We start from the raw sequence: 144,179 nt of genomic DNA, 5'->3' as shown, positions 1-144,179 counted from the left end.
GATGGAGGTTCGTGACATTGTACAGGAGACAGGGATCAAGACCATCCCCATGGAAAAGAAATGCAAAAAGGCAAAATGGTTATCTGAGGAGGCCTTACAAATAGCTGTGAAAAGAAGAGAAGCAAAAAGCAAAGGAGAAAAGGAAAGATATTCCCATTTGAATGCAGAGTTCCAAAGAATAGCCAGAAGAGATAAGAAAGCCTTCCTTAGCGATCAATGCAAAGAAATAGAGGAAAACAACAGAATGGGAAAGACTAGAGACCTCTTCAAGAAAATTAGAGATATCAAGGGAACATTTCAGGCAAAGGTAGGTTCGATAAAGGACAGAAATGGTATGGCCATAACAGAAGCAGAAGATATTGAGAACAGGTGGCAAGAATACACAGAAGAACTGTACAAAAAGATCTTCATGACCCAGATAATCACAATGGTGTGATCACTCATCTAGAGCCAGACATCCTGGAATGTGAAGTTAAGTGGGCCTTAGAAAGCATCACTATGAACAAAGCTAGTGGATGTGATGGAATTCCAGTTGAGCTATTTCAAATCCTGAAAGATGATGCTGTGAAAGTGTTGCACTCAATATGCCAGCAAATTTGGAAGACTCAGCAGTGGCCACAGGACTGGAAAAGGTCAGTTTTCATTCCAATCCCTAAGAAAGGCAATCCCAAAGAATGCTCAAACTACCGCACAATTGCACTCATCTCACACACTAGTAAAGTAATGCTCAAAATTCTCCAAGCCAGGCTTCAGCAATACGTGAACCGAGAACTTCCAGATGTTCAAGCTGGTTTTAGAAAAGGCAATGAAACCAGAGATCAAATTGCCAATATCTGCTGGATCATCAAAAAAGCAAGAGAGTTGCAGAAAAACATCTTTGTCTGCTTTATTGACTATGCCAAAGTCTTTGACTGTGTGGATCACAATAAACTGTGGACAATTCTGAAAGAGATGAGAATACCAGACCACCTGACCTGCCTCTTGAGAAATCTGTATGCAGGTCAGGAAGCAACAGTTAGAACTGGACATGGAACAACAGACTGGTTCCAAATAGGAAAAGGAATACGACAAGGCTATGTATTGTCACCCTGCTTATTTAACTTATATGCAGAGTACATCATGAGAAACGCTGGGCTGGAAGAAGCACAAGCTGGAATTAAGATTGCTGGGAGAAATATCAATAATCTCAGATACGCAGATGACACCACCCTTATGGCAGAAAGTGAAGAAGAACTAAAAACCCTCTTGATGAAAGTGAAAGAGGAGAGTGAAAAAGTTGGCTTAAAGCTCAACATTTAGAAAACTAAGATCACGGCATCTGGTCCCATCACCTCATGGGAAATAGATGGGGAAACAATGGAAACAGTGTCAGATTTTATTTTTTTGGGATCCAAAATCACTGCAAATGGTGACTGCAGCCATGAAATTAAAAGATGCTTACTCCTTGGAAGGAAAGTTATGACCAACCTAGATAGCATATTAAAAAGCAGAGACATTACTTCGCCAACAAAGGTCCATCTGGTCAAGGTTATGGTTTTTCCAGTGGTCATGTATGGATGTGAGAGTTGACTGTGAAGAAAGCTGAGCACCGAAAAATTGATGCTTTTGAACTGTTGTGTTGGAGAAGACTCCTGAGGGTCCCCTGGACTGCAAGGAGATCCTACCAGTCCATCCTAAAGGAGATCAGTCCTGGGTGTTCATTGGAAGGACTGATGCTGAAGCTGAAACTCCAGTACTTTGGCCACCTCATGCGAAGAGTTGACTCATTGGAAAAGACCCTGATGCTTGGAGGGATTGGGGGCAGGAGGAGGAGGGGACGACAGAGGATGAGATGGCTGGATGGCATCACCGACTCGATGGGCATGAGTTTGAGTAAACTCTGGAAGTTGGTGATGGACAGGGAGGCCTGGCGTGCTGCCGATTCATGGGGTTGCAAAGAGTCGGACACGACTGAGTGACTGAACTGAACTGATCTGACTGAGGTTGGTCATAGCTTTTTTCCCAAGGAGCAATCATCTTTTAATTTCATGGCTGCAGTCATTCTGGAGTCCAAGAAAATAAAGTCTGTCAGTTTCCAATGTTTCCCCATCTATTTGCCATGAAGTACTGGGACCAGATGCCATGATCTTAGTTGTTTGAATGTTGAGCTTCAAGCCAGCTTTTTCACTCTCCTCTTTCACTTTCATCAAGAGGCTTTTCAGTTCCTGTTAGCTTTCTGCCATAAGGGTGGTGTCATCTGCATATCTAAGGTTATTGATATTTCTTCGGGCAATCTTGCCTCTTGTCTATAACATGTCAATAGAGAATAATACAGTTATGCGTGTTCTTCCCTGAAACAAAAACTGGCATTAGAATGAAATTGTCAGTATTTCATCCAAAGGTACACTGAGACTTATATCCACTGGGATATGACCGATGAAAACACTCATTTTAATCTACAGAAAGGGATGTCATTCTCAACATTCGTAAATCATATCACTTAACAATTTCACAGATCTTACTTTGACTATAGGGGAAATTTTATGGAATTGTACTAAATACCAAATAATGAGCCAGCCAAAATGAATGTTTAGAAATATAATATTCCAAAAAAAAAAAAATGCAAAATTAGTAGGAGTAATAACACTGGTATCTATATTTTAGTACTGGACATTTTCTAAGCCCACTACATACATAAGCACTTTAAATTCTTGCACAAATTCTATTTTTATATTTACAATATTTATTGCTTAAGTGAGTATGATTGAGTGCTCACAATCTTATTTAATGCTCACAGTCTCTGCATGACATCATGCCATTATTTCCATCTCCAATCTTCTGATGAAGCCACTGAGATTTAGGGAGATTAAATTAATTGCCTAAGAATCATCTGGTTTATCAGTGGTAGAAATGGGATTAAAATACACATCTAATGACAAAACCCAGGTTCTTTACCTTAATCCCATGCTGTCCCCATCGATCATAAATAGGGCCAAAATTTACTCAGGAAAACAGGAAGGAAGAAGAAAGACAGAGGGACAGGGAGGGAGAGAGGGAAAGAGAGAGAAAGGGAAGAAGGAGAAAGCAAAAATAAAAAGAAAGAAGGGAGGGAGGGATGGAGGGAAGAAAAAACTTTTTGTATACAGTATTCAAGGGTACCTAAAGAAAAAGTTGCTACATTCAAGTATTCTTCATGTTACTGCTTGTTATCTCGATTTTACAAATAATTTGGACCATGTGTGATACCGTGTTCAGCAGTTGGCTCAGTTTCACTTGAATAAAGACAAACTCTGAATGTTATTTCTGGACTCACCACTGAGTTTAACTGGATAAAGTCACTTCATTTTGGAAGTCTCAAATTTGACTTCAATAAAATGAGAAAAATATCTAATTTCCTAGGTCACTACGGACTTTAAAAGGTTACAGTCCTTGCAATTCTAGTTCTGTATGAATTCACATTTCCTCTTTAAAGGACAGATACATCATAGATGGGGAGCTGATGGGGAGAATTCTGCTTCTCTTGCTCAGTCTTGTATTTGCAAGCAGTCACAGTTCCTATAAATTCCATTTCCCTATTAGTACAGGATGTAGTGATCAGCAGAGGGCAGTAGAACTCTAGCATTGAAAAAATTCCAGTACAAGCTCTGCACAGGTTACTTCCAAAGTTACTACTGCATAGACTTTTTATCTTGCTTAATTTTCCTTTAAAAAATTACGTATATATTATGTATATATATGCAGTCTCAGTAATTAGAAATTATTTATAATCATAAATATTTTGGTGTGGCATTTTTCAAAATAATTAACTAAAAATAGGAATTAAACGGCTTTCATGGTGTCTCAGATGGTAAAGAATCTGCCTGCAATGCAGGAGACTGGGGTTTGTCCCCTGGGTCAGGAAGATCCCCTGGAGAAGGGAATGGCAACCCCCTCCAGTATTCTTGCCTAGAGAATTCCATGGACAGAGGAGCCCAGCACGCTACAGTCCATGGGGTTGCAAAGAGTCAGACACAACTGCATGACTAACACACACACACACAAACAGAAATTAAAAGAATACACATCCAGTTGCCATGCGTGTGCTCACTCAGTCCTGTCTGAGTCGATGCTGTAGCCCACCAGTCTCCTCTATCCATGGTGATACTCCAGGCAAGGAAACTGGAGTGAGTTGCCCTATCCCTCTTCAGTCCAGTTGCTAGAAGAACTCAATAAGGATTAAATTTCTGTCTAAAGAGATCAAATAATTTCAATTATAATAAGAATAAACCGGTTGTTTTCATCAAGTTAATAAATGAGAATTTTCATATCACTAAAAGGATCATATAAGTATCGATACAGAGTTTGGACTTTCCAGGTGGCTCAGTGGTCAAGATCTGCCTGCCAATGCAGGAAATAAAGGAGACACGGGTTCTATCCCTGGGTCAGAAAGATCTCTTGTAGTAGGAAATGGCAACCCATTTTAGTATTCTTGCCTGAAAAATTCCATGGACAGAGGAGCCTATCAGGCTATAGACCACGGGAATCAGAAATGACTAAGAGATTGAGCACATCAGAGCTTAAAACTCAAAATAAACATGCTTCCTGCTAGGAATTTTTTTTTTTCTTACAATTTTCTTTCATTTTGTACTGTCTGTGAAGAATAGAAATGAGGGACAAAAAAAGGAAAACCATTTAGGGGCAATATCCAGAACAATTATTAACTCTATTAAGGTGTTTAATACAAATTTGAGGAAATAATTTATTTGTATTCCCATTTAATTATGTCTTTTACAGATTTATTATGATACCATTTATATACAATAAAGTATACACATTTTAAAAGGATGTAGTTTAATAAATGTATTTATCCAAGAAAGAGACATTCAAATGAAGTCATAGAACATTTCTATCACCTTTCCAAGTTCCTTCAATCCCCTTTACAAGTATATTTATTGTACTAGAGTTTCATATGCATGGAATCATACAAAATACATTCTTTTGTGACTGGTTCTTTCACTAAGCATAATGTTTTTGAGATTTGAACATCATGTACGTGCTTTTCCCCGGTGGCTCAGTGGTAAAGAATCTGCCTGCTAAACAGAAGACATGGGTTGAATCCCTACGTTGGGAAGATCCCCTGGAGGAGCAAATGGCAACCCACTCCAGTATTCTTGCCTGGGAAATCCCATGGACAGAGGAGCCTGATGGGCTACAGTCCATGCGATCACAAAGAGTCAGACATGACTTAGCAACTAAACAACAATAGCACATCATGTATAAGATTCTGTTTCTACTTATGGCTGAGAAATATTCATTTCCGTAAAAATACTATAGTTTATTCACGTGCCTGTTGTTGAGCTTTTCTTTTGTTTTAGTTTGAACCTGTTAACCAAGGTGCCATGAACACTTAGATATAACTTTTTGGTTGGACTTGTAGGTAGGTAAATACCTACAAGTACAATCTTGGGTCCACTGGAAGGTGCTCGTTAACTTTGTTAGAAACAGATTAATTGTTTTTCTAAGTAAGTGTACCATTTCTCATCCCCACCAACACACTAGAATTTCAGTTGCTCTACCTTCTAACGGAAACAATATTGTCAGTCATATGTGTATAGTGGCATTTCATTTCATTTATAGTTTAATCATACCTTGATTAATGATGGTGTTTGTTTTATTTTGGACATTTTTTGGCTCCTTTTTTGAAGTATCTGTTTAAATAATTTGCCTTGTAAAAAAAACTGGGGGATACTTATCTTTTTTAATCAATTGTAAGAGTTCTTCATATATTCTTAATACATATTCACATATAAGTATTATGATTTCTAAACTATATTCTTGATAAAAGTTCTTTGTCCTCTGATGGCATGACTTCTTGTTTTCTTAACAGTCTTGAAAAAAACAGAAATTATTCATTTTGATGATGTACAATTTGCAAAGTTTTTATGTACTCTAGTAATATGATCTAAATAAAATTTTTCTTATTGTCATAAATAGTTTTTCTTATGTTTTCTTGTTGAAGGTTTAGTGTTTTAATTCTTATATCTAGAAATATTATCCATTTTTGAACTAATTTTTGTGTAGGTTGGAAGTGAGTGTAGAAGTTTATTTTTTCCCATATGGATATCCAGTTGGTCTGGGATCATTTGTTGAAAAGATTATCGTATCCTCTTCAGTGATTTTGGCACTGTGTAAGAAATTAAGGAGACTCTCCGAGCATTGGTCTTTTTCTGCCCTATCTCTTTGTTCCAGTAATCTTTATTTTTATCCTTTAGCCAACACCAACTGTCTTAATTATGTAATTTTCAGTGGTTCTCAGGTGGGAATGATTTCGTCTACAGGGGACATTTGGTTGTGTCTGAAAACAGCTTTAGTTGTCACAACTATAGGGCAGCGGGCATTTAGCGAATAGGGGCCAGGGATGCTGCTAACCGCATACAATGCACAGCAAAGTTACCCAAAGGAAAGAATCATCTAGCCCAAATGTCAAAAGGGTCCAGGTTGAGAATCTTTTTTTTTAAATATCAATTTTAAAAATTGTCAATTCTCCAACGTTCTTTGTTTTCAAAATAATTTTGGCTATTTTAAGCTTATTGTATTTCCTTATAAAAATCAGCTTGTAAGTTTAAAATAAAACCTAGTAATATTGAGATTTTGTTAAATCTGTAGATTAGTTTGAAGGGGATAAACATCTTAGTAACACTGCATCTTCAAATCAATGAATATGATATCTCTTCATTTACATAGACCTCTTTAATTCAGCTCAACTAATATATATACTTTAGTATTCAAGATGCAAGTCTTGAATATATTTTAGTAAATTATACTAAATATTTCATCTATTTCCATGCTATTAATTGGGCCTTTTATTTTAATTTACATTTCATTCATGAATAGTTACAATATTCACACGTAAACTCTATTGCTTTTTCTCTATTGACCTAGTATCATTCAACTGCGCTAAATTCACTTCTTATATTTCTACAAGCTTTTAAATATTTTCTTGTGATTTTCAATGTCTAGATATCTAGCCAGGTTAGCTTTTCCTTTTTAATCTCTTTGCCTATTATTTCTTTTCCTTGGTACACCACACTGGCTAAGATCTCCAGCTCAATACTATATAGAAGTGAAGAGAGGGAACATTTTTGTCTTGCCGAGTTTAGGAGAAAACATTCAATACTCATCCACTGTAGTTTTTTTGCGGGCAATCTTTATCATGTTGAGGAAACTTTCTTTATTCTTGGCTTGCTGAGACTTTTAAAAATCATAAATGAGTTTTGAACATTGGCAGATGCTTTTTCTCTATAGCTACTAAAATAATAATAGCTTTCTCCTTTACTCTGTTAACATGATGAATTACATCGATTTATTTTTGAATGTTAAACCACATAGGCATTCTTGGGATAATACTAGTTGATCATGATGTATTATCCTTTTTATATACTATTTGATTTAATTTAATAAATATTGTTAAGGTCTTTGTGTCTATGTTCATAGATCTACAGGGCTTTTTCTCTTGGTCTTGGTCTGTTTCTGGATAATGGTAATAATGCTAGCCTCAAAAATTTGGTTGGTAAATATTTTTTTCTGCTTTATTTTCAACTAAGTTCACACAAAATTGGAACTGTATCTTCCTGAAATATCTGATATAATTCAACAGTGAAGATATCTTTCTTCGTGAGAAGGTGTTCATTGTGAATTTTATTATATACATAAACATATACATACTATTATTAACATTTTCTATTGCTCTTTTTATAGCCTTTGATTATTTGAATGTTTCATTTGTCCATTTCAAATTATGAAGTTTAATGGCATAAATGTATTGGTTCACAATATTCCATAATAAAAAGTCAGACTCTACTTTTTGATATTTGAATGGTGACAGCTTTTATACCTCAGCTATCTGTCTTTTCCTTCTGCCTCATAACTGGGAAAACCAAGAGTATGTGTGCTCCTTCCTTTGATACTAATTGGAGTTTTAAACCATGCAAGCCCCTGCTTATACAATTGAGAACCTTACCCCAACCCCACCCCATAACCACAAAAAAAATCCCAAGTCAACCTCCTTTCCCTGCTCTCTCAAACCATCTTCAAACTGCTTGGGTAAATTCCATGCTCGCCTCAAAAAGCTTCATTATGTAAGTAATAAATATTTTTATGTCTTCTTGGCCTGTGTGCAGCATCATCAGCCTTGACAGCTGAACCAAATTCTGTGTAGCAATTTATCCTGCTTCTAAAGAGTGACCAATATATTCACTTGCTATTTTTAATGTCTTTTGGATCTGTAATATTGTCACTTTTTCATTTCTCATAAAATCAACCTAAAGGTTTATGAATTTTGTTGATATTTGTTAAGAACTACTTTTAGGCTTATTTTCTCTATTAATTCTCTGTTTTTTAGTTAACTGATTGCTACTTTTTTCTTTATTATTTTCTGCATTTTTTATATTTAATTTGCATTTCTTTTTCTCACTATTTAAATTGTAGCCTTAATCATTAATTTTATGATTTTTTTTAGCAAAAGCAATTAACAGTATCAACTTTCTATATACTAATTTAGCATTATCTTACAGATGCTATTATATTATAAATTAAATATCACTTATTTCAAAATACTTCTAGTTACCTGCAATTTATTAGAGTCATGTTAGGTCAGAAGTTAAACAGGTAGCAGCTTAATGTCAAAATATTTGACTTAGCTTACTTTTATCTCTAATTTAATGCTATTTTGGTAAAAAACATATATATATATATATACACCATTATTTGAATTTGAGACTTTTTTATTTCATTGAAGATGGTTTATCTTGCTAAGTGTTCCAGAAGAACTTAGAAAGTATGTGTATCCTTATGTCATGCAATTGAGTATTTTATGAACTTCAACTATGTCAAGTTGGGTGATAGTATTGTTCCAGTCTTCTATAGCTTCACTGATTTTTAGCTGACTTCCTCTATCAACTATCTTTATACTTACATTTAAAATCTGTTTCTTATGGAAAATGTATAGCTCTAGTATTTGTTTCTTTTGTCTTCTTTCTCATTACTTTTGGATTAAGTATTTTCTAATGTTCATTTTTATGGTCTTTAATGGATCATTAGCATAGAGTTGACCCTTGTACAACACAGGTTTCAACTGTGTGGGTCCACCTACATGTGGTTTATTTTCAATAAATATACAGTTTTCTCTCCTTATCTGAGGGTTCTGAATCCACAGATTCAACCAACTGTAGATTGTGTACCATGTTTATAGCCTGCTGCTGGCTGAATCCACAGATGCAGAATCTAAACAGCTGACTATGGGACCTGAGCATCTGCAGATTTTGGTATTCAAAATGGGTCTTGGAACCAATCCTCCATGGATGATGAGGGATGACTATAACATTTTATTTTCTCAGTGATTACTCCAGAGTTTAAAAAGTACATCCTTAATTTGTTACAGTTTGTCTTCAAATAATATTTTATTCTTTCACCTATATGTGGAAACCTCTCAACAATATTCATAGATTATCCCCTCTTTTCCTTTATCTTAATATTGTCATAATCTTTACATCTTAAATCTACAGTCTACTCTGGTGGCTCAGATGGTAAAGAATCCATCTGCAATGCAGGGGACCTGGGTTCAATCCCTGGGTTGGGAAGATCCCCTGGAGAAGGGAACAGCTCCCCACTCCAGTATTTTGGCCTGGAGAATTCCATGGACAGAGGAGCCTGGCAGGCTATAGTCCATGGGGTCACAAAGAGTTGGACAGGACTGAGCAACTTTCACTTTCAAGATGGGCTTCCCTGATGGCTCAGATGGTAAAGAATCCGCCTGCAATGTGGGAGACCTGGGTTCTATTCCTGGGTCAGCAAGATCCCCTGGAGTAGGGAATGGCAACCCACTCCAGTATTCTTGCCTGGAGAATTCCATGGACAGAAGAGCCTGGTGGGCTACAGTCCATGGAGTTGCAAAAAGTTGGACTTTCACTTTGTATGTACATAATTTATAAACTCAATGATACATTGTCTTTATTTTTGCTTATACAGTCAATTGTTTCTTAACAAAAGACTTTGTTGTATTCAGCATTTTGTAAATTTTTCACTCCTTTCTATATATGCATGTTTATATGGTACACTTTACCTTCAACTTTATTTTTCAGCAATTATATTATGTGTGAAACCACCTGATCCTCTTCAGACTTGCTATTAAGCTTTATTACAGCAGGTGTAGAATTGCCTTTAGAATCTATTCCATGGACAGAGCAGCCTGGTGGGCTATATATAGTCCATGGGGTTTCAAAGAGTTGGACATGAAAGAGTGACTAACACTTTCACTTTCACTTACCCTATTTAATTGAGCACGTAATTGTGCTTTTTGAGATCTCTACTGAATGCCCTGGCTGTATAACTAGTTCTTTCTACTCTGACCATTTCAAAGTCAATTATCACCTAGCCTTTTGGAAACTGGAAATTGTTGCACTTAGAGTTTCATGGTAATTGTTCTTTCTCTGACAGTTGGGTTTTTCCTTTTTTTGCCTGGCCTCATGAGATCTCATTTTACTTTTACGCAGCCTAGCAATCCTTAAGGGGAACCCTGTACAGATATTTTAAGTTCTCTTGCTTCATGACTGCCTACTCGCTGTGACTCTCCTCTATGCACTCCCACCACTGCAACATCCCTGCTGTGTAATCTCTGTCTCCTCAACTCAGTGAGGATGCCCTGCTCTGCTTGGGTTGCCCCTTACAACACCATGGCTTATAAAGGAAGAAAAGCACAGAAAGAATATCGTTCACTTATCTTTCCCCCTTTCCTAAAGGATCACAGTCCGGCTCTCAATAATGTCCTTCATCATAACAGTTACTTCATATATTTTATCTGTTTTCTAGTTACTTGTGGCAGGAAGGCAAGTATAGTGCTTTTCACTCTATTACAGAAAATGAAGTCCTTTCACTGCATTAATTTTTAATAAATCTACAAAATTATTTTCTGTGCTCCATACTTCCCAGCTACTCTAAAAAAGACTAAGTTGTCCATACTTACAAGACTACTATAATAGAGTGGCTCAAAGAGAGTTTTTACAAACTGTCTTTTTGAGGTTAGCTGATGGCACTAGGTGGACATTTTGACTTTTCCAGATATCTTTTCTTCAATTTATCTTCAATATTACTGTTTAGTTTTTTTATCATTTATATTTCTTGGCCAAATTTTATTATCCACTCTTAGTTCTAGGATAGAGTTTTAATTCTTCACATATGTGTAAACTCTTGCTATTTGATCCTCTTCTCTCCCTGCACACACCTCTCTCCATTCATGCTTCAAATAATATCATGCTGCACAGAATTCTCTGGGCTAAATAAGTGTGGTGATTTACTCTTCAGTACTTCTGCACGTAGAGTTCATTTTGTCTTGAAACTCCTCTAATGCTTGCTTAGCTGCTAAATCATTCTTTTTAATGTATGACAAAAACCACTGCAATATTGTAAAGTAATTAGCCTCCAACTAATAAAAAAAAAAGTCATTTTTAGTATTACTCCCCTACTGATAAACCCACTCCTATGCTAATAGTATTTTATATATCTTCACTCTCGGTATAATTGTTTATTTCCATAAATCTTTCTGCTGCAAACTCTCTTGCCCTATATATTGGAGTCAATTGTCATATATATATCCCATTCTCAGCTTCTGCTACAATAATCTGGTACTTTGCAGGCATATAGTAAATGCCTTTAAATAAATGAGTGAACTTAAATCATTTATAATTATATTTTTTCCTTGTTCTAAGACGTTTTGCTAATTGATTGATTTTAAGCTTCTGAAGGTTAAGGACTGACAAATAACCTTGATTTAAAATAATATATGTTTAGAAAATGAGCTGATCAGTTGTCTTCATGTTATATACTCTATGTCTAGAAGTTGAATGATTTATATCTTTAAGTATTTATCTCTGACTATATCTCATATACAGATGTCTGTAACTATACTTATAGACCTAATGCAATTATATAGCTACATAAAAATATAGAACTTAATATTTCAAAGTCCAGATTAAATTATACCTATAGATTCAGGCTTCCCTGATGCTTAGATGGTAAAGAATCTGCCTGCAATGAAGGCTTGGGTTCGATTCCTGAGTGAGGAAGATCTATTTGCTGGAGAAGGGAGTGGTTACCTATTTCAATTCTCTTGCCTGCAAAATCCCATGGACAGAGGGGCCTGATGGGCTATAGTACAGGGGGTCACAAAGAGTCCAACTCAGGGCTGGTGCACTGGGAAGACCCGGAGGGATGGGATAGGGAGTGGGGCGGGAGAGGGGATCGGGATGGGGAACACGTGTGGATCCATGGCTGATTCATGTCAAAGTATGGCAAAAACCACTACAATATTGTAAAGTGACTAGCCTCCAACTAATAAAAATAAATGAAAGAAAAGAAAAACAAACAAACAAAGAGTCCAACACAACTGAGAAACTAATACTTTCACTTTCACTTTTCCATAGATTCAGGCAGGTGCTATGGGCCCTCTCATCAGACATTTGCATATGCTCTTCCCACTTTTTGAAAAGCTTCTTTATCTCTTAAGTTTGCTTAGTAAAATTTTCTTTTCCTTCAGTTGAGAATTCAAGGTGGCTTTTAACTTCCTTGACTAGTCAGTTCCTTTTATCTCAAAGCACTTTAAACCTCCTTTCCATGATACTTGTACCAGTTAATACTTCTATATGTCTGTGTGCTTGTTCCATTAATATCTCCCCCAATATAATCAATGCAATGTGTTTGTACTCTGGGACATTAAGTAATTTGAACCACATTTTTGAAAATTGCCTTCTCTGAATGTGTCAAGATTAAAGGTGGTCATCAGAACAATTTTTATAAGATGAAGTAAATAAGAAGTTATTTTCTCTCTGAGAATTAATATAGAACCAAACACTGCTGTAGCTCACTCAAGTTGTTGCTGAACTGTTGACTTATCTTGTTGACATGAAGTAGCATCCAGGCCTTCAACTTCTCAAGCCCTGAGTTGAGTAATTGTGCATCTTCATGATCAATATCACTGTCATCTCCTTCTGGTCAACAGGCAACTCAGTTAACAGACAGTGGGAAACAGATAAGTGTGGGAGTTTAAGAAGTCTATGCAAGATCGAATCTTCAAAATCAATTCTTTATTCTGTATCTCTGAGCAGTTCTGCTTCTTTGATGAAAACCTAATGCACTTATTCAAGACAGGAGTCCCTTCCCATTTTATCATTGGTGACCTCCCGCCAATGTGAGGTAAATTTGACCAGTTTCCTGCATGTTCAGTAAATACTTTAACTGGAATAAACAAATCCATACCCACTCACTTCTAGTATTTCTTAATAGGCACTGAGTACATACTGTCGTAATTCAATTTAACTGTCTTTATTTCAACCAAGATAATCTCATGCTCCTAAAGCCTGATTATTCAAAGCCAATGGAACGGGGTTAGAAGAGTTATGGGAGACAAGGGATGGTGTAGCCACAAGATCAATGTCTCCTTTCTCCTTGATTCAATTGCCTCATTTTCCATCTGCCTCTAATGACAGTGAAGTTTTAGTTATCCTCTTAAAATTGATTTATGTTTAAATGTAAATTGACTATACTATACAATAACGGTGTATGGTAGAATTGGGCAAGCTGTTAAACAAGTTAAATTTGTTCATGAAATGCAACTTTGAAAATGAGATGTGTATTTTAATGAATGACAGAGCTGAGGACGAACTTTATACTGAATCTGTAATGTGGATCTATGGTATTTTTCTTTTGGAGAAACGGAAAGAAATTAAAGAGCTATTTTCTTTGAAATTAATGCCATGGTGAATATTATCATTATTATCACCACAAACAGTTAAATCAAATTAGGAATGAGAAATAAAACTTTACCCATTGTATTCCTAATTTAATTTAAAATATTGAAACTGGAAACATCCTTTGAAAGACATAAGTACAGGTATCAAGTGGAATGTCTAACCATTCTGTGCTTTTGGCTGATGTAGGGATACATGTTAGTATCTTAAAAAAAAAAAGCAAATATTTGCCAAGTTCAACAATCCTTCCCAGGAATATATGGAATGAGTGTTCTATAGGGTCTCTTCTTTGTGAACATAAATTTCATCCTCAGTAAATGTATTTAATTAATTACCTAGGAAAATGAATAACTAAACCAATTAGCCAGTTACTTAGAACATTCCTGCTCATCACCTTCACATCTTTGTTGAGGAGAAAGTGAAAGTGAAAAGTATTAGTTGTTCAGTCCTGTCTGACTCTTTGTGACCCCATGAACTATAGCCCGCCAGGCTCCTCTGTCCCTGGAATTCTCCAGGTAAGAATACTGGAGTGGGTTGCCATTTCTTGCTCCAGGGGATATTTCGGAACCAGGAATTGAGGCTGAGTCTCCTGCACTGAAGGCAGATTCTGGACTGTCTGAGACATAAGAAGAGAATATAACAGAAAGCCAGGTCTGGTAGTATTTTGAAATTTCTTCCTATGTTAACTTTTCCTTAAATAAAAAGGAAGGAGCTGTCATTAAGCATTCTAGGGCAGACAGTGATACAGAGATAAAAATAATGATTCATATCACCCTTTATATTTTGGAGGATATTAAATATTCTCTAGTTTGAGAATATTGCAGGCTAAGATAGCAACCATGAACTGTTATTACAGTGTCTGCAATTATAGCGAAATATGTCTGATACTCAATCTTAAGGGAAAACCTCAAATATCTAATTTAAAAACTTGATTTATTAATTGATACTTCAAAAGTGTCAATAGCAAAGTAGATATACAGATGGGAAGTAAGCATATGAAAAGAGGTTCAACATCACATGACACTAGAAAATTGCAAATTAAAATGAAATACTACTACATGTCTATTAGAATGATCAAAATCCAAAACATTGACAACACCAAATGCTGGTGAGGATGTGGAACGACAGGAAATCTTTCTTACTTTTTGATGGTAGGACTATCAAATGATACAACTACTTTGGAAGACAGTTTGGCAGGTTTATTTTTTCTTTTTCTTTTTTACAAATCTGAACATACTCTTATCTCATGACCCAACAACCATGCACCTCAATAATTACCCAAATAAATCAGAAACTTATATCCAAAAAAATCATGCAGAGCCTGTTTACAAAAACTTTCTTCATGATTCACAAATCTTGGAAGCAACCAAGATGTTCTTTAGGAGATAAATGGATAAAAATGAATTCAGTTCCTCCAACTGTAACCTAAAAATACTGTTTCTTCCACTCTGGGGAGCATCTTGTGATGAGATTCTCTTGTTCTCTGGGGTACAAGTGGCAGGTTCCCCCCGGCATCATTGCTGGTGTTCTACTTCCTCTTAGGCTGATGACTTTTGGTTGCACCAGCACTCTACATTCTAACACCAATTTTCAAAATTTATGTTTTCTTTCTGATATGTGCATGCTGGTAGTCTGTACTCTGAACTTCAGCTATTTTAAAGTTTGTCATCTTCTCTCAATTATTTATTTAAGTACTACGCTTTCTCAGTGTAACATTTCTGCAAGTCATAAGCAAGCTAAAATTCAGTTCTATTTAAAGTAAGAGTTCATTTTTGCTTATGCTTTTTTTTTCTTTTTTCAGTTTTATGTATCTTCTCTTTGCTTCAAAAGTATACTGAAGATAGTATCTAGAGACTGTTGAAAATTCCAATAATTCTGTACCTACTGAATTTCTTGTCTAGATGAGGTTATGATGTATATATATTTTTAGTCTTATTGTTTTTTTTTTTCTAACTTATTCATTTTCTGGACCGTCTGCCTGACTTCTGGTTGCTCTGTCCTACTCTTCACTGCACATTCAAATAATAGACTCACAGGAGTCCACCAGCTTTGGGCAGATGGAGAAAGAGAAAAAATTTAGTCTTTTTTTTTTTGGTCATATTAAACTCAGACATGACGTAAAAATGCAATACTGCTTTATGTCCTATTTTCTAAATTGCGTTTTTCTGAAAATGGAATAGTTGGATAATTGACAAATAACATATTGTCATTTTCTAGGACTTCATTAGAATGTTACCAGGAAAACAACTTTGTTCTCAAAGTATTTTTCGAAAACCTAGGTACCCATCTAACTTTCCCCCCCTCTCTGCCATACCCAGCTCTCTTCTTTCCCTGTATCCCATCTCCTTATGTATCCATTGTTCTCTTGACCGTACATTTTTACCAAGCTCATCTTCAGAGTTTACGGGAGATTTACAGGTTCTCTCAAATAGGGAGGCATTTCTATGATGTTATTTTACAATTGCCTTTTTCAAGACCTAACATATTTTACTTTGGGACAAGTGGAGTTTTCATGGTTATTTATGTTAATTACTTAGCTTGAGGTTACTTCACTGCATGAAGAGTCTTGGCTATGGTTTTAATTTCTCCCTGGGTGAGCAATTCTTTTTTCAGCCATGCCCTGAATAAAAGGCGAGCTCTCTTCCCGTTTCTTACAGCATCTTGGCATTACTGGGTGAAGATTTTCTAACTACTATGTCATGGAAAATAGGCTCCAGGTTTACCTCTTGGTCATAGATTGGGCAAAAGCATTATCTCTAGGCTACAAGTGTACACTGAACTCTAAATCAGGACTATTACCTTCCACAACTCAAGCCAGATCTTAACATTTGTTAACATTTGTGCATGACTGAAGTAGTACTAGAGCCCATGCTTTGTACAGCTGATTTCAATATACTGTGGTGCATTTGGCTTTAAGAGTATCTCATTGGTTAGCTTTTACTTTCCCTTTTGTCTGAGACTTAGGAATTTGATAGTTTTCATTTCTGGCTCAAGAAGGTATTTTCTTTAAACTTGGTTACATTTTATTTGATTTTTTTTTTTTTAATCTTTAGAGTAGTAGGGTGGACTTCCCTAATCTTGTCACAGTCTGCTGGACTGTGTATAGGACACACTTTAAATGATAAAAGAAAATAGTTTTCTACCATTTAATTTATTTGTGATTTTCATCTTTGACATGTAAAATAAAGTACTCAGGTGTCCTTCATGAATACTAAACACTTTTTCTTGTTTTGCATTTATTTGTTCTATAAGTAGAATTCAGAATGAATTTTTATCTGGCAATTAAAGGGAAAAGATTATGCATACTATATTATACTTAATTAGCAAAGTGATATTCATTACTAATATACTGGCTAAAAATGTCCAGTCTTCTCATTGATTAAAATGTTTTTATTCTTCCCATATATGATCAAAGTGGTATGTGTAAAGAATTATAGCCCTGAAGCAACCTAAAGGTACCTTTCATTTCAGACATAAAATATTAGCTTTGGCTACATATAAATAATTATAATAAGCAAAAGTTAAAAAAATAGCAATGCCTTTAGGTATATAATCTTATTACTATAAAGTTTTATTTCTGAAATAAAAGAATGTATTAGTCATATACTTAACCTTAGAAGAGTTTCTTAAGTTTCTTTAACTGCAATTTCAATTACATTTGGCATCAAATGTATGCAAGTAAAATGTAAGCGCCTATTATATTTTAATGTTTAAAAGTTTTCCATCACTTTCTGAAATAACTATTTTGTCTTGAAATACAAACTCACATTTATTAATTCTGTTAAATATAATAAAAGTTCTACTTTTAGTCATGTATTACTAGCATATTCACAGTTATATAATGTTTAAAAGAGAATATATTTTACCCTTCAATATATTAGTTTTAATTTTATTGTTTCCTGCATGTTCAGTCACTCAATTATGTCTGACTCTGCGACCCCATGGATTGTAGCCTGCCAGGTACCTCTGTCCAAGAGATTCTCCAGGCAAGAATTCTAGAGTGGGGTACCATTTTCTACTCCAGGGGGTCTTCCCGACAAAGGGTCTCTTCCATTTCCTGCATTGGCAAGCAGATTCTTTACCACTGCGACCTATTGTCTTCTACCCTATTACTAATAGTAACAAATAATTATATGATTAGATTACAGATGGTAACATTTACTCTTCTCAAAGTTCTTTAACATATTTTTGTGATCATCAGGAGACTCTGAGATGTGTTTCTTGAGACTGTCAAGAAACCTAGTCTTAATTTTGTTCACAAGGACACAAAGAACATGGGGAAAATATCAAGCTTCTTGTTCAAAATCACAAGCTAGCAAAGTGCAAAGTCAAGTCCTTGATGCAGAACTTTTGTCTCCCAAATCCACGTTCTTCACCTGTGTGGAATCCCTCTCACTTTCTACAAGTAAAAACACACTTTGGTGAAATCACACCTTATAGGCCTTGTGCATAATAAATTTTACACATTTATTACACAATTACACAATTATAATTTAAGTAAATAAAGTTATAACACTGGTCAAAGAAATCCAAGTTATTTTGAGTGGGTGGATGTAATTTTATTGAAGTGAGACTTTTTTTTCTTATTGTCATAATGTGTTTACTGGGTATTTTTATAAGCCAATAAATTATTGCAATTGCACCCTGTATTTGGCAAAAAAAAAAAAAAATCAGTGACAGACTGGAAACTTGGAGAATGCGCCTACAGCTGTGCACTATGCACAGCCCACTGAAAACCATCAGGTCAAGGTCAGTGGAAAACCTGCCTCATTCCCTCTAACAGATGTAAACCTGCATTTAGAGGATTTCTGCAAAGACCTAGTAACAGCAGGATGTTTCTCTGTGGATCAGATTTTTTTTCATAAATGCAACCAATTGCTAAAGACGCTTCTTCACAAGCATATTTTTCCCTGGAAACTACAATGACTCTGTGCAATGCTCCAAGAGTTGCAAAACAGATTGTTTTACACTTCAGATCTTTCAGTATTTATATGCTGCCTTAAAGTGAATCACAAGACATTACAGCTTATGTAGTCTTGCAATACTGTACCAGATGTAAACAGTTCTGGGATTTTTAAAAGCCAAATGCTGACATTTCTGAGCTTTTGGAATCCTTCTGTGCCGTCTTTCATCTTTTAGACCTCTAGACTAAGGTATGATGTTCATGTTGAAATTGAACCAAAGTAATCCTGGCACCCATGACTACTAGGCATTTCCAAAGTTCTTATTTTCTTTTATATTCCTACCTAAAATGTATTTATTGTCTCTCATGGTCTTATCAACAGTATGTGTGCATGCTAAGTCACTTCAATCACGTCTGACTCTTTGCAATCCAGTCTTATAGCCCACCAGGCTTCTCTGTCCATGGCATTCTCCAGGCAAGGATACTGGAGTGAGTTGCCCTGCCCTCCTCCAGGGGATCTTCACAACCCAGAAATGGAAACTGCATCTTCCACATCAACTGTATATATGGTCACTATTAGAAATTTTTGCCCTATCTTGCCACTATTTTTTCCTTGCCACTACTGCAATCAGAATTTAGGTGATAGAAATGGGCCACGGATCCTCTAGCAGATTGAAGCTGGTTTTTAAATTTTTTATGCACTATAGGCACCCTTTACAAAGAAGCATAAAATGCTACCAGACACAATTTTTGTTTTCAAGTTGAGAGCTATTACTGTTTCTACTTCTAAAAGGATATAGCCCTTCGTGCTGTTTGTCTAGAGCTGAAACAACAGCACCATTAAATTCACCTTTTATTTATTAATATTTATTTATTTATCTTTTTCCTCTATTGTATCAACATGGGGATGGTGAAAGCAATGTAAGTAAAATAAGATACATGAACAGCTGGGGACTGGAAGTCTGTTCACATCATAGTTTAAGATTTTGAATCTTAGACATATATGTATTCTACGATAGTTGAGTGCTAGTTTTCACACCAAACTCATTAACCACCACATAATGCCTGTGTGATCAAAAAAGCATCTGTTTAAATTTCAGTTCAAATTTCTTATTTCATACAGTAAATGGTACCGTTTGAGGAACAGAAGTATAGTGTGGCTGGGGCAGAGAATGAAGGGGATCATGATGCCATGGAAGCTGAAAATCTAATTAAAGGCCACAGGATCTTTATTCATGTTAAGGGTTTACTTCCCACTCCCAGGAGTAATAGAAACCTACTGAAGATAAGAGTTTCAGTATGTGAGAGGGAGTTATTTTCAGATCATCAAATATGTTCATTTACTCTTTGACTTAGAAATCTCACCCTCAAAGATACATTGGCCAGAATATAATGAACTTGGTACACATGGGTATTGATTTCTACACTATTTCAAACTGCTAAAGACTGGAAATAACCAAAATGCTAATTAATGGGGAACTTAGTGAGCTGTGGTATTTCCACATAACAGAGTATTATGAACAACTGATGCTTTTGAATTGTGATGTTGGAGAAGACTCTTGAGAGTCTCTTGGCCTGCAAGATCAAACGAGTCAATCCTGAAGGAAATCATTCCTGAATATTCATTGGAAGGACTGATGCTAAAGCTGAAACTCCAATAATTTGGACACCTGATGCAAAGAACTGACTCACTGGAAAAGACCCTGATGCTGGGAAAGATTGAAAGCAGGAGAATGGGGATGACAGAGGATTAAATGGTTGAATGGCATCACCGACTCAATGGACATGAGTTTGAACAAGCTCTGAGAGTTGATGATGGACAGGGAAGCCTGGCATGCTACAGGGCATGGGGTTACAAAGAGTCGGACACAACTGAGCAACTGAACTGACTGAACCGCAGCTAGGAAAAAAATGAGGAATATGATATTCAGGGTTCTCCAGAGAACAGAACCAATAGCATATGTATATAGAAATGAATGAGGAGATTTATTGTAGGAACTGACTCACGTGATTATGGAGGCCAAGAAACACCATGATCCTCTGCAAACTAGAGAACTGGGGAAGCTAGTATACTTCTGTTAAAGTCCAAAGCCCTGAAGACAAAAGGAGCTGCTGATGTCAAAGGGTGGGAGATTATGGATATTCCCGGTCTAGTAAAGAGAGACAATTCACCCTCCTTTCTTTTTGTTATATTTGGGCCCAAGGATTTGGATGATGCCTGCTGTATTTGTGAGGCTGATCTTTACTCAGTCTGTGGGTTCAAATGTCAATCTCTTCTGGAAACACCCTTTTAGATACACTCAGAATAATGCTTCACCAGCTATCTAGGTACTCCTTATCAAAGTCCAGTTGACAGATAAAACTAAAGGATCATACCACAAGGAATATCTTTGTATACTATTATGTGTGATCTTTAATATAGTACAGTAAGAATATAGTATAGCAAGTATAGTATAGTAGAGTAAGAGGCAGAATATATATACATGTGTATATATTACATGTATACAATACAGGAGAGATGATCAAAGAAAATGCAACTCCTGATGGTAATATGTATATTATATAGTATCTGTACACAAATACCATACACACACACACACCCTCCCTAATAAATGCAGGAAAAAAAGAGAGAATTAGAATATTGCTGTTGGTAAGTGCTAATGAGTTAATGTGGCTTCCCAGGTGGTGCTAGTGGTAAAGAACCTGCCTGCCAATATAGGAGACATAGGAAATGCAGATTCCATCCCTGAATGGAGAAGATCTCCTGGAGAAGGAAATGGCTACCCACTCCAGCACTCTTGCCTGAAGAATCCCATGAACTGAGGAGCCAGGCAGTTTATGGTCTGTAGGCTCGCAAAGAGTCACACAAGACTGAAACCAGCTTAGCACACGCACGACAAGTTAATGGGTCCAAACAGTGATTCTAAGCCACTGTTAATATCAATACAAGAGAGGTCATAAGACATTATATAACTCCTGATCCTGATAACAGGTACAACCACAAAATAGTTTTGTCAGATCTGTACCCAATCAAATCTTTTAGCAGTTACTACTAATTTACAGGAAATAGGACAAAGGAACACTGGGGGAAGCAATAAGATCCAGACTTTGGGACAAGTCTCATTCAGTTTCTTCAACAAATAAATTGTAGGGGAGAGAGAGGTAAAGGGAGAAGAGAAAGAGAGAGAAATTGAGAGACTGCATATGAACCTAGAGATGAAAAGGGACTTAAAACATAAACCAAAAGAAAAGACAATGAGGTGTGAAAGTTATTTGGATCCTGTCTCAAGCTAATCAACTTGTGAAAATAAAGTATGAGGCCATCAGAGGAATTTAAACACTGACAAGATACTCAGTGAGATTAAGGAAATAATGTTCATTCATCTAGGTGAATATTAATACTGTTATAGCTATGTTTTTTCAAAATTCTTTATTCTAGAGATACAACTCAAAATGTTTATGGATGAAATAATGTTGTTTAGAGATTCATTTCAAAATAACATGGAGGGAATACTGACCATGAGTTGGTGCTTATGGAAGCTTTATGCCTGGAAGTTCATAATTATATATATATATATATATATATATATATATATATACATATATATATATGGTTTAAATTTAAATTTTCATAATAAACCATTACAAATAAACTGAAAGGTAAAATAACTTGATGCATCTATGTGTAAGCTTATTCTTTGCTCCCCTGTAAGGAAAGGACTGAAAGGAGCCTAGGTGAATGGGAAGAGTGTCAGAGGAAATGTGGGAGACTTAGTTGATAGGCTATTTATCGATCAGCCCACATCATCTCCTGCTCACAATACACCTTAGCACATGCTTTTCACTGTTTCCTATAGGTCAGATCAGTGCAGTCCCCATGCGGGAGGACTCTGGAGCTACATAAGATTTGGTTTCACATTCTAACTCTGAAACTTGATAGCTGTGTGGCAGCTGCCTGACAGCAAAGACTACAGGGTAATGTCGCTGTGTGGTTATGCGGTTAAGCTAATAAATAACTTTCACCCTAAGAGCCTAGACACAGTATATAACAAGAAACCAGAGTTTCCTTTCTAAGAAAAGACCAGGTCCATCTCATTAATATGAAGGATGATTTTTCAATACTGTATCCTGAATTAAAAATACACACACACACACACACACACACACACACACACACACAGATACATGTTTACTACTTAAACTTTTGCCCTGAAAGACATTGACTTGACATGTTAAGCTGTCAAGCAGTACAGTGAATTTTCAATATTGTTAAAAACCCTTCACTTCACTTCTCTTATTATTTCAGAGCCATGGCAGTATGCTAGGTGATGGTGGTAGCCAAGAATATAAGTTATTCCTTAGTTCTGATTATTACAGCAGCTCATTCTGCAATCCCATCTTTTGCCACTGATCCCAGATTTCCTCATTTTTTTAAAAAAAGTAAATATCTGGAAAGTACAGGAGAGCAAGGCTTTTTTTCTTCATAAATTTGGCAAGTGGAATACTAGGAAAGCCAAAGAAAAAGTCTGTCAGAAATATTTTCTTCTCAGTTTCATTGATGACATTTCTGTCAGGTTTTTGGAAGCACCATAACATGCAGATGTTAAATACTTAGCTGGAATTGAAAACGCATGTCCATTTCTTGTGGTCAGAAGTGATTCAAGCAGTCTGTCTGCAGTTCTTGCCTTGATTTTTATGAAACTGACCATACTGAATTTTACATTAAGGTGACTGAGCAATAAATAAGTCAACATCACCAGGGCTTTGCTGCAAAATAACTCTCAACATTGCTTTGTGTGGCTCACTAAGAATCCACTTTTAATGTCCAGTTCAGTTAAAGACTGATGTGGAAAAGTAATCCATGGCTCTATAATGGGAAATAAAAATTACAACTAATTGTGTGAGACAGATTGCTGAAATCAGACAAGGACACTGTCTTAATAAATTTCAAGAAGTGGCAAGTACACTGATTGCACATAGGAAAACTCCTGCAAAAAGATCTAAAAATGGATAAATCATGGGATTCAAGGCCACACTTGAAGCAATGCCATTTTTAATAGCTACTTAGTAGCTTCAGCCAATATAGAGAGCAAAAAAAAGTACATGCCTCATTGTAATGCTCTCTAGTTTGATCCAAAGGGCTCTAACATTTTATATGTGTTCAATCTTCTTATGACTTTTATCCTCTTTGAAAAGCCCTGGATGGAGAAGTTGAGATTCCTTCTTTCCTGAATTTAACCACAATGAGTGAATTCATCCAGGGTAATTTTTCTGCGAATATTCAATTATTTAGAGTTATCAATTTTGTGTGTGTGTGTGTGGCTGAGTACTTGTATAAAGTTAGCCCCCAATACAGAGAAGGCAATGGCATCCCACCCCAGTACTCTTGCCTGGAGAATCCCATGGATGGAGGTGGCTGGTAGGCTACAGTCCATGGGTCGCTAAGTGTCAGACATGACTGAGCAACTTCACTTTCACTTTTCACTTTCATGCATTGGAGAAGGAAATGGCAACCCACTCCAGTATTCTCGCCTAGAGAATCCCAGGGATGGGGGAGCCTGGTGGGCTGCCGTCTATGGGGTCACACAGAGTTGAACACGACTGATGTGACTTAGCAGCAGCAGCAGCATCAACCCCCAACAAGTCTGCTCAGAGTTTGGCCATCCCAACCTGATCATGAGATACCATGCCAATCCATTCTACCCACCAGGGCAGCCTCAGGCTTGTCCCTCCACACTTCATCCTCACTCTTCAAGCACTCGGTTCCCATTTCCCTCATCCCTCCGGCATTTAGAAACTATGCTGTGACTCTATTTGCCTCATCAGGCATAGGGACTCTGTTAAAGGGGGATTTTCAGGAATATCAGTAGGTTCTAGAAACTACCATATATCAGAATTCCCATGAATGTTTTCTTTTATTTCAATATTCTCCACACAATATAAAATTCATAAAAATGGTGTATCCACTAAATTCAGTGAAATAAAAGATGGTTAATTCCATTTGCACATATTGGGAAATCATCACTGAGAGAAAAACTTATCTGAATCTGTGAGAAGGTGATTTTAAGTTTCACATAGGGAGAAAAAAGGCAAGGAAGAGAAAAGCTGCTTGACAACCTTATGCCCTGGCCCTTCCCACAAAAACTTCACTAATAAGTGTTGATTAGTTGTCTGACTCCTGGCATCCATGTGAACAAAGTTGCCTTTATTGATAATTATTAAGAAATTTTTTTTATAAGGTCTTTGAAAATGTACAGTAAAACATCATCTGTCAGAAACAAATAGGTTGGCATTTCATAGAGGCAACAGACCAACTATAAGATATGGAGTTTGTTCAAATTCCAAAATATGTATGATCACACAATATTGTTGAGAGAAACTCCTCTGTAGGGGTTCTATACAGCAGAATTCATTGAGCATCATATAGATGTGAATGTGGAAACAAAAATTAAATTCCAAATGATCAATATTTTATGGAGGTAGCAGTTAACCTACATGTATCAATAAGACATCACCTAAAAAGCTTTTTTCCAATTTTATCCCATTTTCAAATGTGATAAGACAAGATGGGTTTATGGATAATTAACATGGGAAAAGTTTGATCCTGGGAATTGAAATGATAAACATTGATGTAATTACAGTTCTTTCCAGTAAAAATTTACAGTCTAGTGATGACAGATGAAGAATCAGGGTTGGAACCTGGTTCTTAAGCATTTATAATTAAAATTTTAAAGCAAACAATAAAAATATTTTATGGCTTACATGTAGGAGGTAGAGAAATAGAAATATAATGTGTATATTTCCATTAAATTCTTATAAAAATCATTTTTTCCTTGATATGTAGATAAATGGGAGATGGTGTACAAAATTGTTTCAGTCAAGAAATAGTTCAAGAAAATAACTTTTCTCATTTTCTCCAAGAGACTGTCACTCAATATAAAATATTTATGTTGAATAATTAAACTCATTCAACTCATTCAACAAATATCACAGGCAAGTTATCTTTTATATAAGTTAGAAGTAAGTTTAATTGTGACAGAAATCCTCTTTGTCCTCAACTTTAAAAAAAAAGCAATAGTACTTTTTAACCTTTTTGTTATAGAAAAGTCTATGTAAGCATTCAGATATTGCATAGCACTTTTATGTTCTTATTCTTTCAGGCATTGTTTCTGTTCTCAATCTCACCTCATCTTGTGCCAAAACAAATATATTTCTTATATGAATTGGTGGCTCCTGTTTATCCATCATGGCGCTCCTTCCTATCACGGGCACATACTTCGAGTTACTACTTCACATGTGTTTTTACCCCTTTGACACAAAATAGTCCCTAGGCTATAGCCAGCTGCAAGGGAGATTGAGAAACACAATCTTTTTTTTTTTCCTAAGTCAGCCATGCACCTAGATACCCCGCCTCATAAGTACTCTGCTTCACCAGGCTGGCTGTGTGTGCAAGATATAGCAATCAACAAAATCTTAGTGTTTCCTCCCTCATAGAATTTATAGTTATTGTGTTTGATGAACATATATTATTGATCTTATGTGATATCTTGGTTTCTTGTGACTGCTGTGACAGTTACCACAAACTGATGGCTTGAAGACAACAGAAATTTATTCTCTTAAAGTCCTGGAGGCCAGAAGTTCAAAGTAAAGGTATCATCAGGGCTGCAATCCACTTGGAGGCTCTTGGAGAGAATCTGTTCTTTTTTTTCTTGAAACAAACTTTTCCTTACAGCTAATTAACAAGGCTGCAATAGTTTCAGGTGGACAGCAAAGGGACTCAGTCATACATATACATGTATGCATTCAAGAGAATCTTTTCTTCATATTTTCTATCTTCTGGAGTTCGCTGGTACCACAACTGTTTTGACATGACTCACTGCTCTGCCTTTACCTTCACACTGATTTCCCTTGTCAGTGTCATTTTATTTTCTGCCTATCACAAATCTCCTTCTATTTTTCTCTTATAAGGTCACTTCTTATATGTAGGGCCCACTAGGATAATATCCTCAGCTCAAGATCCTTAATTTAATTACATCTGCAATGACATTTTTTCCTTGAACACTCTGGGGATTAAGACCTGGACAAATCTTTTGGAGAACCACTAAATTATGAAAACACACTGTGTAAGAAAAATTACTAAAAGTTCATTTACACTTCAAGCAAAACTTTTGCCAGAATATGTATATTTTTTCTAGACTTGCAGAAATTAGACAAAATTATATAACTGCTTCCTTTAAGGTATGTTACATATGTTAATAAATGAGGTTATGACCCAAGAATGAATCAGGAAGAAGATTGGTTACCAGTAATAAAATTGAATCAGCAACTTAAAAAACTCTCAACAAACATACGTCCAGGACCAGACAGCTTCACACATGAATTACACAAGAGTTCTATAAAAAAAGAGATAACACCTATTCTTCCTCAATTATTAAAAAAATAAATAAATAAAGTGGAAGGAACACTTCCAAACACACTTTATGGGGCCATTATCACCCTGATATCAAAACTAGACAAAGGCACCACAATGAAAGAAAATTATAGGACAATATCACTGATGAACATAAATGCAAAAATCCTCAACAAAATATCAGTTAACAGAATTCAAAAGTACATTAAAGGGATCATACACTATGATCAAACAGATTTATCCAAGGGATGCAAGTATGGTTTAACATCTCCTAATCAATCAATATGATGGATCATGTTAATGAACTGAAGGATAAAAATCATATAGATCATCCAACAGATGCATAAAAAATGCTTATGCAAAATTCAACATCCATTTATGATAAAACTATCAACAAAGTGGGTTTAGAGGTAATATGACTCAATATAATAATGGCCATACAAGACAAAGCCACAGCAAAAGTCTTACTCAATGGTGAAAAGCTGAAAGCATTTCCTTGAAGGTCAGGAACAAGACAAGAATGCCCACTCTTGACAATTTTATTCAACATAGTGTTGGAAGTCCTAGCCATAGCAATTAGACAAGAAAAAGAAAAATCCAAGTTGGAAAGTGGAAGTAAAACCATCACTGTTTGCAGATGACATGAGATTTTTTATATAGAGAAAAATCCTAAAGATGCTTCCAAAAGTAATTAGAACTAATAAATCAATTCAGCAAAGTGGCAGAATACAAAATTAATGTGTTTATATACATTAATAACAAACTGTCAGGAAGAAAAATTAAGAAGACGATCTCTCTTACTATTTTACTAAAAGAATATAAATAATACTAGGAATAAACCTAATCAAGGAGGTAAAATACTTGTACACTGAAAATTATATGTTAATGAAAATCTGAAGATGATGAAAACAAATGGGAAGATATCATGCTTATTAACTGAAAGAATTAATATTGCTTAAATGATCTTACAACCTAAGGCAATCTACAGACTCAATGCAATTCCTATCAAAGTATCAACAGAATTTTTCACAGAGTTAAAACAAATCATTTCAAAATTTGTGTGGAGAAGATCTTTTAGCATTTGTTGAAGAGCTGGTTTGGTGGTGCTGAATTCTCTCAGCTTTTGCTTGTCTGTAAAGCTTTTGAATGTGGGAGAAGGTGAGGGTGGGATGTTTCCAGAGAACAGCATGTATATTATCTATAGTGAAACAGATCACCAGCCCAGGTGGGATGCATGAGACAAGTGCTCGGGCCTGGTGCACTGGGAAGACCCAGAGGAATCGGGTGGAGAGGGAGGTGGGACTGGGGATTGGGATGGGGAATACATGTAACTCCATGGCTGGTTTATGTCAATGTATGACAAAACTCACTGCAATGTTGTGAAGTAATTAGCCTCCAGCTAATAAAAATAAATGAAAAAAAAATTTGTACGGAAACACAAAAGAGCCCAAATAACCAAAGCAATCTTGAGAAAAAAAGAACAAAGCTGTAGGTAGTACAGTCACTGATTTCAAACTATACAACAAAGCTACAGTAATTAAAACAGCATGGCTTTAGCACAAAACAGATGCACAGATCAATGCAACAGAGTGGAGAATCCACATAAACTTACACTTATATGGCCAACTAATTGGTAAGAAAGGAGGCAAGAATATACAGTGAGGACAACACAGCATCGTCAATAAATGGTATTGAGAAAACTAGACTGCCACATGCAAGAAAAATCAAACTGGACTATCTTCTTACACCATATACAAAAATAAACTCACATGGATTAAAGACTTAAATATAAGACCTGAAACCACAAAACTACTAAAAGAAAACAGGCAATATACTTTTTGACTTTGGTCTTAGCAATATTTTTTGGAACTGTCTCTCAGGCAAGGGAAACAAAAGTAAAAATAAACCAATTGGTATACATCAAACTAAAAAGTTTTTGCAGAGCAAAGGAAACTACCAACAAAACAAAAGGCAGAAAATTGAATAGGAGAAGATATTTTTAAATGATATATCCCTTAAGGAAGGTGTCTCAAACCTCTAGGATCTAATGCCTGATGATCTAAGGTAGAGCTGATGTAATAATAATAGAAATAAGGTGCACAATAAATGTAATGTGCTTTAATCATCCCCAAACCATGCCCCCCTACCCCGCCAAGTTCATGGAAAAACTGTCTTCTACAAAACCAGTACCGGGTGCCAAAAAGGCTAGAGACCATTGCCTTAAGGAGTTAATATCCAAAATATAAAGAACTCGGACAACTCAATATTAGAAAAAACAAACAATTCAATTTAAAAAGGGGGAGAGGGTTTGATAGACATTATTTCAAAGGAGACATACAGATGTTCAAAAGACGTGAAAAGATGTTCAACATCACTAATCATCAGGGAATTCTATATATCAAAATCACAGTGATATACCACCTCACTCCTGTCCAAATGGCTATCATCAAAAAAACAAAAAGTAACAAACACTGTTAAGGACGTGGAGAAAAGGGAAACTCTGTGTGTGTTAAGATTATAAATTGGTGCAGCCACTATGTAACATAGCATGGAGTTTCCTTGAAAAATTAAACATAGGACTGCCAATGTGACCTAGCAGTTTCATTCCTGGGAATTTATCAGAAGAAAACAAAAACAGTAACTGGAAAAGACATAGGGACACCAAATGTTTATTACAGTATTATTTACAATAGTCAAGATATGGAAGCACCCTAAGTGCCCATCAATAGGTGAATGGATAAAGATGTGGGATACGTGCGGGCACACCTAATCTTACTGCTCTTCCCTTCCATTTCACTTTGAAGATAATGCTTTTTTACACATTGAAGTTCTGGGTCAACCCTGTTTGAAGCAAATCTATAGTCACCATTTTTCCAGCAACATTTGCTCATTTTCTGTCTATGTGTTACATTTTGATGATTCTCACAATAGCCGAAACTTTTTCACTATTATTATGTTTGTTATGGTGATCTGTGATCAGTGATCTTTGATTTACTATTATAAAAATATTATAACTTACTGAAGCCTCAGACTATGGTTAGCACTTCTTAGCAATTAAATATGTTTCAATTATGGCACTTCCTTTTTAAAATATAATGCTATTGGACACTTAGTAGACTATAGTATAAACATAATATTCATATGCGCTGAAAAGCCAAAAAATCCATATGACTTGTTTTATTGCTATTCACTTTATTGTGGTGGTCTGGAATCAAATCCATAATATTTCCCAGATATGTCTATATACAATGGAATATTACTCAGGCAATAAAAAATTGAAATCTTGACAATTATGACAACAAGGATGTATCTACAGGGTATTTTGCCAAGTGAAATAAGTCAAACAGAGAAATAAAAATACTACATGACCTCACTTAAATGTGAAATCTAAAAATTAAACAAAACAGACTCACATATACTGAGAACAAATGGGTGGTTGGCAGAGGTGAGGAGGGTTGCAGGGTGGAACAAGGGAAGCAGATTAAGAGGCACAACTCTCCAGTTATAAAATAAATAAGCTGCAGGATGGAACACACAGCATAAGGAATATAGTAAATGATAGTATAGCTAACTGTGTGGAGGCAGATAGTTACTTGACTTATTACAGTATCAAATCACTATGTTATATACCTAAAACACAATACTGTATGTCAAGAGTATTTCACACAAAAAGAAAAATCGTGGCAAAGTACATTTAAACATTAAAATATTTTACCATTTAATTATATCTTTTCCTTTCAATTGTCTTTAATAATTTAAAACTAAAAGGAAGTTACAAAGGAAATACCACTATTCCACAGTTTGAAGTAGAATGCAATTTGTGTTTATTTCTTTTGTCTCAGACAAGTGTATCCTCTGATTTACTGGATATTAATCTGGGAAAGTTCCTGGCTTGTTATACTTACTTATCTTAGATTCTTAATACAAGACAGACACTAACACACAGGATGCTTTAAATTAATTATTATCAATATTATTTGCTGAGAAAGAGAGATCTTGAATTTTTTCAGTAAAGCAAAATAAAATTAAAGTTATCTGTTATTGGGAATAGGAAAAAAACATAAAATGAAGTAAGGAGTTACACGAAGCAAAAATTCCAAATTTTCTTTGCAAAATGTTTGATGAGGATAAGATGGAATTCAGAAAACTGAAGACAAATAATTTATAAAACAGAATACTGACATGGTATATGTTACCTCAAATTGCCTCTCCAGGGGGTAAGTACAATTATACATTAGTACAATAATCAGGTTATATAAAAACAAAGAAAAAATAAGGCTAATTATATTTCTAAGTTATAATTCTATAATTTTGTATAAATTACCTTATTTGGTTTATTTGTCAAAATATTATAAATTTTATATTGTTATATAAAGCATGAAGAATACAGACTATAATGTAAAAAATATAAACTGCACCTAATTCAACTAATTATTAATATTTATTTTTAAGGAAGGTTGAGAACAAATATTCTTTAGACTTGTGTATCATAAATTTAACCTGATGTAACAGCAGGTTCTGAGGATGTTACTCTTCAGAGGAATGATCAAGTGTATGACTTGATGAACTGCTCATGGCTGAAAAGCACAGAGGTAGCTGATGACTTACTGGGGTAACTATAAAGGAGATCTGTAACAAATGTAAGATTCTACGATTCTCAGCTAACTAGATGTAAATGTATAAAATAAGCAGAATTTTTCTTGTTCTAAAAATAATGTGCATTTAAAGTGAAAATCTAAAAAAAAAAAAAAAAAAGTGAAAATCTTTAAACCAAAGGGTAATGAAGAAAAGCTCTGAGGAACACTTAGTTGTCTGTTATCTGTCGTGGTACCATGTTGTAGGTTATATACCATCAAGTACAAACCAAGGCTTCTACCGTGCCTCTCCACTGCTGTAGCCAGGGAATATGAGCTACATTTAATGACCTAGATAAATTTAATTTGAAAGGTACATCTTCTCTATGTAATCACAGTAGGCTTATGAATGTGAACTATTTAGAAATATCTATTGTTTCAAAACATCATGACTTTCACTGGGTAATTAAGGTCTGAGTTCAGTTTTATGGGTATTTATCTGTAAATGTTTTGCCTTTTTGACAGCTCCTTTAATGATCATGTGGAATGCAGCTGGTGAACACATAACTGAAACAGAGGTATAGGGTATAAATAATACAGTATAACTTTCCAAAATGCAAATCACTGATATCCTACAACTATCATGGAATAAGAATACTAGCAAGAAAGTTACACAGGAAGTTTCAGAAAGAAGATTTTAAAAACAGATTTGCTCGTTTTCTGTCTGTTTCTCTGTTAGCGATTTTCCAGACACAATGGAGAGGTTCTGGTGTGAAATAGTCTTAGGCAGGGCTTCAGAGAAGTTTTATTCCATAAAGGCAACTATTTCCATTAAAGTATACACAGAGAGCCGAAAGATATGCCGTTCTTTCAGGGAAGTAACACTCATAAACCCTGGTAACATAAGCAATTCTAAAATAAAATCAAGTTGGAGCACAGAACCATTTGGGGGCTGTTTTTCACTTTTTTTTTTGAAGTCAAATATTTCCAAAGAAATAGGACTGCATTTTTAGCCTGCACAATATTTCACACCAGTAACACCTGTTGTTGTTAACCTTTGTTTCCTCAGAATGATGTGTGAGCATAAAGTCACCTAGGTGACTCATTAGAGCGTCCCCAAAAGTTTTGTGATAATATTAGTAGACTGACTAAACAAATGTCCATGTGAAAGAGTAATGCACATCTCTTCGCTAAGCTTCTTAATCTCTACAATTTTTCAGACTCTGAAAATGGAATGTGATTTACAGGTCTATAAATTTCATTGCTTCAGATTCTCGTTTTTCTCTAATCACAGCTGTGAAAGGAAACTCAGAGGTTCCTTCTAAGTTTTTATTTTAACCAAATAAATGAGTACATAAATAAAATACAGTTAAACCCTTCATATGTCTGGTGTCCCATAAGAGCAAAATGGTTGGCTTGGAAATAAAGGGAAATGTGATGTTTATTGATGTGTTACAAGGCGGATAATGAAAAGATTGTGTCAAATAATGTATGGTGTAGTGAAAAAAAGACAAAATGTAGGATTTCCAATATCAACATTTTCCCTTGAGTTTTATTTTAAGCCCAGAGAAATCCTTCATGTATGCCTTGTAGTTTCTAAGTGGAAAAAAAGAAATGTGTATATTAGGCCTCCAATTTGGCAAGTCCGTTCATCTCTCATAAATACCTGAAGCCTAGAGATTGCCACAATCAACTTATGAATTGGGAGATGCTCCATCGCTGGGGTTTCTTCATTAAGCAACGACCATCTTCACCTTCTACCTTATGCAAAATAAATGCCAACACCATAGGAAATTAACAAAGTTTTAGCACTGGAAAAAGAACAGAATGATTTGATACTTGTGACTGGTATTTTCGAAAGAAAAAAAAATTATGGATTTTCATTGGAAGGTATACTAACTTTTAAAGCTTAAAGAAGGAATTGAAGTTACCTTGGTTAGGCCATTATGACCTGGAAGCCTGACAGGAGGCTTGACTTTCCCTCACCCTGTGGCATTGGGAAGGTTTTTAATTGTAGTGGTTGACCTCTTAAGTGGAAGTAGGAGTTTTTTTCTTATCAGTTAGCCATATGGTAAATATTCTGAAATAAAGAGCGTCTTGGACTTTAAAGGGACTATACCACATCTTAGAATAAGAAGCTTGATCTTAGCTATCTAAAGTGAAAGTGAAAGTGAAGTCATGTCCGACTCTTTGCGACCCCATGGACACCAGGCTCCTCCGTCCATGGGATTTTCTAGGCAAGAGTACTGGAGTGGGTTTCATTTCCTTCTCCAGGGAATCTTCCCAACCCAGGGATTGAACCCAGGTCTCCTGCATTGTAGACAAACGCTTTACCATCTGAGCCACTGACATGTATTTTAAGTGAACTACTTCTAAATTTTTGTATGATATAACCAAAGTAGCTTCCTTCACATTCATAAAGTGATATTTAATGAAAGAATCCAAGAAGGTAACTCTGAGGTCGATTTCAGAAAGAAATATGCACAGGAGTTTTGAATTAAATTTCAAATTTAATTAAGTTTTTCTTTGCACAGGTGCTGTGTAACAAAATAAATATACATAAATGATGATATAATAGACTACTTTTTAACATTAAAATTTGAAGCACTATATAACCAAGGACCAAAATATTTTGAGGAGTATATTTCTAAAATTATGATTAGAAGATAATATAACCTATATATAGAAAATTCAGGTATTCTTGCTTTGATTTACTATCTATTAGTTAAGTCTTTGTATACTCTTATTTTTTCTACTTTTTAGCTGACAAATATTTGCAATGGGTGAATATATTAAATGGCTGTAAAATTTTCTTCTACCTATAAAATGTTATAATTTTAAGTGAATAAAAATAAAATATAATTCAACACATAAATATTAACTTTTGTTATAACTCTTAAAGTTTATAAAGCATAGCTAAATACATGAACACTTCCATGGAGATAATAGAAACCTGTCAATACTACCACAGATTATCATTAATTCAATTGTCCATTTATTCTCTGAAACATTGGGTGATATAGAAGGAATCCTGTAGTTCAGCCTGAAGATGTGAAATAAATTAATAACAATAAGCAGCATGCAGTGGATACAGTAACAGTGATAAGGAAGAAGCAATCTAGCATAGTGATTAAGAACACAGACTTTGGTGTCTTTCAGTTCCTGGGTCTGCCATTTTCTAGCTCCGTGATTCTAATCAAGTCGTTATACTACTCCAAAGCTTTTTCCCAAAAAGGAGATAATTGTGATGATTAAATGAGATAATGCATTGCTTCACTCAGTAAATATCCAATAAGTGGCCACCACTGAGTCCAATAATGCTCTCAGATGTGCTACAGGAGTACAGAAGTAAAAACCCAATTGCTGTTTGGTTAATTCCCAAAAAGTGGAGAAAAAGTCCAAAGAAATGTGATATTTGTGATAGATTTGAAAGATGAGGGAGAGTTCATTACATAGACTGGAGGTAGGGGATGCTCATTCCAAGGAGAAGAAAAAATATACACAAAGTCATTGAGTTGAGAAGAAGCATCGCAAGTTAAGGGGATGCAAATGGTTTCTTGACTGAGGAAATTGAGCAGGGCTGATGCTTAAGCAAAGATGTAAAATGTTGTCAAAATGCCTTGCATGCAAAGGATTTAAGTTTAATCCTTCAGGAAATAACAGTAAAACACTCAAGGTTTCTAAGTAGTAGGATTACAATGTGAACAGACTTACTGATTTAGAAAGACCATGTTCAAGACGGTGTGGAAAACTGGTGGATGGAAGTGAGACTGGTAACACTGAGGTACCAGCTAGGGTCATCCCAGGTCAAAGCTGATGGAGGCCAAAGCTAAGGAAAAACAGTGGAAATGGAAGGAAGAGATAGATATGAGAGGGATTTGAAGTTCGTGTATTAGTCAGGGTTCTCCAGAGAAACAGAATCAATGATTAATTCTGCTATAACTATAGAACTAATACGTGTGTGTGTGCTTGCATGCACACACATGCCTAAAATTTGCAACATAGGCCAGCATGCTAAAGGAAAAACTGATGTTGCAGTTCATGTCCAAAGGTTATCTGCTGATAAAATTGTCCCTTTCTGAAGGGAAGTCATTCTTTCTGATCTCTTCAGGCCTTCAATCAATTAGATGTAGCCCACCCATGTATGGAGGACAATTCACTTGACTCAAAGGGCACAAATTTAAATGTCAATATCTACCAAAAGATACTGTCTCAGAAACATCCAAAATAACATTTAACCACATATCTGGGCACGATATCTCAGCCAAGTCAACACACAAAATTAATCACCACAGGTATGCTATGAAGACTGATGGAAAGAATAAAAATGAGAAAGCAAAAAGCTAAGGATGAACAAGGTTCTCCCTTGTTCCAGCGGTTGGCATTATCAAAAGTAAAAGAGAGAGAGACTTAGAATGGAAGAGATAGGGCTGAATAATGTGTTTGAGTATACTGAATTTGAAATAACTTTGTTATCCATGTAAAGATGATTCTTAGAAGTTTTGAAGTATGGGTCTGAAGCTTAGATAAGAAGCCATGATCAGAATAAAGACTCAGAAATCACTGGTACATTTGGCTAGGAGTATAGATCATTCATGAGGGTGGGGCTTTTCAAAATGAAAGCTCATCAGAATCACCTGTGAGTTATTTTTAAAAGATAGATGCTGGTCTCCACCCCAAAAACACTGACTCAGGATTCTGAGAGCAGCAGTCCAGGCATCTGTACTTAGAAAGTCACATAAATGACTCTGGTATGCAGGCAAATTCAAAAGCCACTAGCTTAAAGTCAGAATTGTTGACCTAAAGCATAGAGCAAGAAGCTAAATAATATACCAAAGAAGAAGAATGAAATGTAGAGAATAGCACATTTTAAGGAGAACTAACTGGTTAGGAGAACCCACCAAAAATAATCATTGGTCAGTCAGGCAGGAGTAAAGCTGTAAAAGTTAAAGAAAAATAATTTCAAGGGGATCTGGGTCAACAGAATCAAATGGGTCAGCAATGTCAGTAAATATAAGGAATGTAAAAATAAAAGGTAGTCAACTTGGTTTTCCTCAATTAAACTTTGACTTACTGATTGCAAAGGAGTGTTCAAGATTTGGGAGTAGTAAGCTCCATTTTTACTGCCTAGTCCCACTTTACAGGTTTCCAGAGCCAAAAGCAGCTGTTTCACAGGATGGCAGCTGGCCAGGACATTTTTTGTTCCACTGAGCTAGGAGACAAGACAGGCACAAAACAAGATACAAATTCAAAGAAAAAGACTAAATAAACTATATTGTAGACATCAGCCTGACCATTATGTTTAGAAACTAGCAGAATGACATGCAGAAGTCACTGTATATAACTTCCAGCTGGAAAATGTTTCTAACTAAAGAAAGGAGGCCAGAGAATTTTCAAAAGAATTGTTGAGACTGTGAGTTGTAAAGGGAATGTAACAAATCCTACCTCAATGTCACTACAACAAATGTCAAGTTTTATTGCACAAAAGCCCCATGTTCATCTTAACTTGTATCAAAACTCTGCATCAGAGCCAAGTCCTAAAAGAAGATGCTACAGAACTACAACTAGGATATAATGAAAACATGTCTCTTAAAGCTTATGTCCATTGGACTAAACTTTTCACAATAGCTAACATACAAAACACATGATTATTCCCTCTGTTGGGGGAAGAATCATTCATAACATTTTGTCCTCACTCTGGTAAGCCAGTAGTATAAGCAGTGCCTCAGTTGGGAAATTAGTGAGAATTCCCTGGAACCAAATCTGGGCTCTGATAGACCATGTTCTAACCAACTGAGGTAATCAGTACATTTGAAAATTACTGATAGAATGCTAGGACACAGAGACTTTGATATGTATATATAAGTACACAGGTATATATAGTTAAGAAATATCTTGCTTGCCTGGAAAATGAGTAAGGATAAATAATCCTGTTTCAATCTTTTATTGTAATTAATTATATTAGAAACATTTCCTTGCTTGGAAGATCAGTTGAAACAAAATGAAATAAATAATAATATATAAGGAGAAAACATAGCTGTTTTGCAACTCGAAGATTCTCAGAACTGTCAATATCCCCACTGGATTAGTTCAAATTAAATAATCCTACAGTGCATTATTAGCTCACCATTTCTGCATTTCTCTCAGATCGAAGTCTATTTCTTTCTAATTCAGCTCTTCTTCTAGAGTTCATAATGCTGAAGATAACGTTTTCTGTAGAGCAGGAGTTTAATCAAATAAGCATCAATCAGGCTCCTATTTGAAAATCAGGACCTTGCCCCAAATGCTGAGTTTTGTCCTCATAGCCCACAATTTTGCCATTCACATTCTATGTTCTCATGAAATTACTAAGAATACCATCCATACCAATGCATACATTTCAACACAAATGGTCTTATTGTATCACTAGTGACTTTCTTAATTGCAACCCACTAGGATGGCACTGTAGATTAAAACTGAAAGCTAAAGTACAGTTGCATGTCCAATTCAAAGTTTTTAAATTCACAGACGCAGAATTAGAGGGCTAGGGCAGAGAAGTAACTTACCCAACATCAGTGAAAAACAGTCAGGACTTGAATTCAGGTCTTCCTGAGTATTGGTACTACGGTAATTTCTCTAAACAATTTGTAACTTGAAAGCTCTTCTACATCTGACAAGCCCACACTGCCTCAACTAGTCTATACTTTTTCCTTTTTGTGATTTTCCTTAGCATCTGTCTTTTCATTTTGTCCCTCTGGCAGTTCCATTCTCCATCTCTTCCATGTGATTTATTTGTTCCTTAATATGTCTGAATAGATTTACTTTTCTATCTTGAACTTCAACCATGTCATCAAGAAAAAAGCTTTGTGGGTTATTATTCCAAGGGCAATTCAGATCTGAAGTAATCTGGATTTAAAGTTATACTCTGGAGTAACCCTAGTCCACGGAAAAAAAGACATTTTCTATCTTGGTCTTTAGATTATAAAATTCTTAATGGTATGATCGAAAGATCTGAGAGAACTGAGAATTTATAATAGATTTTATATATTTTACCTTACTCCAAACTAGTGAGCCATATTATATTTAGATTGCTGCCATATAAAATAGCTGTTCATTTCTTTGTATAAATGTAATTCTGTACTGCAGTTATTTGTATTGCTCTGTGATAGGTGTTCTTCTGATCCTGGAACTCTAAGAAAAGAAACATGAGATAAGAAGTTTCTCATCTCATAAATACAAAAAAAAATTTCATGTGTATTGCAGGGTTCTGTTGAGCTTCAAGTGAAGTCAGAAACAAATGTACATGTTATGATTCTCTCAGATATAAAAAAAAATAAGCAAACAATATATCTTTGCAAATGATTTTATTGTAAAAGTCCTTTTGTTAATTTTAAACTAGCCAGAAATCTTCAAAGTGCTTTTCCTAAAATCCTAATTCTAATTATTGAATAATTAAGACAAAGTACACTGAGCTCACATCTTACAGTATTTCATTCTTATATCTACTCAGAAAGGATAAGGGACAAATGAATAAAAGCAGGGGAAACCCTGTACAGTTGACCTAAGAACAAAAAATTAAGTAAGGTGGTCTATAAGGTTCAAGAGTGCTGATATTTAGATAAATAATAAGTTAAAAAATGTTTTTAAAAACCAGTGGATAGGACTTTACATTTGATAAAATCCCACTTACAATATTTTTATTCACTCACTTTAGATTCATTGTGGGAACGTTTCATGTGAAAATCCTTCACATTTTTTCTTACTAGATATCTGATGAAAGAAGAAACACAGTACCAGCAAACAGAGGCCACTGTACCACCTAGAAAGTTGCCTTTTCATTGGCTTTGATTGATGGTGACAGTTCAAATCTATCTCAATCTCCCCCATCATATTCTTAATGCTAAAGAGCTGCTCATATGTTCCTTCAACCCAGCCTCATTAGATTTATACACACACAGTGCAGGCAGGAGAAAACAGAAGGCTGACAGTTTGTACAAATGCAAAGGGTAGAGCTGCATACACCATGGTTAGCTTTAACAGGCACAGAAAAACATTTCTTTTTCTGACAAGCAGAAGCCCACACTGAGCAAGATAAACATACAGATAAAGAAGACTAAAGTGTGCCAGGAAATGCATTAGGTAGCCATCCCATGGTCTTCCAGGGTCAAATATAAAAGTAAGCCCAATACATAATCAATGACGGCCTTCATCTCTGACTTTCTCTGGTGAAGTTTTCATTGAAACCCAAGTGCACTCCCTCCATTCAAGTACCTGCTTTTGAAACTAAGTTACCACTTAAATGAGAACATCAAAGAAGCATTAGTTTGAGCAAAGGGAAAGACCCATTATGTCATCCAGCTCAAGTCTTTGCCAGTAATAAATCCTGCCCTCAATTCTCTTTTCTAAGAGTTGGTCTAGCCCTATTTTTAAAGCCTCAGAGATGGGCATCCATTCTCTCCCTGAGAGGATATTTATTTCACATTTTAATAAGTTTCACAATTAGGAAACTTTTCCTGAGGAGCCTGTCCAATTTTTCTTTGCTTAATTTCTTTCCTTGGCACTTAGTAATGGCTCAGAATTCTGAAAGTCATTCAAAGGCAATTGATCTGGAAAAGTGTAACTGCAAATGTTCATGATGTCTGTCAAACAGGGAGAGTTTTGCAGACTGGTGGAAGCATGCCTATCAAAAGCATCTGAAATCACTTTGATTCTCTCTATGAATTCTACTTATGTGTTTGCTTTACAACATATGATTTATATTACCATGAACTTGAATCAGCAGAAATTATCTGAAATCTTCAGTGGCATATTCTTCTAGCTTAAGAAAAAATCAGCACAGGTCAAAGAACACCATTAGGGAAAAGATCAGTTATTTGTAGCAAAATTCACCAAGGTTGTGGTCCTAATTTTTCCAATATATTGGGCCAAGGCTGATGAGAACACCAAAGACTTGAGTAGCCCAAAGGAATAATTTTCTCCTCAAAACAGTCTTAAACGTCCAATTCAAGAAAATAAAAATTTGGTAATATGATGAGAAAAATATGTGTATTTTGAAGAAGCAAATAATTCATGGTATACATTCTTTTATTTATAGACTTTTATCTCCTCAAGCCCTTCATTTCTCCTGCTTTGTAACAAACTAAAGCCAATAACAATAAAATGAAAAAAAATTCCAAAGGCTCTAATTTATCTAATAAACATTTCTGATAATTTCTAGAGAAACAAAAGTCTAGAATAAAGTATGAATCAAATTTTATATTTCGCATTGCTTTATGTTTATTTTTGACAAATTAATAAGCAGTAAATAATAAGACAGCAAATCTGTCAACCTATGGACTGTATTTGAAGAGCATATCTTATTTTCTATATTAATATTTCCTCTAATCAATATGATTTGATAGAAAATATGTTTCCACTAAAATTCAAGTTATTCATTTAAATGAAAGCAATTTTGGTATATAAAACAAATTTTAAATAATTTTGAGTGCTTTCCAGTGGAAAACATCTAAAACACCATGAAGATCTCGTTAACTGCAATTTTAGGATCTATAGTTTTGTTTTCCTATTATATGATGAAGTCCCCTCATAATGACTTCAGATATCAAAAATTCTTTTTTATTTTTTTTTTCTGGACTTTACCACCTTTCAGCAAGTTTTTTCCAATCTCATGAAGTCCCTACAAATAAGGGGGTTCACACAGACGCAACATTTCATGTTCTTAAGGATGCTAATATGCAAAAAGTATCAGGTATACTGAAGTTGTTGCTACAAATGGCAGGTCATTGTACCAACTAGAAGAGGGTTCTTTCCTATGGCACAAATGGGAAGCATTACCAAAAAAGTGTCCCCTCTGAGAAAATCGATTAGGAAATGTACCGTTCCCTTTCTTCTGGCCTGAGGCAGGTTCCCAGGCAGGACACTGAGCATGGCCAGCAAAATGCTGCCTGGGTTTTAGTTCGTCATGGCCCCCAGGCTAGTGTTCAGGACACAGGAGAAAGAACCACAAGCAGTGGTTCTGGATTCTACATTTACCGTCTGGGTGACTAGTCAATGTTAAACAAAGAGGAAATGCCCACCAAAGACCTCTAGTTCCTGTGTTACTCAGATCTTGCTTTGTAAAAACAGTTCTACTGTGACTTGAAAAATAGGGTATTTAAACTAAAATAGTAAGAAACAACCTCTTCTCAGAGGGGCATTCATCAGCATGAAATACTGGAAAAAATTAAAAACTGGGGAGTTCTAAAGATCTGTAATTCAAACTTTAACATTTGCTTGTGGTGTCATATTGGTCAAATTACTTAAACTTTCTTAATCTTTTCAAATCCACAGAATGGAGATAATAATGGCTGATGGGAGGACTAAATGAGGTAACATATGAAATGCCTATTAAATAATCCATAGAACATAGTTATATACAGTATCTGGCTTTAATCCTACATGGAAAGAAGATAGGGATATATAGTAATCTGGCACAGTAAGTTGGCTGTTCCTTTCATTAAAGTCTGATTTTGTATATGAGTCATTGTGTGGTTGCTATGGAAATCACTGAATAGTAAAGGTGATTACTTTACCAAATTCTTTTGTAGCATATTTACTGCAAAACAGTTCTGTTTCTGAGTAGCTTGAGGTATGTGGTTTCACTTGGAACATTCTCTAAGGAGTTTATTTTCAAGTATTTGAATTTCTTCTCCCTTCTCCCCAGCCCCCATATGGGGAGTGATATTTATGTACTAAAAAAAAGAGAATTAGATACCCTCAGAGATTTACTGAAAAGACTAAACAACTTTGTCTTTTTATGTATATTTTTAACACTGGCCAAACTGCCTAATACTTTGATTCTGCTTCTTCCATATTCTGCAATATAGCTTAATATGCTATGACTTCCCAGCCAATTCTGTACCGAGAACTGTCAACAGATGGGGCTGAAATGGGTAAACATTGTAGATAATTATTTTTTGGAGGAAACTGGTTCAGCTGAATTCACAGTACTAGATAGGCATTTATTTGCCTCTTATTTTTATAATTTGGTTTTGTTGTTACCTTTCTAATAAGACACTTGTTCTGTAAAATGGAGATTACGATATTATGAACACTTACATAAACTGAAGAACATTTAAAGCGCTTCATAGAAAGGGCTATGTTAATCTAACACAACATGTGTAATGACTATATTCATTTAAATGCTTCACATTTCCTTTCTGCTAAATAGAAGGTTTAAGTAGTGAAAAAAAAATCTAATAGAGGAGAACCCTAGTGAGAAACTTGCCTTGGGGACAGATTAGAAATGGCAGCATCATGAGAAAGTTATACGGAAAGAGAGGCATTTTTTCACCTTAACTTCTAGCATATAACAACCAGTTGCTGTATGGAAGTCATGTTGGGAGCATTACTAATGATCGATCATACCTAAAGGTGGCATTCCTGAGGACTCACTTTCCCTGCATCACTTTCTAATGTTGTACTTTCCAATAGAAAGAAGAGAAGGCTGGATGTTTCTGTTACTATATTTTGTGACTGGGCAAATATAATTAGAACATGCAGTTTTAGTAGCTAATAACAGGACACGTTTAATAATTCCATCAAGAGATATCCTTTGGATTGATCCTAAAAGAAGTTATATAATTCCCAGATAAAAAAGAATCATTAAACTTGGGTTGAGTTCATTCACTCACTCAACAAATATTTACAGAGTACCTATACTGCACTGGGATAGTAGCACTAGAGATACATGTTATAAGCAAAGGAATCATGCTGAATTCTTGCCCTCATGGGTGTTTTGATCAATCGGGGTAATAGTATTAATTATATGATCACACAAAAACTGTAAATCTGCAACTCTGTGAAATACTCTGAGGGAGTGCTATGTGGCCAGAAAACAATCAATTGAGGGAATAACACTGAATTGATACCTGGAGTACTAGGAAAAAACAAAAGGGAAATTAGGACCCTCCAGTTCAAAGTCCCCATGGCAGAAAGAAATATGAGGAACTAAAACGTGGTGTAACTGCAGAGAGCAGAGCTTTAGAAGACAGTTTCAGGCTTTGTATAATTATCTGGAAAGAGACAGAAAGCCACTGGGGTTTTTTAAGCAGCAGAAACATTAAATTTATTATCTGAAAAAGTAATTCTGACTACAGAAGGGATAGTGGACTGGAGACAGAAAAAGTGAAGACTAATGCAGTGTCTGAGAGACCACCAGGCTTTAGTCTGTACATCTCCATCAGCGCTACTCTTTTCAAGATCATTGTTGACCACAACATTGACTAATCACTATCCAGTTGTTTCGCAGAATTTGACAAAAGTGATCATTCCTTTTTTCTTAAAATGCTGCTTCACCTGTCCTGCTCTGAAGCTCTCCTTCCTACAGGAGAACTCTACAGTTCTCCTTCCCAGTCTTCCTAGCTGGCTATTCCCACTCTCCTGGTAGTTGTAGCACTCCAAGGCTGCTTCCATGGACTTTGTCTCCATGCTTCCTCCCTAGGTGATCATATCTAATTTCATGACTTTAAATACATCTACATGCTGATTCTTAAAGAGATGACTTGCCTCCTGAGAAATATGTATGCAGGTCAAGAAGCAAAACTTAGAGCTGGACATGGAACAACAAACTGGTTCCAAATAGGGAAAGGAGTACATCAAGGCTGCATATTGTCACCCTGATTATTTAACTTATATGCAGAGTACATCATGAGAAATGGTGGGCTGGATGAAGCACAAGCTGGAATCAAGACTGACGGGAGAAATATCAATAAGCTGAGATATGCAGATGACACCGCCCTTATGGCAGAAAGTGAAGAAGAACTGAAAAGCCTCTTGATGAAAGTGAAAGAGTAGAGTGAAAAATTTGGCTTAAAACTCAACATTCAGCAAACTAAGATCATGGCATCAGGTCCCATCACTTCATGGCAAATAGATGGGGAAACAGTGAGAGAGTTTATTTTGGAGCGCTCCAAAGTCACTGCAGAGGGTGACTGCAGCCATGAAATTAAAAGACACCTGCTCCTTGGGAAAAAAGCTATGACCAATCTAGACAGCATATTAAAAAGCAAAGACATTACTTTGCCAACAAAGGTCCATCTAGTCAAAGTTATGGTTTTTCCAGTAGCCATGTATGGATGTGAGTTGGACTATAAAGAAAGCTGAACACCGAAGAATTGATGCTTTTGAACTGTGGTGGAGAAGATTCTTGAGAGTCCGTTGGACTGAAGGAGATCCAGTCAGTCTAGCCTAAAGGAAATCAGTCCTAAACATTCATTGGAAGGACTGATGCTAAAGCTGAAACTCCAATACTTTGGCCACCTGATGAGAAGAACTAACTCATTTGAAGAGACCCTGATGCTGGGAAAGATTGAAGGTGGGAGGAGAAGGGGACAACAGAGGATGAGATGGTTGGATGGCATCACTGACTCAATGGACATGAGTTTGAGTAAGCTCTGGGAGTTGGTGATGGACAGGGAAGCCTGGTGTGCTGCAGTCCATGGGGTCGCAAAGAGTCGGACATGAGTAAGCAACTGAACTGACCTGACATGCTGATGACATTAAAGTCTATACCTTCATTTCTAACCTTGTATTTAATTTGTGCTATATCTCAACCATACCAAAACAGATTCTGAATATAGTCTCTGTTTGTGGACACTCTATTTCAGGCCACCATCTTTCAGTTGCAATAACTTTCTATTTGTTTTCAAGCTTGTCTCCTTGCTTTCACCCATGCTTTCTAAAATATAAATAAATCATGTCACTCTTTTGCTCAAAGTCCTTTAAAGTCCTTCAGTCTTCTTAGGAGTAAAATCCAAAGTTGTCTTCATGACCTACAATGTCCTACATGATCTGCAATCTGCTATCCCTCGACCCTTTCTAATCTCTTACTTGCTAGCTTCATTTTAGCCACACTGGCTTCCTACCTGGTCCTGAAAAAGCTAAACAATCCCAGGGATCTTGCATTTGCTCTTCTCTCTACCTATAAAAGCACTCTCCGCCAACATCACAAGACCATCTCCCACAGTTCTCTCACATTTTTTCTCAAGTACGTTTATATGTAAACTTTTCTGACCACCCTCTATTAAACAACACCCCAACCAAATCATTCCCCTTTACTCTTACCAGCTTTGTTTTTCTTCATGGAATTTACCATGTAATTTATCCCTTATGAAAGTTACACCTCACGTTCATATTTATTTGCTTATTAGTTTATTGTAAACCAGTCCCTTTTCAAAGATTGTGCATTCCATAACACAACCAAATCTGCTTTGCCTATTATTCTATGAGACAATGTACATGGTAAGCATACAATAAGATAGCTATTGAACTAACAAATAAATCCATAAAATCAGATTAAAAATAAATTGGCTGTTGAGAATTTGAACTAAAGTGACTTACATATATTGGAAACCTGGAAAGTGACAGTTATCAATAATTATCCATGTGCATTATTTAATTCAGAAATTCCCATGAGGTGAAATATGTTAGTCCTAATTTTCAAATAAGAAAATTGAGGCTCAATAAAAATTGGAAATTTTGCTCAAGATTCACAGCTAGTACGTGTTTGAATAAGGAATTTGTCCTAGGTCTTGTGACTCCTTTCCACTGTCTCCCATAAGCAACTTGTGTATTCCAAGCAGAGTTTGACTGACTTTGTGTATTCAGGTAGTTACATTAAAAAAAAAATCTTGGCATAGAATTAAGGTGACAGCTCATGGAATATGATATGGACAAAGAGTCAGAAAATCTTCATGTCAGATTCTGGCTCAAGCAATAACACCAGGTTATGACCCTGAACACACTCTTCACCTCTAAACTTCAATATTTGCCTCTATAAACTAATAATCTTAAAACTTGCATAGTACACAGTGGGATATCAATGATTAATGGTTACTGTCTGCAAAGAATTATCTAAGTGCTAAATAATATCATTACAAACAGGTTTGGAATTCTGGTTCAGAACATTTGGCCACTTATTCAATCCTTATCTAAACTATCTTAAGGTCTTAAGTCTTTAAAACCGGACTTACCAGAGTTTTCTCACTGCTTATAGTCTAAAGTGATTTATTTAGAAGAGAATCCTGTGAATCTTGTGAAATTTTCAAATTTCTGCTTTTAAAGTTATCCCTCAAAAAGAAGTAAAGAAGTGTTTATCAGGAAAGCAAAAACAACCTGCTAGACAAGGAATTCCTTTTGAACTTGCTATTTGGTCTCAGTATCCCACGGTGATATGCTGGCTAATTTTCTGAATCTGTATTTCAGCCAACTTTCACAATGGCAGTAGAATTCCTGAACACTTCCTGCCCAAAGGAATACAAAATCCAGATACAACAAGGAAGAGGAAAACCACTGACTAGAAAACTGGGTCATTGAAAAAAAAAAAAAATCCAATATAGCCATTCAGTAAATTTCTTTGATAAGAATTTTAGATAATTCACTGTGGTACCAGTTTAAGTTCTATTTTTTAATACCTAAATATAATTTTGACAACCCTATATCATAATGTCACATACACTGTTTACTTGAAAGCAAAGTGAAAGTGTTAGTCGCTCAGTTGTGTCCGACTCTTTGTGACCCCATGGACTGTAGCCCTCCAAGCTCCTCTTTCCATGATATTCTCCAAGCAAGAATACTGGAGTGGGTAGCCATTCCCTTCTCCAGGGGATCTTCCCAACCCATGGATTGAACCCAGATCTCCTGCATTGCAGGCAGATTTTTTTACTGTCAGAGCCAACAGGGAAGGTTTCATTGTTTAATGGATGACAAGGACTTTGTTAGAGATATAAAAACAAAGACATAGCTAGTAACATTATAAAAATACTAATGAATGTAAACACAGAACCTTGGATAAAAGGCCTTAATCTGACCTAAGGAAATAGCCCCTATGGCTTTTGGAAAATACAAAGCACAGTGGTTAAAGCAATAGGCTCAAAACAAATTGCCTGTTTAAGTTTCAGTTCTGTCACTTATTAGATGTGTGACTTTGGGCAAGTTATTTAACTTCTCTGTATCTTGTTTCTTCATTGTAAAATGGAGACGTTAACAGAAGCTACCTCATTAGACTGTTGTGAAGATTAAATTGATTAAGATGTATGAAACACTTAGAAGTTACCTGGCAGAAACTACATCATTACTAGCTATTGTTATTATCCCTTATAGCTTATCCCTGGTACTAACACATAAGTCAATGCTTTAGTCAAATCTAAGTTGGAATAACTACGGAATATTTCTAACTAGCTGACAATGTTAAGAAGTTCTTAATGTGATTGAGTACTATGTATGAGTTTCATTCAGGACTTTACCACTTACCAGCTGAGTGAACTTGGACCAAGTTACTTAACCTCTGTGTATTTCCATTTTCTCAACTGCAAACAGGGGGTAGTATCTGTACCACTTATGACTGAGAATTAAAATAATTAATAAAATTAAAGCACTGAGAAAAGAGGCTGGCACCCTAAGTTAATCAACAAATATTAGTTATTATTATTACTGCTAAAGTAAAAAAATAATTATGATCAAAGGAAAAGAGACCAGAGTTTCCATGAGTAATTAACAATAAAGTTCCTCATATATCATTTTAAAGTAGAGAATGCTTCCTCTAAGATGAACATAGTTATTAGGAAATAATTAAAATTAAATGCTTTTAGGTCTACAGCTGACAGAGTTAAAAAAGATATATACAAGTTGACAGCTAATGCATAGTATGATCTTTGTGGGGCACTCTTGGACAAGCTCCTGTGGGTAGACATCAATCTTTAGAATTTATATAGTACCTACCTACTAGCCTGAAGCCCTTAACAAGCTGTGACATGGGATGATATAAAGTAATGACAAGGAAAAGAAAAACAAAATAAGAAGTGGAAGGAAAGAGCACATGCAACTCTACTTAGAGTTTCATAACCTGGCCAATGACCTACTTAAGTCTTAAAGAGCTACACTTGAAGTTGCTGAGTCTTGTTTAAACAGCTAACTCTAAGTTCCAAAGAAGGCAGAGAGTCCAATGTCTACTAATATGATAATTTTTATCACAACTTCCATGATTGTTCTATAATAAATATCCAATATGTTTGGGGAAGGTCATTGTGATCAACACACTGGTAGGCTATCACAAAATCCCCCTAATCTCAAAAATGGAGTAGTTTTCATGCATGGTTTTGGAGGTTAAAGAACCATCACTTCCTACAGGAGTGTCTTGAAAGCAATGGCTCTGTTCACAGTTCCTCTCCTGTTCTTTCTAAATTCCCTACATTCTTATTTACAAACTCTGCGGCTCCTGGCATACACTGGCCTATCTCCAGTCCCTTCCTAAGAAGAGCAGGTATTTCTAAGTTTATACACACTGAATATATTCAGAAATTTCATCCTGGTTAAGGCCAGGATGACAGGATATTTCCTACTATTACAGCACAGGAACCAGCCTTTATTTACTCAGCATGCTTGATGACAACCCTCTTATACTGGAATGGACATTTTGGGAGTGGCCTGGCTCAGAAACTAAAGAATAGTTTCTATGGGGCAGCAAAAATCCTGCAAAATTGTGTGTGGTTTCCCCTTAAAAACTGTTTATTAGAAGTCTTACCAATGGTTAGGAGAATCCCAGAGATATTGGCAGGGAAATTCTACTAGTACGTCTGTACAAATATGTCTTAGAATTTATAAAAATAATCAACTCAAGCTGATTATATTTTGTTGTATTTACTCTTATTAAAAAATAAATAAGGTTATCAGGCTCTCTTTCTTGTTGTACAACCAACAAAGGTTATGACCAAACTGGTTTATATTCAGATGAAAGGGAAATTGCGTATATCCCTATGTCTAGGAAAGCCTGTAAAAATTCATAAGCATAGCAGCAACTAATCCTTGATATACTTCTCTCCTTGAACTGCAACTGCTTGGGTTAAAAGAGGATAGCAGTTACAGAATTTGCTTCCATGTTGAAGAAAACTATAGGAATTGACACCAAAACTGCTAAAAATAACCACATATATTTATATTTTTTACTTTGCTGATTCTTCAATTTCTACAAACTTCCAATTTAAAGTAAGCCGCCACCACCACCACCACCACCAAAAAAAGTAACCCTGTCCTCCTGGATAAGTACTTTTCTCTACTCCCAAGATCATTTTATTAGTGGTAGCCCACATACTGCTGCTTGATATAATAATCTATTCCAGACAACCACTTGGTGATTTAATATCAGTTAGAAATAGCCTAGTAGATGTGTGGAAAATATTCAAGAATAGTACTTCCTAGCAATAGAAGAGTTGCTTGGAAAAAGAGATGAAATCCATTTTTCTGAAAATGTTCCTTTAAAAATTTTAAATATAAACTATAGCTATGGAAGAGATTCAGTTAAAGGATTAAGGTTTTACAATGAGCCATGCAAAAACTGTCTTATTTTGGAGCTCTTGTATTAAAATAAAACTCTTTCCTTGTTATTGCTTTGTCATTTTGGGGGATAATTTTCTGTCAGAAATTTTTAAAACAAGGAACCCCTATGATATAAAAATAAGAAAAATGGGTGGAAAAATCCATGTAACCAATCAATTAAGTGATTATAATAAGGCTATATAAAATTGAAAATGGCTGGGGAAAATATCTTTGAAATTTTACCTCCTAGAATGTCTCATCTTATTTCACTTAATGGCATTATAAAGTTGATGTGGTCTTGCTACCTATGGGCAGGTTCGAATTCCAACCTAATAGTCCTCAAACTACCTTCTTCCTAATGGGATGTCTAATGGAGGGGTCTTAGAAAGTGATTGCTGAATCCACTAATATTAAACCTCTTACAAATAAGGGGCATAACAGTTATTATCATCTAGTTGCAAAGAGAAGTTAATGAAGAATATTTTGAATAAGGACCCAGTACAATGGCATTAGAAAACAAGCCAACCTCAAGGTGAGTGAGCCAGCCTCATGGTGAGTATATGGAAAACAACTATAACACATTTTTCAACTCTGGCATGTTATTGTTACCTAGACCTTTTTTCAAATAGAGACGGAATGTACCTTCCTTCCAAGAAGGGATCATAAAAGTGAAACAGGAACAAAGAAATGAGAAACATTGCATCTTTCTTGGGGGCAGCTTTTATAAGGTTCTGCACACAAGGTTATTTAATCACTTTAAGTGTCTATAGCAGTACTTCCCTTCCTCTCAGCAATTTGGACCAGAAAGACTGTAACAGTAATTGGAATCTGAGTCACAGGATGTACTTTAGGTCAAGATAGCACTTAAGGAAAGCCAAGTCAATACTTTTTCAAATTGTGGAAGTTTGGGGATTTTTCTTTTCCCTTTTGTCCTTTGTTTGCCTTCTATAATTTTTTAAACTATTGATTTTATGTTTTGACGCAAAGTTCTTCATGCTCCTAGAATTTGGGCTTGTAGAAAAATCACAGGGCTTTGTGTGTGTGTGTCTGTTATTGCAGTTGCTTTCAAATGTTAGTGAATTATATTATGTACGTATGGGTAATATTGCCTAGTCTTCCCCTGATCAAAGGTCTTGATTTAAAGTTATCCAAATCTGAACTTCAAGATAAAATACTTCCAACTAGAGTATATTTAAGTCATTGTGACCACAGTATATTTCATTGAATAAAATATATTATTCAGCAATTTTAAGTTACTTAAACTATATTTCTAGAGATCGTCTTATTAAAGCCTTACTTTGAAAATCCAACTTCTTGGGATTAAAAGTTTTTCCATTCATCTGACTGACCACAGAAAATTTACAGTAAGCATTCATGGCAATTTTCAGAACATGCATTATGGTTAGAAAGGTGTTGATAAGATATGTTTTTGGCACTACATGTGACTTAGGGGTGAGGGAAAAGGGAAGGAGTAGACAAACATTATAGTGTCTGCCAATGTCTCTTTAATTTCCAAGATACCTATTACTGTGATGAGACCTGCAAACTGACATTAATTTAAAATCAGTACATTATTTGAGTATTAATTTAAATAAATTTTAAATTAATTTAAAATTAGTACATAATGTGCTACAATCTTTTCTGTAGGACAGGAAAGGAAGGGCAGTAAGTATATTAAGAATTGAGGAAGTGTGACTATAAGCAAGCACCTTCCTCAGGCCCTGTCTGCAGCATGGCATTTTCCCAAAGCAATGCAGTCTTGTCTCCCTGGACGAGCTTGGGCCTGGACAGTGGGACAGAGGGCGGTTAGAGCATGTATGGACCGGGAATACTCCTAAGTACACTCAGTAAAGATCATTGCTATTGGGGTAGATGGCCTATTACTTTGTTTTTCAACAGCTCACTTTTGGCAAAACTATAAAAACTGGAATGCACAGAATTAGAAGCAAATTTTTTGATAGATTACATCACAGTAAATTTAATTCTAAGTTTAGGGTAAATGAGCAATTGTCACAGAGTGTTGACTAGAATCTAGGATATTTTATAAAATCTGTATCAGACAGTATGGATTAGACAGTAATAATGCATATTCTCTATCTTAAAGATCTCTGTGTTTTTGTGTTAGTAGTACATTAATGATATTTTATGATGGACTGAGTCAAAAACTGTTTGAATAAGGAATGATCACAGGCTATTGCTTAGTCTCCCATAAAGAAAAAGATAAAATTGGTCTGCTATTATTTGCTAATAATGACTGACTGTTAAATTATATCTGTCAATTTTCTCATTACATCCCAGGTCATGTGGAAGGCAGTGTGCCTTAAAGGGTATACTCTGTAGAAGAAATATTATTTCAGAAATGAATAATCTAAAAGTAAACTCACTGAATTTCTCCACACCCTGCCCCATTGAAAGCTATGTTCAATCTCTTAAATCTCCAGATTTTTCCCTACCATCTTATTTTTGAAAAATAAACTGTCTTTAATTTTTATGAATTCAAAATATAATGAATACTGACTTTTGTTCCAAGTGGAATATGAATTTAAATTCCTGGTTTGGGTTTTATGAAGCCCTCAGGAAGAAGGAAAGAATTCTCTCAAGATTTGTTCATATCTCTTGCTCATAGAATTTTCTTTTTTTCATTTATTTTTATTAGTTGGAGGTTAATCACTTTACAATACCGCAGTGGGTCTTGTCATATATTGACATGAATCAGCCATGGAGTTACACGTATTCCCCATCCCGATCCCCCCTCCCACCTCCCTCTCTACCCACTCCCTCTGGGTCTTCCCAGTGCACCAGGCCCAAGCACTTATCTCATACATCCAACCTGGGCTGGTGATCTGTTTCACTATAGATAATATACATGTTTCAATGCTATTCTCTCGAAACATCCCACCCTTGCCTTCTCCCACAGAGTCCAAAAGTCTGTTCTGTACATCTGTGTCTCTTTTTCTGTTTTGCATATAGGATTATCATTACCATCTTTCTAAATTCCATATATATGTGTTAGTATGTTGTAATGTTCTTTATCTTTCTGGCTTACTTCACTTATAGAATTCATGAGGGAATCCATTAACTCCACAAAATGTGAAGTTAACAGATATCCTATACAGGGTTTTCAAATCACATCCCATTACGAAGATCCATCTTCTGTAAGAGGATCAAGATGGCTTGATCCCTCTTGGTTCCATTTGAAACAAGAAGAGCATGCTCATAATATTGTCCTAAACAGAGTAATTCACAACAAACTATTGAAAATTCTTAAAGAGACCACCTGACCTGCCTCCTGAGAAATCTGTATGCACGTCAAAAAGCAACACTTAGAACTGGAACACTTAGACATGGAACAACAGACTGGTTCCAAATCAGGAAAGGAGTATGCCAAGGCTGCATAATTGTTACTCTGCTTGTATAACATATATGCAGAGTACATCATGGAAAATGCAGGGCTGGATGAAGCACAAGATGCGATCAAGATTGCCAGGGGAAATATCAATAATCTCAGACATGCATATGACACCAACCTTATGGCAGAAAGTGAAGAAGAACTAAAGAGCCTCTTGATAAAAGTGAAAGAGGAGAGTGAAAAAGCTGGCTTAAAACTCAACATTCAGAAAACTAACATCATGGCATCGAGTCACATCACTTCATGGCAAATAGATGGGGAAATAGTGGAAAACAGTTTCAAACTTTATTTTGGGGGTCTCCAAAATCACTGCAGATGGTGACTGCAGCCATGAAATTAAAAGATGCTTGCTCTTTGGAAGAAAAGCTATAACCAACCTAGACAGAATATTAAAAAGCAGAGGCATTACTTTGCCAACAAACATCTGTCTAGTCAAAGCTATGGTTTTTCCAGTAGTCATGTATGGATGTGAGAGTTGAACTATAAAGAAAGCTGAGCACCAAAGAACTGATGCTTTTGAACTGTGGTGTTGGAGAAGACTCTTGAGAGTCCCTTGGACTGCAAAGAGATCCAACCAGTCCATCCTAAAGGAGATCAGTCCTGAATATTCATTGGAAAGGCTGATGCTAAAGCTGAAACTCCAATACTTTGGCCACCTGATACAAAGAACTGACTCACTGAAAAAGACCCTGATGCTGGGAAAGACTGAAGGTGGGAGGAGAAGGGGACAACAGAGGATGAGGTGGTTGGATGGCATCACTGACTTGATGGACATGAGTTTGGGTAAGCTCTGGGAGTTGGTGATGGACAGGGAAGCCTGGTGTGCTGCAGTCCATGGGTTGCAAAGAGTCGGACACGACTGAGCAACTGAACTGAACTGAACCAAAGTAATGCTGGGAATTTACTTTCATTTAATCTGCTTTAAAAATTCTTTCTCTAAAGTCACTTTGCTTATTATAAAGAATAATGCAAGCTTTCCATTTTTAAAATTAATACAAATTCAAAATAGAAAATTTGGCAAAGAATCAAAAATAAAATTTAAACCGAAATACTCTACATGGAGACAAATTTTTTTTTTCCCATTTATTTTTATAAGTTGGAGGTTAACTACTTTAGTGGTTTTTGCCATACATTGACATGAATCAGCCATGGATTTACATGTATTCCCCATCCCGATCCCTTCTCCCGCGTCCCTCCCCACCCCATCCCTCTGGGTCTTTCCAGTGCACCAGCCCCAAGCACTTATCTCATGCATCCAACCTGGGCTGGTGATCTGTTTCACCCTTGATAATATACATGTTTCGATGCTGTCCTCTCAAAACACCCACCCTCACCTTCTCCCACAGAGTCCAAAAGTCTGTTCTGTACATCTGTGTCACTTTTTCTGTTTTGCATATAGGGTTATCGTTACCATCTTTCTAAATTCCATATATATGCGTTAATATATTGTATTGGTCTTTATCTTTCTGGCTTACTTCACTCCGTATAATGGGCTCCAGTTTCATCCATCTCATTAGAACTGATTCAAATGAATTCTTTTTAACGGCTGAGTAATATTCCATGGTGTATATGTACCACAGCTTCCTTATCCATTCGTCTGCTGATGGGCATCTAGGTTGCTTCCATGTCCTGGCTATTATAAACAGTGCTGCGATGAACATTGGGGTGACACAAAGACAGAAATATAGATCAGTGAAACAAAATAGAAAGCCCAGAGATAAATACACGTACCTATGGACACTTTATCTTCGACAAAGGAGGCAAGGATATACAATGGAAAAAAGACAATCTCTTTAACAAGTGGTGCTGAGAAAACTGCTCAACCACTTGTAAAAGAATGAAACTAGAACACTTTCTAACACCATACACAAAAATAAACTCAAAATGGAGGCAAATTTTTAATTTGTGTATTTTGAAGCATTTTTTACAGTAAAATGTTGAATTAATACAAAATATACAACATATAATTTTTCATCTTTCTTTTTTAGTTAATACATTATCTTCTTTTCTATGTTAAATATTCTTATGAAATAAAAATTTTAAATGAATATGAAATCACATTGCTTGGCTGCAGTATAAATGAACATTTTGATGATTTTATTTTTCCATTATTAAATATATTTGATATGTATTTTGCTGTATTGTGAAGTAAGAATACAACATGATATTTTTCAAAGAACCATTTTCAAAACTTTCTTCAGAATAATATATTCTCATTGTCTTTATATGCTTTCCTTCGCTTTGTAATTGATATCCTCATATCTGTTCTTCCTCTTCTTTAATCCACAATATTAAGTAGTGATCTTTTTAAAGCCCAAATTTGATTATATTATTACATTATCTGAGCAATTAATGGGATATGAGGAAGGCTGCAAGAGAGGTGGATTTTAAGTGAAATTAAACCAGTTGGTCAGTTTTGAAATTCAGGATTACCTATTAGATTTCTGTATAGAGATACTGAGCTTGGAGTTTAAGGATGGGCAATATGTAAATAGTGTTTAAGGCATCCTACATGATTGAAATCACTTCAGAGAAATTCAGAGATTTAATCCCAAAGTGCTCCACTGTTTAAAGGTAAAGTAGTTGGGAAATTACTGATGAAGAGGAGGCTTAAGAGGGAGAAAGAGAATCAACAGAGTGACAGCCAATGAGGAAAATGTTTCAAGAAGAGAAGGCATCAGCTATGGCCGCTAACAAGTACAGCCTGAGAAGGTCCAGGAACTGACTCTTGGATTTAGCAATCTGGTAGTTGGTGACTTTAGCTTTAGTTGTTTTGCTGTGGTGAAACTTTGATTGGCGTGGACTTAAGAAAGCATGGGAATGAATGGAGAAATGAGTATAGAAAACTCTTCCAAAGAATACTGATGTAAAGGTTAGCAAATAAATGGGGTGGTGGCTAAGAAGAAGCTATTGAAACAAAAGAATTTCTTTCAAAGATGGAAAATATAGTATATTTGTATTCAGAGGGGGAATAATTCAATGGAGAGGAGAAAATTAGGGTGCGGAAAATTAGCATAAGGAAAGGGAAAACTATTGGTAAAGGGACCTAAAATAGGTGAGAGAGGTTAGGATCTATTATACAAGCATACAAGTGGGAGGTGAGACTTAAATGGAAGTAATAATAAGCTTCTATATTGTAAGAGGAGGGAGGTAAAGTATATGAATATGCAGTTTGGTATGAAGGAGTTCAGAATTCCTCCTGATTAATTCACTTTATATATTTTTAGTCAAATGTGAATCATAGCTGAGAGTGAGGAGTCATGATCTACTGGATGTTTCAGATGAGGGTATAAAATGGTCCTCAGGCCAACAGTGAGAATGAAAATATCAGGACAGTCTGGCATCTGTATGGACAGTCCAATTCTACCATGAACTTAAAATGATGCTAGTCAGCATGACTTTGCAGTTTTAACTATTCTATCCTATTGCACTGGTATAGAAATGGAGTAGGCAGAGTTAGAATTAATAAAAGTCTGGTTTTTTTTCCATGAAAATGTGACAGTTTAGGGGAGTCAGAAGTTGTGATTATAGTGATTACTACTAGAATATAAACTGATGAAGAAAGAATGTGAGTACCTGAAGGAGGAAAGTGAAAATGTGATAAGGCCTATGGAGTGTAAATTTCTGGGGCAGCAGCAGAACTGAGCTTATATGTATGAGAAAGGATGAGCTACAGTAAGGCAGGGAGAAGACAGAAAGTGAGATGCTCAAACCTGAGATCACAAAAGTGGTGCGGTATAGCTAATTTTACATCATTTATGAATATTGGAACGGATGACCGATAAGGAACTAAGAGGGTGGTGTGTAAGAAGTATCATCTATGTACTAGTTGCAATTTCCAATGATCAAGAATCATCAAAAGAGTAGTACCAATAACAATGGATAGTAAGCCAGGAACTAAAATTCTCACCATTCTGGAGTGGTGACCTAGAAATACATGAATATCAACTGAACTGTGTTTAAATGGTTGTCTAGATTTCTTCTGTAGCTATGCCTATAATTTTGTGTAGGTTTCTGTCTCTTTCCTCAGTCTCCTTAAACTTATCATTTGACCTCTTTGTCACTCTTCGATTAATTCAAGGAGAGTTTCTTATGTTTGTTCTTCACCTTGCTAATTCTCCATACTGCTTACTTAGACATTTTTTATTTCCTCAAATGGAGATGTTACTGAAAATGCAGAACAACTTCTGAAATATTACATTGTTTTGTTTGTTTTCCCAAAGATAGGCTTCCCCTTGGACTTTGAATGATGGTTTTTTTTGTTTGTTTGTTTTTTGTTTTTTCCTGTATTCTGTAGAATTTCTTTATAAGTTCTGGTAAGTGTTTTTCATCAACTTGTCCTTACATAAGAACAGAGTTCCTTTGGTCCAGTTTTGCCAGCACGACAGGTATACTAATTATCCTTGACTGAACTTGGTGGCCAAATGAATCTGTCTCACTTAATATTACTTGAATTGTCTTCACATTAGCTGGATCAAAGGCTAATAGATTCTGTTCCAACTGTCAGTTTAAGAAGTTTTCTTAGTAAGTACATGAAAAAAAAATGCTCAGCACCATTAGTCATTATGAAAATGCAATTAAAAAAAATGAAATATCACCCTACTTTCATTAAGATGGCTATCATAAAAAAGACATTAACAAGGGTTGGTGAGGATGTAGAGAAATCAGAACACTCATATATTGTTGGTGGGGAACTAAAATGATGCAGTCACTTTGAATGAGTGTGAATGTGTTAGTCACTCAGTTGTGTCTGACTCTGCAAGTCCATGGATTTTAGCCTGCCAGGTTCCTCTGTCCACGGTCTTCTCCAGGCAGGAATACTGGAGTGGGTTGCCATTCCCTTTTCAGGGGATCTTCACAACCCAGGGATTGAACCTGGTCTCCTGCATTGCAGGCAAATTCTTTATCATCTAAGCCACCACTATAATGTGTGTTTGTGTGGGTCTCTCTGAATTTATCCTGCCTGGAGTTCTTAGAGCTTCTTGTATGTGTGAATTTACATACTTTATCAAATAAGAGATGCTTTTGTTCAATATTTTTTCAAACATTCTTTCTGTCTCCTTTCTCTCCTCTAAAATTGGGACTGCAATTTTGTGCATGTTGTTCCACTTGATAGTGTCCGGTAGAGCTCAGGATCCATTGTTTTCTTCATTCATCTTCATTCTTCTCTCTTTTGGCTTCTCAGGCTGAATAAATTGATCTATTTTAATTTCATTGATGCTTTTTTCTGCTGAAATCTGTTGCAATCCTCTAGTGGACTTTTCATCTCAGTTATTGTATGCTTAGATTCCAGATGTCTATTTAATTTATAATTAATTTATAAAAAATAATTTATAACTTTTACTGACATTTTTTTCTTTGGTGAGACCATTATTCTCTTGGCTTCCTTCTATTCTTTGTCCATGGTTTCATTTAGCACTTTGAGTGTATTTAAAATACTTGATCTTAAATCTTCATCTAGTAGTAAGTCCAATGCCCAGGATACTTCAGCTAGAGTTTCTATTAATGTCTCTTTTCCTGCAACTAGGCCCTATTTCCTTCTTTCTTTGCATGTCTTGCCATTCTTTTGGTAAAAATTGGACATTTTGAATATTATAATGTGAGAGCTCTGGAAATCAGATTATTCTCATTCCCCAGGATTATAAATGCTTATTAAGATTTATTGTGTTTTGCTTGTTTATTCTTTTTCATGTGTGACTACTGAAATTCCCAGTTTATACTTGTACTCTGTTTGGTACATACCTTTTACATTTAGCCAGACTTTCCACAACTCTGTCTTAACCTTCACTTGTGTTTGTATGTACCATGACAGTGAGCTGAAGGTAAAAGAAGAAGCTTCTCTTAGACCTTTTCTGAGCATCTGTCTGGTTCTGGGCATGTGCACTGCCTTCTTAATTATTTGATATAAGCACAAGCTTTTAAAAGCCCTTGCATGCATGTATGCCAAGTTGCTTCAGTTGTGTCCAACTTTTTGCAACCCTATGGGCTACAGCTCATCAGGCTCCTCTGTTCATGGGATTCTCCAGGTAATAATACTGGAGTGAGTTGGCATGCCCTCCTCCAGGGGCTCCTCCTGACCCAGGGATCAAAGCCGCTTCTCTTATGTCTCCTGCATTGGCAAGCGGCACTTGGGAAAGCCTTAAAAGAGTCTCTTTTAAGGGTTCTCCCATATATCTCTTTCTCAATGTCATGCTTCCTAACATTTTTGGTCTATTTGTTGCCTGTCTTGACTATAAATGCAAGGCTGCCATCGTCAATATATTTTCCTTGATATATTTTTTAGAAACACCACCCGAGGAACCATCTTCGCCATGGCAATACTCCAAATCAGGCAAAACAATGGCAAGCCCTTGCACTGGTCCTTCAAGAATCTACCATACAGGTTGAAATCCACAGCCACCATTATTTGAGGATAAGGTCTATATTGCTCCCGCTGGCCTTGCAACCTGCACCAGGATTTCTGGCTGTCATCATACCTACTGCTAATCAAGGAGTGGGGACAGTGAGAAACAACTTAAAATGCCACAGCACTCCCTTAGTAAAATGCAGCAATGTCTTTTATCATTATGCTTTCCTCTGGTTATGATAAGTTTTTGAGGATTTCAGAGTTCTGAACAAGTTTATTCTGATTATTTTTGCTAGCTTATCAGGTGCTTTTGTAGAGGTATAAAGTTCCGGAATTGCCTAATGTACCTAATCAGTGATGTCATCACGTTAGGGCTGGCCACTTTTGAAAGTAGTACCTTCCTCAAAAAGCTTAACATGTTACTCCATGACCCAGCAATTCCAATTTTAGATATATACCTGAGAGAATTGAAAGCACAGGGGTACAAAAACTTGTGCCCAAATTTTCATCACAGCATTATTCAAAATAGCAAACTTCTCAAATGGAAACAGCCCAAATGTCCAACAACTAATGAAATAGATAAAATGTGATATATCTACACAGTGAATACTATTCAGCCATAAAAGGAATGGAATACTGATATATGCTAAAACATAAGTGAACTCTGAAAACATTATGCTAAATGAAAAAAATAAGACACAAAAGACACATTCTGTATAATTCCATTTGTATGAAATGTCCAGAATAGGCAAATTCATAGAGATGAAATGTGGTTGCCAGGGGCTGGGGGAAAGGGGATATGGACAGTGACTATGGGTACAGAGTTTCATTTATGGATGATGAAATGTTTTAGAAGTAAGTAACAGCAGTGGTTGCCCAAGTCTATAAATATACTAAAAACCTCTAAATTATACACTTTAAAATAGTGAAGTTTATGGTATATAAATTATAACTAAATTAACTTTTTTTCTTGTAAAGTATAAATGTCTTATCTAAATTATTTCTTCTCCTGGATATGTTACAGAGCTCTTTCACAGCATCGTGTTGTGTAATATGTTTAGTCATGTCTGACTCTTTGTGAGCCCATGGACTATAGCCCCCAAGCTCCTCTGCCCATGGGATTCTCCATTGGTAAGTGGGATTTATATATCCCAAGGTATCTCCTGATTGATAGTACTTATTCTTAAATAATATATTCCAAGGATGTGTTCTCATGCTAGGGCTACTTTAGGTACCACGACTTTTCTTATGCATAAGTTGGTAATATTCTAAAATATGTGCTACAGTTCAAATATATGGAATTAGATAAATTATAAATATTAAAACTAACTTGACTCTAGTAACTAATAAACAATGTTTACATAAAACAAGTTAAGTAAGTTATTGCTATGGTAGCAACATTAGCCTTTTTATAATTTTGAGATCATTTACTTGATGATGGATTCGCCATAATATATTTGACACATGATTTTTTATACCAAATATTAGCAAACTATCTTTACATTTAACATGAAAAATAATGAATGCTTTCATTATTGCATAAAATTAAATTATTTACTATATGGTTCATTAAATCACCAGAAAGCAGTTTGACATGTTACAAGTGTTCAGTCCCAATATTTTTTCACATACTCATTTCACTGCATGCCAAAGAGAATTCAGACTTTACAGAGAATTTCCAGCAAAGATTTCAATACCTTTTCTTTCATAAGGAGTTAATAAGATAAAAATGAAGATATCATTTGCTACATTTGAATAAGAACATTTGCATTTTTTCTGAGTCTAGAAAAGAAAGAATAAACTAAAGAAAATATAATTTTTAGAGTAAAATCTTTGATTCTAGTATTAAAAACAACTGGATCATTTGCTCTACAAAATTACTATAAGTATTTATTAGTGGCAGAGATTCAAGGAGGAAAATAATATTTACTATAGAGAAAAATTGTGGCACTTATGTAATAAAAATATGAAAGTTATAGGAAAATGCTCTAACATTATGATTTTTATTAAACATCCTAAAGATTTATATTTTAGAATTTATATTTCAAGATTTATATTTTGAAAGCTTCAGCACATTGCTAGTTGTTTCTGATCTTTATATTCCTAACAAATATACACATATGCACTGTTATAAACTGAAGTTTGTGTCCTGCCAAATTCTTATGTTGAAACTCTTCACCCCCAGTGTGATGGTATTTAGAGACTGGGCCTTTGAGAAATAATTAGAGTTAGATGAAGTCATGAGGGTGGAGCCATCATGATAGGATTAGTGCCCTTATAAGAAAAGATAGGAGAGGGTTTGTACCAAGGAAAGGCCAATCTATCACATGAACTGGGAAAAGCTACTTAATGAACTTGCAAAATTTCTTATTTCCAAGTTTACACCCAATGATGCATTGTATCCATAATCACTCTACAAGACTCTCATCAGTCACTCAGTCATGTCACTCTTTGTGACCTTCTGGACTGTACCCGCCAGGCTCCTCTGTCCATGGGATTATCCTGGCAAGAATACTCAAGTGGGTTAACATTTCTTTCTCCAGGGGATCTTCCTGACCCAGGGATCAAACCTGCTACTCCTGCATCTCCTGCATTGCAGGTGGATTCTATACTCCTGAGCCACTGGGAAAGTCAGAAGACTCTGTATCCCTCTTAAAAGATTTTTTTAGAGCAATAACTACTACCTATTATATATCTCACAACATTTAAAAATTATTTTTGTGATTACTTAGTCATTTGAAATTGGCTAAATCAGGGTTAATTTCCAAACAAATACTCAGCAGTAAAAAGAGAGCAGGTTTCTTTTAGAGCAAACATTCTGGAGTTTTGATAATTCAGTCTGTTGATTCTGCCAAATTTTGCTCTGATACATTCCATGCAGACAGACAACTCTAGCAGGCTTGAGCAGGTGCTATTTGTGAAATCTAGTGGGATTAATTCTTTGTCGTTCAACAACTCAAGCCCTATTATGTACTAAATCATCTCAATGTCAGTCTCCTAAAGAACTATTTAGCTTAAACAAACCATAACCTGTTGCTAAGAGAGATAAAATAATAATAATAATTATAGCAGGCAAATGTTGTAACCTTCTGACCAAGACCTTGTTGATACTTCAGCTTTTTCCATTAACTGAACTTGTCAAGTTTATACAGACGGTATTTGCACTGATTTCATTTCATGTGTGTTATTGCAAAGCTTATGCTATATTTTTCAAACAAAGTGTAAAGAAGCCTGTCAAATTACAGGGAAAATCCTGGAAGGACGACATGTGCATGGTAAGTCAAAGTAACAGTTTGACTCTGTCTCAGTGCAATAAAACTCAGGACTTAAAAGGAAGGTATTTTATAATAGGATTTTAAGCTATTTAGTTCTTTCTAGCTTTGATTGATATTAATTATTCAACATATTTAATTAATAAATAAGTTACATAGTACATCCTGAAGTTTTACTGAGTCAACAATATGCTCAGATGCTTCTCTTGTGTAAAAATAAAGGATGTATAGATACTGACTATGATTAAACTGAAGGCTGACAGATCTACAGTTTTCAAAAATGTATGACTGATCACCATTTACCTTTGGTATATTACAGACAGGATATGTTTCAAATATTGTTTAAATCAAGAGAAATTTCACAGTGCACAACAGTGTTATAGCTAATACAAATCCTCTAGGGTAGAGGCTAAGCAATTGGATCAGTATCAAGAACAGAATATTTTTAACTTTGATTAAAGTTCTAGCCAAGTGTATGTTTCCAAATGGAATTCAATATTACTATGACAGAATTGACCAGCAAAAGGTGAAGTTTCTACCAGAACCAGGCATTGATTCAGTGAATGAGAGAAATAGCTTTAAAGATTAAGGAATTTCATTTTAAAAGGCTTCTTAATAATAGGCACGACATGACTGATAGCTTCCATACATTAATTATCTTCTATGTATTTATGCCAAATAATGAAACAATCTTAATGATTTTGAAAATACATTGGTTATACTCTTGGCATAATCAGAGGCTGTCCTATTCTGTCAAATGCTATACAAATTGTTTGCAACCACAATACCAAGCGTGTTTTCCATTTATTTAAGTAATTGCTCTTTGATTTATCACTGTGTCTCATCATTTCTGTTGGATTTACCGTTGTCAGGGTTCAACTACAAAGGGGCCCCAGGAAACCAAGATAAATGAGAATATGCATGCAATAAACAGCAGAATGAAGTGATGCATCTGTTTTAAAGAGCTATCCTGCCACTTGGCTATTTTCATTTCCTGAGTAAATAACTATAATTTTCTTATTATAAACCTTACTGAACTCATGTGCAGGCAGCTGTGAATTTCTACAGTTGCTCCACTGAGGAATGGTTTATTAACCATTTAATATACCTTCTATCCTAAACCTTCATGGCAGTAGAAAAAGTGTCAACAACACATCTATTAACCTAATGTTCAAGGGTTTGAACTCACATCTGAAGTTAGTTACAGAGTCTGCTGTTCTAAAATTGTGGAAGTTTGTCCTTAGTTGATTGATTTTGAGTTATACAGGTAAACTTTAAAAATCTAAGATTTTTTTTGAGGAATAAATTTTAAAGTCTTTTAAGGCTACATATAATATTCTTAAAGACTCATTTATTAGGTGGAATTGAAAGGTAAATGGAAACAGGACAGGATTTTAAAATGGCCCATATTGGAGAACAAGATGGTGAAGGAGTAGGTAGATGTGGAGTACTCCCTTTTCATAGATACACCAGGAATACACCTTCAGACACAGAAGTGCATGCAGAACACCATCTCAGAGTCCAAAGGAGTACCTGACCAATGGAAAAGAATATATGAATCACACAAAACTCCATAGGACGAAGGAACTAAGGGGAAAAACAGGAGTCTTAGTAGGACTGGACCGGCCCTCAGCTGGTGGGGGAACTGAAGCAGGGGTCCGATCCCCACACTGGGGCAACTGTCTGAGTCAGAGAAGAAACATTTAAGGCTGGGTGAAACAGCTGATCTGTAGCAGCCTAAGCAGAATGAGAATCAGACAGTCCTTGCTGCAGCCATACATACCCTGGACAGGGACGCAGGTCCCCAGGAAGGCGTAGCAGCTGGGAGCTGGAGTTTAGGGACTGTGGAGCAATCCCAGGGGGAGGGCTGCTGCTGACTGTGGAGAGACGGATTGAGGGGATGTGAGGGACAAGATTCTGGTGGGAAATGCCTGTGGAGGAAAGCCAGGCAGCCATGGAAGCAAGGCAATACTGCTGAGTCACGCATTGAGGGTGACGCCATCACCACACCCTCTCTCTCCCACATGCCAGCATCAGCAGCTGAACAAGAGAGAGGCTGGTCCATCAAACACCCGATGCACTGAGCTACAGAGCAGGGCCCCACCCAGGGCGCTCCTTTAAGTGCCTGATTCGCTGAACTACAGGGCAGGAACCCACCCCGGGTGTCCCGTAAGTGCCGGGCATGCTGATCTACAGAGCAGGACCCCAGCCAGGGTTCCCCCTCGATGTGCCTGAGATGCCTAACCACAGAGAAGGACCCCAGGCAAGGGAGCCCTCTAAGGGCCGGAATGGGCGGAGCTATGGAGAAAGAGGCCCTCTTGATCTCCAGCTTAAAAAGGCTTGAAAAAAGACCATAGGGCTTAAAAAGTTATAGGGCCGTAACTCCTGGGGCAGAGACAGTCCACATCCCTGCACACTTGGCACCCCAGGGTCCTCACAAGCCAAGCAGCTGCACCACCTTCACACTCAGCTCTCACTGGGGCAGAGCTGCCACAGACATAAAAAGTCTTGCGTCTATTCGCCCAGGGTGGCTTTGGTATTTCCGACTCGGCGACCCTGTAGACTGTGGCCTACCAGACTTCTCTGTCAAGAAGGGGGATTCTCCAGGCAAGAATACTGGAGTATATTGGCCAATACAGGTTACCATATCCTTCTAGAGCACTATATCTCCTGCTGCCCTAGCCACCAACTCCCCTGAGTACCTGGTGCTGCCAGAAACCCTGTAACCCACGCAGCTGCACCACCTCTACACCTGGCCCTCACAGGGGCAAACCCAAGTCTTCCAGGGCAGCCTCAGGAGCAAACCCCAGTTGACAACCCACACGCAGAGGTGGAAATAAAACCACAATTGAAACCCAGGGGCAGTGTGGGTAAGGAAGAAGACCCCAAAACTTCCCACCAGCTGTACAATCTGCAGCTTAAATCACACTATCAAGTAGGCAGACTCTGTGTCTATGGAATATATAAAAGGTCATTGAGAGCTCCCACAAAAGAAAACACACTCGTTCTGACAGCTATGGACATTGGGGGCAAGAACACACAGACGTAGGACCAGATTAGAATCTGAGCTGCCTCCACAGCAAGTCCAGAGATCATTACAGTACTGAGGACATCCTGGGGAGGTCAGGTGGACTGTGACTCCCAGAGAGGAAAAGGATTCTGACAGCAGTGACTCAAGAGAAACATTTATTATTCTTATGTTTTGACTTGTTCTGTAGGTTCTTTTCGTTTTCTTTTTTATTTTTAACCTCTGCCCACCCCCACCATGGTTGTTGATTTTATTGGCACTATGAAATCTGATTAAGCATTGAGCATTTTTTATTCTCAGTCATATTTTTTATTGTTGTTATATACCTCTGCCTCTACATTGGGCTTTTGAAGTTCTGTGGGGTTTTCCTTTTTATTTTTTTTCTTTTCTCTTTTTCTAATTTCCATTTTTAATTTTTTATTTTTATTTATTTTTTTTATTTTTTTATTTTTTATTTTTCAGTGGGTTTTGTCATACATTGATATGAATCAGCCATAGAGTTACACGTATTCCCCATCCCGGTCCCCCATCCCACCTCCCTCTCCACCTGATTTAAACCTATTGTTATTTTTTCTAGATTTATTCCTTTGTTTGCCTTTCCTACTGTTCTTTTCCCCTTGCAGTTAATATTTAATGTATACAAATCTTCATCTACCTCTATTTAACTTTGCATATGTATTCTTTCCTTTTTTTCTTCCTTTCCTCTCAACATATTTGTTAGTTTTATTTTCATTGCTTTATTCCCCAATTGGAACCTCACTCAAGTTTTGTTTTCCAGTTTGTGCTTTAGTTAATTTTGTTCTGGTAGATATAATTTTTGGTTTCCTTTGTTCACCGAGTCAATCTATTGTGCTTTATTTTTGCTGGACTGTTTTGATTTTGCTTATGGGTGTATATGTGTATGTGTATATTCAGTCACACTTTTTATTGTTGTTTAAACCTCTGCCTCCATGTTGGGCTTTTGCCATTCTGTGGAGTTTTTCTTATTTCTTTTTTCTTTCTTCTTCTGCTTTTCTTTTTTCCTTTCTTTTTTTATAACTTTAATTCTTAATATTTTAAAACCTATTATATTTTTTCTACATTTATTCCTTTGTTTGTCTTTCCTACTGTTCTTTTCCCCTTGCAGTTAAAGTATATAAATCTTCTTCATCTACCTCTATTTAACTTTGCATATCTATTCTTTCTTTTCTTTCTTTCCTTTCCAACATATTTATTAGCTTTGTTTACATTGCTTTAGTCCCCACTTGGCACCTTGCCTTAGTTGTGTTTTCCATTTTGTGCTTTAATTAGTTTTGTTCTTAACTGGTGGGTATCAATTTTGGTTACCTTTGTTCGTTGGGTCAATCTACTGTACTTTATTTATTTATTTATTTTTACTGTTTTGACTTTGCTCATGGGTGTATATGTATGTGTGTATATTCCCTTATTTTAATTACTATTTGCTTGATTTTGTAACTTCCATTTGTCTGGGGTCCATCTTTGGTTTCTCAAGTTTAGATATTTCTTCTAATCTCACTTAAGGCCATAACAAACCACTTGTGGAATCTTTATTCCTGAACACAGATCAAGTCCTGAGCTTTTGGAGTGGGAGCACAGACCCCAAGACCCTAGATTACCAGAGAAATAACCCTAGGGAGAATCAAATCATGAGAAATCACACAAAGAAAACCATCTGAATACATGATTTGGCATCACCCAAACACCAGTAGCACCCTGTGCAGGACACTTCATCTAAACAACAAACAAAACAAAAATACAAGCCCAATCATCGGCAGACAGGCTTACCACCTCACTCAGCCTTGCCTATCAGTGGAAAAACAAACAAAAACCCAGCACAAATCTCACCCTATATGTATTTTACACAAACCACTGGACCAACCTGAGGAGGGCAGAAACCAAAAGGAAGAAAGAATTCAACCTTGAAGCCTGGGAAAAGGAGACCTCAAACACAATAAGTTAAAAAAAATAATGAAAGGCAAAGAAATACTACACAACTGAAGAAAAAAACTGGAAACACAGAAGTCCAAAAAAATGAAGAGGAAATAGGCAAACTACCTGAAAAAGAATTCAGAATAATGATAGTAAAGATGCTCAAAAACTTTGAAAACAAAATGGAGAAAATGCAAGAATCAGTAAACAAAGACAGAGAAGAATTAAAGAATAAACATACAGAGACAAACAACACAATTACTGAAATTGAAAACACTCTAGAAGGAATCAATAGCAGAATATCTGAAGAAGAAGAATGAATCAGTGAGCTGGAAAATAAAATGGTGGAAATAAATTCTGAAAAGTAGAATAAAGTAAAAAGAATGAAAATAACTGAGGATAGTCTCAGAGATCTCTGAGACAATATCAAATGCACCAACATTCGAATTATAGGGGTCCCAGAAGAAGAAGAGAAAAAGAAAGGGTATGAGAAAATTTTTGAAGAGATTACAGTTTAAAAAGTCCCCAACATGGAAAAGGAAATAGTCAATCAAGTCCAAGAGGTAGAAAGAATCCCATACAGGATAAACCCAAGGAGAAACATGCCAAGACACATACTAATGAAACTAACAAAGACTAAACACAAAGAAAGAATATCAAAAGCAGTAAGGGAGAAGCAACAAGTAACATACAAGGGGAACACCCTACACTTAACAGCTGATCTTTCAGCAGAAACTGCAGGCCAGAAGGGAATGGCAGGATATATTTAAAGTATTGAAAGGGGAAAATCTACAACTAAGATTACAGTACCTGGCAAGGATCTCATTCAAGAATGATGGAGAGATAAAAAGCTTTTCAGACAAGCAAAAGTTAAGAGAATTCAGTATCACAAAATCAGCCTTACACAAATGTTAAAGGGACTTATATAGTCAAGGAATATAAGAAGAAAAAAAAAAATCTACAAAATCAACCCCAAACAATTAAGAAAATGGCAATAGGAACATATATATTGATAATTACTTCAAAGTAAATGGATTAAAAGCTCCAACCAAAAGACACAGACTAGCTGAATGTATACAAAAACCCATATATATATGGGTTATATATATGGGACCCATGTATACGCTGTATACAAGACGCCCACTTCAGACCTAAAGACACATACAGTCTGTGTGAGAGAATGGAATATGTTCCATGCAAGTAGGAAGCAAAAGAAAGCTGGGGTAGGAATCCTCGTATCAGACAAAATATACTTTACAATAAAGAAGATCCTAAGAGATAAGGAAGGACACTGCATAGTGATTAAGGAATCAATCCAAGAGGAAGACAAAACAATTGTAAATATCTATGCACCCAACATAGGAGCACCTCAATACATAAGACAAACACTAAAAAACATAAAAGGAGAAACTGACAGTAACACAATAATAGTAGGAGACTTTAACACCCCACCCACACCAATGGACAGATCATCAAAACAGAAAATTAATTAGGAAACACAAGACTTAAATGATACATTAGATGAGATGGATCTCATTGATATTTACAGGATTCCATTCAAATGCAGAAGAATACATCTTCTTCTCAAGTCCACATGGAACATTCTCCAGGATAGAACACATCTTGGGTCACAAATCAAACCTCAGCAAATTTCAGAAAACTGAAATTGTACCAAGCATCTTCTCTGACCACAAGGCTATGAGACCAGGTATCAATTACAAGAAAAAAAAAATGTAAGAAACACAAACACATGGAGATTAAACAATATGTTTCTAAATAATCAATAGGTTACTGAAAAAATCAAAAGGGGAATCAAAAAAACTTCTAGAAACAAATGACAATGAAAACACAACAAATTAAAACCTATGGGATGCTGCAAAAGTAGTTCTAAGAGGGAAGTTTATGACAATACAATCCTACCTCAAGAAATAAGAAAAGAAAGAAATCAAAGAGGACAAAAATAGATGGAGAAACATACCGCGTTCATGGATTGGAAGAATCAATATTGTGAAAATGAGTATACAACCCAAAGCAATTTATATATTCAATGCAATCCCTATCAAGCTACCAACAGTATTCTTCACAGAACTAGAACAAATAATTTCACAATTTGTATGGAAATACAAAAAAACCTCAAATAGACAAAGCAATCTTGAGAAAGAAGAATGGAACTGGAGGAATCAACCTGCCTGACTTCAGACTCTACTACAAAGCCACAGTCATCAAGACAGTATGGTACTGGCACAAAGACAGAAATATAGATCAATGGAACAAAATAGAAAGCCCAGAGATAAATCCATGTACCTATGGACACCTTATCTTCAACAAAAGAGGCAAGAATATACAATGGAAAAAAGACAACCTCTTTAACAAGTGGTGCTGGGAAAACTGGTCAACCACTTGTAAAAGAATGAAACTAGAACACTTTCTAACACCATACACAAAAATAAACTCAAAATGGATTAAAGATCTAAATGTAAGACCAGAAACTATAAAACTCCTAGAGGAGAATATAGGGAAAACACTCTCCGACATAAATCACAGCAGGATCCTCTAAGACCCACCTCTCAGAATATTGGAAATAAAAGCAAAAATAAACAAGTGGGACCTAATGAAACTTAAAAGCTTTTGCACAACAATGGAAACTATAAGCAAGGTGAAAAGACAGCCTTCAGAATGGGAGAATATAATAGCAAATAAAGAAACAGACAAAGGATTAATCTCAAAAATATACAAGCATCTCCTGCACTCAATTCCAGAAAAATAAATGACCCAATCAAAAAATGGACCAAAGAACTAAACAGACATTTCTCCAAAGAAGACATACAGTAGGCTAACAAACACATGAAAAGATGCTCAACATCACTCATTATCAGAGAAATGCAAATCAAAACCACAATGAGGTACCATAACATGCCAGTCAGGATGGCTGCTATCCAAAAGTCTACAAGCAATAAATGCTGGAGAGGGTGTGGAGAAAAGGGAACCCTCTTACACTGTTGGTGGGAATGCAAACTAGTATAGCCACTATGGAGAACAGTGTGGAGATTCCTTAAAAAACTGGAAATAGAACTGCCATATGACCCAGCAATCCCACTCCTGGGCATACACACCGAGGAAACCAGATCTGAAAGAGACATGTGTACCCCAATGTTCATCGCAGCACTGTTTATAATAGCCAGGACATGGAAGCAACCTAGATGCCCATCAGCAGATGAATGGATAAGGAAGCTGTGGTACACATACACTATGGAATATTACTCAGCCATTAAAAAGAATTCATTTGAATCAGTTCTAATGAGATGGATGAAACTGGAACCCATTATACAGACTGAAGTAAGCCAGAAAGATAAAGAACATTACAGTATACTAACGCATATATATGTAATTTAAAAAGATGGTGACAATAACCCTATATGCAAAACACTAAAAGAGACACAGATGTACAGAACAGACTTTTAGACTTTGTGGGAGAAGGCGAGGGTGGGATGTTCTGAGAGAACAGCATTGAAACAAGTATACTATCAAGGGTGAAACAGAACACTAGCCCAGGTTGGATGCATGAGACAAGTGCTCGGGGTTGGTGCACTGGGAAGACCCAAAGGGATGGGATGGGGAGGGAGGCAGGAGGGGGGATCAGGATGGGGAACACATGTAAATCCATGGCTGATTCATGTCAATGTATGGCAAAAACCACTACAATATTGTTAAGTAATTAGCCTCCAACTAATAAAAACAAATGGGAAAAAAATAATAATAATAAAATTCATTATAAAAAAAAGAAATAAGAAAAAACATCCAATAGACAACATAACTTTATACATAAAATAACTGGAAAAAGAACAAAAAAAAATTAGTAGAAGGAAAGAAGTCATAAAGATCCAAGCAGAAATAAATGAAAGAGATATGAAAGAAAAAAAACCAAAGATTAATAAAAACTAAAACCTGGTTCTTTGAGAAGACAATAAAAATTGACAAACCTTGGCCAGACTCATGAAGAAAAAAAGAAGAATCAAATCAACAAGATTAGAAATGAAAAAGGAGAGATTACAACAGACAATGGAGAAATACAAAGGATAATAAGAGACTTATTATGAACAACTATACAGCAATAAAATGGATAACCTGGAAGAAGTGGACAGATTCTTTGAAAAGTTCAATCTTCCAAGACTGAACCAGGAAGAAAAAGAAATTATGAACAGCCCAATTACAAGCAACAAAATTTAAGCTGTGATAAAAAATCTCCCAAAAAACAAAAGCCCAAGATGGCTTCACAGGAGAATTCTATCAAACATTGAGAGAAGAGCTAATGCTTATCCTTCTAAAACTTCTTCAAAAAATTATAGAGGAAGGAACACTTCCAAACTCATTCTACGAGGCCATCATCACCCTAATACCAAAACCAGACAAAGACAACACAAAAAAGAAAACTACAGGCTAATGTCACTGATGAAAATAAATGCAAAAATCCTCAACAAAATTTTAGCAAACAGACTTCAGCAACACATCAAAAAGTTCATACACCATGATCAATTTGGGTTTATTCCAGGAATGCAAGGACTCTTCAATATACGTAAACCAATCAGTGTGATTCACCATATTAACAAATTGAAAGATAAAAACCATATGATCATCTCAATAGCTGCAGAAAAAGCCTTTGATAAAATTCAGCACCCATTTATGATTAAATCTCTTCAAAAAATGGGCACAGAAGGAACCTACCTCAACATAGTAAAGACTGTATATGAAAAGCCTACAGCAAACATTATTCTCAATGGTAAAAAACTGAAAGCATTTCCCCTAAGATCTGGAACAAGACAACGGTGTCCACTTTTGCCACTATTATTCAACATAGTTCTGGAAGTCCTAGTTACAGCAATCAGAGAATAAAAAGAAATCAAAGGAATCCAGATTGGAAAAGAAGAAGGAAAGCTCTCATTGTCTGCAGATGTTATGATACTGTACATAGAAAATGCTAAAAATAGGATCAGAAAATTACTAGAGCTAATCAGTGAATTTAGCAAAGTTGCAGGATACAAAATCAATACACAGAAATCACTTACATTTCTATATAGCAACATGACAAATTAGAAAGATAAATTAAGGAATCAATCCTATTCACCACTGCAACAAAGAGAATTAAATATCTAGGAATAAACTTACATAAGGAGACAAAAGAATTGTACACAGAATATTATAAGACACTAATGAAAGAAATCAAAGACAACACAAACAGATGGAGAGATACTCTATGTTCCTGTGTAGGAAGAAGCAATTGTGAAAATGACTATACTTCCAAATGCAGAAACTTACACTTATGGCAGAAAGTGAAGAAGAACTAAAGAGCCTCTTGATGAAAGTGAAAGAGGAGAATGCAAAAGTTGGCTTAAAGCTCAACATTCAGAAAACTAAGATCATGGCATTGCGTCCCATCACTTCATGGCAAATAGATGGGGAAACAGGGAGAGACTTTATTTTTTTGGATTCCAAAATCACTGCAGATGGTGACTGCAGGCATGAAATTAAAAGACACTTGCTCCTTGGAAGGGAAGTTATGACCAACCTAGACAGCATATTAAAAAGCAGAGACATTACCTCGCCAACAAATGTCCATCTAATCAAGGGTATGGTTTTTCCAGTAGTCATGTATGGATGTGAGAGTTGGACTGTAAAGAAAGTTGAGCGCCGAAGAATTGATGCTTTTGAACTGTGGTGTTGGAGGAGACTCTTGAGAGTTTGGACTGCAAAGAGATCCAACCAGTCCATCCTAAAGGAGATCAGTCCTGGGTGTTCACTGGAAGGACTGATGTTGAAGCTGAAACTCCAATACTTTGGCCACCTGATGCAAAGAGCTGACTCATTTGAAAAGACCCTGATGCTGGGAAAGATTGAGGGCAGGAGGAGAAGGGGATGGCAAAGGATGAGATGGTTGGATGGCCTCACCGACTCAATGGACATGAGTTTGGGTAAGCTCCAGGAGTGGGTGATGGACAGGGAGGGGTCGCAAGGAGTCAGACACGACTGAACTGAACCAAAGGCGATCTACAGTTAATTTGATCCCTATCAAATTACCAATGGCTTTTTTCACAGAGCTAGAACAAAAACTTTCAAAATTCATGTGGAAACACAAAAGACCCCAAATAGCCAATGCAGTCCTTATAAAGAAGAATGGAGCTGGAGGAATCAACCTTCCTGACTTCAGATTATACTACAAAGCTGCAGTCATCAAGACAGTGGTACTGGCACAAAATCAAAAATATAGACCAATGGAATAAGATAGAAAGCCCAGAAACAAACCCATGCATCTATGGGTACTTATTTTTGACAAAGGAGGCAACAATATACAAGAGGCAAAGATAGCCTCTTCAATAAATGGTGCTGGGAAAACTGGACAGCTACATGTAAAAGAATGAAATTAGAACACTTTCTAACACTATACACAAAGATAATCTCAAAATGGATTAACGACCTAAACATAAGACCAGAAACTATAAAACTCTTTGAGGAAAACATAGGCAGAACACTCAATGACATAAATCAAACCAAGATCCTCTATGTTCCACCTCCTAGAGTAATGGTATAAAAACAATAGTAAACAAGTGGGACCTGATTAAACTTAAAAACTTTTGCACAGAAAAGGAAACTATAAGCAAGGTGAAAAGACAACCCTCAGAATGGGAGAAAATAATAGCAAATGAAACAACTGGCAAAGGATTAACTTCCAAAATATACAAGCAGCTCATCCATCTCAATGCCACAAAAACAAACAACCCAAATCAAAAAGTGGGAAAAAGACCAAAACAGATATTTCTCAAAAGAATACATACAGATGGCTAACAAACACATGAAAAGATGCTCAGAATCGCTCATTATTAGAGAAATGCAAATCAAAACCACAATGAGATATCACCTCACATAGGTGAGAATGGCCATCATCAGAATGTCTACAAAGAATAAATGCTGGAGAGGGTATGGAGAAAAGGGAATGCTCTTGCACTGTTGGTGAGAATGCTAACGGATATAACCACTATGGAAGACGGTATGGAAATTCCTGAAAAACTAGGAATAAACCACCACATGACCCAGCACATGACCCAGCAATCCCATTCCTAGGCATATACCCCGAGGAAACCAAAATTGAAAAAGACACATGTATTCCATTGTTCATTGCAGCACTATTTACAATAGCTAGAACATGGAAGCAACCTAGATGTCCATCAACATATGAATGGATAAAGAAGTAGTGGTACATATACACAGTGGAATATTACTCAGCCATAAAAAGGAATGTAAAATTTGAGTCAGTTTTGATGAGGTGAATGAACCTAGAACCTATTATACAGAGTGAAGTGAGTCAGAAAGAGAAAGATAGATATTGTATTGTAACACATATATACGGAATCTAGAAGAATGGTATTGAAGAACTTATTTATAGGGAAGTAATGGAGAAACAGACATAGAGAACAGACTTGTGGACATGGGGAGAGGGGAGAAGAGGGTGAGATGTATGGAAAGAGTAACATGGAAACTTACATTTCCATATGTAAAATAGATAGCTAACAGGAATTTGCTGTATGGCTCACGAAACTAAAACAAGGGCTCTGATTCAACCTAGCGGGGTGGGATGTGGAGGGAGACGGGAAGAAGGTCCAAAAGGGAGGGGCTATGTTTATACCTCTGGCTGATTCATGCTGAGGTTTGAGAGAAAACAATAAAATTCTGTAAAGCAATTATCCTTCAGTAAAAAAATAAATTACAAAAAAATGGCACATATGTCTTTGTATACTTCCCATTTATGAATGCTGCATCCCAAAGGGAATAAGTCCAAATCAAAGCACAATTTATTTTTAAATTTATAAAGCAATTTTTCAAAAATATGTATTAAGCTATTCATGTATGCATTATATTTCAGCTGGTTGATTGCACCTCAATTAGAAAACTGAATTGAACAAAAATGTTAAGTGGTTACTAAGTGAAGTTGAATGAAGTCGCTCAGTCGCATCTGACACTTTGCGACCCCATGAACTGTAGCCCTACCATGCTCTTCCGTTCATGGGATTCTCTAGGCAAGAGTACTGGAGTGGGTTGCCATTTCCCTCTCCAGGGGATCTTCCCGACCCAGGGATCGAACCCTGGTCTCCCGCACTGCAGGCAGACACATGCCATCTATATTTTTGTAATATGACAAATGTACTATGCAGATAGTACTCAAGACTCAGGCATCTTTGTTATGAACACTAGATCACTTCAAGAAGCAATTTATACCTTCAATTAATGCATTATGTATGTCAGTACCTAAACGTTCTTCTTCTTCATACTAATTCCCATCAACTGTCATACTCTCTCAAAGATATTCAGGGATATTCAAAGATATTCAACAATGTTAGTACTCTGCTTTTTTCCGTGTTGCATTTTAGTCATTCTTATAGAAAATCACTAATAAATGATTCTCTTTCTATACAATCTGAAGCAGAAGAAAAACTGGCTGATTACAGAACATCTGACTCAGAAATATTCTTATCAGAGGAATAACAGAAGTAAACAGCCTTATATTGTCTGGGCTGCTCATAAAGTCAACTTTAACTTCAAAAGCAAAAACACTGAACAAATTCATATTTTACCTCTCACTGAACCTTAGATTTGTCTATAAAAGGATCTACCACAGAGAACCATAGTAGGAAGTAAACAATATTTGTATAGTATTTAAAACAGTAACTGAACAATAACTATTAGTATTATTATTATACAAAAGCACTTATGTTCACTCCTATTTTTGTGTGTGTGAAAAGTACCATCACGAGTAATATTAATCGTGTTAAGTTTTCTATTTAGATAGACGAGCAAACTAAGCTATTTTTTTGCCCTATCAAAACTGAATTTAAAACTTTTTAAGAAGTAGGAAAACATTGCACCAGATTAAGTTGATAAAAATTAAGCAAAGACTGTTTGCATTTTAGCTTCCTTTATTTTTCATCTGAAGTTTTCAGTTTTAAAGAAATCTAGTCTAAACATGGTGAAAATTACTGACGGGTCTAACATCCAAAAAAAAAAAAATCAGCCCACATTTGATGGAAGTTCATGAACTTGGCAAAACTTTTGTTGAACCTTCCTGAGTTTCAGGTTTATTTGAAACCGAAACTAGGTGAGTCTCAGATTTTATTATTAATGTTTCACCAAGTTCTACAAATAAAATGTGATTTACACAACAGGTAATATTCGATCCTTACCTGTTGCTAGCTCATCTTCAAAATTCCTCAGTACTTATATCTGACTTTTTAATGCTGATATTGTAATCTTCAGACTGAATTCTTCTTTATATTTTTTAAAGCTTATTATTAAGAACAGGAATAAATATATGCTTATCCAATAAATATCTTGTGATAAGGCAAGTCACTGGCAACTCCCAGAAATTAACTTTGCCCTTAAGAAGGGTTAATTGTATAATGATTTCTTTCTCTTAATCTTAGGTAAAAGTACAAGCTTTTTTATTTTTACACTTGGAATTTCACATTTATTAATCTCAAGTTTATCAGCTCCAGTTATTTTTTGAGTGTTCTATATACAGTGACTGAATTCTCCACATTCTTTATTTCTTCATAAATACCACACAGATAATTTACACATCATTTCTTATTTGGGCTTCCCAGGTGGCACCAGTGGCTAAGAACCCACTTGCCAATGCAGGCGATGTAAGAGATGCAGGTTCGATCCCTGGGTCTGGAAGGTCACCTGGAGGAGGGCATGGCAACCACTCCAATATTCTTGCCTGGAGAATCCATGATCGGGGGGCTGACAGGCTACAGTCCATGGAGGCCCAAAGAGTCAAATTTAAATTTCTTTTTTAAATCCACAGGAAGAGAAAAAGTGATGAAAGTACCATGATATATATTTTGATTTTGTTCAGTAATACTGTGTTATCTATGACTCAAGAACAAACATTTCTTTATTCTTTACAATTCATCTTTTAATATCAGAATAAATTAGTGACAAATTCCTGTGAATAGAGATTTCATAATATTAGGTGAATACCTAGATGCTAACACATTATAAAATCCCCCCTTTTTAGCTAATATAGTATAGAGAAGATGCTTAAGTAATTTGTCATTCAATGAGTGTTTCTCCCACTGTAAAATACATGTTGAAAAGGACAGAAGATCATGGAAAGGCCCTTGAAAAGTCTTTAATATAACATATATGTAAGAAAATGAATCAATAAGGGTAAAAATATGTAAACTGAATTAGGTACAAAGAAAATACAGTAAAAAACAAGAACAAAACTGGTTTTGATTAAGTTTCTTGAAGGAGTTCTTAGTCTCATCCATGTGTATGGCTATATTCATTTATTTATGCTTTTAATTATACTTTCTCCAGCTTCTTATTAAAGGAAATAAATAGAAAAAAATGAACGATCAAAAGTATGAAACTCAATGAATTTTCACAAAGTAAACACTCCCATGTAACAAGCAATGAGACAGAAACATAATATCACCAAAACCTAAGTAGATGCCCTTAAACTCTCTTTTAATCACTAGTCATCCCATTTTCAAACACTAACTACTGACCTGACTTATAACACAACAGATTCATTTTCTCTGGTTTTGAACTACACCTATGTGAAATCATACAACATAGACTCTTCCTGCATCTGATTTCTTTCACTTATTTTTATGTTTTTGAGATTCATTCATGTTTGAAATGTAACAGTAATTTTCTTACTCTCATATTTCATGATTTCTTTATTCATTCTATTGTTGCTGGGCATTTGGGCTGTCTTTGATAAATATTTTTATGAATTTCTACTGTGTATGTATCTAGAGGAGAATTGCTGTCATTAGATATGAACATATTCAGCTTACAAAATAGTGGCATACAACAGATTGGTAAAAATGTTTACCCATTCACTTCTCCACAAACAGTGTATGAACATTCTTATTGCCTCATCTTCTCTCTTAGTTGGTCTGGAATGTTCATCTTAGTCACACTGATCTTTGGCTAGTAGTTTTCTGTGCTTTTGAGCTCCTTTTCTTTCTCTTTATTAAATTATTTTAATTGGACGCTAATTACTTTACAATATTGTAGTGGTTTTTGCCGTACATCGACATCAATTAGCCACGGGCACACATGTGTTCCCCATCCAGAACCCCCCTCCCACCTCCCTCCCCATCCATTTCCCAGGGTCATTCCAGTGCACTAGCCCTGAGCATCCTGTCTCATGCATCGAACCTGGACTGGCGGTCTGCTTCACATATGATAATATACACATTTCAATGCTACCCTCTCAAATCATCCCACCTTCGCCTTCTCCCAGAGTCCAAAAGACTGTTCTTTACATCTGTGTCTCTTTTGCTATGTTTAATGGTTGTTGGAATGTCCTCTATTGTACAATGACTGTTTCATTTATATTTATTTATATGCTGGATGACTCTTAAAATTGAATTTTGGGAAAAGTTCATACTCTGAATATGAATCCATTGTCAGAAATATGAATTACCTATATCTCCTTCTATGTGGCTGGCCATTTCATTCTTTGTTGTTTTCTGATGATCAAAATTATTTAATTTTAATGCAGTCAAATTAAGCAATATTTTTTATAGCACAACCCTGGTATATCTTATATGTTTGGCTCAGCCCAAACATATAATGCAGTGATAAATTAAGCATGTGGAAAGCTAGTTTGTTATGTCTAGCCAATTAATAAAAAACTGAAGTACACACAAAAATACAATCACCATTGTAATTTTTATTGATATATAGAGGATGAGATGGTTGGATGGCATCACCGACTCAGTGGACATGAGTTTGAGTAAACTCCAGGAGTTGGTGATGGACAGGAAGGCCTGGCATGCTGCAGTCCATGGAGTCAGAAAGAGTCTGAGCGAGTGAACTGACAGTTGAATTACAATGTTTTAGGTATACAGTAAAGGGATTCAGTTAAACACATGTTGTTGTTTAGTCACTAACTCATTTCTGCCTCTTTTGAGACCCCATGGACTGTAGGTATACAGTAAAGGGATTCAGTTAAACACATGTTGTTGTTTAGTCACTAACTCATTTCTGCCTCTTTTGAGACCCCATGGACTGTAGGTATACAGTAAAGTGATTCAGTTAAACACATGTTGTTGTTTAGTCACTAACTCATTTCTGACTCTTTTGAGACCCCATGGACTGTAGTCCTCCAGGGTCCTCTGTCCATGGAATTTCCCAGGCAAAGAAACTGGAATGGATTGTCATTTCCTTCTCCAGTCATACATATACACATACTCTTTTCAGATTCTTTTCTATTCTAGATTGTTACAAGATATTGAATATAATTCCCTGTGCTATACACTAGGTCTTCATTGTTTATCTGTTTCATATATGGTAGTGTGTATATGTTATTCTCATACTCTTAATTTATGCCTCCCCACTTCCTGAACTTTGATAACCATAAGTTCATTTTCTATGTCTGTGAGTCTATTTCTATGTCTGTGAGTCTGTTTCTTAAATAAGTTCATTTGTATCATTTTTTAGATTCCACATATAAATGATGTCATATTTGTCTTTGTCTGACTTACTTCACTTAGTATGATAATCTCTACGTCCATCCATTTGCTACAAATGGCATTATTTCATTCTTTTTTATGGCTGAGTGATATTCCATTGCATATACATATATGTGTGTGTATATGTGCATATACATATATGTATGTAAGTATATGTATATGTATACACACACACACACATGAATGGGACACTTAATGTTGCTTCCATGTCTTGGATATTGCAAATAAAGCTACTATAAACACTGGGGTGTATGTATCTTTCTAAAATAGAGTTTTCATCTTTTCCAGATATGCATCTAGTGGGATTGCTGGATCATATGGTAGCTCTACTTTCAGTTTTGTTTTGTTTTTTAAGTAATCTCAATACTGTTCTCCATAGTGGCTGCACCAATTCACCTTCCCACCAACAGTATAGGAGGGTTCCCTTTTCTCCACACCCTCCCCAGTTGCTTTATTATATGTAGACATTTTGATGATGGCCATTCTGACTGAAGTGATGTCTTGTAGTTTTGATTTGCATTTCTTAATAATTAGTGACATTGAGCATCATTTCATGTGCCTGTTGGCCATCTATATGTCTTCTTTAGAGAAATGTCTATTTAGGTTTTCTGCCCACTTTTTTGATTGGGTTATTTGGGTTTTTTGTATTTTTTAAATACAAAGCTGAGTAAGTTGTTTGCATATTTTGGAAATTGAGTTCTTGTCTGTTGCATCATTTGCAAATATTTTCTTTAGAAAACCCAGCGACACTGACTGGAATGGATTTAGAAGAAGGAGACTTACTATAGGCAGATCAATAAGAAATTATGGCAATCACTTATGTGAGACATAATATGCCTACAAACTAAAGCAGTAGCAGAATTATGGGGAGAAAAAAATAAATTCCAGAAAAATTTAGATAATTAAATTAATACAACTTGGTGTTGAGTAAGGAAAAAGAGAAATCATGAATTAATGGTAAGTATCTGGTTTGGGTAACTAAACAGCAGGATCAGTAAGACCAGGGACTGTATTTTGTAGAGTAGATTTGACGACAGTTAGTTCAACATAGGCCGTGCTGAGTTTTGAATACTTGTGAGATGTATATGAAATATAGATATGGGTAATTTCCTTCTTTCTGTTGTTCCTCATTTTTAGTTAAAATATAATTAACATATTTTAAATTGGTAATAAAATCAAAGCAATAAAAATATATCTGCTTCATTTCTCTACCCACTCATATAGCAGAATGTGAAAATGAATGATAGCTCACTGACTGACCAAAAATTCTGTGGCTCAGTTGTCACTCCTGGTGCCCACGTGCCACGCATTACTCAGATCTCTGTGGCTGATCAGATTCAGGATCCATGATCCAGCAACAAGTCCTATTTCCATGCAGTGTTTGAGGCTCAGTTACCAGTACATCCTGGTTAATTTCATCTACGGGGCTAACTTTGGCTTCATTCTTCTGTTTCCATCTACTCTGTTGCTGAGTCAACGTCCTCAAGTTTCTTCTAGGTCTGTGGCCTTTCCATGGTATCTGTTCCCAAGGCTGATTTTCAGTACTGATCTTATCAGTTGTCTCCTCTTGGGATTAGGGTTCTTTCTCTATGTACGGACCTTTCTGAAGTTAAAATTAAACATTTATTTATATATGAATCCCTTGCTATTTTCCCCCGCCTACTGGTAACAAATACCAATACAGAATATTCAGTGTGTTTCACATGTAACTTATGTTACTAGTTTATGTTACTTGCTTGTACCCTTTTTGTTGCTGTTGTTTAGTCTCTAAGTTGTGTCTCACTCTTCTGGGCATTTTGGTTTACTTGTCCATTAAAACCAATACCAAAAGAAAAAAAAAAGAACTATGGAGAGTAGACTATAGATTTAAATTTAGAGAAAACTGCCTGGCATTATTAGCATATGAGCCATTCAGCTAATGCTGCTACATTCAGCAAAAACAGTTTTCCTGATGTAGCCACATAGAGGGAAAATTCAATTTCAATTAGTTCTTGGAAAATGATCAACCTCAAGAGAAATACTAATTTATCATTGCAATAAAAATAAACGTATTTCCTGACACTTGGAAAAGCACTAAAACAGAGGGGGAAATGAGATAATTAGAAGATCTCACCTAAATTTATAACAGTACTTTGGTGAAAAGTGTTGAGGGAAACTTATAGTGTTTTCATTTTAGGATTATAAAACCTTGTTTAAGATGTTACACAGTAGGTATGCTACCATTAAAATCTTGGAAGAGGTGAGACCCTGGGTTCTCCCTACACTTCACATATCACCTCATTCTACCCCCTACCACATACAGAGCAAAATAATATCCTGTGATTTCAACATCACATAAGATCCCAACAGCTTACTAGGTGGCCAGAGACTCTGTGCAGGCCATGTCTGCCCAGATGTGGACGTGTTGCCTGCTACCCTAATGGTGAGCAGCCTTGTCAGTGCAAATTAACTCACACTCTCAAGAAACAAAATCAAATTCTAAAATTCTTCTACAGAGAATTTTTAGGTCTGAGGATACAGTTTACCATTGATTGTAATATAGCAAGAGACACTGCAAATGAGAGTTTAGGCCCGCTGAGCTAGCAATACTCTTTCTTAATAATCTTTCTTAAGAGTATTTCCTACTCCCAACTTTTACTTCCTTAACTTCAGCATGTTGATTCTTTACTCGTAAGTTTCAATTGGCAGTCACAAGAACTTTGAGAGAAAAGAGGTTTTTTGCCTTCTCCTTTAACCCAACTGACAGGCTTCCATTTGCGTTCTCAGAAAACAGTCTCCACCTCTCACAGGAAGCACTTCCAGCCAACGCTCCCCTCTGGGTCTCATAACAAAGCCAGCAACACAGCCCAGGCTGCTCTGCTCTCAAGGGTCTTTCAGTAGGTTCAGTCTTGCTGAAAGGCAGTGCCTGCCGTCCAACCTTTGTATTGCATATCTACAAAGGTGAGATGAAGGAACACAGGGTGGCCAGAGCTGACCATTCAGTCCAGAGAAGGAACAGAAAGAGACAAAAACAGAGTCTGGGATCCAAACAGCCCAAACACTGTTTGGTTTGGACTTCAAACATGGCACCTCATCAACAGGAAATGTCAGCTTATTAAAGACTTCACATGGCATCATCAGACGACAGCCATCAGACCCCTTGGCAAGGTTCCCAAGATCACACTGAGGGGAGAAAAACAATATGAACCAATATGAATGTCTAGAGTTCCTTTCTAAGACACAGAGTTTACTAGGCTGGCTGATTTGGCAGGCTGTTAACAGAACTAACTTGATTGCTTTGGCGAGGGTAAGAGGATGCAGAAAGAGATCACCCAGCTCTGATGCCAGCTGTGAATTCCAATGATCATCCTGTATGCTGTTGACCCGATGTCATTCAAGAGATGTAGGTGGCTCAGACTGGTGATTGTAGAAACATCACCAAAAGCAACCACTGCTGACCAAAGTTGCCGTTTATAGGTGGAAGGAAAATGCCTTTTGTGTCTGAGGCAGGTGAGAGTCACTCCCAGGCCTATTACTTTTGGGGCTGAATTTCTAAAAAGCATGCATTTACATGGGTGCTTGCCACACCCAGGAATGTGCCACTTGTTTTATCCTCATAGTTATCAGTTTGCTCTTGAAACTGCTGGCTAAAAATCTTTCTTGCTGGGGGATAGATCCTGCTCCTCTAAAACTCAAAGTATGTTAAATTATTTGTTGCATTAACAGAACTTCAGTTTCTTCTTGTCCAGGGAGGAAAGAAAGACACTCACCTCTGGTACTAGTTACATGGCACGATGGTTTTTCATCCCCTGGAAAAGAACAGGAAGGAGAGACACATTTATAAGCCACATGAAGCTCTCTATTGACTAGTTTGTGCTTTTGTTTCCCTCGGCACACCTGATCAGCTTCACTAACCAGTTTTTACACCCTCTGAAGTTGTGTTGCTATTGAAACTTGTAGCTGAATATAAAGGAACAAACAGAAAGCAACATAGTCTGTCTTCACTAAGGTTTGTAGGATACATCCCAGATGACTTCCTCTCTCACTGCAAAATGCCTATGTCACTGAGGCAGCAGACACAGAGATTCATTCAGCATTGAAGACCTTGCCTTTGGCTCCAAAATCCCTGCCAGCATCCTTTATACTTCTTGGCATCTATCCCTTTAAATCACACCATCTTTGGAAAGCCAGGCCAGGCAGATTTAGTCATAGAGAAAGCCCACAGGGATCTCCTTGAGATGGGGAGAAGGAAAGGGTGTCTGTGACTAAGCAGAGACATTTGGCCTCATTCATCTCAGGTGCCTGCAAATCTTTCTCACACCTGGTGAACTGTAGTGAACTATGGGTGACAGTGAATGTCTCAAAGAGGCTCAATTCTGCAGAGCTTCAGTTATTGCTTCAAGAGGTATCCTAGATTCTAGACCACACTTGAAAATATAGTCTGTTTCTCCAAGGGAGATGTATTTCCCTTATTTAATACATACCACCTGCTTCAGGTTACTTTCTCAGTGCTATAAAGATGGCTACCCACTCTAATATTGCTCAAATACCCCCACTCCTTATTTGTTTCTATAAAATGGATGGTAAGTTAAGAATCTAGGATATAATAAAATAAAATCGGCAATTTATTTGATGATTTGCGTCAAACTGCTGTTCATTTCAGCCAGCAGTATGTATGTAATTCACACTACATGTGCAAGTCACTACATACAGTAAGAAGGAAAATAAGAAATGCATAAGTTTCCAGGCATTAGTTAAAGAAAAAACATATTTTCTCTTAACAGACCAAACTTCTAAAGGTTAAAACTGGAATTTTTTCATCATTTGGCAGGATTCATATATTAGTATATAAACCAAAACTTGGAATCGTAACAGAAACCATCTTTTAATAATTTAATCTGAAAAAAATTAAAGTGCATTGGATAGCTCACACAACTTCTAGAAAGGCCAGATAATTAGGTTTGGAGGCTGTGCAAACCCCAATACCACAGTGCAGAACTGTTCAGTGAGGCAGCCTCTACGGCCATCAGTGAGCACACCCTGGTACTGTCATTAGAACTTTAGCTACTTCTATTGACCCTGGAAATTAAAGGCTCCCCTCTTCCCACGGCAAAATGAACTGTATGTGGCATCTACACCTTTCAGTCATTTGATCCTAAATCAAAATCTGGGGTAAGAATATCTGGTTGACAGATCCTCATTCACATGCAGACATTCTAGCTGCATAAAAGGCTGGGAAAGCCTATGGACCACATTTACATCTCTAAACTGAGAGATACACATTGCCAAAATTCACGGATAGAAAGAGAGAATAATTATTCGACAACAAATTAGTGGCTTTGCTCCAAAATCTAACGGTCTCTCAGGGTTTGTTGCCAACTCCACGGAGATCCTTTTCTGCCACAGACATGATAGTAATACCAATTCCCCAAGACATGAGAAGCATGAACAGCTAGATCCAGGTAGGAAAACCTCTCTCACGCTGAGCTTGACTGAAAGTTGGTAGCTTTGGCAACAATCCAGTAAACAAGTCAGAGAAATTCACCCAAAAGAGTTTTATGTCTTCTCCAAAATCTAAAGATGTTATCCAAACATTGCTTCTTTCTTAATGGTACGGGGATAAGGTGCGGCAACTTACACTTAACTGTAAAAAGTCCACACCACTGGATCAGTATTTCTGTTTTTTCCCCTTTGCCTAGGTTTCTAATATGCTCAATATGATATTATTATGACTCCTGTCTTTCTTTAAGGTAGGATACTTTATTCACCATGGGTTATTTTGCATTAATGATGCTTTCTCAATTTTTACATTAAAATATTTCCTACCTTGATGACTGAGTTTTTTAGAGTCCCCTAAATTGTGTATCCTTAAAGAGTACCTCACTAAAACTGGGCCTGCTTTATGTCCATTCTCAGGAGTAGTCAACTTCCCTGTTTCCAAGAGCTCTGTTATATTAAGGGAGATGGATACAACATGCACTTTGAAGAATATAAAGATACGGGTAGGGGTATGCACACATGAAATAGGATGGCTGGATGGCTTCAGAGAAAAGGTACCATTTGAGGAAAGATATGAAAAAGGGAAGAGAAGCCTATATTTGTGTTTACACAGGTTAGTTAGATCTTAGAGGGCTACTTATTGATGTGGACTTAGAAACCGGATGATGGGGTATCATCACCAAATATCTCTCAAGGTCAGAGATTTGTGTTATCATCCAGTCATGCAGCCTATCAAGATACACTTCCCCCCTTACTTCAGTAACTAAAGTCTCTGCCCCAATAGTCAGCCTCTGACACTCTGGGATTCTGGTCTCCCCACTGAAATTTGGTACCAAATTTACACAGAAATTCCCACCATCATCTCTAGCCAACATTAAATACCCATGCCCATCGTTTCCAGAATGCCCTGAGGGCCAATTACATAGTCAAACTTGAGAACAGAGGGTTTATATATCCAAAAATAACTGCCAAATTTTGTAATTTCATATATATATACATATATATGTACGTATGTATGTATGTATATAATCTGGAGGATGCACATGGGAATAGATTATCAGGGAACTAAACCAAATAGGGAATAACATAATCTCAAACTGAGTTGAGTTTATCAATACACATATGCATTTACTAGAGAGCCTGAATTCAATATGCAAACTCAAGCAGTTGAGAGGTTCCAATTTATTTGCCTGACTGTTTTTGATAAAACCTGGACTCAATATTGATCTTAACTACAAAGAATGGCGATATCAAAAATTCTTTGGAATAGTGTAAGGAAAAAAAAACCTAGAACATGTAGGGTATTCTACCCACTGGAGTATATTTATCCCAAGTAGTCTCTCTACCAACCACTAACCCTTCAAGAATGTGCTGAAGACTATCCTAAAGACACTGAGAAATTAGTTTTTGAAAGACACTGATATTTTGTTTTATATATTCATATTATGTGGATATTTTCAACACAGGTTTGAATAGAAATACTATTGCCTGAAGGGTGTTCTTGGTTCCAAAAGTATATTCAAGTAGAAACTAGACATAACTATCATACGGCAAAATATGTCCCAGTTCACAACTGATGTGGGAAAAAATTCAATATGGAAAGTTAACTCACTTTAAGAACTGGTAAAGTTTCTCCTAATAACTTGTACCTTAATGCTTTTACTAAAGACGGAAAGCTTAATTTATTTTCATTTTACAAAACATTATAAATTGAAGGAATTTCTCTTGCAATGAGTGTATTTATCTGTTTAGAAGGAACTAGTTGCTGACTAAATGATCAGCCTTCAATTCTAGGAAAACAATATCTATTTTACGGAACAAAAATTTAAACTCTAAAATAAATTCTAAATGAACATGTCAGAACACTCATGAAGTTTAAAAAAAAATCAGTTTTCTGATAGACATACATTTTTTTAATCTGTCTTGAATCAGAGATGTCTCACTTCTGTGACAGTTGTTGCAAGAATTCACTACTGAATGGCCCCTTAACACATCAATACTCCAGAACTCACCACTTTATAAAGGGTTTCCGGATGGCTCAACGGGTTAAGAATCCGCCTGCACCGCAGGCGATACAGGAGATGCCGGTTTGATCCCTCTGTTGAGAATATCCCCTGGAGGAGGAAGTGGCAACCCACTCCAAGGTTCTTGCCTGAAAAAAATCCCATGAACAGAGGAGCCTGGCAGGTTACAGTAGCAGAGTTGGACACGACTTAATGAGTAAGCATGTACTTTAAAAGCTGAGGCTAGACTGGACCTAAAGTCCTCATCACCTTCAAGGCTTTTGCCACAATGGTGAATTATGGGTTTATTGGGCTTACCTTAGTTTTTACCTTTTCATTTTTCTCTTATGCATTACCATATTTTTCCTATTATTTGCAATAATATTCTTTGATCAGGTTTTTTTTTCCCCTAGTTCTGCAGGCATAATCACTGTTTGGTATGTCATTATTACCTTTTCCCTTGACCATTAAAGGAACGTTCTACATAGTATGTTATCCTCGTTTTTTTCCTGCCTGTACAGAATTTTCTCCAAAAGTATTTCCTATCACCACCTCCTTGCAATTTACCTTGCAGCTAATAGCTGTACTTTACTGCCAGGCAATTAAATTAAATCCCTCGGTCGGATCTTCAAGGAAATCCAAGAATGTATTCTCTTTCTTACTTAGAAGAGAAAAGAACTTCCCACTTTATGATCAAAACATGCCTGGTGGAAAAAGGCTCCCTGAAGACGTGCCTGGCCGACCCCAGGTCACTTCCGGTCCTGAGAACACAGCCCCCGCCCACCCTCTGAACCCTGGAGGGGCCGGGTCCCCAAGTCCTCAGCAAGAAGAGGCCAATGGCCAACCGGCCGATGGTTTAAGCAGTGGGCCCATCAGCCCAGAATTCGACTCCTCTGATGAAGCCACCCGGACCAAGGCAGCCGAGGAAGAGACCCAACACCAGAAGGCGAGGCCAGAAAAGACCCCAGGAGGCGGATGAGACTTCCGGGACCCTTTTCCAAGGGCCGACAAACTGGAGTGGGACACGCTGGACGACCCAAACCAACCCATTCGAAGGTGGCAGAGCAGCCGGGCCCCCAAAGAGGGGCGGCCTGGCCGTGGCGGCGGAATGAAACTCTGGGCTTGTGGCCTCAGAGACTCACCTGTGAGCCTGTGGCTCTGGCTCAGCCTCAGCGGACGGACATGACTCGGTGCTAAGACCACGTTCTGCATCGCGGGGGCGGCGGGCGAGCAGGGAAACCGAGTGCGTGGGCTGCGCCTGCTCTCACCGCAGTCACGTCTGATATGCCCCTCTTGACCCAGGAGCACCTCCAAGACCCAGCCGAGTGCCGTGTTCCCGCCAACATGGACTTTCTGGAGCAGTTTGTGGCTCCCTCGTGTAAGAATTAACCTGAGGAAACTGTCCTAATACCTCCAGCTTGACCACTCCTGGAGAGCAGCCATGAGAGATGGCCCAGCTGGCGCCAAAACCCACCTCTCGCGAGACCCAGAGGCATCTTCCTTACAAGGCCCGCCTGCAGTCGCGGGGCTGGAACTTGACCTCCTTGGAGCCCCATCTGGCCCCGCAGGTCCTTTGCCGCGTGGAGGACCTGGAGGCGGGGAAGATCATGGCGGGGTTCAAGCGGATCACGCGACCAGGCAGTGAGAAAACCCAGCAAAGCTGAGATGTAGAAGGTCCTGAAAGAGGCCTGAACTCCACGAGAGACTCTTTCTCTGGCCTCTTCAAGCTGTTTGAGAAATAGAATGCGGTGATCAAAGGCTAGTGCATGCATGAGACTCACTGAAGACTAGTGTTGAGAATTTCATTGTATGAATTGAAAAGGTATCAAGCGCTGAAGACCGCAAAAGAGAAACTCGAGGAGATGACCCGGGTCCAGAGCTTGGCCCGAGTGGAGGCCTTGGTCTTTCAGGCCATCCTGGAGAAGGAGCTGATGTGCGTCTGGCTGGAGAAGACAACTAAGCAGAAGAAGAGAGAAAACGGTGAATGGCCCAAAAGCCATGATAGCCTCGTTTCCAAGGTGGAGATCACCTGACATGCAAGTCCCTGACCAATGCCTGTCCTCCCTCCTGTCTGTCTGAGTCTTTGAGTGTTACAGGGTCTCCTGTTCTTCTTTTTGTTTTAACTTCAACCCTTTTTTAAACTAGATGACTTTAAAAGGAAGGTTCAACACAGTTAAGTTACAGAAGGAAAAGAATGTGCCTGACATTTCTTTCGGTGCTTCTGAGTTTGTGACTGTTCACTTTCCTGTTCTCCCTTACCTCTACCATAAACAGAATTTTTTTTCTTGACTTGAATCTGCTTGCATTGCTTTCCTCTTTCTGACTCTGTTTCTCTATTCTCTATGTTCTCCTGTGTGCGGTGTGTGTTCTGTCCCATGATATGCCCATCAACGTGGAAGCTTAACTAGGTCTTTTCTGTATGTGTTCACTGTCTTCCACACAACATAGTCACATTCTAAGAACAGATGTCTCCTATTTGTTTTTAATACTCTAAATGCGTTTAAAATAGAGAAATCAAAATTCTCTATGGTACCTCAGAAATCATTAATTCTAGAATTTAACATAAGATCCATGGACCCCAGAGAATAAATGGACAGCCTTCAGAAAATCCATAACCCACCCCCGCCCCCAACACACAGGGTTGTATTATACACCAAAAAACAGTAAAAAATCACTCATCTGTTCTAGCACCAATAACTTTACAGATGAAAAAACCAAAATCCAAGGTCAGAGACCTAACTTACTTGAAGAGAATAGACTTTCTGAACCCTGGTTTCTTTCAATTTCTGAACTCAATTTCACATACTCTTGGGTGTGTACAATTCCATGAAAGATCTTCAAAATCCATTCCCCTGCCTGTAGGCAGAATTTGTCATAAAGATCTCAGCAGATGCAACCCAGGATACTATGAAAGATCTCCTGGGAAAGGAATTTCATAATTTCCTTCAGTTTACTTTCACACAAATATAAAATCAGTCGCTTAGAGCAACCACTGTGTTATTTTACTTCTCTTTCCTACATCCTGAAAACACACCTACACTACACCCTAGGGCTTCCCGTTTAGGAAGAGATCAAGTAGAAGTGTAACTCACCTTACTTACACTCTCTACCAAATATTATTTTAACCATAGCTATATTTGAATATGAAAATAGAAACAATATCAAATTAGTTAATATGTTTTTGTTACATAAAAACTCAGGTTGATAAACTCACAAACCACAGTAATGCACAAATCCTGAAGCCAAAGAAACAGCTGTCTGTGTTGTTAGCATGTTTATTATGTCTTTGTGGGGTTGGAATTGAAAATGGAAATCCCTGCCCTGGCATGTACTTGTAGAGTAAGAGCAATAGGACAATTTCTGGGCAAACTACAGTATACCTAAGCCATGTTGGGGCTACACAAGACCTCTCATAGGGTAGTTAGGAATAAAACTTGGTTTTTCTTCCTCAAGTACAAAAGCCTCCCGTAGTGTCCAGAAATCCCCACCCTTTTCTCATAATCCTTCAGAGACTTTGCTGTTACTATGCCACAAAGGTTATGATCTTGAGTGATTTATACTTCCTAAGTTCAAGTGGAACTATTTCAAATCATTCTTTTTTTTTTTTTTTCCATTTCCAAACATCTGTGACAGAAACAATAGAAAGATTGAACATAGTGAATAGGAGTTGAACTCAATCTCCCACAGCATGATTCCGCAAAATAATAGTGTAGATTTATTTATGTACAGAATCACAGGAGTTGAGTTTAAAAGTAGCAGGCTAATTTTGCTTTTTTTTCAGCCTAAATTTTTATTGAGATTATTCAGGGGAAAATGAACTGATCAAATAAGTGATGATACCAATGCACAGGGCCATAGTGAAAGAACAGACAGTTTAACAAGTGGAGAAATAAGAATCTAAGGAGATGGATCAGACAAATCCAAGCTACTGCTAGGAAACCATCCAGATGATGGTTTAATAATTACAGAGCTCAAAAGGAGACCTCAGACCATACCTGTAACATCTTTGGGAAAGAATATTGAGCTAGCTGACAGAGAGGGTTGCTTCAGTGTGAATGTGAGACCTAGAAGTTGAATCAGAGACTTGGCTGGAAATAAAATCACATTTCCCTTTGGAAGGTTTCATATACAGAGAAAAAGATGTGTACATAAAAATAAAGTGTGCTATTCCTTTCCAAAGGAAGACTCTTTAAGAACTCTGCCTCTGCCTTCCTGAGGTCCTAACTTCCCAAAGAGATTGTTCAAGGTTTGCACTGTTGCATTTTGGAAGATTGTTTGTACTCTGAAACATCATGAATGAGTACTGGCCAAGAGTTGAAGAGTGGGTAGTCAAAGGTTACTGCTTTTCTTCTCAGGATTCCTTCCTTGTCGGGAGTTCAAAAAAGGCTATTTTCCTCTTTTTCAGAGACACTGTATTAGAGTGAAGTGGTTGCCTGAACATTCTTGGCATAAGAATTATACTTCTTTTTGCCAGTTGCGTTTTCATCATTTCAAAATGTCTTTTGGTCTGAAAAGGGAGATGGAGAAATCTCATATGAAGAGGCCATCTGTGTTTAGATTATACTTTCTAGTTCTTGTTGTACATGGGGTAAGGAGTGTTTTTCTAAAAGAAAGTCAAAAGGCATTATGGTTTCTTCATCAGGCATCAGTCCTCTACCAAATTACATAGAAAATTGGTAGCAAAGGGAGGAATGCTAGAAGTGGGAATTGGGAAGAGAAACATTTTAGCATGTTGGCAAAGACATATATACATCAAAACAGGAAGCAATGTTTTCTGACTTGAAAGATAAAGGTTGTTCAACATTAAAGCTTGATTTGTCCTTGAAATTTCTCAGAATAATTTTTGCAGTCCATTTTTTATTGAGGCATACTTGACATAAATGTTAATTTCAGGTGTAAAAAATAATTATTTGCTATTTGTATATATTACAAAACTTATCTAGTTGATATAAATCTAGTTAACATCCATCACCATGCATAGTTACAGAATTTTTTCCTTGTGATAAGGACTTTTAAGATCTACTCTCTTAGCAACTTTCAAATATGCAGTACAGTATTATTAACTCTAGTCATCATGCTGTACATTACATTGCCATGACTTATTTTATAACTGAAAGTTTATTCATTTTGAATGCCTTTACCCATTTTGCCCTTCAACAATCTGTTCTTTGTATGTATAAGTTATCATAATTCCCTGAAGAGTTCATGTTGTTACAAATGACTAGATTTCATTCTTTTCTTTAAAAGTGAAAGTGAAGTCACTCAGTCGTGTCCAACTCTTTGTGACCCTATGGACTGTGGCCTGCAAGGGTCCTCCGTACATAGGATTCTCCAGGCAGGAATACTGGAATGGGCTGCCATTTCCTTCTCCAGGGGATCTTCCCGACCCAAGGATCAAACTGGGGTCTCTCACACTGCAGGCAGACTCTTTATCATCTGAACCACCAGAGAACTGCCGAGCAATGCACTCTTTTCTATGGCTATTACATTGAGTGAATGGTGTTACACTGTTTATATCGATAGTACATCTTCTTTATTCATCTATCCTTAGGTGGACACTTAGATTTTTTCCATATCTTTGATTTGTAAATAATGAGGCAGTGAAAATGGGGTGCATATATCTTTTTGAGTTAGTATTTTCCGTTTCTTCAGATAAATATACAGAAGCAAAATTGCGATAGCATATGGTAGGTCTATTTGTAATGTCTGAGTAACCTCCATACTGTTCTACATACAAGCTGCACCAATTTACATTCCATGTGTAGTGGCACAAAGGTTCCATTTTCTCCACATCCCCACCAACACTGGTTATTTCTTCTTTTTTCTTTCAGTAGTCATTCTGACATGAATGAGATATGAGGTGATAGCTCATTGTGGTTTTGATTTACATTTCCTTAATAATTAATAATCTTGAACATCTTTTCATGTACCTGTTGTTCATTTGGATGTCTTCTTTGGAAAAATGTCTTTTCCATTGAGTCAGCTCTTCACATCAGGTGGCCAAAGTATTAGAACTTGCAACTTCAGCATCAGTCCTTCCAATGAATATTCAGGGTTGATTTCCTTTAGGAATGACTGGTTTGATCTTGCTGTCCAAGGGACTCTCAAGAGTCTTCTCTAGCACCACAATTTAAAAGCATCAATTCTTTGGTGCTCGGACTTACTTATGGTCCAATTCTCACGTCCATACATGACTGGAAAAACCATAGCTTTGACTATATGGGCCTTTTGTCAGTAAAGTGATGTCTCTGCTTTTAAATACACTGTCTGAGTTTTACAGCTTTTCTTGAAGGAGCAAGCGTCTTTTAATTTCATGACTGCAGTCATCATCTGCAGTGACTTTGGAGCCAAGAAAATAAAATCTGTCACTGTTTCCACTTTTCCCCCATCTGTTTGCCGTGAAGTGATGGGACCAGATGCCATGATCTTAGTTTTTTGAATATTGAGTTTTTAGCCAGCTTTTTCACTCTCTTCTTTCATCTTCATGAAGGGGCTCTTTAGTTCTTCATAGCTTTCTGCCATTAAGGTGGTATCATCTGCATATCTGAGGTTGTTGATATTTTTCCCAGCATTCTTGATTCCATCTTGTGATTCATTCAGCCTAGCATTTTTCATGATGTATTCTGCATAGCAGTTAAATAAGCAGGATGACATTATACAGCCTTGACATACTCCTTTGTATTACATTCTCAATTTGGAACCAGTCCGCTGTTCCATGTCTGGTTCTAACTGTTGCTTCTTGACCTGTGTACAGATTTCTCAGGACATAGGTAAGGTGGTCTGGTATTCCCACCTCTTTAAGAATTTTCCACAGCTTGTTGTGATCCACACATTCAAAGGCTTTAGCATAGTCAATAAAGTGGAAGTAGATGTTTTTCTGGAATTCCCTTGCTTTAACTATGATCTAATGGATGTTGGCAACTTAATCTTTGGTCCCTCTGCCTTTTCTAAATCCAGTTTGTACATCTGGAAGTTCTCTATTGAAGCCTAACTTGAAGGATTTTGAGCATAACATTGCTAGCCTGTAAAATGAGCACAGTTATGCATTACTTTGAACATTTTTTTTTTGCCCTTCTTTGAGATTGGAATGAAAAATTTTGCAGTCCTGTGTTCACTGTTGCATTTTCCATATTTGCTGGCATGTTGAGTGCAGCACTTTAACAGCATCATATTTTAGGCTTTTAAATACTTCATCTGGAATTCTATTACCTTCACTAGCTTTGTTTGTAGTAATGCTTCCTAATGCCAACTTGACTTCACACTCCAAGATGTCTGGCTTTAGGTGAGTAACCACACTATCGTGGTTATCTGGTTCATTAAGACCTTTTTTTTTTAATAGTTCTGTTTGTTCTTGCCACCTCTTCTTAATCCCTTGTGCTTCTATTAGGTCCATACCATTTCTGTCCTTTATTGTGCCTATTTCTCCATGAAATATTCCCTTGGTATCTCCAATTTTCTTGAAGAGATCTCTAGTCTTTCCCAGTCTATTGTTTTCCTCTATTTGCATTGTTAAGAAGGCAAAAAAATGGGGGAGGGGTGACAAAAATCTACAGAACAACTACCTGTCTGATCACTTTCCTACTGCTTTCAAGTTCTTACTTTCAGAAAACTAATATTAGAAATAATTGATGATGAGTCTGTTCATTCAGTCAGCATTTTGTTTATTTAAAAAACAAACATTTTGATTGGAGTTGAAATTCTTGCCCTCATAATGCTTAAGTGGGGAAGACAGACAACGAATCCCTCAGATTATATCTGGAGATGATATGTGAATCAGGGTGTGGAGATAAGAGAATGCTGTTTATAGTGTCCCATGAAGACCTGCTAAAACAGCAAATGAGCAAACACCTGAAGGATGAAGGGAACATGGCATTGCTGTGTGGCTCTGCAAGGGCAGAGCTTCCTTCAAGTGTTAATTAAGGGCATGAGCTGAGGGCTTGTTGGGCCAGTTTAGGAACCCAAGGGAGGCCATGTGAGTAAGAAGCAGGGGGAGATGTAAGAGGAGGAGCAGGGAGGTCAGATAACTGGAGGTCCTGATCATATGCAATTTGGCAGAATATGGTAAGGAATTAATTTTTTTTTTTTTTTCTGCATGAGGTGAAGACCATTGGAACATTTAAGCAGAGTGGACAAGTCTGATCACCTTTTAAAGAATCATGTTGGCTACTAAGTAGAGAAAAAGGGACAAAGGTGAAAGCCAGGAATTCAACTAGTTAGTAGGCTCATCCTTTTTACAGTAAAGCAGTAGAGATGAAGTGCTGAGAAACAGTTGAATTATTATATATTTTGGAGTTTTGTTGAGGGACAGGATTTAACAATTATTCCCAAGTTTTGGGGCCTCTGGCCACTAGTATATAGTTTGGAGGAGGAGAAGGAGGAGGATTCAAGAAGAATGACACTGAAGAGGTCCCTACTTAGGAAAAGAGAGAATTTTTCTACATCAAAAGATTGATAAATGATGCTATATTTTATGTATACAGTGAAAATTAAAATTTTAAGACAGATGTGTTTTTTTTAAGGATTACTGTAGTTGACTGAATTTTTCTATGAATCAACTGATTACCAAACCAAATCCCATCAGATAAAGCAGTTTCTATGATATATTACTGCTAATAATAAAAACAATGTGCAAGGGGCACATTGTTAGAATCATACTTTGTTGGGCAGATGTTATATGACTTCAGAATGTGTTTGTTTGTTTGTTTGTTTTTAGTAAAAGGTTAATGATTTTCTACTCATCCTTTTTGTCATGTCTTTTCTTCATGTAAAAAAGAAATCACAATAGAAACACACTCTACCTTTCCATCCCTGGATGCTGCCTCAGTCAGCTGTTGTTGAAAAGTTACAAACTCTTTGCTATCATCACTCCCCAAACCCTTTTTACCCTGCTGGCACTTCAAACCACACTATAATCAATGCAGATATATGTTGTAAAATTATATTTCTATAACAGAGTAAGTTGAATTCCACCCAGATTAAAAAAAAATTCTTAAGTGCTCAGTAGAAAGAAACGTGAGGATTTAATACATAATTGGGCAACTGTTGAGACAGGGAGTAGAATGGGCAGCTGTCTGCAAGAGACACGAATAGCTTGAATAGTTCTCTGCAAATTCCTGAAGCCTTAGACAGCATGACAGGGTGTGAGGGCCCTGCCGAGTCACCTGGAGAACAGAACAGCATGCCTACATCAGTCACCACAGAATCAAGCTTTAGACTTTGTTTCTTTAAAAAAAAAAAAAAAAAAAAAACTTTTTATTTTGCACTGAGAGATAGTGGATTAACAATGGTGTGATAATTTCAGGTGAACAACTGAAGGGACTCAGCCATGGATAGACAAGTACCCATTCTCCCCCAAATCCACCTCCCATCCAGGCCGCCACATAACGTTGAGCAGAGTTCCTTGTGCTATCCAGTAGGTCCGTGTTGGCTATCCATTTTAAATATGGCAGTGTGTACATGACCCTCCCAACTCCCTAACTATCCCTTCCCCCCACCCTTCCCCCCAACAAAAAGTTCCTTCTCTAAGTCTGTGCGTTTTTCTACTTTGTAAGTTCATTTTCTGTTAAGACTTGTATTCTAAAATGACAAGAGGTTCCTCAAGGATAGAAATCATCAGAGGAAAAGAACAAGAATAACCTCCTGAGAGATAATGGTACATAATATTTGCCTTCCCAACTTCTCTTTTAGCATTATTTACTGTCAAGTAAGTTTCAGATACGCACTTATATCAAGCCTAAAACTGAAGGCAAATAAAATTTCTGTCATCACCATGTTATTTATGTCCATGTGGATGATGGCTGAAACATTGGCCTTTAGGATAAACTTGATTCAACCACAGGGAGCAATATTGAAACTGATCCACTGAGAAACATATTCCTATATGAACTGTTTTTGTTGTATTCATTTCCACTCAAGCTGCCATGACTTAATAGCTGTAACAGACTCATGATATCATGTTGTTTCCAAGAACTGTTTCACTTGAAGGTCTGTAGCACACAACTAAAATATTGAGTGTGTAAGAGTCATGCATGAGCTATAAAAAGCAGAAGGGAATTAGCATCAACACCAATATCTTGGCTGAGTGTCTAAATGTTATCCTTTGACAGTGTCAGGCTATTAAACAATTTTTAAATAAGACATTTTTCCCACCACAAGGAAAACATTCATTTATAGGGACTTTACAACCCGGGATTTGAGGCTTTAAAAGAAAATATGCTGTCTGTACCATGGATTATCTAAAAGCATTGGAAAGACCTGACAATACAGTTGGTTTGAGATCAGAAGGTTTGAAACTACATTTAAATAAAAAATGGTATCTATGAACAAGTGACTCATAGGCAAAAGTCCAAACCAAGTCATTCTGAATAAAGTAGGCTATATCAAGGAGCAAAGGTTGCATAAGAAATGTGAATAAAAAGTGAAATAATGGAAATATTACTCTATTCCTAATAACCCTTGCTATTCTGTAACATAATCTTGAACACTTAAGTTATACTTTACTTGATAAGACGAGTCAAGTGTTTTGTAATCCAAGTTACTCTTCCATGACTTTCCATTTATCCTTTGGATATATTTATTTTACAGAGGTAATATGTCAACAAATGCTCAACCATTGCTAGGGAGCTTATGATTTCATTATCTAAATCAGAATTTCTCAACAGAAGCACTGTTGACATTTGGGGATGGATGATTGATTGTTGCCGGGCACTGTTTCTGTTTACTGTAGGATATTTACCAACATCCCTGACGTCTCTGTACTAGATGCCAATAGCATCTCTCTACTTGTTCAATCCAAAATGTCTTCATATATTGTCAAGTATCCCCTTGGGGGAAGTTCACCCCAGCTGGGAACCACTGATCTAAATAAAAAAGTTTTGTAAGAAAAATTTTGTCCAGCATCTATATACAGTTTACATCTTCTGCAAATTTTGTGAGACTTTATAACTTAATAAACTTAAGTTATATTACACTAAGAACAGCTTAGCTTCATGAGTAAAATGTCTCATGTGGCTCATGCACTTACGTTCTGAACAAGTAGAACTATACAGGTAGTCCCTAGTCCTCAATCTCAGATTGTGTGGGCTCACAAAGTCTCCAGATGACTCTCGAGTCTAGAGATCTGGGAAAGAAATTCACAGAAGAGGGATTTAAGGTCTGAAGATAATTAGAAAAAAAGGAGGAAATAAAGGCAGCATAGGAAAATACAATGAAAAACTGAGTGAAGAAAGAATGGTAAAACTATTAAATCAACAGATATGATGGTAATCAGAGAGGGCAGACTTCTTCCTGGACATGAAAGGTGGAAACAGCAGATATAACACAACTTAGAAATATTGTCCAAATCATAGATACATGTTTCTCTCAAGGTATTGCTGTGAATGAAATAATTCAAAAATAGTAATCAAAAAGAATTCCTGCAGCAGAATATGGTGCTTATTCGCATGACTTAAGATGCAAGCTTCCAGGGAGTCTCTGAAGTTTCAGAATCTTTGTCATTTCAAGAAATGACATATGAATAATCTTTGATATCATTTCGGTATCAGAATGGTGGTATTTTGAGAAAGAATGTTAGAGGTGAGATAAATAAACGGTGTGTAAGATTTGTTTCTTAGTCTGTTAGTCTTAATCCCTCAAAGTCAAACATGTGACAAACACCCAGAAAGGGAGATAGTACCCAAGAGGAGTTGTACCCTGAGACAGAAGCAGACTGAGCTATCAGAATTCAGAAACGACAGAGGTTGTGGTGAGCTGTTTGGAACAGGCACTCTTAATTCAGACCGAATACTCCCTTTCAGCAGAACTGCACCCCTTGGTTGAGATCTAATTATTAGAAATACTTTACCCTTCTCCCACCCCCTTAACCGTTAATCTTTGATTTGGCTAAACTAAACCAAATGACATTCAAAAGATATTCTATTTCTTAGATTCACAGAAGGCTTTTACAAATGAATTGTGCAGCTGGGTGCCAGATGGATGAATTTAGGAATAAGTAAAAAGGTCTCTATCTACAGAGTCAGTAATCTATATTAAGTTTAGAAATAAAACATCAGCCAAAAACATTGAAATCTGATTTTCTCACCACTGTGAAAAGATAAGGAAAAATTGAAGGCATGAGAGACTGTGGTTTACTCTAAAAGAACATCATATGAACTGGCCCACCTACTCAAATTGGAGCTGCCAGTTCTGTTTCAAATACGATACTCCAAGGCTTACTTTGATGTGGTAAGGGAAGAGGAAATAATAGGGAGCAATTTTCATGCAGATCTGAAATTAGGATTCCAGTTACTTTCAGGACCATCGTTCTGGACCTCAGTTTCCTCATCTGAAAAATAAGGATGCAACACTTAGATAATTCATTTCCCAGAGTAGTTCCTTAGAATATTATTCCCAAGAAAATCTCCATGAAAAAGTGTTCTTGAACAAATAGACATACTGTCTTTTCTATAACACAGATAATATTGTATACCAACTGAATACAAGTATTTTTCATTCAGGCACTATAGTATCACTGTGTTAATTTACTTGTACGCAACTTGGCCAAGATCACACTATACGTAAGTGAGAAGGAAACCCAGTACTGTTCCCTTATTGCAGATTTAGAAAGCGCATTAGGGTAGAACTGATTTCTAAGAGCCTTTTAGTTAAGAAAATTGTTTAATTTATATATACCAATATGTTGCAAATTATTTTGACCACAGAACCCTTTTTTCCCTCATAATGTATATTTCGGTCCTGCAGAGCTCTTAATAAATATAAAATTTAAAAGATGTTTATCAAAAGGTGTTCTTATGTAATCTGTTCAGAGAGAGCGAGCATATCATCCATTCCGGCCATAAGAATGAAAGGTTCTTCAGTCTTGAAACTAGATCCTGAGAATGAAATGAGCAGACTCATGTCCAGTAGAATAATATTGAAAGTAGATCAGTTAAATAGTAAGGCAGCATATGTCAAGGAAATGCACACAAAGGACCGTGCCTGCCGATGCCAGTAATTACATGGCCAGAGGGAAAACCCTGAATCTGTGGTCCACAGCTCTTCTGGCTCTCTGCTCACTGCCCTGTTGCTGCCACGCTTTCCAGTGCCTGGTTGAAAGTTTTATGTAGAACTAGACAAATTTTGCCTTTTCTAGTCTTTCTGACAGCTAACTGCTGTTTAGCTAAAAAAGTATATAGTATATGCAAGCACGCCATATACATTATATATTTGAGGCATTTAGAGCTATGTAAATAATATCATGCATGCAGAGAACTGCAAATAATGCTAATACATAACAAGAGCTAATAATGAGTACTAGTGTGGGAAGTTATTGTTCACCTATATGTTACAAGTTTTCTTCCACCTGATTCAGTAATATTATGCTCATTTACATGTAAGCAGCTTGACCAGCATCACACTAGGTGTTGGTGAAAAAGGAACCAAGTACTGTCCAAATACAAATTTCTTACTCTGAACCATTACCTCCTGAGAGCCTACTGATTAAATTTCAGTTCCAGCTTGGAAAACAGTGGCTTGTCCCCCTATTTATATCTTGAGGGTACAAAAGAGGAGTCAGTTCCCCTCCTATTCAGTGGTCATCATGATCCTGTTTCTCGTTCTTCTAAGAGAGAAAAAACAAAACTGAGTTTAGGTGATTTTTTTTTCCTTCTATAACTTATCTACTTCTTTGAGGAGTCTATTTTATGCATAAATGAATTTTGAAATAAGTAGAGCCAAAAAACAAAAAATTTAAAAAATCCACAATACTATTTGATACTTCTTAGCATTGCAGTTTCTAAAGTAAATGCATACCCATTGCATCATTTTGATCCTAAAAATACTGTGATATAGATAGGCCATAATTCTTCTCATTATAAATATTCAGATTGTGGGGTACTTAGAACTTTTGTTTCTGGCAATGGGAGAGATAAAATCATGTTATCAAATACAATACTGAACCTATACATTGGAGTAGACAAAAATTTTTGTATTATTGGAATTACCTAGCAAGTTATCAAATCTGCCCAAAATGCTATCTAAGTATGGATCCAACATACTTCATATCCAGTATGTTACGAAGAGTCAATTAATTGGAAAAGACCCTTATGTTGGAAAAGATTGAAGGCAAAAGAAGAGGCAGCAGAGGAAGAGATGGTTGCATAACATCACCAACTCAGTGGACATGAATGTGAGCAAACTCCAGGTGATAGTGAAGGACAGGGGAGCCTGTCATGCTGCAGTCCATGGGGTCGCAGAGTCAGACATGGCTTAGCAACTGAACAAAACCAGAAAGTTATCAGATCTGCACAAAATGTTATCCAGTAGGAAAGAGAAATTTCATTCTACAACTTTGACAGTGGTAATGGTTAAAACATAAAATAATCACATGTTTCTTGTACTTCACCAAGGTAAGTCTCATCAGCACACAGGTTTCACACACCTTCCTAAAGGATCAAATTCCCTACCCTCTATCAGAGTGAGAACTCCATTTTTCTCCTGGGAATCCATTATCCTCTGTTTTTCTCACTGTGAACATCAGAAAATAAACATAAGATTCACATTTTTTTTTCCAAAGCCCACTCACTGATTTCTAAGTGTTTCAGTATATTTGTATCAAAAATATTCAAAATAATCTTGATATAAGTTCAGTGATTAAATTCTAAACAGATTCATTAACAAGTAATTTTTAAATTTTTCCTTAGAGCTAATGGTGGAACTGGGCAGAGCAATTTTGAAAATCAAAGGATTTACAACTAATACTCAGAATAGGTACTGGAAATTAGGATTTCAGCATATGAATTTGGGAGGGTACACAGTTCAACTCAGACCTCAGGTGCACCTAGTAACAAATTTCATACTTTAGTTGTCATTGAGCTAGATTTGGCAAAAAAGAAAAAAAAGGTCAATTCATATTTTCCAGTCATCTAAATGTTTTACTATGTATTACATATATGTTACACATCACCTGTTTTCTTTCCTTGGTATGGTGAGTATTAATTGTTACTCCTTTGATTCTCAAAATTGCTCTGCCCAGTTCCACCATTAGCTCTAAGGAAGAAATTAAAAATTACTCATTAATGAATCTGTTTAGAATTTAATCACTGAACTTGTGCCAAGATTATTTTGAATATTTTTGATATAAATGTATACTGAAACACTTCAGTATATATTTGTATCAAAAACGTTCATCTAGTCAAAGCTATGGTTTTTCCAGTAGTCTATGGATGTGAGAGTTGGACTATAAAGGCAGCTGAGTGCCTGAGAATTGATGCTTTTGAACTGTGATGTTGGAAAAGACTCTTGAGAGTCCCTTGGACTGCCAGGGAGATACAACCAGTCAATCCTAAAGGAAATCAGTCCTGAATATTCATTGGAGGGACTGATGCTGAAGCTGAAACTCCAATACTTCAGCCACCTGATATGCAGAACTGACTCATTTGAAAAGACCCTGATGTTGGGAAAGATTGAAGGCGGGAGGAGAAGGGAGAGACAGGATGAGATGGTTGGATGGCATCACTGACTCAACAGACCTGAGTTTGAGTAGGTTCTGGGAGTTGGTGATGGACTGGGAAGCCTGGCATGCTGCAGTCCATGGGGGTCGCAGGGAGTCGGACAGGACTGAGTGACTGAACTGAACTGAACTGAACAAAATATGACTGTATATTGAGATAACATCTTAAGTAGGAAAAAAAAATGTCTTTTTCTTTCTGAGTAGGAAGAAACCCAGTCCTTCCTGTGTTTCTCCTTTACTGTCACACTACTACCAAGCTCCAGCCTTCAGACACCAGATGTATGGGGGGTTATCATTCACTGAAAAATCTCTAATAGCAGATGGGTGTCTTACAGTTTAACTTAATCCTGACACTATCTACTTGGAGATAGTGTCAGATACCATAGGTTAAGGACTAAATTTAATGAGAGTCCTCCCCATTCCCCCACTTCATATGCCAGCAGCAAGTAGTAGGTTTCCAGGTTAACCGCAACGTCTATAAATCAGGCTCCCACGACCCTTTATTTGGATTTGATTCATCTGCTAAAGTGGCTCACAAAATTCAGTAGAAGGTTACTTACATTGGCAGTTTATTAAAGTTTATGATAAAGAATATGGATGAACAACTAGATGAAGAGATATGTAGCGTGAGGTGTCGGAGGATCCTGAACCCAGGAGCTTCTGTCTCTAGGAATTTGGGGTGTGTCACCTTCCCATTATGTTCACTCACCTGGAAACCCTGTGAACCCCATATTTTGGGGACTTTTAATGACGTCTTCATCACACAGGTGTGCATGCTCAGTCGCTTCAGTCAAGTCTGACTCTTTGTACCCGCTTGACCATGGGATTCTTCAGACAAGAATACTGGACTGGGTTGCCAATACCCTCCTCCAGGGGTTCTTCCCAACCCAGGGATCAAACCCGCATCCTCTGTGGCTCCATCTTTACAGGTTGATTCTTTACTACTGAGCCACTGGGGAAGCCCTCATGTGGGCACGATTGATCGTTAATTCCATTTCAAACCCTTCTCCCTTCTCAGGAGAATGAGGGGTGGGGCTGAAAATCCCACACTTCTTATCATGCCTGGGTCTTTCCAGTGACCAGCCCTCATCCAGGAACCATACAAGCTCGCCTACAATTAGCTCATTATAGCAAAAAACACTCTTTTAACCCAGGAAATTATAAAGGTTTCAAGAGTCCTGTACCAGGACCTGGGATCAGAAACCTATATATATATATATATATATATTTTTTTTTTCTATTATTTGCATCTTTAAAAAAGTAACTAAGTTAAAATTAGGTCCTTAGGGTAGAACCTAATCTGGATTGTTTCATGTCCTTATAAGAAGAGGAAATTAGGACACAGACACATAACAGAAAAAAGATCATGTGAAGACACAAGGAAAAGACAGCCTTCAACAAGGCAAGGAAAGAAGCCACAAAAGAAACTAATCCTGCTGTCTTCTTGATCTCAGACTCCTATCCCCTAGAATTGTGAGAAAAGAAATTATTGCTGTTTAATTCTCCCAGTTTATGGTACTTTGTTATGATAGACCCAACTTCCCCAGTGGTTCGGTGGTAAAGGATCTGCCTGCAATGTAGGAGATGCAGGCGATGCGGGTTTGATCCCTGGGTCAGGAATATTCCCTGGAGGAGGAAATGGCAACCCACTCCAGTATTCTTGCTGGGAAAACCCCATGGACAGCCTGCCAGGCTACATTCCATGGAGTCACAAAGAATTGGACACGACTGAGTGCTCACTCACTCACTATAACAGTCCTGGCAAAGCAATATAGGGTAGGTATGTATCACAAGATTCTGAAGATGCCGTGAATTTGCAATTTTAGCAAAACCAGGTCATCCAACAGTACAGGAGCATGTTATTTTTAGGGTTAAACATGTATCACACAAAGTGTTAATAGAAATGAGTTTGTTAGCACTTCTGCTAAAAATGCATTTCAAAATTTAGAAATAAATCCTCTTAGTGTTTGTGTTATGCTTTCTTCATGCACTTTCAGCTTTTATTGGTTTATTTTCCCATGGATAGAACTCTTAAAACTGATTTTCAAAAGCATTATTAATAGCCAACTCAAACAATTGCAAAATCAACCCTTACATGCAATCCGTGGGAAAATAAATCCATTTTCCCAGTATTATTGAGAATTTACATACGTCACTGTGTAAGTTTAAGGCATGGTTTGATTTACATATATTATGAAACAATTACAACAATAGTTTCAGCTAATGTCTATCTTCTCATATAGATAGAATAAAAAGAAAAAATGAGAAAAGAGAAAAGAAAAAAAAAGAGAGAAGCAAACATTTATTTTCCTTTGCAATGAAAACTCTTTAAGATTTACTCTCTTTAACAACTTTCCTATATATCATATAGCAGTGTTATCTAGAGCTTCTTTCTTTAAAAAGAATCAGATAGTTACATATGACAAATTTATGAATCTAAGCTGAGATACAAGAAAATAGTTTAAACTATTGAGTAGGTAGAAATCTTCAGACATACCAGGTGCTCATTATTAACATTATTATTTGAATTTAATAACACTACTCTGAAATTAATTATTAACTTATTTGAATCCAAGATGCAGTAAATAATTATGCCCACATATTGAAGGAAATGCTGAACTTATTCTAGTAGTTTGGGTTTTGTCTCCAGAATTCCTTCTCTTAATATTACATGAAAAGCCCTTTGGGATAGATTTAGAGGATATAGATTCATATTTTGATCCATAAGTTAATAGTAAAGACATTTTTACACATCTCTTTCTTCTCAGACTTTCTCCTGATTTCATTTCTACCTTATAAAGGGGTTAGAGTTGGAGAGTGTCTCTTATTTCCAAGTGTAAATAAAGTCTACCCATTTTATCACTTGAATGTCCAAAAAGAAAGACACTAAAAATAAGTAAATAAATAAATGGAGTATCTTTTATAAAGAAAAAGAACTTTAACCCCTTAGCTATCTGTAACTGAAGTTCTGTTAATAACAAGGTGGCTTATTTTTCCTGCCCTTGATCTGTATCATAGCTCCTCCTAAGACTGCATGTGGAAGAGAGAACTTTTACGATGTCCGCAGGATTGGTTTCTTTTGTGACTTCACTTTCAATTACTAATTCTAATTGTATCCAGGATTCAAATTTAATTGATAATGGAAGAAAGAACATGTCGACATTTCTGTGTTTCCCCGTGGATCCGATTTGTCTTATGGAATGTGCTTTAGAATATTATGTTGGAGATTCTATGGAAGAAGTATCAACAGGATTCAGTACAACCCATGCTAGAGTAGAAAAATAAAATATTCCTAGCCATGGATAATCATAGTTTTATTTTGTTTAAAAAAATTACTTAAGAGTTGAAAACAAGGCAAAAAGGGAAGTGATGTATCTTTTCATTGGGAGATGAGGGTGGCAGTTGCATTGAAGAATTACTCAAGTACCTATGAGAATATATTCTTTTGTTCAACTCCCTTTTTGTAACTGATTAAAGTCTCAGACTTACTGAATTTACATGTTAACTTGTAGATTATTGTCTGGTAGATATGCAAACAATTTCTGTCCAAGATAAAAGATAACTCCAAAGAATATAGTTTTTTACCCTTTAGGAGGTTGACCAGTATTGTATCTAACCTTGAAATATTACCCAAAATGGCCTTTATTAAATTCTTTTAGATACTCAACTTCTCAAAAACTTTCTGAACTAATTGTAGCATATAGCTGTTTCCCTCATTAATTAATTAATGAGTTGAATTCAGTTGTTGACATGTTAATTTTATATTTGAGTATGGTGTTTTAAACTTTTGAAAATTGTATTTTAACAACTTAGAGAAAATGGTGCTGTAACAAAAAGGGGGTATCTTATAGAGTAAGGTTTCATCTTGAAACATTTTGCCTTTGAGATATTGGAAACATCTTTCTTTTGTAACAGAAGTCTTCATCAAGGCAGTTCTCTTTTTCTTGAAGCAGTCAGGCCTACAAAACAATAAATTTTAAACTATAGCTAAATATTATTTAAAGAGGTTTAGCAATTCAGAAATACAGAATTACTATGACATCTTTTGTGACTTTGTCTTCCCAATTATTTCACAGATGTTGAAGTTGGTAATTCTGTACCAGTACAGAAATTTTAGTACTTATGAAGTTGAAGTCTCATAGACCTCTGGATAAAGATTTCTTGGTCTTGTCTGCCATCTAAAAATGTATTCCAAAGCTCGCTTCCCACTAGACTTCTCACTATAAGGTCTCGTTGGAGGGGGAAAAAAATGTCATCTTTCTACACTGAAATAAATAAGAACCCAAAAATAATAATGACCAGAAGTCACTTCATTGTTTTTCTGCAGATTAATTTAATTGGTAGACATTAGCCCTATTGCTGTTGTTGTTCAGTTGCTCTGTCATGTCCATCTTTTTATGACCCCATGAACTGCAGCACGCCACGCTTCCCTGTCCTTCACCATCTCTCAGAGATTGCATTAAACAAATATATCTGCAACAAATAGGCTCAGGCAAAAAGCAGTAAGATGAGTTTCTAAAAGCAAGTTGTTTTGAGAATTTGTTGGCTTAATAAATGAAATAACCTAAGGCTGAACACATGCCATAGTGATTACATTTTGCCGGAAAAGTCAGTGCCCCTGGCTTTTTTGCTTTAGAGCCAAAAGCAGTCCTCTTCCTGACTGTAGCTGCAGATCTGAGCCATTCCTCCTACTAGAGATAAGGAGTAGAGATCAAAAAATAGCAGGTGTATAAAAATAACTAACTGAAACCATGTGAAAATGACCCAGTGAAGTAATAGAAGCAGTCTATAACAAAACAGTTATCTTTCATAATATGGTGAAGATTAGTAGTTTCTTATGCCTAGCAATTGTTTAATTTGAGGAAGCCAGCCATGTTAATTTGGCAATATTCCTGGGCTGGATTGAGACTCAATTATCAAAGTGGCTACAGATCCCTTCCAGATGCCCTTGGTAATAGTGGTGATGTTTTCCTCAAAAACTGAGTGTGTACACACACACATATGTACATGTGTACCAGTTGATTAAGTAAAACATTCATTTTAGGTGTTTAATTATAGATGGAAAAAATCAAAAGATAAGCAAAGCATATGCTTTCCATTTGATTCTAGAATTATTTCTACACCACTTCATTTAGTAAAAAAGCTTTAACTATAAACCAAAAATAGAGATCTAAATTAAAACTCTGATTCTACTTTAAAGCACTAAGAACAGAGCTGAGCAGTGGCATCTGTGTGACCTTCATGGCCAACGGTGGTGACAAAGTTCTAATTCGTAAGTATGGCACTTGAATATATTATTTAAAGTTGTACTTCTGGAAACTGGTAAATTAAATTAAATATATACCATAGATTATAGTAATAATTGTACAGCTACATGTAAAAGAATGAAATTAGAACACTTCCTAACACCATACACAAAAATAAATTCAAAATGGATTAAAGACCTAAATGTAAGACCAGAAACTATAAAATTCTTAGTGGAAAATGTAAGCAGAACACTCTCTGATATACATTACAGCTAGATCCTCTGTGACCCATTTCCTAGAATAATGGAAATAAAAGCAAAAATTAAACAAATGAGACCTAACTAAAAGGTCTCATTTCCTTTAGGAAACTATAAACAGGTGAAAAGACAACCCTCTGAATGGGAGAAAATAATAGCAAATGAAACAACTGACAATCAATCTCTAAAATATACAAGCAACTCATGCAGCTCAATACCAAAAAAACAAATAGCTCAATCAAAAAGTAGTCAGAAGGCCTAAACAGACATTTCTCCAAGGAAGACATACAGATGGCTAATAAACACATGAAAAGATGCTCAACATCACACATTATTAGAGAAATGCAAATGAAAGCTACAATGAGGTATCACCTTACACAGGTCAGAATGGCCATTATCAAAAAATCTACAAAGCACTGGAGAGGGTTAAGAGAAAAGTGATCACTCTTGCATTCTTGGTGAGAACACTCTGGAGAACAGTGTGGAGATTCCTTACAAAACTAGGAATAAAACTACCATATGGCCCAGTAATAATTATAATTAACATTTTTGAATGCTTGTAATGTATAACTTTATATTGTTATTTTATTTGATCCTCACATTAATGATGAAGTAGGTACTGTTATTTTTTATTCTAGTTTGTAAATAAAGATATTGAAGTTTAGAGAAATTAAGTAATTTGCTTGAAGTCAATCTACTCAAACAAATGTGATAGGAATTTAGGAAATGAGACTTCAAGAGCAGATCTATAATTCCAGGCTACATTGCCCCCAACATGATGTTGCTTGGTATCTGTGTAAACTAATCTTGGCTAAGAAATATAATTAGCACTTAGTTACCTTATTCCCGTATTATCTCTCACTGCAAGGATAGTGTTGATTATAATCAACCAGATCCTGTTCAAGTCAACAGAAAATCACAGTAAGTAAGAGGAATCTAAATTTTACCATGATTAATTAATTTATAATTGATCATCACTTATGGGCATATATTTTAATTCAGTTGTTTTTTCAAGCAAATAACATAAAGAGGCTCATAACTCATGATTTTATATCCATCTTACCCATAACATACCCCCATCCTCATAGAAAATTAGAGCTTCTTTTTTAAATCAAAGAAAAATGTATTTTAAATCCCAGGAATTCTGCTATGTTTCCAATTTTGGTTTTTTTTTCAGTCACCCGTTACAATTTATCCTGTTCTCTATTTTTTTAATGGAAGATAATTAAATTCTCAGATTCATTTTTCTATATGTGTTCTCCTAAAATACATTTCTTACTTTAAATATCTAGAATGTAAAGACAATCAACAGCATTTTGATAGGCTTCTATCCCAAGTAGCACAGAAACTCCCTGTGATCTAAGCCCTCTCAGGTCTTTTGTTGTAGTTCTCTGAAGTTTTAAAAAGTGATGACTTCCTACACACCGATGCCTTGGCATAAAACCCCAACGCCTGCAGCTCCTGTGCCATTGTTAGCAGTCTGTTTTGTTGGGCTCCACAGTCGAAGCTCTTCAAGGATCCGTGACTGAGTTGAATGAAACCTTTTGCTAGTTGGCAGGAGTAGTAAGAACACATAAAATCTGCCAGCTGTCAAGATGTAAATGGTGATTTTGTTTCACTTTTTAATGAATTAAAGTAGGATTGAAATCTATCCAAAGGCAGCATGTTTGGCCTTTTGAAGGAAAAAAAAATGAAAGAGTGGGGTGTTTTCTACTCTCCAGGCCTTGGTGTGCAACGAACTATTGACAGTCAGCATGGGGAAATCAACACCCCAGGAAAGCTATCTGGAGGCTGATTTTGTTGTTGGTTTTGCTTTCCCTCCAGTCCTATGTACTCCAATAGCCAGAGGCAAAGAGACCTGCTCCGTTCTTAGAAAAATTTCTATACCTCTGACCTTTCCTAAGGCAAAAGCCTAGACTGTTTCCTTAAATGTTATCATCTCTATCATTCAGCAGGATGGTGCATGGAGAACACCCTATAAACTATATGTTCTTAAATTTGTTTTTTTGCTTTCTCTAACCAAAGCTAGCAATGAGCGAAATTTATTTACGTAACTTTGATTCACTGAACCATAGCAAGTACTTGCAGTCACAAACAAATACACAATTCCACATCTCCCAAATAGCCTCAGAATTGCATTATTTTGTTAACACTTTTCGGGTTTTGGTTCACTGGAGAAGAGAATGCCAAACCATTTCCATGTTCTTGCCTTGAAAACTCCATGAACGGTATTTTGCATACAGTCATTTCAATTTTACCCTGCTGAGTATTCACCTGTATAAGAAAATTTACAGGTTCACTATTGCACTTCTGCCAAAATAGCAGGATCTCTAACTCTCCATAGTTTAGCTAGTTGTTTTTTATATGAAGACAATCTTCTGGTGACAACATGGTCTTAAAATACAAGAAAATAGGTGATTTTATTGTTATCCAATCTTTCTTTGCATTTTTCTCCGTAATGTAATAATATGGACTTGGCATCTCCCCATCTTCTTTCCTCAAACAAACATAAATACTTTTAGGTTCTATATAGTTCGTTTGACTTGTTTCTGTCCTGAATTACCAGTTCTCGCAGTACTGAAAATAAATGGCAGAGTCCCTTTGTCTATATATTTGTGATTCACCTTATGAATTATCAAGGCATGTGCTCCAGTATCACATGTTTTTTGTTTGTTTGTTTGACAGAATGGGTGAAACAGAATCAGGGAATTTTCTGTCATTGATAAAGAACATTTCCACTGAACCTTGAGCATGTATATTTAAGCTTGCCTCTTAAAATGGCTTTTAGCACAGGGGGTGTAGAGGTCAAGCAGTCAAGGTCCTCTGAGAAAGAGCCAGAGCTACTGCTTCCTGGAAAACTAATAAGAATCGACAAAAAACATCTAAGACTCTGTCCTCTCAATGCAACAATCGACTCAAGGCTCAGCCATGGGCCAAACCAAACTCTCTTGTAACCAACCACTTCTGAACCAAAGCCAGGACTTGCTTAAACGATTAATCACTTTTGCTTGTGAAACTTGGTGTTATTTGCCTTTCCTGCCTCCCTATTGCCTTTAGTTGGAGTCTTCACAGGGGCTGCTATTTAAAGCATGCCTCTGTCGGAGTAAATCCCCAATGCTTTACACTGATCATCTCTGAGTAATTCATCACAACTTAAAACTCTTTATTTTCCTCTCATCATTATATATTACATGTTAAATAGGCAGCTAGCCATTGTTTATATTATTTTCAAAACAAAAGACAATCTCCCCTCCTTCCTTTTCAACATGGCAAAAACTGACAATAAATACTGTAGTTGGTTTTCAGTTATCATCTCTTAAAGCACCCGTAAGAAGTTTGTAATAGCTATACACCGCAGAATATAAAAGTTCTAAAAGTTTATTCATATATTACAGGCAAAAAGGAGTGAATTTAGTTGATTTTTAAAATATGGTTTACAGTAATCATGTTGTTTGTCCAGTTGCTCAGTCGTGTCTGACTCTTTCCAACCCCATGAACTGCAGTGCGCCAGGTTTCCCTGTCCTTCACTGTCTCCCAGGTTTGCTCAAGCTCATGTCCACTGAGTCGGTAATGCCATCCAACCATCTTACCCTCTGTCTCCCCCTTCTCCTTTTGCCTTCAATCTTTCCCAGTAACAGAGTCTTTCTTTTCCAATGCATCAGGTGGCCAAAGTACTGGAGCTTCAGCTTCAGCATCAGTCATTCAAAATGAATATTTAGGGTTGATATCCTTTAGGATTGACTGGTTTGATCTCCTTGCTGTCCAAAGGACTCTAAAGAATCTTCTCCAATGCCACAGTTTAAAAGCATCAGTTCTTTGGAGCTCAGCCTTCTTTATGGTTCAACTATCACATCCATACAGGAAAAACCATAGGTTTGACTATACAGACCTTTGTCGGCAAACTGATACCTCTGCTTTTTAGTACTAGACTAGGATTTGTCATAGCTTTTTGTTCAGGGACCAAGGGTCTTTAAATTTCATGGCTGTAATCCACAGTGATTTTGCCGCCCAAGAAAATAAAATCTGCCACTGTTTCCATTTTCTCCCTATCTATTTGCCATGAAGTGATGGGGCCAGATGCCATGATCTTCATTTTTTGAATGTTGAGTTTTAAGCCAGCATTTTCACTCTTCTCTTTCACCTTCATCAAGAAGCTCTTTAGTTCCTCTTTGCTTTCTCCCGTTGGGCTTCCCTCTTAGTTCAGTTGGTAAAGAATCCCCGTGCAACTCCAGTTCGATTCCTGGGTTAAGAAGATCCGCTGGAGAAGAAATAGGCTAAACACTCCAGTATTTTGGCCTGAAGAATTCCATGGACTGTATACTCCATGGGGTCTCAAGGAGTCGGCCACGACTGAGTGACTTTCACTTTGTTTTCTGCCATTAGGGCCACATCATCCACATATTTGAGGTGGTCGATATTTCTCCCGGCAGTCTTGTTTCCAGCTTGAGCTTCTTCCAGTCCAGTATTTCACATGATGTACTCTGCATCTAAGTTAAATAAGCAAGATGACAATATACAGCCTTGATGTGAATCAGTTTGTTGTTCCATGTCCAGTTCTAACTGTTGCTTGTTGATCTGCATACAGGTTTCTCAGGAGGCAGGTAAGGTGGTCTGGAATTCTCATCTCATTAAGAATTTTCCACAATTTGTTGTGATCTACACAGTCAAAGACTTTAGTGTAGTCAATGAAGCAAAAGTAGATTCACTGGAGAAGGGAATGGCAAGCCGCTCCAGATTACTGCCTGGAGAATTCCTTGGACAGAGGAACCTGGCCAGCTACAGTCCATGGGGTTGCAAAGACTTGGACATGAAAGAGCAACCAACACTTCCACTTCCACATTCACAGTAGTCATGCGTGCATGCATGCTATGTCACTTCATTCATACCTGACTCTGTGTGACCTCATGGATTGTAGCCCGCCAGATTCTCTCATGGGGTTCTCTAGGCAAGAATACTAGAGTGGATCGCCATGGCCTCTCCAGAGGATCTTCCCAACCTGGGACTCGAACTCACATCTGCCTGCATCTCCTGCATTTCAGGCAAATTCTTTTCCCACTGAACCACCTGGGAAGCCCTAACTGCTGGTTGAAAGATGCTCAACGTAATTAATTATTGTGTTTCATCGCTCAGTCGTGTCCGACTCTTTGTGACCCCGTGGACTGTAGCCTACGAGGCTCCTCGGTCCACGGGATTTTCCAGGCAAGAGTACTGGAGTGGGCTGCTACTTCAAAACTACGATGAGGCATCACTTCACAATGGTAACAATGGCATTGTCAAAAAATCTGCAAACAATAAATGCTTGAGAGAGTGTGGAGAAAAAGAAACCTTCCTACACTGCTGGTGGGAATGTAAATTAGCACAGCCACTAAGGAGAACAGTATGGAGGTTCCTTAAAAATCTAAAAATAGAAATCCATATGACCCAGCAATTCTCAGCATATATCCAGCATATACCCAGCAAAAACCATAATTGTAAAAGGTACATTGCACCCTAGTGTTTATTTCACCACTATTTACAACAGTCAGGACATGGAGGCAATCTAAATATCCATTAACGAAGGAATGAATAAAGAAGATGGTGTATGCATATATACACACTGTAATACTTTGTTGTTGTTCAGTCACTAAGTCATGTCTGACTTTTTGCGACCCCGTGAACTACAGCATACCAGGCTTCCATGTCCTTCACTATCTCCCAAGTTTGCTCAAACTCATGTCCATTGAGTCAGTGATACCATCTCACCATCTCATCCTCTGCTGTGCCCTTCTCCTTTTGCCTTCAATCTTTCCCAGCAGCAGAGTCTATTTCAGTGAATCGACTCTTTGCATCAGTTGACCAAAGTAGTGGAGTGTCAGCTTCAGCATCAGAGTCCTTCCAGTGACTATTCAGGTTTGATTTGCTTTAGGATTGACTTGTTTGATAGCCTTGCTGTCCAAGGACTCTCAAGAGTCTTCTCCAGCACCACAGTTCAAAAGAATCAATTCTTTGGTGCCCATTCTTCTTTGTAGTCCAACTCTCACTTTGGTACAGGATTACTGGAAAAACCATATCTTTGACTGTATGTTCCTTTGCAGGCAAAGTGATGTCTTTACTTTTTAATACACTGTCTAGTTTTGTCATAGCTTTCCTTCCAATGAACAAGTGTCTTTAATTTCATGGATGGAGTCACCATCCACAGTGATTTTGGAGCCCAGGAAAATAAAATATGGCACTGTTTCCATTTTTTCCCCATCTACTTGCCATGAAGTGTTAGTACTGGATGCCATGGTCTTCGTTTTTTGAATGTTGAGTTTTAAGCCAGCTTTTTCACTCTCTTCTTTCACCTTCACCAAGAGGTTCTTTAGCTCTTTGCTTTTTGCCATTAAAGTGGTGTCAACTGTATACCTGAGATTACTGATATTTCTCCCAGCAGTCTTGATTCCAGCTTGTGATTCATCCACCCCAGCATTTTGCATGATGTACTGTACTTATAAGTTAAATAAGCAGGGTAACGATATACAGCCTTTATATACTCCTCTCCCAATTTGGAACCAATACATTGTTCCATGTCCAGTTCTGTTGTTTCTTGAACTGCATACAGGTTTATCAGTTAGCTGTCTTCTAAACCACTAGGATACCCTGACTTCTTAATACCGGTTTATAATTAGGCTTCAAAATACAAATCTGCTTATTGGCCTTTCTGAAGCACAGATCAGGAAAAATCAACACACAGACACACACACACACACACACACACACTCACTTATATGTAATGAACTTCAAGAAGGCAAGATAATAAGGCAATGTATTGAAAATGCTTTTTAACCATAATAATCATAGCAGTTCAGTTCACTCACTCAGTTGTGTCCTGCTCTTTGAGACCCCATGAACCGCAGCATGCCAGGCCTCCCTGTCCATCACCAACTCCCAGAGTTTACAAAAACTCATGTCCACTAGTCGGTGATGCCATCAAACCATCTCATCCTCTGTCATCCCTTTGTCCTCCTACCCTCAATCTTTCCCAGCGTCAGGGTCTTCTCAAATGAGCCAGTTCTTTGCAGGAGGTGGGCAAAGTATTGGAGTTTCAGCTTCAACATCAGTACTTCTAATGAACACCCAGGACTGATCTCCTTTAGGATGGACTGGTTGGATCTCCTTGCTGTCCAAGGACTCTCAAGAGTCTTCTCCAACACCACAGTTCAAAAGCATCAATTCTTTGGCACTCAGCTTTTTTTATAGTCCAACTCTCACATCCATACATGACTACTGGAAAAACCATAGCCTTGACTAGATGGACTTTTGTTGGCAAAGTAATGTCTCCGCTTTTTAATATGCTGTCTAGGTTGGTCATAACTTTTCTTCCAAGGAGTAAGCGTCTTTTAATTTCATGGCTGCAATCACCATGTGTAGTGATTTTGAAGCCCAAAATCTAAAGTCAGTCACTGTTTCCCCATCTATTTTCCATGAAGTGATGGGACCAGATGCCATGATCTTAGTTTTCTGAATGTTGAGCTTTAAGTCAACTTTTTCACTCTCCTCTTTCACTTTCATCAAGAGGCTCTTTAGTTCTTCACTTTCTGCCATAAGGGGGGTGTCATCTGCATATCTGAGGTTATTGATATTTCTCCCGGCAATCTTGATTCCAGCTTCTGCTTCTTTCAGCCCAGCATTTCTCATGATGTACTCTGCATATCAGTTAAATAAGCAGGGTGACAATATACAGCCTTGACGGACTCCTTTTCCTATTTGGAACCAGTCTGCTGTTCCATGTCCAGTTCTAACCGTTGCTTCCTGACTTGCATACAGGTTTCTCAAGAGGTAGGTCAGGTGGTCTGGTATTCCCATCTCTTTCAGAATTTTCCACAGTTTATTGTGATCCACACAGTCAAAGGTTTGGCATAGTCAGTAAAGCAGAAATAGATGTTTTTCTGGAACTCTCTTGCTTTTTTGATGATCCAGCAGATGTTGGCAATTTGATCTCTGGCTCGTCTGCCTTTCCTAAAACCAGCTTGAACATCTGGAAGGTCACTGTTGACGTATTGCTGAAGCCTGGCTTGGAGAATTTTGAGCATTACTTTACTAGCATGTGAGATGAGTGCAATTCTGTGGTAGTTTGAGCATTTTTTGGCATTGTCTTTCTTAGCGATTGGAGTGAAAACTTACCTTTTCCAGTCCTGCAGCCACTGCTTCATTTTCCAAATTGGTTGTTGTATTGAGTGCACCACTTTCACAGCATCATCTTTTAGGATTTGAAATAGCTCAACTGGAATTCCAACACATCCACTAGCTTTGTTTGTAGTGATGCTTCCTAAGGCCCACTTGACTTCACATTCCAGGATGTCTGGCCCTAGGTGAGTGACCACACCATCGTCATTATCTGGGTCGTGAAGATCTTTTTTGTATAGTTCTTCTATGTATTGTTACCACCTCTTAATGTCTTCTGCTTCTGTTAGGTCCATACCATTTCTGTCCATTATTGAGCCCATCTTTGCATGAAATTTTCCCTTGGTATCTCTAATTTTCTTGATGAGATAGCTAGTCTTTCCCATTCTATTGTTCTCCTCTATTTTTTTGCACTGATCACTGAGGAAGCCTTTCTTATCTCTTCTTGCTATTCTTTGGAACTCTTTATTCAAATGGGTATATCTTTTCTATTCTCCTTGGCTTTTCACTTCTCTTCTTTTCACAGCTATTTATAAGGGCTCCTCAGACAGCCATTTTGCTTTTTTGCATTTCTTTTTCTTGGGGATGGTCTTGATCCCTGTCTCCTGTACAATGTCACAAACCTTCTTCCATAGTTCATCAGGCTCTCTGTCTATCAGATCTAGTCCCTTAAATCTATTTGTCACTTCCACTGTATAATCATAAAGGATTTGATTTAGGTCATACCTGAATGGTCTAATGGTTTCCCCAACTTTCTTCAATTTAAGGCTGAATTTGGCAATAAGGAGTTCATGATCTGAGCCACATCAGCTCCTATGTTGTTGGAAGAGCATGTTTGCTATGATCAGTGCGTTCTCTTGGCAAAACTCTATTAGCCTTTGCCCTGCTTCATTCCGTACTCCAAGGCCAAGTTAGCCTGTTACTCCAGGTGTTTCTTGACTTCCTACTTTTGCATTCCAGTTCCCTATAATGAAAAGGACATCATTTTGGGGTATTAGTTCTAAAAGGTCTTATAGATCTTTGTAGAACTGTTCAACTTCAGCTTCTTCAGCTTTACTGGTCAGAGCATAGACTTGGATTACCGTGGTATTGAATGGTTTGCCTTGAAAACTAACAGAGATTTTTGAGATTGCATCCAAGTACTGCATTTTGGACTCTTTTGTTGACTATGATGGCTACTCCATTTCTTCTTAGGTAGTAGTAGATATATCCACAGTAGTAGATATATTGGTCTTCTGAGCAGTCCATCCTAGTTTGCTGATTTTCACTCTTGCCATCTCCTGTTTGACCACTTCCAATTTGCCTTGATTCATGGACCTAACATTCCAGGTTCCTATGCAGTATTGCTCTTTACAGCATTGGAACCTGCTTCTATCACCAGTCACATCCACAACTGGATATTGCTTTTGCTTTTGTTCCATCCCTTCATTGTTTCTGGAGTTATTTCTCACTGATCTCCAGTAGCATATTGGGCACCTACCAACCTGAGGAGTTCAACTTTCAGTGTCCTATCTTTTTGCCTTTTCATACTGTTCATGGAATTCTCAAGGCAAAAATACTGAAATGGTTTGCCATTCCCTTCTCCAGTGGACCACATTCTGTCAGACCTCTCCACCATGACCCGTCCGTCTTGGGTGGCCTCACACAGCATGGCTTGGTTTCATTGAGTTAGACAAGCCTGTGGTCCGTGTGATCAGATTGGCTAGTTTTCTGTGATTGTGGTTTCAGTCTGTCTGCCCTCTGATGCCCTCTCGCAACACCTACAGTCTTACTTGGGTGTCTCTTACCTTGGACTTGGGGTATCTCTTCACGGCTGCTCCAGCAAAGTGCAGCTGCTGCTCCTGACCTTAGCCGTGGGGTAGCTCCTCTTGGCTGCTTCTGCGCCGGCAGTAATAAATGGCAATATTTCACATGTGTTGAGCACTTGCTGCATGCCAGTCACTTTACTAAGGATTTTAGATTAATTAATCCATTTATTTAAAAAAAATCTTATAAGGCAGATTCCATTATCTCCAATTCATAGGAAATTGAAGCAAAGAGAGAATAAATTGTCCAAAGTCAAACAGCATTAGCTGTGGTGAAACCAGAGATTTAAATCTGGGAAATCTTATTTTATACATTAGACTCTTTAATACTATGTTATTTTAGTTTACATAATTCCTTTACTATTTCCCATTTCCTAAATTATTCTATAAGCATTTGCAACTTATCTTTGACTCTACAGTGTACTTTGAATAAAGCAGGTCCCTCATCTCACATACAGTTTCATGTTACTTTTGAGAAGTCAAATCCCAAATAAGCTTTGTCAAGTCCTTAACTTCAAAGAGGAATTAATTCATACATTTGAAAAATTTTCCTCTTAACTTCTGAAAATATTATTTTGAAAGAAATATGTTAGTCTTTTGAATCTTTTGTATTACTGCGACTCTTTTCAAAATTATCATTTCATTCTCCTATGTACTGACACACTTAAATATCAACTTTCTTTAAATTATTTAAATCCCTGTATCACTACTTTCCTAAATAATTCTCCATCACTGATATAATGATCAGCCCTGAAATTATTCCCTATTATTGAAATTATGGTCAGAAAGGACTCCAATATTTATCCTATAATTATCTTCTGAGGTTTGAATTTTAGTCTGTTTCCGTACTTTGCTTATGTTAGAAACAAATGATCTAGAAATTACATTTATTCTGTTAGAAGAAATTGATACATTAAAAATATTATTGCATGTCTTTAAAAGCCAAGTTCGTTTTATCTTTGGAAAAAACTACATGCCATTCTCAATACTTTCCCCATCTGTGTCTTGTGTTTGTGTGTTTTCTAACTGAACATTGATAATACTAAAATAAAGAAGACAGAACTTCAAATATATTTACACTAAGGGTTTTTAATCACTGACTTCTTTCTAATAAACTTAAATTATCTTGCATCAAAAAAATAAGTACAAAGGTCAAAATACAGAACAGTAATTATAGAAGACATGGTTCACAGATAGTAAATAAATTGTGTTAAATATTTAGGTTTATCAAAATGTTTAAAGGCCAGTATAATTCCTGTGAGATTTTCTTGAAATTGAGGTATAATTGACAAACAATATTATATTAGTTTGAAGTGTACAGCATAATGATTCAATATTTATATATATTGAAAATGATCTCCACAATAAGTCTAGTTATCATCCATCACCAGTTACAGAATGATTTTTCTTGTGTTAAAAAATTTTAAGATCTACTCTCTTAGCAATATTCAAATATGCAGTACAGTGTTAGTAATTATAGTTGCAATGTGGTACATTAAATCCCCATGACTTATTTTTTTTGTAACTGGAAGTTAATCTTTTTAGCTCCCTTAACCCATTTCAGCCATTCCTCACTCCCAGCCTTTGGTAGCCCCAGTCTGTTCTCTGTGAAATCAGTTTTGTTTTGTTTTTAAGATTCCACATGTAAACAAGGTCATAACAGTATTTGTCGTTCTCTATCTGATTTATTTTATTTAGCATAATGCCCTCAAGGTCCATTCATGTTGGCACAAATGGCAAGATTTTATTCTTGTTTTTTTAGCTGAATAATATTCCATGTGTGTGATATGCACACACACATGCATATCTTCTTTATCCATTCATTCATTGTTATACAGTGAGGTTGTCTTCATATCTTTGCCATCGTAAATAATGCTGCAATGAACATGGGGATGCATATATCTTTTTGAGGCAGTGTTTTCATTTTCTTTGGACAAATACTCAGAAATGAAATTGTTGGATTATATGGTAGTTTTACATGTAATCTGAGGAAACAACATAGTGTTTTCCATAGTGGCTAATTTACCTTCCAACCATTGCACAAGGGTTCTCTTTCCACCACATCTTCACCAGCATTTACTATTTCTTGTATTTTTGGTAACAGTTCTAACAGATGTGAAGTAATGTTGTGTTGTGGTTTTGATCTGCATTTCCCTGATGGTTAGTACGTCTTTTCAAGTACCAAACATAATACATAAAATGCACCCAAACATATTGTAATAAAATACCAGAAGAAAAACAAAGAATAGAACTTAAAGGCAGCCAAGGTGAAAAAAGAGACGTCAACTGTTAGGGAACAACATTTTCACTAACTGGGTGATTCCTCAACAAACAATAGTTTAAGACTTCCCATGAAACATTTTTAATGTATAAGAGAATAACTGTGAAACTGAAATTATGTGTAATATGGAACTATTTATTAACATGAAAGTCATATGAAGACATATTCAAAGAAACAAAAAATATACAAATTTATTACCAGAGACAATCTCCAAAAGAGCTTCTAGACTCTAGAAGTGAGTTAATGTACTTGAGGAAGCAGAGGAACAAACCCAGAACACTAAGATGGAAAAAAAAAGAAATAATGAGAAGACAAAATGTTAAATATAGTACATGGGTAAATCTAAACAAATAGTGATGATGTAGAAATAATCATTTCTCATTTGAGGATGTAAAAAAAAAAAGGTAGAACTAATGTAAAAGTCGAAGGTAGCATATAAACCATTTTCATCATCTTCTGTTATTTGGGAGGATGGTAAAGATATTGATCAGTTTTAGACCTTGCTTAGAATATTTGTTAAAATACATAAACTGGATCACACAGGTTACAAAGAAACAACAATAATAAATTACAACAGTCAAGAATTAGTTCTGTGCCTAATTTATATCTTTCACAGGTTTAGTAAGGCTCTATTCCACATCGTCTTCTTTTCAAATCAAGGCTGAAGGAACAGCCCCTTACTTAGGAGATGCCAGGGGGAGAAAAGATTTGGCAGATACATGCCTTGGCAATTAAAGGTGCTGATTAGCAAGTCATATATTGAAACCTGATGTCAAAGGAAGAAATATAATCCACCGGAAGATATGAGTCTGCAGAACAGGTAAAGAAAGAGTAATGAGTCATTTAAAAATAATACAATATGCCACAAGGGCAGGAACAAAAACAGAAAATGAATAACTTCTAAACCTATGAGAAAGGGAAATTAAAATGATATAAACTGCATACATTAATCTACTTAAGAGGCTGCAAGGGGGAAAAAAGTCATGAACAGTGAAATATATGAAAACTATAAAATGAGGTAATACATTCAAATATATAACTTATTACAAAAAGTGTAAACAAAGTAAACTTTTTAAAGATAAAGCATTTTTTCAGAATAATGCCTTTTAAAAAATATTCAGGTATATATCCTTTTTAATCAAACTGAAAAGTTTGAAAGAAGAACACTTTTTGTACCTAAATGTAGAAAATAAAGAAAAAAACTTAGGCAAATATTAACAACAGCAAAGAGTCTCTCTAGTTATTTTAATTAAACAAAATTCAAGACAGAAACCATAAAACTATTACAAGCAATGAACTTCATTACACAATGAAAAAAGGTTCAATTCATCAGGAAGGTGTAACTATTCTAAAAATTATTTACACAAATTTTTGAGAAGAAACTGATTCATCTCCTACTTTACAGAGAAATTTAAACACAAGTCTTTCAGTATTTATAAGGAACCTCCTGGCTAAAACAGAAACTCCTAAAAATAACTGAAGATAATGTTTCAATTAAGAAATTAATTTGGACTAAGTAAAAGAGGACTAGACTTAGTCCACAGGACTGGAAAAGGTCAGTTTTCATTCCAATCCCAAAGAAAGGCAATGCCAAAGAATGTTCAAACTACCACACAATTGCACTCAATGCACATACTAGTAAACTAATGCTCAAAATTCTCCAAGCCAAGCTTCAACAATACGTGAACAGTGAAATTCCAGAGGTTCAAGCTGGTTTTACAAAAGGCAGACGAGCCAGAGATCAAATTGCCAGCGTCCGCTGGATCATCAAAAAAGCAAGCGAGTTCCAGAAAAACATCTATTTCTGCTTTACTGACTGTGCCAAAGCCTTTGCTGTGTGGATCACAATAAACTGTGGAAAATTCTGAAAGAGATGGGAATACCAGACCACCTGACCTGCCTCTTGAGAAACCTGTATGCAGGTCAGGAAGCAACAGTTAGAACTGGACATGGAACAACAGACTGGTTCCAAATCGGGAAAGAAGTCCGTCAAGGCTGTATATTGTCACCCTGCTTATTTAACTGATATGCAGAGTACATCATGAGAAACACTGGGCTGGAAGGAGCAGAAACTGGAATCAAGACAGCTGGGAGAAATATTATTAACCTCAGATATGCAGATGATACCATCCTTATGGCAGAAAGTGAAGAATTAAAGAGCCTCTTGATGAAAGTGAAAGAAAAGAGTGAAAAAGTTGACTTAAAGCTCAACATTCAGAAAACTAAGATCATGGCATCTGGTCCCATTGCTTCATGGTAAATAGGAAAACAGTGGAAACAGTGTCACACTTTACTTTTTGGGGCTCCAAAATCACTACAGATGGTGACTGCAGCCATGAAATTCAAAGATGCTTACTCCTTGGAAGGAAAGTTGTGACCAACCTAGACAGCATATTAAAAAGCAGAGACATTACTTTGCCAACAAAAGTCCATCTAGTCAAGGCAATGGTTTTTCCAGTAGTCATGTATGGACATGAGAGTTGTACTATAAAAAAAGCTGAGTGCCAAAGAATTGATGCTTTTGAATGTGGTATTGGAGAAGACTCTTGAGAACCCCTTGGACTGCAAGGAGATCCAACCAGTCCATCCTAAAGGAGATCAATCCTGGATGTTCATTGGAAGGACTGATGTTGAAGCTGAAGCTCCAATTCTTTGGCCACCTGATGTGAAGAGCTGACTCATTTGAGAAGACCCTGATGCTGGGAAAGATTGAAGGCAGGAGAAGAAGGGGACAACAGAGGATGAGATGGTTGGATGACATCACCGACTCAATGGACATGAGTTTGGGTAAACTCTGGGAGTTGGTGATGGACAGGGAGGCTTGGCGTGCTGTGGTTCATAGGGTTGGAAAGAGTTGGACACAACTGAACAACTGAACTGAACTGAAATAAAAGAGACCTCTGAAACAGGCTTAACCAAATGAAGATTCCAAAAGTTCATTTTTGCCTAACTATCTTTTGAAAACTTTTTCATCCCAGTTTAAAAACTGCAGGAACAATATACATAATGAACATTTGTCTTTCAAATGGAGAATATAGTCTTTCAAGCACACAGGCAGCATTTATGAAAATGTATTATGCCTCAGTGCAAGTTGATCTTAGCAAGTCTCATTTAGTTTATTAAAATCCCTAATATCCAAACATATTCTCTGCCTCCATCATAGGTAAGGTAGAAACAAAAATGGACAACTTTTAAAAATCATATTAATAAGGAAAGGAGAAATTTTTAAATAGCTCAAAATATATGATATAGATTATAATGGGAACTATTAATAGAAAATACTTAGAAATTTTGAATAATGAAAGCAGCAAATACAGATCAGATCCACTGTATAGTGTATACATCTTCTTTAGTTTAACAGAGTTATTTCCAGCCCTGTATAGAATTTCTTTTGATGTTTATTTATTCTAGTGTATATTATGGGATAAGCATCCAATTTCCCCCTGCAAAATTTATTGAGTAATCTATCTTCCCCACCCCAGTAGTTTTTACCATATTGCATTTAGCTTTTTTTCTGAATTATCCACATTTTCCTACTGATTTACCTATCATACTTTTGTAAATTTTTATTTTATATTTTATGTAAAATATTTACAAAACTATTTATACTTTTCTATACTTAACTATTTATACTTTAAGAAATCCCAGGGAATGTCCCTTTTGTTAAATCATCTTTCTACAGAAAAACTGCAGTATTAACACCAATTTCCAACTGTTGACATCTTTGTAAAATCCATTTTTTCCATCTGTGAGGATGTTATTTATTTTTAAGCTGATTATTAGATGTGCTCATACTATTTTTTTTTCTGAAACACTGCATTTAGTATGTCTTTATTAAACTCCTACTGGGCACCCTTTGTCTACAGGTGTAGTTCTTGAGGCTTCAGATAACCACTCCCTTTCTCACACCTGAGGTACAAGTATAGTCATGGATTCCTGTGGGTGAGGACCTGAACTTTTTCACTGCCTTGCTGGTTTTCCTTTAACCCCATCCACAAGTCCCTTCATTAAACTGTCTTTCATCAACCCTGTTGAATGAGACATCTTTTTCCTTCCAGGTAGGTCTCTGATTGATGTGACTATATAAGTCCTCTTTTTTCTAGAGAAAGTGATGCTCATACAGATGAAGTCATTTTCTAAGCTTACACAGTAAGAAAGGAGGATAAAATCTAGATTCAAATTCAAGTTTTCAAATGTCATTATCCAAAGATGTCACCATCTGGGGTGGTAGATGAAGAGTGACCTATGGATGATATTTGTTCTATTGAAAATTTACACATAGCAAAAAATATTTTTGCAATATTTTAACGTACGGAATGACATTTGGGAAGTATTACCAAGCAGGAAGGGTCCTCAGCAATCTGGCCGCAGCAGTATTTTTCTGAGAGCCAGCCATATCACACAAAGATCTGGGACGTTTTAAGGGTGAGATTTCATACAAGAGGCAGATACCAGCAATAGCATATTTCAAAATGTGAACTTCATTGGGAATGGATATCAAAGAAGAGAGTCCAAGGTTTGCTCCCTATTAGCCTTTTTTCCAATTCCCATAAATCCAGGGCAAAGTTGCCAGAATCTTAATGTCACAATTGGTGCAAAGGGAAACATGTGGTGGTGGAGGAGGAGAGGATGGGTATTCCCCCTTGTAATACTTGGCTAGTTTTCTGGAAAATAACAATAAATTTGCAAACTTAATCTGAAATAGCTCAGCTCTGCCGAGCCTTTCATCCATAGTTAATGTGAAGTTTTCACCATCACTGGAAGGCCCACATGTCTCAATTCTGCTTTTTTTGTGGTTTGATGATAAAAACCACAGCCCTTCACAAGTGCACAGAATTCAATAGAGCCTTACAAAAAGGTTCTGGTTTTCTTTGGCATATGGACTTTTCAGTCTGGAACAGAACAAACCTGAAATTGCAGTGAATGAGTTAAATCCACAAGAATCCAAAATCACTGAATCAATTCAACTAAGTTTATCCAACTTGAAACTATCCAACACACAATCCTGATTGTGATTTTACTACCTATACTGATATTGAAGATCAACTTTTTCCAGCTTTATTGAGCTATAACAGACATATAACATTGTGTAAATTTAAGATGTACAGCATGATGATTTGAGGCATATATATATATACATATATATATATATAATGAACTGATTACTATAATGTTAGTTAACATATCCATCACTTCACATAGTTACCTTTTTGCTGTTGCTATTGTTATGAGAACATTTAATATTTACTGTCTTAGCAACTTTCAAGTACACAATACAGTATTGGTATCTTTAGTCACCATACTCCCCATAACATATTAGGTCCTCAGAACTTATTCCTCTTATAACTGAGAGTGTCTGCCCTTTCCCAGATCTCCCAGCCCCTAGACATCACCATTCTACTCTCTTGTTTCTGTGAGTTTAGCTTTTTTAGATTATACATACAATATAGTATTTGTCTTTCTCTGTCTGACTTATTTCACTTAGCATAATGCCCTCTGTTTCATCCATGTTGCCACAAATGACAGGATTTCCTTCTTTTTATGCCTGAGTAATATTGCAGTTTAGACATTTCTTTAAGGTAATGATTTCATTTCCTTCAGGTATATATCCATAAGTTGCATTTCTGGATCACATAATAGTTCTATTTGTAATTTCTTGAGGAATTTCCATACCATTTTCCATAGTGGCTGTACCAATTTACATCCCAACCAACCATGCACAATGGTTCCCTTTTCCCAAATCCTTGTCAACACTTGTTATGTCTTATCTTTTTGAAAATAGCTTTTCTAACACATGTGAGGTGGTATCTCATTGTGATTTTGATTTGTATTTCCCTGATATGGAAGATCTTTTTTATTCAAAGCTTTGTATAACTAATTCTAAACTCTGCATTATTAAAATAGTTTTTAATATTATATATGTTTAATAATATAAATATCAACTTAGAAATAATTGTTTTCTTCATAAACAAGTACATTTTTTACTTCAAATATAGCTTACTAATTTTTTGAACTAGTTAATTCAGTAATATGTTAGTCAAAACTTACCAAAGTGGGGTCCCCAGGTGGCACTAGTGGTAAAGAACCCACCTGCCAATGCAGGAGAAACAAGAGTCTTGGATTTGATCCTCGGGTCGGGAAGATCCCCTGGAGGAGGAAATGGCAACCCCCTCCAGGATTTTTGCTGGGAAAAATCTTACGGAGAGAGAAGCCTGGCAGGCATCAGTCCATGGGGGTCTGTTTTCCTTCTACTTCTTCCCTAGCCATGATCTCTTCTCATTGGAGACAACCCAGTTCCCAGAAGTTGAGTGTCATTTTGGAGACAGTCTGGGAATATACACCAAGCATCTGTGTATATGGGTCTTTAGGTGTGTATCTATATATGTATTTATTTATTATTTTCATTTTACACAAATGATAGCATGTTCTATAGTGATTTGCACTTTGCTTTTTTTTTTTGCTTAAAGTACACCTTACATATTATTCCATAGTAATACTTAATTCATGTCTAATGGATGTATAGGATTCAGTTGGTTGAATGATCAGAATCACAGCTAATATTTTTGAACAATTTGATCCGGGCACTGTTCTAATGCTTTGCCCAGTTCAATTCTTAGTATTACTGGTATTAGATTCATTTTACATGTAAGGAAACTGAGGCACTGAGAGATTCATTAATTCATGAGTGATCAGAGAGATAGAAAGTATTAGAGGTGGCCTCGATGGGATAGTTTAGTTCCAGATCCTGAGTTTGCTAGGAGGCAATTCTTCATGGATCTCCTATGTTGCTACACATTTTATGAACAAGGCACTGACTGCTTCTGTTGTAGACTATCTTTTCAAGAATGTTTGTATAGTTAACATTTTAAGAAATAGAGATTTGAAACTCTCCCAAGCAGAAGGATGTTTCATTTACTGTCCGGGAAAATAAAGGCAGAACCTCCCCTCATAGGAAGGGCAGATTTTCTTACAGCTAATGGTAAAATATTTGTGTTCTCTAAGCTGGGATTCATAGACTAATGCAAACCCACTATATGTGCAGTTTAATACTGACCCCCTCCATGTTGCCTCCATGGAACTGTTTGATTATATTCCACTAGGAGCTCAGCCGGGACTGGAACGTACAAGATGGTCTCATTCATGTGTCTTCTGCCTCAGCTGGGGTGACTAGAATGTCTGAGGGTTGGCAAGACCATTCTATCCTGCAGGCTGATTGAAATTCTTACATGATGCCCACAATACTGAGGTAGAAAAAACAAGCTGTCAGGCTCTTAAAAGACTAGATCCATAGCTGGCATATCATCCCTCTGTTAACCAAAGAAAGTCACCTGGCCAGCCCAGATTCTAAGTGAGGGAAGAAGATTCCCACCCTGGGTGGCAGAAGAAGTGTGCAAAAAATATAGGCATGAGGCAAATCATTAGCAGCTACCTTTGCAAGCAATCTGCTATGGATTTTTTTAAAACTGCCTGTTTTCTTATGTAATTTTAGGGTTTTATCTGTTTGTGTCTTTGATCTGTGATTTATTTTGTCGTAATAAATGTGTTCGTTATCACTTTAATTTTAGTTGCTGAGCTTTTCTGAAATCATTTAAGTAATGCATCTTTTCCCTAATAGTTTAAATGAGTCCTTCATAATGGATGAAAATTCCATACATCCTTGTCTATTTCTTATCTCTATGTTCTCTGTAATACATATAATGGGACAAAATTTGTTTTAGTTAAAATACATGTACTGGTACAAAACCTGTTTTAATTCAAAATCTTGAATCTCCCATCAGACAAGCTCCTGTACCTAGACTCCCCTGTCTTAGTGTCCACCACCAAATGAAATATAGGGGTTATCAGTGATATATCTTCATAAATGTATGCTCTAGTCAAAACCATCTATCATTTCTTACTGAGTTACTAAAAGAACCCCCTCACAGGTCTCCTTTATCCTACTCTCCATCCTTCAGGAAATCTTCCACGTAGTAAATAGTGAAGTCATTTTAAATTCATGTTAGATTTGGTTACTCACTTTTCTCAAAATATTTTGGGACTTCTCTCAGTCATACAAAAGTTAACTTCCCACGGCTTATAAGGTCTTACTCAACCTTTTGTCAGAGCTCTTCCTCCAGTCTTGTCTCCTTCCATTCCTTTTCTCATTTGCCATCAACCACATTAATCTTCCTGTTTCTCAAGTGTGCCAACTTTCCCCCAAGTCAGTGCTTGTGAAATTCTCTTTCCTGCAGTTATTCACTCTTCTATTAAATGTTACCATCACTCCCTTGTTTACTTCATGCATGCCTCTACTGAAACAGTCCTTCCTCAAAGAGGCCTTGCCATGTGCCTCCCATCTAAAAAAAAAAAAAAAAAAAACCCTCTTTCAGCAGTACTCTTCATCTCTGAGTCTACTTTGCTGTTCCTAATAGCATTGGTCATTACTTGATATTATGTGTTTGCATATTACCTGTTTCTTCCACTAGACTCTGATTTCTAAGAGAGATAATCAATTTCTCTTTCACGCCAAGGATCTAGACTGTTACCAAAAGCATAGGAGAGATTCAACAAATGTTTGTTGAAGAAATGAACGGGTGAGTAGATGAAGTAAACTTCTCAAATAAAACTGTTTCTCCAATCCCAGTTTGCTTGACTCTGTGCCACATATGGGCTTTCTAGGTGGTGCTAGTGGTAAAAACATGAGACCTGAGTTTGATCGCTGAAGGAAGGGATGGGAAGATACCCATGGGAAGATGGAGGAAGGCATGGCAACCCACTCCAGTATTCTTGCCTGAAGAATCCCATGGACAGAGAAGCCTAGCAGGCTATAGTCCATAGGGTCATAAAGAGTGGGACATGACTGAAGCAGCTTCGCACACATGCATACCATATATAAATAAAATATATAAGAAATTATATTTTTATATTTGTAGACCCTTTACTTTCCCAAATTGCATGCCTTAAGTATAAAAAGAAACCATGTTAATTTATCTGACTGTTTTGATCTCCTAAAATACATTCTATAATCCATATTCCCACTGCAGTTGTTTCTCTTATTTTTTCATGATTTAATATGTTCATTAGTTTGAAGCCTTCTGAAGCATTACAGAAAAGAATCGTCAAATGATGAGGATGTAATTTATAAGTAGAATCTCCTCCCTCAGAATGTCCGTACAGAGGGGAAAATAATAGATCATATGGAGAATGCAGATTTTTATAAGGAATGGGACCAAAGTCAAAGATCATTTCAGGAAACTGTGCTTTGAGTTTATCCCCATGTGTTTGGTATAAACATAAGAGCAGAACTTTTTTGAAAAGTGCCCTCCCCCCCAAAAGTCCAGATTATTTCTGGTATAAAAGATCTAGTAGCTGTACTTTTCTCTTGGAATTAGTAAGTCTTTGTATCATTCCTAGTATCCTTACCTCTCATATCCAGGTTGTGTATGTTGTCATTAAATGAAAATTTTACCAAGACAGAGATGTTTTACCTTCAATCCTGACAAACTTTGACCTCCATAAATCCATTCTGACTACTCAAATCCCATAGCACTCTCAAATGATTCTAGCATCCTTCCTTCCTTCCTGTGCTGATACAATAGCCTATTGGTAGGTCATATATTTAGCTTTCATTTGGCAACTTCCAAGTTTGTTTCATACAAAGTGTAGTTGAAACATAGAAGCCTAAAAAGTATCCATGTATGCATATAGTATATATGTGTGTCTGTGGGTGGGTGGGTATATTACGTTCAAGTTATCTCATAATTAGTAATGCTGATGCATTCCTCTGTCTTAAAAACTTGGCTGAAGTCAAGCTATTATGAAAATAAATTTTATCTCTTTTATCACCATATTATTTCAGATCTTTGGTGTCCTTTTTGATAAAGATGAAACCTAAAGATAGAAAAAAATATGTTCTTCCGTGTCAGGGTTAGGAAAGTTTAAATGTTTTCATGAAAAAGAAGAATGTGTGAAGGTTTCACAATGTAAAATAAAGTTAAGCATGTATATTTGAATATTTACTCTGTCGGGCACTTTGTTAAAAAATCAACAAAGAAGAGAAGACAAGGAGGCACTGTTTTGGTGAGCCATAAAACAATATTTGAAGTGTTCTCTTTGAATCATTTCCTGAATATCGTGAATGATCATTAAGAGACAGAAGAGAGTGGGAAGAGAAATGAAGTAATAAAACAATATTAAGGTAATTGAAGTTTGCGTATATATGAGGTAAATGAGGTTGGAGTATATATTTTAAAAACATTTTTAAAAGAAAAGAATGATCTAGTGGTTATAACTGAAGTGACTTAGCAGTAGCAGTGATTATACAGAAGAATAGGAGTCAGAGTCCTCAGGCTGAATTTCCATCTGACTCGTCAATGAACTTGAAGTTGAACTTAGTAAGTGGCACTGCTTCAGCTTTTGCCTCTTCCACCCTGAGCAAATAATGTCAATGAAGTCTATAGGACTAAGTCAGGAAAAAAAAAAATCTTCACATAAATATATCTCTCAACTGTAACAGAAACACATTTCACCAAAGAGGTTAAAAACTTATCATCTGTATCTCATTAGGATATTTATAGTAAAAATGCTTTATTTTGCATGGCTTATTAAAAATTTTAGAGAAGAATTTGACTTTTTGAATCTTCGGTTGATCAGATGTTTTTATTATAAAATTCAATCCATTATATTATTATTTTTCTCATTTTTATTTTGATTTTGTCACAGTGGTATTTTCTCATTTAAAGTCTCTGAACTCAGAGTATATTTCCTACAATTTCAAAGGTCCATCCATGGCTTTGGCATTTGCCAAGTTAATCTATTTTTGACACTGACTCAGAATTCCTAAATTTTTCACTTTTTTTTGGATGCCCTTTTTGAACATGAATTGTGGGAAAATATTGAATATAGTTAAGATGGTTGAATATGTTAAATATTTTGTTTAACAGCTATAAGTTACCACATATCTACCATGGAACCAGCAGAAAGCTACCATCCACATATTTATTCATGCTAAACTCTTCTCTAAACAACTAAAAGTAGATACGTTTGGAAGTTTACTTTCCACACTCTGAAATGTCACTTAGATGACCTTAGGTTAAAATAAACTCATGTATACTCTTCCCTTTATCCTCCCATTTGACTATCCAAGGAGGAGGAACAAACCCTTACCACTGTGGACTTTGAGGGGCATCCTATGAATGAGCTGAGTATATTTTCTTGCACCTTCATTCCTTGAATTAAAGCAGTAGCTACTTCTACTTCTGAGCATTAACTGACCCTGAAATAAGATCCGTATTTCATCTTGGTCATTTTATCCTGAGACCAAGTAAAGCTCCATGAATAACAGCAGAAATAAAACTGATGACAACAACAATAAAAGGATATTAAACATGTGTTAGGCATTTTACTAATTCATCTGTGTGCATTATATGGTTAAATAAACACTTTAATTATTAAAAACTCCTCCAAGAAATACGTATTGAGGATCTTCCCTGGGGCAGTACAACCTAATGAAGCAGTTTCTAATGTTTTTCTTATTTTGTGGATGGAGATACTGAGTTTTAAAGAGTACAATATTTTGCACAAGATCTCTTGTTAAATAGATGAGGTGGGATTTGACTTCAGGTTTCCTGATGCTTAAGACCAAAGGTCAAACTCCTCGCTGTCTCTCGTGATGCCAACATTAACTGTTAGGTATGTTTTCCCAACTTCACCTAGCTCTCAGGTACACTTCTTATATTTTTTTGGAAGCAAGCCCATCTAAACATTCACTGTGACAATGTAGAAAGGTCAGAGTCTGGGATGTATTTCTTTGCATATGATTTTTCTCAAGCCACTGTTTGCAAATTATTGCACAAGGTGCCATGATATTCCCTGACTGCACCAGAGGCAATTTCTTAATAGATCCAGTTTCTACAATAACAGCCATAGGTCAGAAAATGAGGGAGTTATGGAATGAGTGGTTTGGGGCCTGTATTTTTTGGCCTGGCACTGGTGAGAGTGTATAATCTGGATAGATGTTCACTTTCTAAACAAACATAACCTCTGGTTGCATTAAAGGAGGAAATAAAGTTTAAGCTTGTTCTCTTCATTAAACAACTTTATAAAACTAGCATTTGTTTAGCTCAAAATGGATATTAATTCCAACGAGCAAAAATAATGACAGGAATGATGGAACTACCAGAGTGATGCTGTCTCTACTTTTCTCAAATAATCAAATGGATATTTCATCAAAAATGTGTCACAGACGCCTCGTTCAAATATCACATAAGAAGTGTTAAATGCGGGTGTGTCCATGAGAAGATCTTGGATCATTGTTGAGTTTTGACATGGAGGCTGGATTTCATTAATACTCTTCTGTTTTGACCTGAGGCTTCCAGGGTATTGGTGATAATTTGCATGCCCCACCTCTTCAGACGAAAGTTCAAAAGTTCATGAGGAAAAGAGTTAATGTAAAATAAGGAAGAAGCCATCTTGTTGATGGTGAATATCATCAACAAGAAATACTATGAAGCACAGCAGGTCCAAATTGTAACCTGCACTGAAGCGTTGTTACACTGTGGGGAAGAAACTACTGAAAACGCCTGGCTCTACTGTTGTTCATGTCCGTCCGTCAGAGTAAAGGATGTGAGGAGAGAAATTACTGACAGAAAATTACCCATGATTCGCAAATGAATAATGCAGTCTATAACTAGGGAAAATATGTCTATGAAATAAATAAAATAATTTATATTTGGAAACACTTTAGATAAAACATAACTGTGGCTCTTTAAGTCCAGTCTTATTTGCTTGAAAGGCACCATTATTGAGATGAGGGTGTAAATATACTATGTTTTTTACTCATTGTATTAAAAGGTCTTTATAGCATTCTGCACTTTAAAATTGTCAGGTTCTAAAACCATGCTATTACAGTGAAAGTGGTGGCCTAATAAAAGGCAAAATGCAGAAATACCCATGGGTAATTCAGTGAGTTATAAAGTGGCTATATTGTTTTAAATAAAGAAATCTAAATCTCATGTGATCAGTTCTGGGTATTTTTGTTTGACTACCTCTATTGAAGAGCGTTTGATATCCAGAGCCTGATAGAGACATATTTTATCAGCTCATTTATACAACTGAAATATTTATTAAGCATGTAAAACTGTGTCTGTGGTTTTACAAGTAACTTATCAATAGCTTCTTAATATAAAAGTAATAAAGCACTACTAAAAAATCACCTACAGGTGCTGAAAGAGTAAAAAAGTTGGAAGATCTTTGAACAGATCTGTCTGCTACATACCCTATATACGTCCCTAAAAAAATTTGCGTTGTACATATATACAATATACTAAAATTTCTAGAGTTTATGTGTGTAATAAAGTTAGAAGCAAACCACTTAAATATTTGTAAATTTGTAGTGCAAGCATTAGACAGCAGCAACAATCTCAGTAATAAAACTAGCACAGATAAATTTCCATAGAGATTTGCAACCAGAATCAAAATCCAGAGTAAATTTGTAGTGCAAGCATTAGACAGCAGCAACAATCTCAGTAATAAAACTAGCACAGATAAATTTCCATAGAGATTTGCAACCAGAATCAAAATCCAGAATTGATTCTTGCATTCTTAAACCCTGAGTTTGTACTTTTTCCTTTTAGATGTGGATACTGGTAGGCATTCGTTGAGACCAGTATTACTAAAACTGAAAATCTAATCCAAGAGGTAAATTTCTATATCACTTGATATTTTTAAGCCTAGGGAGTGTCTCCCCAACTTCTCTATCTATACTGCCAGCTTTCCCAGTTAACTCTGCCAAGTTTAGCAGTTTTTGAAGCCCGTTGAACAAACACATATTGTAACAGAACAGAACAGTTTGATGTGATGTGTTGGAAAAGAAGTTCTACTTCACACAGGCTGACCAAATTTGATGTAACTAGTTTTTGTTTTGTTTAGAATCAACTTTATTAACATAACATTGACATGCAGTAAAATGCACACGTTTTAAGTCAGTGAGATTTGACAAATGTATTACACTTGAGTAATGGTCACCCCAGTCAAGACACTTTAAATCCTGAGAACTTTGAGTCCTTTAAGTTTTTAAGATGATAGACCAGTCTCTGGCATCCTCTCCTGGAGTGAACTTCGGTTTTGATTTATTATCTTAGTGAGGGAAGAGAAACTGCTTCTGGGGCTTCTCTTGGCCTCTCTTGTTACAAGAGCTCTTACTGTATAGGTCAAGTGACCAATGGAAGGGTTTTGCGAATAGACAAATGTGTTCATTCTGATTCAGAAAGCAGGGAATGCACAACTTCTTTATTCAGTCACCTGTTGATGGATATTTAGGTTCCTTCCATGCTGGCTATTGTAAATAGTGCTAGTATGAACATTAGGGTGTATGAATCTTTTTGAATTAGAATTTAGTCTTTTCCAGGTATATGCACAGGAATGAGATTGTTGGATCATATAATAGCACTATTTTTAGTGTTTTAAGGAACCTCCATACTGTTCTCCTTAGTGGCCAACGATTTACATTCCCACCAGCAGTGTACAGGTGTTCCTTTTACTCCACACCCTCTCCAGCATTTATTATTTGTAGACTTTTTGATTGCAGCCATTCTGACTGGTGTAAGGTGATACCTTATTATTGTTTTGATTTACATTTCTCTAACAGTTAGTGATGTTGAACATCATTTCATGTGCCTATTGGCTCTCTGCCTGTCTTCTCTGAAAAAGCATCTAATTAGGTCTTCTGCCCATTTTTTAATTGTGTTGTCTTTTTTTTTTTTTAATAATTGAGTTGTAAGAGCTGTTTCTTTATTTTGGAAATTAACTCTTTTTCAGTTGCATTGTTTGCAAATATTTTCTCCCAGTCTGTAGGCAGTCTTTCCATTTTGTTGATTTCCTTTGCTGTGCTTTTTAGTTTGATTAGGTCCTATTTGTTTATTTTTCTGTTTTTGTATTTTTTTTTTTTTTGCCTTGAGAGCCTGATATAAGAAAATACTGCTACAAATTACATCAGAGAATGTTTTGCCTATATTCCTTTCTAGCAGTTTTATGGTCTCATGTCTTATATGTAGGTGTTTAAACCATTTTGAGTTTATTTTTTATATGGTGTGAGGAACTGTTCTAATTTCACTGATTTACATGAGGCTGTCCAGCTTTCCCAACACCATGTGCTGAAGAGACTGTATTTTCTCAGTTGTGTATTGAAGACTGACAGTAGATGTGTGGGCTTATAACTGAGCCCTTTATTCTGTTCCTTTGATCTGTGTGTCTGTTTTTGTGCCATTACCATGATGTTTAGGTTGCTCTAGTTTTGCAGAATAGTCTGAAGTCTAAAAGGGTTATACTCCCACCTTTGTTATTTTCCTTCATCATTGATTTGGTAATTCTGTGTCTTTTATGTTTCCATATAAATTTTAGGACTGTTTGTTCTAGTTCTATGAAAAACATCATGGATAATTTGATAGCGATTGCATTAAATCTGTAGATTGCTTTGGACATCATAGCCATGCACGAGCATAGATATCTTTTAATTTCTTTGAAACATCTTCAATTGCCTTTATCAGTGTTATAATTCTCAGTATATAGTTCTTTATTCCTAGGTATTTTTTGGACATGATTTTGAAATGGATTTTTTTTTACCTTCTCATTCTGATCTTTCATTTTTAGTGAAAAGAGATACCACAGAGCTCTGTATATCTTATATACTGCTACCTTGCTGAGTTCATTCCTTACTTCTAATAACTTGTGTGTGGAGTCTTTAGGGTTTTTGATATAGTGTATCACGTCATTTGTATATAATGACAATTTTACCTCTTCTAGTCCAATTTGGATGCCTTTTATTTTTCTTGTCTGATTGCTGTGGTTAGGACTTCCAATAATATATTGAATAGAAGTGATGAGAGTAGACATCCTTGTCTTTTTCTATAATTTAGCAGGAAGGCTTTCAGCTTTTCGCTGTTGAGTATTATTTTGCCTTTGTCATAAATGGCTTTCATTATGCTGAGATATGTTTCCTTTATAGCCACTTTGGTGAGATTTTTTTTTAATCATAAATGGAAGTTGAATTTTATCAACTGCATATTCTTGAGAATTTTTACAAAATAAAATAGAATGAATTAGTATTTGGTATTTCTCTAAAAGATATAATATGAAAATTTTCAGCAGATGATTGTATATGCACATTTACATACACATGTAAAATCATTTATCAAAGTCAGAATTAGTTCATCAGATTAGCTTGTGCTTATTTAGAATAATAGTCTTCAAAGTGAAAGGATGCTCAAGATGATCCATTGGAGTGTCAGAATATAAGAAAGTACTGACATGTCATAGCATTTAATATATGATCAAAACTGGTACCCTCATTCTGTCAGTATGCCAGATAGTTACATATCACATTTGGGAAAAGAGTTGAGGATCCCTATCCTGTGGAGGTAGATAGTGGTCCTTTTATCCATTCTTCACTTTCAGGGCATTGTAGTTTATGAGGCATCTGTTAAATGAGTTTTTACTCAATTATTTTAAACAATAAACCTCCACAATACTTGGTACCAGATGAAAAGCCACAATAAAAATCTTTTACTTTTTAAACACATAGAGGTTCACTGCTTATCTAAAGTCTTTTTTCCCTCTTAGATGTCAAGTGCATAGCTCTGGATTAGTCATCCTCCACTGTTTGTTACACATTTGTAACAGATAAATAGATGTCCCCTCTTTGTATTATTTATTAACTCTTTTATTTCCATTCCTTACCATCTGCCATAAGCAACTATTCTAATGCTTTCAATATATTATATTTTTTTTCTTGTAAGTACTCTTGTAAAATGTGTATGTATTTTACTATGTATTTTACTATGTATGTATGTAATATGTATTACTATTTTGAGCTCATGTATTTTAACTTAATGTGCATATAATTAATAAATAAGTATATATGTAAATAAATAATAATATACATATATTATTTTTCTTATTTTACATATCAGTTTGCTTTTAAGATTTATGCATCTTTGTTTCTATTTGCTTATGTAGTCTGAGAACTCTAAGTACTGTTACAGTATTCTAGAGGTGTTCTAACCATATTTTATTTAACAGTTCAATCAGTAAAGAACATACAAATGACTTCTGACAGTTCTGGGCATTTTTGTACATATTTTTGTACACCATTTGTACATATTACTTTTATATTCTCTAGAATATAAATCTGGAAGCAAGTTTGAGAGTCATGGAATATGCATTTGTTTTTACCAATTATTCTTCAGAATGGCTCTCTTCAGTATATTCCTACTAGAAATGCATTAAGGGTACCTATAACCTCTTACAGTTACCAGTATTTTACATTTCCAGCTTTTAAGATTTTGCTAAATGAATGGTATAAGTAAATAGATATAATCTGTAGCTGTAATTTTATATCTCGAATTGTTTTGAGTTTTGTATTTACTAATGAGTTTGAGTGTATGTTTCAGTTTTAACCTCTTGTAACTTTCTTTTGTAAATTGGCACTTATATCCTTTGCTCTTTATTCTATTTAAATTAATAAAATTCTCTGCAGAAGTTTTATATGATCTTTTTTAGGTAAATTCCTGGAAACTTTGTATTTTCCAGTTTCCTATTTCTGGAATAGATAAATGCAATTGGGCTTTTTCCTAAGTCAATTTTGTGCCCAGAAACTGTACTAAATTTTCTTTTTCTATTTTTTTTCTCATGATTTTTTTGGCTTTTCGTTTCAGGTAATCATATGTAAAAACATGTTACAATTATCTTTCCTTCCAAGACTTAAACCTCGTATTTTATTTCTTTTTTTAAAAAATTTGGGTGTTGACCAAAACCTAGTCCTAAGTTAAAGAGTGCCAATGATAGAGGGCTTATTTGTCTTATATGCAGGCCAGACATTAAAGAAAAAACATCTGAAGTTTTCCCCCAATAAGTACAATGTTTACTGGTGCTTGGTTATACGAAACCTTTCCAAAAGGAGGAAAATTTCTTTTTAATCCTAGATTTCTAATTATTTATTTTAAATAATACATTAAAATTTATCAAATTAATTTTTCTGTCTTTTGAAAAATTTCACTGGAGTATAGTTGATTTACAATATTGTTAATTTCAAGTATACAGAAAGTGAATTGGTTATACCTATATAGGTATCTACTCTTTTGGGTTTTTTTCCCATAGAGGCCATTACTGAATATTGAGTAGAGTTCCCTGTGCTATACAATACGTCCTTATTATCAAATTAATTTTTCTGTTTTTTAAGATACTCATATGATTTTTCTCCCTCAGTTTATCAATGAAGGTATTTACAAAGAAAGAATTCCTACTATCAATTATCTTTTTACTCCCGGGGTAAAAATGGGCTTCCCTGGTAGCTCAGCTGGTAAAGAAACTGTCTGCAATGCAGGAGACCCTGGTTTGATTCCTGAGTAGGGAAGTTCCCCAGTAGAAGGGATAGCCTACCCACGCCAGTACTTTCCACCTTCCCTGGTGTCACAGTCAGTAAAAAATCCACCTGCAGTGAGGACCTGGGTAGATCCCTGGGTTGGGAAGATCCCCTGGAGGAGAGCATGACAATCCACTCCCGTATCCTTGCCTGGAGAATCCCCATGGACAGAGAAGCCTGGTGGGCTACAGTCCATGCAAAGAGTCAGACACGACCGAGTGACTAAGCACACACACACAGCAAAAACTTCACTTGATCACGGTACAGTATATTCCATGATATATTGTTAGACTTAGTTAATATTTTGTTTAGTATATCTGTCTCTCTGTTGCTAAGACAAATTATTCAGTATGCACTTACTTTTTTTTATTATTATTCTTGCTAGTTGTGGAATAAAGATTATTCTTAACCCTATAGAATAAACTGAGGTGCCTTTGCAGCTTTTATTTTCTAGAAACACATATAATATAAAAATAGCTATTTTAAAAATATTTAAGAAGCATCGAACTATTTTGAGAAAAATTTGAGGAATTAATATAAAGCAATCAGGATTTTGAGAAGTTTGTGGGAGGATAAGAGTAAGAGAACCACTTCAGTTTCATTCATTCTCAGTGTTCCGTTTAAGTTCTTTATTCCTTCTTGTACTTTTTAGGTGTTTTATATTTTTCTCCATAGTTTATCCCCCTTAGTTCAATAATCAAATTTACTAACAAGTTTTGTTCATAAGAGTCTTAATTATTCCCCTTTTTTGTTATTTCTTTGAATTAATTTTGACTTCCTCAAAAATATTCATGCTTATAAAGGTTAAAGTTTTCCTCTAAGTACCATCCAGCTGTAATATACATTTATCTTTCAGGTCTAAATGCTTCACAATTTTTCATATTATTTCTCTTTTAACTTCAAGGATATGGGATTTTTGTTTCCATAAAAGTGAAATTTTGTTAGCTACCTTTTTGTTATTAAATTTTAATTTTATTCTATTATGACCAAAGAATATAATCTATATGCTATTTATGTTTTAGAATTTATTCAGTACTGCACTGAACTATAATACAGATCAATCTTTTTAAATTGTCCATGTATGGACCAGCTAGACCTAATTGATATCTATAGGACATTTCACCCCAAAACAATCAACTTCACCTTTTTCTCAAGTGCACACGGAAACTTCTCCAGAATAGATCACATCCTGGGCCATAAATCTGGTCTTGGAAAATTCAAAAAAATTGAAATCATTCCAGTCATCTTTTCTGACCACAGTGCAGTAAGATTAGATCTCAATTACAGGAAAAAAATTGTTAAAAATTCTAACATATGGAGGCTAAATAACACGCTTCTGAATAACCAACAAATCATAGAAGAAATCAAAAAAGAAATCAAAGTATGTATAGAAATAAATGAAAATGAAAACACAACAACCCAAAACCTATGGGACACTGTAAAAGCAGTGCTAAGGGGAAGGTTCATAGCATTACAGGCACACATCAAGAAACAAGAAAAAAGCCAAATAAATAACCTAACTCTACACCTAAAGCAATTAGAGAAGGAAGAAATGAAGAACCCCAGGGTTAGCAGAAGGAAAGAAATCTTAAAAATTAGGGCAGAAATAAATGCGAAAGAAACTAAAGAGACCATAGCAAAAATCAACAAAGCTAAAAGCTGGTTTTTTGAAAAAATAAACAAAATTGACAAACCATTAGCAAGACTCATTAAGAAACAAAGGGAGAAGAACCAAATTAACAAAATAAGAAATGAAAAGGGTGAGATCACAACAGACAACACTGAAATACAAAGGACCATAAGAGACTACTACCAGCAGCTCTATGCCAATAAAATGGACAACTTGGATGAAATGGACAAATTCTTAGAAAAGTATAACTTTCCAAAACTGAACCAGGAAGAAATAGAAGATCTTAACAGAGTCATCACAAGCAAGGAAATCGAAACTGTAATCAGAAATCTTCCAGCAAACAAAAGCCCAGGACAAGATGGCTTCACAGCTGAATTCTACCAAAAATTTAGAGAAGACCTAACACCTATCTTACTCAAACTCTTCCAGAAAATTGCAGAAGAAGGTAAACTTCCAAACTCATTCTATGAGGCCACCATCACCCTAATTCCAAAACCAGACAAAGATGCCACAAAAAAAGAAAACTACAGGCCAATATCACTGATGAACATAGATGCAAAAATCCTTAACAAAATTCTAGCAAACAGAATCCAACAACATATTAAAAAAATCATACACCATGACCAAGTGGGCTTTATCCCAGGAATGCAAGGATTCTTTAATATCCGCAAATCAATCAACGTAATACACCACATTAACAAATTGAAAGATAAAAACCATATGATTATCTCAATAGATGCAGAGAAAGCCTTTGACAAAATTCAACACTCATTTATGATTAAAACTCTCCAGAAAGCAGGAATAGAAGGAACATACCTCAATATAATAAAAGCTATATATGACAAACCCACAGCAAGCATCAGCCTCAATGGTGATAAATTGAAAGCATTTCCTCTGAAATCAGGAACAAGACAAGGATGCCCACTCTCACCACTACTATTCAACATAGTGTTGGAAGTTTTGGCCACAGCAATCAGAGCAGAAAAAGACATAAAAGGAATCCAGATAGGAAAAGAAGAAGTGAAACTCTCGCTGTTTGCAGATGACATGATCCTCTACATAGAAAACCCTAAAGACTCTTCCAGAAAATTACTAGAGCTAATCAATGAATATAGTAAAGTTGCAGGATATAAAATTAACACACAGAAATCCCTTGCATTCCTATACACTAACAATGAAAAAACAGAAAGAGAAATTAAGGAAACAATACCATTCACCATTGCAACAAAAAGAATAAAATACTTAGGAGTATATCTACCTAAAGAAACAAAAGACCTATACATAGAAAACTATAAAACACTGATGAAAGAAATCAAAGAGGACACAAACAGATGGAGAAACATACCGTGCTCATGGATTGGAAGAATCAATATTGTCAAAATGGCTATTCTACCCAAAGCAATCTATAGATTCAATGCAATCCCTATCAAGCTACCAACGGTATTTTTCACAGAACTAGAACAAATAATTTCACAATTTGTATGGAAATACAAAAAACCTCGAATAGCCAAAGTAATCTTGAGAAAGAAGAATGGAACTGGAGGAATCAACCTGCCTGACTTCAGACTCTACTACAAAGCCACAGTCATCAAGACAGTATGGTACTGGCACAAAGACAGAAATATAGATCAATGGAACAGAATAGAAAGCCCAGAGATAAATCCACGAACCTATGGTCACCTCATCTTTGACAAAGGAGGCAAGGATATACAATGGAAAAAAGACAATCTCTTTAACAAGTGGTGCTGGGAAAACTGGTCAACCACTTGTAAAAGAATGAAACTAGAACACTTTCTAACACCATACACAAAAATAAACTCAAAATGGATTAAAGATCTAAATGTAAGACCAGAAACTATAAAACTCCTAGAGGAGAACATAGGAAAAACACTCTCCGACATAAATCACAGCAAGATCTTCTATGACCCACCTCCCAGAATATTGGAAATAAAAGCAAAAATAAACAAATGGGACCTAATGAAAATTAAAAGCTTTTGCACAACAAAGGAAACTATAAGTAAGGTGAAAAGACAGCCCTCAGATTGGGAGAAAATAATAACAAATGAGGAAACAGACAAAGGATTAATCTCAAAAATATACAAGCAACTCCTGAAGCTCAATTCCAGAAAAATAAACGACCCAATCAAAAAATGGGCCAAAGAACTAAACAGACATTTCTCCAAAGAAGACATACAGATGGCTAACAAACACATGAAAAGATGCTCAACATCACTCATCATCAGAGAAATGCAAATCAAAACCACAATGAGGTACCATTACACGCCAGTCAGGATGGCTGCTATCCAAAAGTCTACAAGCAATAAATGCTGGAGAGGGTGTGGAGAAAAGGGAACCCTCTTACACTGTTGGTGGGAATGCAAACTAGTACAGCCACTATGGAAAACAGTGTGGAGATTTCTTAAAAAACTGGAAATAGAACTGCCATATGACCCAGCAATACCACTTCTAGGCATACACACTGAGGAATCCAGATCTGAAAGAGACACGTGCACCCCAATGTTCATCGCAGCACTGTTTATAATAGCCAGGACATGGAAGCAACCCAGATGCCCATCAACAGATGAATGGATAAGGAAGCTGTGGTACATATACACCATGGAATATTACTCAGCCGTTAAAAAGAATTCATTTGAATCAGTTCTAATGAGATGGATGAAACTGGAGCCCATTATACAGAGTGAAGTAAGCCAGAAAGATAAAGAACATTACAGTATACTAACACATATATACGGAATTTAGATAGATGGTGGCGATAACCCTATATGCAAAACAGAAAAAGAGACACAGAAGTACAGAACAGACTTTTGAACTCTGGGGGAGAACGTGAGGGTGGGATGTTTTGAAAGAACAGCATGTATACTATCTATGGTGAAACGGACCACCAGCCCAGGTGGGATACATGAGTCAGGTGCTCGGGCCTGGTGCACTGGGA

This window comes from Muntiacus reevesi, chromosome 13 (genome assembly GCF_963930625.1).
Source record: "Muntiacus reevesi chromosome 13, mMunRee1.1, whole genome shotgun sequence".
Taxonomy (NCBI): Eukaryota; Metazoa; Chordata; class Mammalia; order Artiodactyla; family Cervidae; genus Muntiacus; species Muntiacus reevesi.
This window is presented reverse-complemented; position numbering follows the sequence as displayed.